A 144179-nucleotide genomic window follows, 5' to 3' on the forward strand; every position below is an offset into this window, starting at 1 on the left:
TAGCCTCAAGAGATCAAATTGCATATCAATCAGTCCCTTAGACAATTTCTCAGTTGGTTCAGACAAGAGTTGTAGTTTTTTCATCCTTCACAACGGCATGCCCTTCAGTTCAATGGAGAAGACAAGAAAGGACTGAGACCTGTGAGTTTCTTTGTATAATATTTAGACAAAACCTGTTAGATTTCATTAAGAATTTTTCTTTTCAGTCATTTGATCTTTCTTACAGAAGAGGAGTTAAGACTCATTCCATGTTACAAATGCTTTTTTTTTTGAGATCTTGAAGTGGTAGTGAGTAATGAACTTTGATGTTTTTGAGGGTTTATTCAATTTATTAAGGCATACTCTGTAAACCTAATGTATCAAGTACTGATTTTTGTGTGCATGCAATTTTTTTTTCATATCAATAAATCAGTGGTTTGCTCCAGGCATAAGAGATTTTACAGGAACTTTTGCCTTAAAGAAACTCAGGGGTGAACATTCTGTTTCTGATCATAATCTTTTTATTTTTGTAGTAGGACACCTGAATTTAAGCAAAGAGAGGTTCATAAAAGATACAAAGAGAGACTCAGAGTGTGTTACATTTCTTGTACAAGGTTATATCAGAAGTAAAAGCTGGAAATGATACCATCGGTTGAGCTAGACTGACGCTACTTTTGTACATTTCCCTAGAATATGTACTAGAAATGCAGCAGAAATGTAGCTTTTTTTCAAGACTTCACAGCCGCAATTAGACCACAATTGAATAGCTACTGTCACGGGAAACCTAAATTCAGATCACATTTTGAGCTGAATGGAACACACCTGTAATTTGCGATTATTACTTATTTCAGGTTTATGTTTGTAAGGAGTTTATGTTTTTCCCTTCTAATATTGAAATCTTATGTTTATTTGCAATCATCATCAATTTATCCTAAGAAGCAGCAAGTATCATGAAAATTGTCTAACCACTGCAATTCTTCTATACTTACATGTAATAGTAGTTGAAATTACTGTTCGAAAGGTCAGTAAGATAAGTGCAACTGCCTTAACTGAGCATTCCTAGTTAGTCTTGGGTCCTTCTGGCCATATAGTTTTTTTATAATTTTAAATACAGAAAAGAATAAGGGAAGCCCTATCTGTGATTTTTCAACAACCACCTCTTATAATTAGATCGAAAGAGCTGATTTTTTTGAGAATGCTGAGGTTAATTTCTGGGTTTTTTTTTTTGCTTGGAAAGGAGTGATGATCACATGTTTTCTTTTCCTGTGCTTGCTTTTCAAATTGGTTTTATTATTGAGAGAATTGCTGTTTTCAAAAACAGTTTTGGGACCACACAGCTTTTTCCTATAATCCCATTGTTCTTTTTGATAGTATATGAGATTTAGATATTCTGAATAAGAGTGGTAGCTCCAGGCAAGAAACAATGATATGAAAGAAGTGTGTACCCATTTTCTGAAAAGTAAATGGTGATTGTAGTTTCTAACCTGCGGGATCTACTGACACTCTCCAAGTCAATCTGAGCCTATTTCTCTCACTTGGAGAAATTCATAGAAGGGGAAAGGCAACATGTTTTTTTTTTTAAAAAAAACCTGTTTAATTCAATGCTTGTATGTAATTTGTTTTGCTTTTCGGGCTTTATTTCCATATTAAGTTTTTTTTTGAAATCTACCTTTGTGTTCCATGACTTCTAATCATACAATGAAGACCAACTAAGGTCAATCATGATGTTTGTATATCTGGCATTTTTTTTCACTTTAATCAAGGGCACATCATAATTCTTAAATTTGTATCACTTTCTTTTCAGTTTAAAATTTAAATCTTAAAGAAATTTTTGACTGTGCATTAATGAGTTATAATTCCCAACTAAATAATTCTGTGATTCTGTGAGACATTATTCAGATACTCATCCCTAGATTATAATGCTAAATTAGTGTCATGACCCACAGTACAGGGCATCATGTTTGTTGCAAGTTCTCTTCAGGCTGAACAAAGACACCGGACCATGTGTCAGGGAACTCTTCTGCTTTATTGTACAGTTTTGTTCTTGACTGTGGCAACCAGTTAAAGGAAAGGGGAAGAATGAGAGGAGAAAGTGAGAGGGGTGCAGTCTGTATGCCTCTAATGTAAATTAGGCTTTTTGCATGTTTTTTCACCCCTGCACAGCCAGCTCTTCCCAAGGAACTGAGTTGGGGTGAAGAGGACTGAGTACAAGTCCTAAGGCAGAGCATGGAGTTGGTTCAGGACAGCACTGCCCCACCCCTCCTCTGGTCACCTTTCCTGTAGCAATGCTTATAATGTTTGAGATAAAACATGCTTAGATCGGGTCCTCTACAGTTAGGATTATTAGAAGTCTAAATTTTGGGGGTTTTACTTTGTTTTGAGGGTGTTTTTTGTGTTTGTGTGCATTTTTAAGAATCATTTAATAATAATTATCTTATTTGAGTTGGAAAAATGCTTACAAAAATACAACAAAATAAATATACGTGCTATAGGAAAAATAATTTTTTTTAAAACTTAGCTGCATGTTAATTTGAAGCCAGACATCACTGTAGTTACACTTCTGAGAGTCAAAAATATCTTATGATTGGCCAGTTTTTGTAAATAAACTTCCTACCAATTTTTTAAGTAATGCAGTCTAGAAGGTGGACATTATTTAATGATTGGTGTTCTTCTGTGTTGTTCGCTATTATTTTGTCTGATATTTCTGAATGACTTTATGTAGGATAAGGAAGAATGAAGCTTAGCTCATTTCAGAGTATCAAGAAAGTTCTAGAAGCCCAGAAAAAAATCTCTAAAGAAGTTATAACTGTTTTGTCTTGTTCGTTTAATTTGAAAGGTAGTAGATAAACCCACTATGCATTTACTGATATTTGGAAAAACTGCTCTTTTGTTATTGAATGAACATTTAAAGACAGTGACTATTTAGAGGGGGTAGTGCTGATTATGAGGTAGAGGTGTATTTAAACCTGCTTTGGGAAGAGCTTTTACAAAAGACAACGGTGTGATTAGTTTTCTGCAAATATTTCAAATTATATGGACATATTGCTAAAAATTAATACTGTAGGCATGTTCAAAAATTTCTATGCCTTGGATAGTTCTTATTTATAGTATCATATAACAACATTACTTTATTATAGAGATTTCTATATGTTACAATATGATAATATTCTAATTGCTTTTGTTTAAAAACAATCAACCAAACACACACATAGCGACATAAGACAAAGCAACAAAGAAAACCCAAAAGCAAGCCATACATATCCACTTAATAACTTTCAAAATTACTTATTTCAAGGGGACAAAGGGAATGGAAATAAAAAAACCAGTTCATGCTCTTGGTAAATGAAATATTTTATGAATTTCCATATTCTTGAAAATACATTAAATACTTGGCAAAATGTTAGTATGAGGAGAATCTGAAATTTTATGGATTACATCAATTGTCAATTTTTTTTTTCTACTGACTAGCTGGTTGCTCTTAAATTTCAGCTAATCAAGTTCACTGTATGCTTTCAGAATGTCTGTCTAATGAAAGGGATGTGAGTCTTTAACCCTTACTCTCTATTGAGGTCAGACCTGTGTGCATGCCCAAAAACCCCCTTGGGAACATGAGCAGAAGGGAGGGCCAGAGAATAAAAGTGGTCAGTGACTGTAAGCTGAAGTGTACTGTTCTACACTAGTTGTATTAGATAAAGCCTGGGAAACCCGAGGATATCTGCAGAGTCTTCAGTTTCCTGTATTGATATAACTTATACTTCTGCTTAGTTTCTTGTAACTGGTCATGATCCGAACAAGAGGCTCGTAAAAAACTTGAAGTCACTTTAGTTTTCTATTCTTCACTGGAGCAAAAATGACTTCTAGACCATGTCTTCTATTTCCCTAGCAGCTACAGAATAAGTGTAGAGCTACTGACAATCTTCTCAGGTTGAAAAAGTGGTAACTGCAGTTCCTGGAAACCATCAGTTTAGCCCTGAAGGCTTGATTCATAGACTATTTAAGCATCTCTAAGAGTGTCTCGGGGCACAGATTTATAAACAAGAACAAGTGTTATTTCCTGACACACATCCATGTTAACTTCAATCTGCATTTTCTTCAAAGGCCATAACTGTCTCATTAGCCTCAAATTACGTTCCTCTGCCAATAACAAAATCATTGTATGTGATCGTATCTGATTTCAGATCTTCCTTGACTTCTCTGTGTGGTGAGCTGCCAGAAGTTGTCATTTGGATCTGAATATTCTGACTTGGATTGATTATTTTCGATTGTTTGAGTGAGTGATACTTCCAACTAAGAATCTTTTGCAAGCAGTTTGTATGCATTTTTCTAACATTTGAAGCAGTAAAAAAAATATGGAAAAAGTACAACACTATTAGTGATAATAAATAAAGGCATGACAAGTATGTCTTCCTGTAGACTCAGTATGTAAAGGCATATTAAATAGCTGACTGTATACATTTAATTGAACATCAAACTAGTTCTAGAATGTTTACAGTTTTCTATTTAAGATCAATCCCTAATTGAAATCTGTGACTCTCTATTTACATATTCCAACATTTTCAATTATGTATCTAGCATCAAATCATAGTTGTCACAGTTCACAAATTAATAGGCAGCATGCCTTCTTCCTTACCTCTCAATATTATTACTGAAAATAATTTTCTGTGTCTTTGTGTATGAGTGTGCATACATTTCACATGTGAAACTAACCTTAGGAAAATGATCATTCCTCTAGTAATGTCAATGAACTGAAGTGTGTGATATTTTCTGCCTAATTTTCTTGCCTTAACAAGATATTTTTGCTTTTCTTGCCTCAGTCTGGGTTCTTTGCCTCAGTATAATAGCAAAACCAGTTCTCCTCAGGATGCACAGCTCCCAGAGCTGGAAGCTGGGGAACTATGGAGAGCTGGGTGAAGCCCCCTTAATCCAGGAGGAAATGGTTAGTGACCTGCCACTTATAGCAAATTAGACACACACAGCTCTATGGGCTCAGATGGGATACACGTGAGGAAGCTGGTGAAAGAGCTTATCAAACCACTTTAAACCACTTACCGGCAGTCCTGCTTTACTGGAGAAGGTCAGGTTGATGGGAAATTAGCAAATGTAATGCCCATCCACAAGAAGGATGACCCAGGGAAATACAGGCCTGTCAGCCTGTCCTTGATACTGGGGAAGGCCATGGAACAGATCATCCTGAGGGCCATCACATGCTGTGTGCAGGACAGCCAGAGAATCAGATGCAGATGATACTCACAAATGGGTTTATGAAAGGCAGATTCTGTTTGACTAACTTGATCTCTTTCTGTCATAAAGTAACTTGGCTGGTGGATAAGGGAAAAGCTGTGGATTTTGTTTATCCAGACTTCAGTAAAGCACTGGATACTGCCTCCCACAGCATTCTCCTGGGGAAACTGGCTTGAATGGGTGCAGTCTTCACTGGGTGAAAAACTGGCAGGGTAGTCTGGCCCAGAGAGTGGTGCTGAATGGAGTTAAATCCAGTCGGCAGCTGGTCAGGAGTGGTGTTCCCTAGGGCTCAGTATTAGGGCCAGTTTAATGTCTCTATTGATGATTTGGATGAGGGGATTGCAGGCATCCTCAGGAAGTTCACAGATGATACTAAATTGGATGGGAGTATTGATCTGCTGGAGTGTAGGAAGGCTCTGCAAAAGGAACCTGACAGGCTTGATTGACTGAGGCCAGTTCTCTGAGGATCGATAAGGCCAAGGGTCAGGTCCTGCCGTTGGGTTGCAAAAACCCTATGCAATGCTTCAGGCTTGGGGAACAGTGTCTTGAGAGCTGCTCAGCTGAAGGGGACTTGGGAGTGCTGTTTGAAAGCTGGCTGGATATGAGCCAGCATGTATCCAGGTGGCCATGAAAGCCACACTATTTAGTACGTCACATTTTTTACAATTACATATTCTCTCTGCTGTATCAGCTTAGTATTTCCTTCTTGCTGTCATTTTTGGTTCTCTTCCTGCTGGTAATGTGTTCACTCTTGTTTATTTGTCATTCCCATTTTCTTTTCTTGTTTTGTTTCCTCTTTTTTTGCTTGCTGTTTGCCCAGAAAATTTTTTTTCTCTATCCATCTTTCATCATCTGGATCACTATGTTTCCTTCCACCTTGTCAATTTTCTTAGTGCTGCATTCCACATTTCTTAGAATGTCATTACAAACTTCTGCAGTGTGGGTGTCAAGGGAATAAGATCTGTTGCTCCTCCCTAAGCACAGATTAAATCCTCAGTTGGATATAACTGGAAAATCTGATTTGTGCTGCATGATCAGTAAAGTGTGCCAAAGTCAGGATGGGACAGAGCAAGAGGAATGCTACTCAAAATCAACCACTGGCTGCTGATCTCCGTTGTTAAAGATGGTAGCAAAAATCAGAAGGGAAAGTGACACTTGAGGAGGAATTTTGAAAGACCCATTGCTGGCTGATCACTCTGAGTGCCAGGGAGCAGCTGAAGGGGGGCTGTCCATGGAAGAGGATGGCCCAGGAGCTGTGGGCACTGCACAGCTGGCAGGGCAAGACTGAAATTCTAAGGCCCCCCACTGAGGGTGGGCTGAGAACAGGGGCAAGAAGACTCTGCCACCACCTAATAATTGTAAGGCCAGGCGAGGTAAGCAGTCAGGTCCAAGGTCTACCTGGGGACCCAGTGAGGCCAAGATCCAGACTGTGAGTGGGGTTGGGCATAGGGCTTCCTGCAGCATAACTCAGGGACTGATGACCCTGGTGGGACATGAAAATTAGAGCTGTTAATGATTTGTCCTTCAGAAATAGTGCTCAAATTGCAAGTCCTAGATGTCAGTAGAAATTTTGGTCCATCATATGTAATACGTATCTGGTATTTTTCTGGCCTCTGGTGTTCTGGTGTTTCAACAGTTTCATGGTAAGAGTGCTAAAATGAAATAATTGAAGAATTCCGGGAGTTTTGAGAGAATAAAATGTCATTCAAATTTCTTTTCATGTCTGAGTCCTGACTCAAAACTGGACCTGCTTGTCCACTTTAGATATAATTTTGATATATGCATGTGAGTTCATCCTACCAAATATAAGGTATCAGTGTCAGTTTCCTATAACAAGGAATTTTTTACTTGTGGAATTTACTTGTGGAATTTTACTTATGGAATTGTTGTCTGTGCTTCTGAGTTGAGTAATGGGTAAAAAAGAAGTCCTTAATTTCTTTGGGCAGATAGAATGTTGATGTGTGTTTATTTGTACACTTGTAATGGTTAGCATATACATGCAGGTGACTTGTATTTCATTAAAAAATTTCAGAATTATTGTAAGAATTGCTTTCTATTGAAAAATAGAAGTAAGAGAATGCAAGCAGGTAATGTTACGTAATTGTAACACTATGTAGGCCAAAAGCTGACTTCAGAGATTGTAGCATGCTTTTTTATTCTTTTAGCTTTCCATTGTTCTGTCAGACATAGAAAAAATATGAAAATCAATAATTTTGTATCTCATTTTGACTGTTCTCACACTTGATTTGAACTAATTATTTATTGCATTCATTGGAATTTCTGAATTAGATGAAGGTAAATTAGGTTGTCATACAGCAAAGAAGCCATGTCTGTGAAATATATTCAGTAGTTGTCAAGTCATAGCAAAAAGAGATTATCCAATACAGGAAACAAAAGTAATGAATGGTTCCTGTGGGAGTGCAAATAGGTTTAAAAAGAAGATTCTGTTTATTGCGGGCAGAGAATATCCTCAAGCTAGCACTTGAATTTGATACTCTTCCTGAAATCAGAAGTTTTTGGGCTGTGGTTTGGTTTGGAAGCAAATAGAGAAGCAGAAATGTTTGTTTTGTGGAATAATCTTATGGCTTCAAGTTTAGCTCTCTTAACTTACACATCTTTGAAAATGTGTATCTAACCATCATGTCTAAAGTTCATAAAAGAGTTGTGGTCCTTGGCATGTTAGTAGTGTGTGAATATAATTTTTGGCTTTTTTATTTTTTTTTTTTTAAATTCTGTTTAGGTTTATACCAACATAAATTTGTCTGTTTATTTGAATTGTTTGTTTTCTCTTGGCCGCAGGCTGACTGAGTGGGCTGGACTTCACTGAAAGGAGCCATTTCACTGGGGCAGTGGAATAACTGCGGATCTCTCGCCACTCTACTTGTCGGGAAGTGCTCTGCATTGCCAGGATTAATTCAACACTGAAGTCTGGGATGGGCCTTAGGGGCAAACACTCCCTTGTTTCTTCTGACATTGGGATTTGTCTACAGCCAGTCAGCTGAGGCACTTACCACACATCAGCTTTTGTTTTTTTGCTGCCTGAACAAAGATAAATTTTCCCTCACTTCATCTACTTTTGACTATTTTTTTATTAGTTTTCATTTTCCTTGACTGAATAATTTCTCCTGGCTGTGGAAAAAAGAGCCCTGCTGATGTTGATTTAAATAATGTCGAAACCAATGGGACTCCTATGGCTGCCTTTGATCTTCACACCAGTGTGTGTCATGTTGAATTCTAACTTCCTCCTGTGGATAACTGCACTGGCTATAAGATTTACTCTCATTGATGGCCAAGCACAATACCCAGTTGTTACTACAAATTATGGCAAAATACGTGGTTTAAGAACACCTTTGCCTAATGAGATCCTTGGTCCAGTGGAGCAGTACCTGGGTGTTCCTTATGCTTCCCCTCCGACTGGAGAAAGGCGATTTCAGCCCCCGGAGCCACCATCGTCTTGGACGGGTGTCCGCAACGCCACGCAGTTCGCCGCTGTCTGCCCGCAGTACCTGGATGAGAGGTCACTGCTCAACGATATGCTGCCAGTCTGGTTTACAGCCAATCTGGATACTGTGGTGACATATGTTCAAGATCAAAATGAAGACTGTCTGTATTTGAATATCTATGTACCCACAGAGGATGGTAAGTACCCTGACACCCACACTGAAGTATGCTCACCGGTTCGACATATGAGGAGTGTCCAGGTCTTCAAAGCATCTTACTGAGTTTCATCCATGTTTTATCTGTGGAAATGGATAATGCCTCTGAATATGCATTATTAGTAATACTTTGTAGATTGAATATGCTTGCATAGATTCTCTCTTACTTTTCAGTGCAACACCAACCTGCAGTTTGATTGCGAGTAGTGGATGGGGTATGCCAGGCAGCCTTAAACTTACATCTAAAAGACAGCAGAGAATCATTCACAAGAGAGTAAAGGGGAAATAAACATTAACCTGAAGTAATATAGTAATTTTTCCATGCATGAATGGTACAAATATACTGTCACATGCTAATTTTTAAAAGAGAATTTACCTATTTTTTTTTCTTTATTTTTTTACAAAATTTCTAGCCCTACTGTTAATTCTGCTTGATTTTAATAGATAATAGAAAATTGTTACAGTGATTCCATCAATAGGACGTTTTTAAGGATTTTTGTCTGTGAGACTTTTCAGTCCAGCTTATTTTTCTTCATTCACTAAACTTAAAATTAAGTCAAGGTGATATATTATGCAGCTTTGAAGAGGTGGCTTTAAAATTTCATCTGTTTTGTGCAATGCTTTCTCAAGAGAGCTACTTTAAGCCACTTTCTATAGACAGAAAGGATGAACACAATTGGTTTTACAGAACTCTTTGAACAGTTATATTGTCTCAATCTTAAAAATTGAAGCTGTATGGCATCATGAATGTATCTTTGGTCGTTTTGAATAGCATTGCTTCCTACAGGCAAGAAAACCTGTTTTCATCAGGCCCCAAACAAGCTAAGTCTATTATTTCACAAGGAAATAAAAATAGTACTAGCACTTATATTTAATATTTCACTAAAAGCTAGAGCTTTCTGCTAATTAGAACGCAGTTATGGATGTATAACATGACAGATTTCTCCCAGATATGCAAATCCCTTCACTTTTGCTGAGGGTTTGATTTACAGAACCAAAGCATTGTTATTTCTCAGTAACCATACTCTAAATATGCAAATTTTCTACTTTGATTGTTATAATCCTTCTTCCTTGATTGGCTTCTTTACTCAGAATTTCCAAGCTGTCTGCCAGCAATAAACATGCCACCTTCTTTTCTTGTTCTCATCAGCTGAAGCAAAAACTTGAAAAAATAAAGGGGTAAGGTTTGGGAATACTGGGAGTCTTGCAAATGTAAATACTACCAAGGTGCTTAAAGGAAAAGTGCTGTTAAAGGAAAGCCACGTTTATGGGGCTCTGTGTGCATGAGTGTGTGTGCATGTGTGTGTCTGTGTGTGCCCCTGTGTGTAGGCAAAGGAGCAGGTCTTTACAACTCAGTTCTTTCCCTCTTCCAGTCTCATTGGACTCCTTCTTACTCCTTGAATAATGAAATAGATAATTTTTTCCCAAATTTGTTTATGTTCTGGATTTTAGCCTTCATCTTTTAATTAGTCACTGGGGTAAGCTTGCCCTGAGAAAGCATTCTGGGTTAAGATTTTATTTGTTCTCACTGAAGGAACATCAGTTCTGCTAACTCAGTCTTATTTTAGAATCCAGTTTTAATAAATAATACATTCATCCAATCTAATAATAGGAAGTTTCATTTATTAATTAGGGGATACAGGAAATTAGACATGGGAAAACATATGTGAACATCTAGGAAAAGAATATTTATTATCAAATGAAAAATAGTAAAATATTGTGAGCTGAAAGACTAGCAAACTGTAACACTCATCTTGCTATAATAGCTAATGACATTTGCTGTTGGATTTAAAGTAGAAAGGACTGAAAAAACTTAATATCACATTTTGTAGACCTTTTTTGTCCACTTACTTTTGCAAAAAGCATGGTTTGCTCCTCCTGGTTTTAGATTTTCTTTAAATAGCATGTAAATGGTATCAAGTTGCTTTTATATCTCCTGTTGAAAATACAAACACATGCATAAAAATAGGTAGCTGAATAATGAGATTACAAGGTTTGTATTAGTAATGAGCTGAAGGTAAGGCTGGTCCTCTATAATATGAAAAGCATTTTTAAAAGATTCCATTGGCAAACAAGAAGTTTAAAAAATAATAAATTAAGTACACAATGTTTTAATTGTACGCTGTATATCTCATCACTAATTAATAAATCTCAGAAGCTTTTTTGGTGAGGAATATATGTGACCTTCTGATCATAAAGATTCTTAATGGGAACTGACCTACAAATCACATGCTCTAAGTTAGTGTGTCTCCAAATCACTCTAAACAATCTTAGATAGTAGTGCACACAATCTGATTAAAGATGTTATGCTTCATTATATGAGTACTAGTTGGCAAAAATAACCCACGTTGTTATGGAAACAGACCATGAAATTAGTTTTTGAAGCAAGATTTCAAAGTGGGTGACTTTCTTCAGTATAGATGGATTTAAAAAAGCTTTAAAACTATTTCTAGAAGAAAAGGTGGCTGGAATCATCCAAACCTAATAAATGCTCTGATTATAAAACTTACTCTGAATCATTTTTTTCTCTTATTTTTTTTTTTTAACTTTGGAGGAAAGAATAGAGCAACAGCTAATGAAATAACTGCAATCATTTGCAGGGCTTACTTCAAAGCAATTCTAGTGAATAACTAATCAAAATGAAGCTCAGGTTTGGGGATTTTTTTCATTGTTTTGTTGCAGTTCTTTTTTAGTATATAGCATTGCCTGTTTCTTATTATTTTTGTGGTTTGGTGAAAGAGAACCAAATTTTGACCATGTATGTTCAATAAAGGGTTGACTAATAAATGCACATATCCCTCCATTTGATTTCAGAATTGCTTCACTGGAATCCTTCCCTGATAAAGTAATGGGAATAAGAGTAGAATATAGTCACTTTAACTAGATAGGTAAGTTTAGTTGGGTATAAGAAAAGAGTTTGAAATGTTACTGCTTTTGTCTGAAGAAATACCAGGAAATTAATTAACATATAAATCTATAGTTTCTTAAAATAGTTTGAGCTTCTAGGTTAAGAAATTAAAATAATGTATTACATAGTCTGTGTCTGTATAAATCCTAGCTTTTCTTTAGACTCAGAAGATCCTGGATTTCAGATGTCAGATAGCAGGAGAATCCCATCAGAATTTCCTATGTTAACATGTCCTTACAAAGCAAAAACTCTCTTCCATTTTATGAGCTGTCTTTTTTCATTTTAGGTGAAAATATTATTTATCATAGAAGTCAATATACATACTTAGAAGAATAATACTGCAATTCTGTCTTGTAGATTTTATTCTTTTGCTGTTTTTCATTAGACAAGTGTTTTTTTGTGTCCCTTTCCTTACAGTAATACTTCTATTTCAGAATATCTAAGGTAGTTGGAGATTTTCACTGTTGGTTTTCTTTTGCCTTTGGAAGGGAAAAAAATTGCAACCACTGTGATCCATTGAGATTTTTTATTTTTTGGTCATAAGTATAAATTCTGTTGCAGTTATTTTTAAGATACACAATACAAGCAGTAAAAATAAAATCTAAGAAGATTATTTTATTTTATATGTCAAACCTTTAGTAATAATAAATTATTCAGAACTGAAATAAATTAAATATTTATACTGAAAGTATCATTTTATCCAGTTGCTTTCTAAACATTTGGCTTGATCTGCAGTATTATTTTTGTGGGTGTATATTGTCTAGGCTGCCTTTTCAGTTACCATGATCTGTAATTTTCCACAAGAATACTTGAATGTCAGTTTTGAGGAGGTCATCTAGGGAGATGATATTGAGGACAGTGTGTTTATTATAACTTCAGTCTGAATATGGGTTTATCTACAGTGGAAATGCTAGATTGAAGAGGACACAGACTGTTAATCGGCTGTGCTTAATCCCTGCCCTTTATCATTTGAATCTGTGGATTCTGAAGGAGGTTGCTAACTCCTATCATAACCAGGGGGAAAAAAGTATAACAAGAAGAAAAAAAAAACAGAAAATACTCTTAATTTGTATTTCTTTCATGGTAAACTTCAAAATTTTATTAATAGGAAAGCAAAATTAAAAAAAAATGAATACAGCAAAACAAAAAAGAGCAGAACAAATAATTTTATGTCTGTATAAAACCTGCTATGTTCAGATAAAAAGAGAAAATAGTAAAGACTTAATTTTGTTTTCTTTGCTTGATCAATAGTAAGCATATATACTTTTTACTTATTTTGGCATATGGATAGAGTGTACATTTTGCACAGGGGTGGAGCTCCTTATCCACTATATATCTGTTACAGATTAACTAATGAAGTATTTAGCACCTTCTTGTTTCTTGCTTGTGAGCTCTTGTTTCATTTACTTCAGAATAAATACAGCTGAAGTGACAACAAAAGCTGGGAGACCATGACACTTATTAAGGCTGAATGGGATAATTTTTCTTTAGATTATGGGAACTGAGGTTTGCCCAGGATTAGTGGCATATTTAACTGTGGCCTACCAGGAAGAAAAAAGTCCTGTGCAAAAGCAGAGATGAACTGTTTTCCTTCTCTGCGTAGTGATTGACTAAATACACATGCAGCTCTTGACTCTGTGTCCATTTGACTAAGAAATAACAAAATTAAAAGTTTGAGCAAAGCTGATTGAGAAGATGAGCCTCAGACTGTCCCTTTTGCATATTATGAAACGAATAATGGCTGCTTAATATATAATTGAGTGTTTACAGCTTTCTTCTTGCCATTGCAGTTGAGTGCAATGTCTTTAACTTGGAAAAAGTGTTTTTATCAAAATTATCTTAATAAAATGTAATGGAGAAAAATTGGGTTTTTTTTTTTCCTTTTTCTTTGAGGCAAAAAAAAAAGGCAGTGCTAAGATTAGTCTCTTCATTTTGATGGTGTAGAATAAAAAAGTAAGCTAATCTATGGCCTCTTTGTTACTATAAGAAATAAGGGGTCCTGCATAAAAATGGGATCATACATAAAAATAGTGTCTCAGTGAGCAAGATAGTTGCAATATGTAAAATATCATTTTTGCTGAATTATTAGAAGGTGATGCTAATAATAATAGTAACTTGTAATTTCCAAATAAACTCAATTTTCTATACAATATATTCTCCTGTATGTAGTTTTAGATTTCAGTGTATTTATATCAGACACTTTTCAGGTAATCCTAAAATTTTATTTATCCTATTATCTCTTCACAACTTTTGTAAATATAAGTAGCTACTTAAGAAATCAAAGCAAGGATTTATGTATATAGCTTTAAGGAATCAAGAATACAATATCTCTTGTATGTATGTTTACAGTTTATATTGTTTCTCAAAATCTTTACTACATATTTTTTAAAGTAAATTATAATTTCTGTAATTGGCATAGGAACACAGAGTTTTACTTATGTTTTCTGAAGTATTTTTAAAAGCAAATTAAATACATTTATTTAATTACTTCTAAAAATATTTTAAATCTGTTTAAATCATACTTTGGACTTCTACAGATAATAATGTTTAAACAGTTTCATATTGCAAATAATGTTCTTCTGAAAAAAAAACCCAGGACTATAACAAAACTTTGTTTTCAGTTTCAGTATTGTCATAGGTTTTGTCGATGACTTTTTATTTTTAACCTCCACCTATTCAGTCAATGTTTGTCCCCTCTGGAAAACTAAAAATTAACTATTAAAATTTTATTATGTACATGCATTCCAGTTTATAAAAACACATATAAAAATACACAAAATAAGACATGTCCTTTTGTAAAATGATTGTATTTCTTTCCAGGGTGAGAGAGATTGATAATAGATAATAATTGCAATACAAAATGACAATGTTGGAATCATTGCATATAGTACCAGTTGAACATAAACATATATTTTTTAGGATCAGAGAGAAAATTGCTCTCCATTGTGAAAGATAAACTCCCTGTTGTGTCAGACTGCCTCAAGCCAATTCTTTCACTGTTAGGGTCCAATCCCCTCCTCCTAATCCAGAAATATTGTGGCATCTGTGAGAAAGGAGGAGGCATATGCCTGGCTGTTCTCTGCCTACCAGGATAAAGCTGTGGGTAATCCAGGCCCTCATTTTACATTCTTGCTTTTAACAGTCGCAAATACCTTCTGACACCAAAGAACAGGACTCTAATCTAGATGAAATAAAGTTCTTAAATCCTTAGAGATAAATTCAGATTTAGTTGCTAATTTCAAAATGCTGTCCTTTCCCCCAGGAGCTGCCCATTCCACAGGCACTTTACAGGATTGCACCCAAATGGCCTTCTCAGGATGTGATATGCAGTGAAGCCTAGCAAGAAGACTCAGCATTCAATATGACTTTAGTTAATCCCAACAGGATTTTTGGCACCGTTTCCTAGAGTCTCCTCATTACCTCATATTGAAAAACCTGCTAGAATGGGGGGGAATGTTCTTTAAAATACAATGAATCAACTTTTCTTGTGCAAAGGCAAATTCATGTTATCCTTTTAGTTAAAGAACAGTGCCTTTGGAATCGTAGAGGCTGTGCCATTTGGCTCAGTGACACAGAAGAAAAGGTCTGTAGTCATGTGAGTCATGAGACAGATCAGAATTTACTTCATTTTGGCCACTGACTCCCACTAGTCTATTGGGGTGCTTTTTGTTTTGGTTTGGGTTTTTTTTCCTGTGTGTTTGCTTGGGGTTTCTTTTCTGTTTTGTTTGGGGGTTTTGTTACTTTGCTTTGTTTTTAAATGCAGCTTTCCTCTTCACTCCTGAAGAACGTGTCTTTGTAAGTTGCTGCTGTTCTCTGTGTGTCTCCTTGCTTGCCGTCAAAACACAAATCAATGTGATACCTGCTAACACTGAGGCAGTGCCTCTGTCCTAGAGCAGTGCAGTGGGCCCTTGGCAGGCTTCTGGGTGGTGAACAGTGCAGAATATGTGCAGTCATATCTGATCACTGTCTTGGCCACATCATTTTTATTAGCTTTGATTTCCTGCTACGGCTTTGTGGCCTCATCGGTCTTCCTTCAGGTATTTTTTGCATTGATCTGAAAGATTTGAAAGCTATTTGTATCTTTTAATTTAAATTTGGTTCAGTTTCCTTTAATTTGCACATTAATTTCAGGTTCAAACAAAACTGACACATGCTGAATAGCTCAGCTAAATCACAGGGCTCATAAATCAGTCACATCTGTGAAAATATTTCAAGGAATTGTACCCACATCAATGTGATAGTCATAGGTAGTTTGTCAACTGGGAAAATGTACAATTTGCTTCTGCAAATATTTGGGTATCTGCAAAATAAATTAACACAAGTTTGAAATAAAGCAAATGCTCATTATTTCCTCCTCAGGATTCCTGAAAAAATTTTGGATAAATGAAACAGAGACAAAAATTTCTCCTGAACATGACAGCTTTATGCACAGTACTTAGGTTTGCCATCATTTTTAGAGGGAAAGAATATTTCTGGCCTTTATTCAATGCTTTTTGCTTAAAATTCCAGATAAAATTCTTAGAATGGCATATAATCAATTATGTGTGCTTACATTTTAGGATAATATTAGTTGAATGTATTTAGTTGTAATCCGAATAGAACAAAGGAAAAAAAAAAGAAAGTTAATGATAGCGAATTTCATTTGTGTTTGTGATATTATCATCTGAAGGAATATGGATGAATTTATGTTCTTGGGGTTTAAGGCTTTTTTTAGTCTGGACCTTGCTCTTGGCACCCAAAGAGACAAACAATAAGAAATAATTATTATGAAACCATGAAAATGAGCTAATGCTTATAGCTATCTGGTACTGATGTGTTAAAAATCCATTACAATGGAAGGGATTTTTTTCTTTTACAGTTCTTGCTGTAGGCAAACTTTTAGTGAAGAATAAATTTAGTCGTGATGCTAAGCCAAATTCCTACACATATAGGGAATTTTAATTACAAATAGATTTCTGGTGCCTCATTCCAAAATGCTTATAATTGCTGGGTTGATGTTAAATAGATTTTTCATTGACAGGGTGTGACATGCTTAATCTAATGGAGGGAAATTGCTTTGTGCAGATTCAAGTGACTATTCAATTAGTCACTGGTAATGTTTACAAGCCATCATAGCTGGAAATCATGGATACATTGTCTGTTTTATTAAATATGCAGTAGGGCAAATGAAAACCCAATCCAAATATATACACTTCATCTTCTTTCAAATAAATTTGTATCCAATTATTTTTATGTAGTATTTTTAGGGTCGCCAGGAAATTAAAAAAAATAATTTGTAATACTGCCCCCATGGTAGTGCTTTTGCTGGCTTTTCATGCTTCATTCAGACACCAGAGGGAGCACAAGTTTCCAGCAAACTCATTTTTTTCTGTCCCTGGGAATCACTGAGACACAAATCATGCTGGTGAATGCAGTAGTAAAACATGCAAACAGGTGCTAGTTTTTACTCTTTAAACAGATAGGAAAGGGATCTGATTCCCCCTTTCCCAAGATGAAAGTTAATAAAGTTGACAGTGTTGATTCTGGTGTTGTGGACTGATGAATTTATACAAGGGATAGGACTATTCCAAGCAAAACATGCACTCACACTGGCAAATTTACACAAAACTATTTTTTTTAAATTGTAAAATAATTAATGTTTGGGTAATAAGCATACTGGAAATGCACCAGTTTTTTAATTGAATAATACTTGCAAGGCATTCAATGGCAGGGCAGATTGCAAAGTAGAGAATTTGATCTGTTTGGTTGTGATGAGTTAGTACAAACATTCCTGCTTAAAAAAGCATTGATTTAATCCTTCCATTTCAAAACCAAAATATAAAGAAAAAAGATTTTTTTTAAACGAATGCCATTTTCCTCCCATCTTCGGTTTTATAGTTATACAGCTCAATCATGTAAAGTGCCAAATGTGTTTTGCCTCCTTCTCTTTCACTGACACAAAAATCTTAAGCATGTTGAAGTTTCATTCTAACTTGAAGCATCTTTCAAGTTTTTGCTATCTCTTTGTTGAAATTAACAATATAAGCTGTATTATGACATACAAGGCGCCAAATTACACAAATGCTGGAGGGCTTCCCCTCCATAATACCTTGTTTTCAGATTCATAATGCATCTGATTCAAACAGGCTGTTGTTTTTATGGTGTTAAGGATTTTAGGTGCTTTTTTCATCTACCTAAACCATAGACCTTGCTCTGCCTTCAGGGATTAGATGCAATAGGCTGAGTTGCAATTGATGTCTAGGGTGGGTCTTTGGGAGTTGGATCAAATCAGATTTTTACTGTGATGATGCATAAAACCATCCCTATGGATTAAGTGCTATGCCTTGTCACTAACAATTGGCTGAAAGTATAGCTAAGTCAAAGAAAGTGACGCAGACATTGCACAAATGGAGCAGCTCTGTATGATAATCTCTCAGCGGGAATATTTCAGTGAAAACAAAATGAAGAAATAACTGAATACAAATAAATGCACTAATGTGAACTTAAAGAGTGGGATAAGTTTCTAAAAGTTATATTGTACAGTATATTCTTATTTTCATTTTCTGAGGGTTATCCATAATGTCTTCAATGCTATTCCCAGAAGTATACTGTGGTAGATGGATTAAATAGGTAATGTTTTCTTCTTAACTGTGTCCATCTTCACAATAAACTGCTGAGAGGTGTTCAAGCTTTATTTCTTCTCTATCCAATTTCACTATTCCTTCTAACCACTTCTTACCTGCTTTGGCCACTATCATTTTATAAATGAAACCCTTTGCTCACTGTACAAAGTAATACTATGAAGTAACTGTAAACTCTGTTTCAATTTCCATAAACAGTGTTATTTGGATATTCTTTCTTACCTATTTTTAAATCAAAGTCACACACAAGAAGCAGAAGTAGGTGAAAAAACAGCAGCTGTGATTCTTAAATAATTTTAGGAAGGGTGGCTATGTATATATTAGATATCCATCAGATGTAAAAGGATCAGGCAAAGAGAGAAAACCTGATTCTCTTTCATGTGTTAGTTCTTCTGTACCTGACTCCTTCAGTGGGCTGCTCAGCCATGCTTGCCAAGCTGCATTTGGCCTGTAGGATAGTACGTGGGGATCCTAATGCACCCTGCTGTAGTCAGTTGGGGTTTGCTTTAATTTACTTGTTGTTGTTTGCTGTTGTTTTCATTTTTCATTTTTAGCTAAGCATTTCTGCTTTGAATTTTAGTCATCATCATGAAGTGTTCACCCCACATCCCATGTATAAATATGCCCAGAAAATGTTTTGGATATTGCAAGAATCAAGGGGAAGGATGATGTTCAGATGCTGACTTTTGAGGGTTTTTCAAGTGTCTATTCTTTAAGTGCAATGTACAGTTTTGTATAACAGTGCCTGAGCATCTAGGAAGGCTGTGAAGATTTCCATCATGTAACACTTATCCTGCTTTAGTTCAAGCAGTAATTTTCAGTTTTTAGCACCTTTGAAAGTGTGGCCTGTAATGATTAAGTTAATTTTCTATTTTTCTTCAATAAATGAAGAATTTATAACTAATTTACAAGTAATTATAAGTTTAGAAAGTATCTGCATGTATCACATTTTTAAAAATATTATGAAATTAATAGCTTATTCCATTTTTGAGTGCTCCTTCTGGATTTGTTGCTTCATAATACTGTATCAAACTTCTAAATGAGGGCACTTTACCATGCTTGTTTTGCATATTTAATACAGCAAATCAAAATGGTTTAGTATTGGGATAATTAACTTGATTCTTTAAAATTCTAATATATAGCTTTTGGATTTGATTGTCTATACTAATGGTTTTTTTCTTCTTGTGGTCTTTTTTCCTATTTTGTCTCAACATGAATGTTAAGATAGACACCATTAGTTCCTAAAACCAGTTATAAAACAGTTATTTCTGCATTATAAGTGGACCTTGTTTAGGCATTTTTTTCCTTCATGGTATACTAAGGAAAAATGTTACTTGAGCGCAAGTAACTTAATTTTTTTTTGGTGACTTTTCTGTTTTGTGTTTCATTTGTAAGCCTATAAAACTCCTACTACTTTACCTACAATCTCTCCACTTCTTGTACAGATTTATTTTAAGGCTTTTGTTTAATACAGAAGAGATGTGAAGTAAAATTGCCTTTTTAATTTTTTTAAAATAAATTACCAAAATCACTGTATTGCTTTGATACATGGGCACTGTGGCATTCTGAGGTCTAATGGAGAGAGACATGAGATTGATCATCTCTTGCTTTTGTGCCTTGGTATTCCATTTAGAAAATGAGTATCACAGGTTTTTTTCTCTAATTAGGATTAGAAGCAACTACAAGAAAGAAATTCCTCTGGTGACAAAAGGCTCAAGTTACTTCCCATATACTTATAACCTAAAAGACTGTATTTCTTTTTCTGTGTGTGCATAGCTTTTTTTACAATCTGTCTTACTCCTCTTGGTGATCCATTTACTGACAGAACTTTGCTTGTCATTGCATTGTATTGCAACCTCCAAGCAAAACTCTGAAAGGTCTAAAGGGCAATAGATTTGGGAGCCATTGTACCACAATGAATTTAAGTAATTGGGTGAAGAGATTTCAAACTAAGGCATCTAGAAATTTATGTGGGTCATGTACTGATAGAAGATTGAAGCCTTGTTATCAAAGTTTGCATTTAATTCTTTATTCTCAATATTCACAGAGTAGTCAGAAATCAGACAGCAGATAGAATTTTTCCAAGAGTTAAAAGGAAAGGGAAGTAAGGAAATAAGGAAATGAGACTTATGCCAGAAGAAGATCCCAAAGCACTGAAATACTGAAAGGTAGGGAAAACTTTATGGCTGGGTAAGGCAAATAAGCTCCCAGTGTAATCTGTTTAAACTTAGAGGAGACCAGCTAAATTTCTGAGGAATGAAAAAAGGTTGTTACTAATACATGATGCAGAGTTTATAGGTTTCTCATAAAGTTTACTGAAAGCAAGAAGTCAGAAGTGGATTTTGGAAGAAAGTATGCTCTTTGCAGATGCAAAAAAATGGCTTGGAATGTTTCTCTGAGTCCTTTAATTTTCTTCATTATCTCTCAATTAATAGAGAAATTACTCTTGAGTACAATATTAAGTGTTTGCTCTAACAAATCTGCCAGATGGCTATGATCTAGCTGGCATAACCCTTATAGACCATTCTGAAATGAAAATGTTGCATGACCTATAAGCCCCCTGCTGAGAAGAGACCTAATGGGATATGTACTTTTACACTGGGTCCAGAACACTGAGAGCACCAGATGCATTCTTTATGCACAGAACTTGTTTGGTGCCATTTTCAATCATCTAAGACCCTAACCCATACTGATTTTTTTTTTTTACTTTCTTGTGGCTGCTAAAACATCCTTGAAGGAGCAACCAACTACCTTTGTTTTCAGAGTTTAATTCTTCAAAGATGTCTTTTGTATGCAGCACATTTACTTTGTGGTGAGCTAGAATACTTTGGGTTTGTACATAACCCAGGAGGTGTTTATTAAAAATACCCCACATTTCTCCAATTCCCATTACCTTAGTAATGCATTTGGTTGCATATTCCCTAGCTTTATTCCTCTGATCAGTTAGCTGTAACCTTAGCTGTAACCTTGACATGATTCCACAGTTTAAATGGTTCTATGGAGTATATGTCCCCTTGCTGCTGGCAAGTGCATTTCTGCATCTTCCAACATAGAAGGACTGAAAAAATTTCAAATAGAATTAAAGTATTGCAGTATAAGAGATAGCTCCATGAATTGACTATGCACTTTCATAGTCTATTATAAATGTCCTGGCTTTTAACCTAGGTGTGAAAAAACATTAATGGAGGATGCTTAAGCTAATGGATTTTATCCAAGTTAGTAGTGAATCTAAGGCACACACACTATGAACAGCCAGTTTATCTAATGTGTTGGAATGGTAATGATTCACACCCTGAGAATTTAAGCATGTATCAGCTTTAGTAATCAAGATGACATATGGATATGTAATTGGTAATTTAATGTTAGCCATATCCATAGACAATGTGAACTATGGGTGAAACAGAATAAAACAGTGGGGGCAAGTACCCCTGTATGTTCATGACCATAAAACAACATATCGGTCATGTTGAGCACCATCCCCATGTGACATATTGATAGGAAAATGAAAAAAATTTCTGGGATTATTTTTAATTAATAATATTATTCTAGTAATTGGAAATTACTATCAATTTACCAAATCACTAATAGGTGATTTGCTATGTTCGTGGAAATTTTCAAGCAGGATTTATTAACACTTCTTTTTTAGCAGCACTAAGCATGACATACTCCTGCAGGCTTAATGCCGCTCAAATATAGCCTTTGATAATTCCTGAAGTTTATGAACAGATAGCTTTAAAAGCCTTACATATTGTTTTCCAAAAATATGTTGGCTTGCCTGTAGCCCAGAAATTATATACACCCTTGGGAATTTTTCATGAACAGTTTAAATGCACTAACCTCTCTACTTGATAATTGCTTTGAAAATTACATTCATATTTGATTGACATGTCCTACAAAATTGCCTGTATACACTGATAATTTGCATTACACTTCAGTACTCCCTACTGCACAATAGGGTGGCATAGATAAGCTCTCAGGTAAGAGAGATAACGACAAACTCTGCATTTTTGATGAACAGTTACATTTCTTAGGTAAAGTCACTGACTGAAAAAAATTAGAAGAGAAAAATAAAATGCTCCTTTATTCTCTTACAAGGGCTGTCAGTGCTTCACCTTGGAGGAAAGTATTTTAAGGAAGCTGGTAGACTTCACAAGTCTCCACCTAGAGGAAAGCTTTTGTTGAGCACAGCAGCCCTCATGGGAGGAGTCGAAAGCTCTGTTAGATATATTAACACTGTATTTGTTTTCTCAAGGCCAGCAGACAGTAAGTGGAGTCTTGTGCAGTCTGCTGTCAGAACATCCAATAAAGGAATATCTGATGGCAGCCAAGTCACGCAGTGTGCCCAATACTCAGGCTTAATGATGGAGAAAGCTGCTTTGGGGAGCAATCCAAAGCTCTAGCAATGTGGGGAAATGCTAACAGTTAGTAAATGGTCACGACAATACATTTCTCTAGTTTGGACCTCACTGAGCAGGACTGATTTGCTAGACAAGGTTGCTGAAGGAGGAAGCAGCAGTGACAGCAAAAAAAGCAATTTTCACCATCACAGGGAAGCCTGGCCTGAATTCCTACCAGAACAAAGAGTACAGAGAGAGCATCATTAATCCTCTCTGGTGAGACTGTACCGTGGCAAAGTAGATCTAAGCTGCTAAAGAAAGCCTACATTTTTCCAGAAATAACAGTACAGATACTACAGGACAAGTGGATAAAAACAGTTGTGATAGGATACAGACATTTCATTATGACCTTTCCCACTTTTTTTTTCCCTAAGTAGCACAGCATCTTCACTATTTCTTAGCTATGCTCCCTTTACTATATCTATCTACTTTTTTTCTCTGCAAATAAGGTTATTTTCTGAATCAATCCTCAGCTTTTTATTTTCCCCTTTTTAGACTTACATTCACGGGTCTGAGTAGGCAAATTTGGTAGTTTTTATTTCATCTTTTAGTGTAGGCCAAAAGAAGTCCATTGTTCAGTCGTAAGTATATTCATTTTATCAAGAAAAGTCATAATCTATGCTATGATGAGATTGAGATATTTTCTTAGGGTTTTATGTGCACAGTAGTTAGTTTTGAATCAAGCTGTATGAGAAGACAACATTGCCATGTAAAGAATTTTGTCATACTTAGAAGGTCTAAATAGACTGCAATCAGTAAAAATATGTTTTTGTCTTAGGTCAAATTTATTTGTTTCATGAACAGTTGAAATGGGCTTTTGCATAAGAAAACACTCAATATCTACTATATCCTGAGTGTATAAACACACTCACATGCTTACACACACACATGCTTGCACACATTATATATATGCATACACACACACATATATACAAGCAAATAAATAATACCTCTTTGTCAAATTTCTTCTTCTCTAGTGCATTCCTTAGTTATCTGATATTAAAATTTTTAAAGGGAAGTTGCAATCTGATCCATTATTAGAGCAGAAATTCCATCTGAGAGAAGATGATAATGCCTTTGATTCATAAAATCAAAGTAGTTCACAGAATCAGAGAATGTTTGAGATTGGAAAGGAGAAAATCTTCCAGTCTAATGCTGCTGCTAAAGGAGGCTCACCTAGAGGAGGTTGCACAGGACTGTGTCCAAGTGGGGTTTCAGTATCTCCAGAGAAGGAGACACCACAGTCTCAGGGAGTCCCATTCCAGTGCTCTGTCACCCTCACAGTAACAAATAGATTCAAGGGCGTCTATTTCCATTTGCATTCAAGTGTATGAATTTTGCAGTTATTAATGCCCATTTATTGCCAAGGTAGTTAGAAACTTCTCGTGTTCTGCAGTTTTAAGCATCTTGCATATTCTCTCATCAATTTTTAATTCTCATTCCTTTCCTGTTGTGGTATTATGCAGGATATACCACAGTAGTTTGGCTTAATTGAAATCTCATATGAATTTTATTATAGAAACATTAGTAGCTCCTGGAGTTTTGAGAAGCTTTGTCTTACATATTTGCTATTGGACATTATTTTCCTCAATTAATTGGTTTCTTTTTCAGAATTTTTGATTGAACCATTTGAATATAAAACTACTGGATTTTCTTGAACACAGTGGCTACTTGTGTATCTGTTGCACATCAGTAGCCACCTATTCATCCTTTTCTTTACTAAAAATCCAGAATGAATGTTTGTGTTTGAAAAAAAAAAGACTTATTGAGGTTTTTCATTGAGGCTTTTCATTATCCCTTTTGATTGCCTACTTATCCGTTGAACAATTACAGCGCTGCATTTACTGGATGTTTCAGTATCAGCCTGTGCCCTTGAGATTCCACTGGACTGCTAAAGAACACATGCATTTGTAAAACAGGTATCTTAGTTAACATTAACTTAGCAATTATTTGTTTATTTCTTTATTTTACCTCCATTTCTTCAAACACAGGCATGTTAGTAACTGGAAATAACTACTGAGAAATAAGCTGAAAGTATGTTTTCACTGCTGCGAATTTCTTCGCTATAAGAAACTCCACTCCTTGATCTGACTTAGAAAACTCAAACTTATGTTCTTTTTCTGTACATAAATACCTATCCTGTAGATAAATAGAATATTTCTGTTTTTAGAGTTTTCAGCTCAGTATATTAATGAACAATAAATAGGTTTAAACCTTTTAAATTAGCAGACTAACATACTCAAAGCCTGCAGCTCAGCATTTAAGTTGGATGACAGTTTTAGCCATTTTTTATGAAGGCCTTTCCATAAGTCTATTTTATTCTTGTCTTTTTTTAAAAAACTTTTATATATATATATATACTCCCCCGAATTATTTTCTGTTTAAACTACACAGCATATAATGTTGGTAATGTTCTTTTTTGTTGACAACAGTATGTCTAAATTTAACTTCAGAATTAGCAGGATAAACTTCAGTAGAAAGTCCTTGTATAAAGAATGTACTTTGCCAATAATTAGTGTACTGCAATAATTAGTATATTAGTAGCCATGTGACTTGGCAGATTTATGTTCCAGTTTTATATACTTGGAATCTATCGCATTTTTAAGCATTTTTTTCTTTTTCTATTGAACAAGAGCGGTGCATCCAAAAAAGAGGAAGTCAGGTTGTGTGGACAGTATAATTTCTTTACTGCCAACACCTGTTATGTGGACCACCAAGACTAAATTCTGTGAGCAAAACACTATTGCCATTGTGTATAAAAAGAAAAATATAGAAGAAAATAATGAAAAGATTTCCATAATACAAGTTAGAATTCACTTTTAACTTAGTTCTTTGGAATCACCATATCGTAATTTGTATATATTAACAGATGAAAACTAATGAGAACAGATGAATGTGTCTTCTCTGTGCACCTGCTCTGGCCCTCTCAGATATTTAATACTATGAGAGCTCTTGCATAAATAATACTCATTTGAGTACCAAAAAAACCAAAACACCTTGGTTCTTAGATGTTTATATACTTGGTCTCCTACTTAATCTCTCTGACTCCGCACCTTTCACAATGTTTCCACATCTTTCCATGTCCTGCATGGCAATTCAAGCAGTAGGAGATGGTTTAATTTTGGGTAGTCCTGACTTAAGCACGAGCTGGGCTAGACTGGTTTATATGGTCAGGCTGGTAGGGCTGCCAATTGTTGTAGTGGAGAATGTAGGGCTCCTTAGTCAATACTTGCTTTCCTCAGAGGAAACATTAGTTGCTTGATGAAAGAGGTGTTATTTGTAAAGAATAACATATGTAATCTAGTATAAAAGAGCACCAGGAAATTGTCAGTTATGCATGTAACACAAGATAGTATTGATTACCACTAATAACTGAGAGCAGCAGAACTCTCATGGACTAAATTTACTCTGTGTTTTAAGAACAAAACAATCACATGAATAACAACATTAGATACAGAATAAAGCTGAAAGGACTTTTATTTTCTCATTTATGACTTTAATTAAACTGCAAAGTAAATGCTTTTTCACAGAAAAGAATTTTAGTGATGAAATTAGAGTAAGAAAATACTTCTTGACTTCCTGTATGAAACATTTACTGTGATCTAAGGATAAATTCTTGTTAAACATTTAACTTTGCTTACTATTGCCGGTTTTGATAAAAGATATGGTACGACCAGTGTTTTATCACTATGTTGGTTTTGACCAAACTGAACACAACAGTAATTCCAATGATGCAATTATCAGTCAGGATTTTTTTTTTGCAAAGAGAGTTTTTTTTTTGGGAGTATCCAGTATGAAAACAAACTAGAAAACAAACAAACAAACCATTGTAGGGCTACCTGCTTCCTTCAAGACTTCGTATGCTAACTTTGTATAAATATTCGACTCTCGTGTTGCAGGTATTTCCACAGAATTGAATGCTAGTCAAAGCTGGATGAAGCAGGATACTGTGGATTTATAAGAGCCTATATTGAATGTGCATCCTTCATGCGTGTGTGGCCTCCCTGCTGTTTAATTGTACCTAACTGTGGATATTCTCAGTTCAGTCAAAGAAATAGCAGAGACAATTTCTCCCAGGCTGAGCCTGAGAATCTTAGATGAAAGAATTCAAGCAAGTATTGTCTCTCTTTCTGTAACCATTGTTTATAGATATGGTTCTCCAGGGTGTGCTATCTATAGTCACCAATAATGTGAGATGTTTCTACTTTGAGACCAATCAAGTATCACCTTAATGAGTCACATTATAAAAGGACCCGCTACTTTCATAAAACACTTTTGCCTTCCACCTGAAGACTGGAGTCTTCCTTTCCATCCCTGACTCAACAGCGTCATCTAACCAGCTGTACAAATTGGCTTTTTTGTTGTTACCCAAGAATATATATCTGGAAGTCTCAACATTAGAAATGACAGCCCACACGAAGCCGGCACATGACATCTATCCTAGATACAGAGCTGGCAGTGGTGGAAAGCCTCAGGGCTGCAGAGGTGGGTGTTGCTCAGAGCAGGAGCCAGGGATGTGTACCCCCCCTATGAGACTTTCCCCACAGAGCTCCCTGCAGGAACATTGCCCAGGAACTGCTCTGAACCAGTGGTGTGAGAGGGTGCAATTACAGCAAGAGATTGTGAGGCCACTGTGGCTGTCACTGAGGAATAGCAAAAGAGCATGGCATTTGGGACTTTACTGATCTGAACCTCTCTGAAAGTACTACAGACAGATAAATAGCAAATAATGCAGATAGATAAACAATGAGTATATAAGAATGAAACAGAGCAATGAGTGGAACAGTACAGATGAGAAGGATTCAAGTAGTGTGGCTCATACTTTGATGGCGCATTTTCAGTGATTTTCATCTACTTTACTGATTTTTCTAAAACAAACTATTTAGGCATATTTTTGTGTGTATTTTACATTTTTGCATATATTTAATATTCCATATATATTTGTGTATGTATATATATACCTATCCTTGAAGAGATTTCAAGTAAGAGGCTAGCTAAAACAATTTATCAATTTTTATCTGGAATTCTAAGTTATAGTGCCAGTTTAGGCTTATGAATTACACTTCCGTAGGAATCAATTTTTGTGACAATGCAGCTGCTTTTACAAGCCAAAGAGAACTATAATCTTCTTTAACTTTTTTCTTGTCCATAATGATTAGAAAAAAATAATAATAAAATAATATTTAATTCAATAATGAAATCAGTCAAATAATAGCTTAATTTTTTGGACATAAAAATAACTAACCATGTTGGAGATTCATTAGAAACAGATCATTTGGTGTACAAATATCCATTTAAACTAATGCCACCTTTAACCTCCGTTGTACCTGACAAAGAAAGCATGCATTGACTCATTAAATGTGAAAAAAATTATTAAATTTCTAATAAAAATGCAATAATAATAATAATAATAATAATAATAATAATAATAATAATAATAATAATAATAATGTAATACTACAACTATTTCTACTACTAATTAAATAATAGTAAAAAGAATTTTTCTGCTCCAGGGATTTTTTTTACCCTGAGTAACCTATTTGACAATACCAAATTACTAGTAAATCCTCAAAACAGACACCATTAAAACAAAAAGGATCTGTTTGTTAAATAGAGAATTTAACTTCCTTCATTTTTTTTAAAGAGGCTCCATCTAGACTACATGTTGTCGTCACTTATCAGGCCTAATTAGATTAAGAAGGAAGAATGTGATAGAATTTTTCTGCTTCTTGTCATCAAAAAGATTTTTTAGTCCTAGCCTAAGGATATCTGTATGCTGCTCCTTCACACATGGCAGACAACCTCTAAGGGTCTCATGGAAGCTGTTTCTTTTTTCCCCATATCTGAAACTTCTGTGTTCTTCTGAAAGCTAATTTGCATTTTAGTATTATGTTTGGTTTTTTTTCCATTTTCTGTCTAGCCATTGCTTTACCACTTGTTAATGTAATCTATAAGGTTGGTTGTTTTTCTTTTAAGCAATGAACTGGACAGCAGAAACAGCAGAAACTCTGCTTACAAGGGAGTTTCAGATACACATATTAGAACTAAACTAACTAAACTACTTAGTGAGGGCTCCTAAGTCCTTCCTGGCACTTATGTACTTATGGCATAAATTACTTCATGAGAGGGGCTTCTTCTCTCTAGTGCCCATTCAGTCTTTTTTTTTTTTTTTTTAAGGTTTAGAAAGTAAGGATTTTTATGTATATTACTCAGGCTAAGTTCTCAGCTCCCTAATTGTCTATTTCTAGCACTGCACAATAAATTTTTACATTTGTAAATAATCGCATTAATCCCAGGTAATTCCTAGTAATTTAATATGTAGTATATGGGAAAACAGCAGAAATCTCACTTTGAGTTCAATAAGGGTTTAAACAATCTTCACAAACAATGAGACATTGATGTGTACAAAGAAACCCTATGAAATGCTTAAGGATTGTGAAACCTGATTCCTGGAGTTGGAGCTACCTCTAGTAGTCACTTTTCATAAAATAATTTTTTACACATTTCTAGTTCATTTGAATGCACTCATGCATGGTTTTATGCACTCATGCATGGTTTTCTGACTTCTGTTGTTCTTCTGACTCTTCCTGATGCTTTTGAACATAGGAACATGAACATTCCATATAAACTGTGGAAATATTCCACTATGACCACTTATTTGAAACTTGCTCAAATGATTACCTTTCTTTTTCCTCTAGTGTTTCCATGTTATTGGTTTCCTGTCCAATTCCTGCCCTCCAGGCAGTACAACTACTTTATATGATATCAGATGTAGCCAGGTTATTCACTCATGTATGCTATGTATAGAATTTGATTAAGTTTCCCAGGATTTTCAAAAGCAAACTTGGCAGCAACTTTTGGTTCCATAGCCATTACACACTTTCCAGAATGAATTCCCAAGGGTACAGGATAGAAACTCAGGAATTTTAGTGGGGTCCAAGGCAACTAGGGAAAAAAGGGACATAGTAAAAAAGAACATGCATCTTCTTCTTTGTACATCCCTAATAACTCTAGGTCTTACTGGAGGTTTCACGGAAACATTGCTGCCTTTTTTTTTTTTTTTTTAATTTCCTCAACTGTAATTTAGGCTCCTCTTAATCTAACATGCTGTCTGCTTTCTGCATATTCTCTCCCAGTGGTGAGAGAGTGGTGACTTTGGAAACGGATTTTAATGCTGGAACTTTTAAAGACTTATTACTATTTAATTTTTCTTATTTATTTAAAGTCTTGTCATTGATTTTTGAACCAAGTTTTGCTGTTAAAGAAGCTTCTCCAGAATTCAGTGCCTAGCATATAACTCCTGTATATTTATAGGTATCCCACTTATTTGAATGGACTAGCAGAAGCAAGTTAGTTTCTTCACATAAAATTCAATGTTTTTCTTTCAAATTGCAGGCGGACTTGAGATAATAGTTCTCCATTAAACTCATACTTTCCTTCATATCATTTCCAGGTTTACATTTGCAGCATGTGTATAAGCAATGGAACAAGCAGAACCTGTATATGTGCTTATGGTCTGTCATTCTAGCAACATTTTTAGAATACATATGACAGCTACCCTAAAAGATCTTACAGCAAAGCTCACATTATATTTCTTTGTACGGAGTGTAAAGCAAGGATTAAAGAACCTCTTTCCCTCTCTGCTACCTTTTGGCCCTTTTAGGATGCACAAGCACACATTTATGTGCACATAAAATTGAATCCATTTCAGAAAAGAGCAGATACTATATATATTGAGGGTTGAGAAGGCAAGTTGCTAATGTGCTAATTTTTTCCTTTTCTGGTTCATTTTTCCTAAGCTGCCAGAGGCCTACATTTTCCCCATAACTGCCTTGTTTCTGCAAATGGATCAACAAAATAATCATCATCTCACTCCATCCATGCAAAATAATAATGGTGTTTTGTGTGGAAACAAGACATATTGTTTCATAAGGCTATTGAATGTAATCTCTATCTATGTTAAAGTCAGTGGCTTCTTTTTCTGCTTATATGAAGATGCATTTCTGCAAGTGCAATAAACAGTAAGATTGTCATGTTTTAAAAAGGGGTTATGAATTCAGTATAACAGCAGTGAAAATAATGACAATGTAATGATTTAAGATAAATCATGGTGAAAAGTGTATATCTATAGCATTCAAGACAGTAAATCATGTTACACAAAAAATATGTAGTGGGTTCAAAACTACATGAGACTGGAACTTTTAACGGCATGATTAGACCCCACATGGACCTGCACAGCGATTTAGGTACATTAGTTTCAATTAAATTTGTCTATGAGGTTAGTTTGAAAATACATGAATGTGACTATAAACAAATATCTATGAAACTGTGTATCAGTAAAAAAAAACCAAAAAACAAAACATACTTATCTATTGCAAATTATCTTTTTAAGCCAGGGTGCATCATTTTGCCACAGACTTCTCTTGCGTGTGACAAAACTGCTGAAGTTTTCATTCTGCTGAAACACTCCACTTATTCCTTAATACTAGAAGCCTGATTATTTTAGCTTGTCATCTTGTGAATCCTTGCTCCTTGGGTGCAGGAAGAACATAGTGCTTGTCACTAAGGTGGTAGAAAATTACAGAATAAATTGTCTTACTGATTATAAGAAAATGTAGTTGGCTTATTTAGAGTAAGAGCCTTAGAGCAAGTTCATCCATAAACCTAAACTTTTCCCTTAAAGGCTTTACATAATCTGCAAAGGAAGCTGTTTCAGTTTACTTAATGTTTATGGGATTCTGACCTGATTCAGAGTTGCTTAGGAACATTCTTGCTTTAGGAAAAATGAGCCTTTGCTGGATTCAATGATATGAATATTTATTTATAGCTAGATTTTGCCTTAGGCAAAACCTGGAGTGAAAGCTGATTCATAATTAGCATTGTCCCAGAAGGAGCCCTGGAAGTTATAGTGCCTTAGGAACAACCTTCAAGCTCAGTCGCCTTTTTCTTCACTTCCTGCTTCAGGAATTCAGCTATTTTAACACAGCAGCATTAAAAATTGAATGCTGCTCAAACACAGCATCTAAAGATTATATTCTCCATGTAAACCTACCTGTATTAATACAATCACTCTGCCTACACCACTGTATTGGTTTTGTTTTTGTTTTCCTTTAGAATGGGTCATTTAAGATTGTAGTGCTTTACTCTTATTCCACTTGCAGTAAAACTGGCTCTAAATTGACCTGATTTCAGAGAGGCCATATGTCTGATGCATGTATAGACTTTTCTGAAGTATTGGGATCAAGATTCCATTCCAGAAATGTCTTTCTCTTTATTCTGTCAGTTGCAGTTAATCACTTTGACTGTGTTGTGATCTGATTCCGAGCTTAATTAGTATTATTTTACTGTAGGGCAATTTGATTTTTCTTGTCATTAAAGGTGAAAGACTAGGTAGAATATGAAAATAAGTGAGATTAAATGCTTCTTATGCAATTTTGAGTCACATATTTTTTGAGAAACAGTTGTATTGAGTGCCTTCATTGGCATCTGTTGCTTTATCAATTGCGGTTCCTGCTTCCTGATGGCATAATAGCACTCTACTTTCTAACTTCAGTCTTAGGGATTGAATTAGTGTTTATCTCTCTCCAGTAAATTCTTAATCCGTCCTTCTCTGCCACTCACTTCTCACCTGCTTAAGTATTTCAGAGGAGCGGATGAATCCTCTTCATGCTACAGCTGTGCCAGCAAAGAAAGTCACTGCTTGCCACCCTCCAGTACAGCAATTTCTGCCTCTGCTTGTGAATCTAGTCAAATGATTGTCTCCTAACCTACTTCAGTCAGAAGGTTTTAGCTTTATCAGTTTAAAGAGCCGTTCTTTGTTAACTTGACACATTTTTGTCAGAGATGAGCTCTGAAGAAATCACATGTGTAGTTGAATTAGCTTCGAGCAAGAAGACAGTTATAAGGAGATGACAGAAAGGGTGGGGTTTAGTCAAGAAATGGTAAATGCTTTCATGACTATAGCTGCCAATGGAAGAGAACGCATCTTCACATCTAAATTGAAGACCAACCTTAAAAAATTGTTCCATTTACATTCAGTCTTTTGACAGAAATTATTATTATCTGGTTTTGTGTACATGTGTGTTTGAGCAAGTTGTGTGTGCAAGATGGAGAGCAGAGTGGAAAATCACCAAGACTCTGCATCCTCTGTATATCCCTATTGCAAAGATAGACAGAATGGAAGAAAGGTTAATTGAATATAAAAGCAACAGTGAAAATACAGTTTCCAGTGGACATAATTTGACATAATTTATGCTCAAATCTTACAGGAGAAAAAGCAACAGTGTAGCATATGATATCATACTCCCCTTGCCACTTGTTTTCCATTCTATGCTCATGGCTATTTCTCCATCTAAACAAAAATATTAAGTAGTATAGGATTAATTTAAAAACCAGTGGTTTTCTGAGTATGTTGTAAGTATGTATAAGCATTTAGAAAAAAAGAGTGCTTTTCATGAGATAGTGTAAAAAAGCAAGTAGGAAATAACAAACTTACTGTGACGTATGGCAAGGAAAATCTTCAACTGATGCTTCTGCTCAAGCTTCAGGGTCTCGCATTAAGGCTAGACTAAGAAAAGAAAGGAAGGAATAAGGTGAGACAAAGATTAGACTTGTTTGACAAGTGGGCAAATGATTACAGTTGGTATGCAATATTTGGCTGTAATCACAGTTGCTTCTGCTGTTCCAGCTATTTGAATACTCTGCTGGGCATCAGCTCACCATCAACCACAGTTTAACTGCTGCATGTGCATTGGAGTCACAGGCAATGACACAGTTCTGATACCTTCAGCAGCCTGGTTCTGCATAGAACTTGTTGCTAAAACCTGAGCTGAAGCCTGGTTTGGGGGAGCACAAGAGCACAGTATTCATACAATGTAGGAAAAGCTTACCCTTAAGTCCTGCCTGAAAGTTCTACTTACCACATTCCATTAAAAAAAAGGCAAAAAAAGGCACCCTTTCCCCTCCACAAAAGCACAAACCCCTAACTGAACACATTTTATATTTTAAGAGGAAATATGCTTATAGTGAGAGTGATCCATCTGGTATTTCTTCCCTGATTTACTTGCTCCTAAGTTTACTATATAATATATTCATGTGGGTGGCTTTTCACATCATCATCCGACCAAGCCTTCCTGCATGTTTTACACATTTGTCTTTCTTGTATTTAGGATGCTTTTTAGCTCTGTTTTCCTTCCTGCATTTTCTTAAGCCGAGAACATTTCTATTCATGACCAACCACAAACACCACAGAAATACAATAATTTTGATTAACTCAAGCAAACTTCTCTTGGCCACGGTGATCATGTGGACAGGCTGAAAATGTGCTGACTGAATGCGATGTGTGCATTGCATTGCGACGGGTTACATCACTAGTCCTAACATGATGTAACCCCACGCAGCATGATGTAAGCGTCGTGATACATTGGAGATTTAAAGAAACATCAGCATTCTCTTCTCTCCCTCTGCTCATTTCCAGGAATGTACTGTCATTCGTGGTCTAGTAGTCAATAACCAATCCCTCTTGTGAGTCTGAATCCTCATGTCTTATTCTTTCTTATTCTTATTCTTATTCTTATTCTTATTCTTATTCTTATTCTTATTCTTATTCTTTTTCTTTTTCTTTTTCTTATTCTTCTAATTCTGAATCTTATCCTTAGTTATAATAATATTTTCCCTTCTAATTATGGGCAATGCAGCCTCAATCCTTAAAAGAGATGTTATTTTAATTCTATGTACATATATAGGTACAGTTGCTCTCTGTCAGTTATCATAGATTTCTGATGAAAATTTAAAAGAAAAGTAGTCAAGCTGCGTTTAAAAATGTTTCGCAGGTCTGAAGGGTAAAAATTACTTATTTATTCTAATTTTTAAATTCTGTAGCCAAACCATAGGTTGAAACATCTTTGATTTATAATGCCAGTTGCATGTGGGAAGCTGCGCCAGGCTCATGCCATTTAAAAAAGAAAATTTTATTAAACTTCGTGCATTTTTGCAGCATCACTGCAGCTCTGAATCAGTTCAGCCTGTCTTCTGTGTGGATGTTAGGGCGATTTGTCTTGTGTCAATGGCTTCTGATTGCCATTGCTGCTTTCAGGACAGACTTTTGTATGTTCCTTTTATTAGTGTCCATTCTGAAACTAAGTTAGCAGGCACATATACTGCAAATTTTAATTAACCTTAGAAACTGAAATGCAATTCCTTTATGTATTTGTGTACAAGTAATTGTGTGATTGGCTTTGATGCTTTAAGAAAGTCTATTTTAAGAAAAGTATGAAGCACGTGTAATTTTTCAAGGGTGAAGAGAGGCCCACATTTTATCCCCTAATAAAATTATATTCCTTTTATGATCATAAAGATGAAACGGAGTATGATCAAATAATATAGCAAACTTTAAAGGTTGAATAAAATCAACAAGAACAAAACCAACCCTTTTGGAAACTTAATTCTAGGATTTTCTGACCCCTTTGTAAGAACTAGGAACAGTAACTAGTCCTTCTTTGATCAATATCAATTCAGCATTTCACTGCTATCACATCTTAAATAATTATGTTTTTATAAAAGTCAGTTTTCTCCACAACACCATTATAAACTGAGGTTGAAAGTGTTTTAGGACCACACAAACTATTTTTATTGTGTTCCTTTCTTTCAAGCTGTCAGTCCTCTCATGCATCAGAGTAAGGAATCCTGATGGTGCAAGGGACTTCTGTGTGACCTGAACTTTACTGTGATTGCTTGCCAGAGAGTGTGGTGATTGACATATGCCATAAACACACAATTCACCATCTCTGACCCATAACTTTTATTGTGAACACAAATCAGTCCCACTTACCTCAGTTAAATTGCACATAACTGTGTGTTTTGCCTTTTTTTGAGTTGTTGGTGCCAGTTCTATGGTGTAACATACTTAAATGCTAATAATAGTACCAAATGCTAATAAAGATTTGGTATTTTATTGCATTATGTCTTTGTCACTTTTTTAAAGTATTTATTGGTTTTGAGTTGTTAAAGATTAATAGTTTGTAAATATATTCAATTATTTAAAGGAATTCAACTATGTGTTTTCACAGAAAATTTGGTTTACTTCATACATGAGCTCTGTAAAGGAGCAATTCAGCAATCTCATAATTCTTGTTATTTTTTATGATCTCTGGATGTAATTGAGGGTCCCAACTGAATATCTTTACATACAAAATAATTTTTGTCTTCCAGAAATGTAGAGTATTGATGGAAGACTTTCTGCTAGATGCTGTGTTAAAAAGAATCTGGATGTAAATGTATCATTCCTGATAAAACCTGCTATGCCTGGTTATTATATGTTGATGGACAATATTTCTGTATTTTCAGAGTAATTTCATGCTGTGCTTTGATATTCTGGGTGTTGCATTCAGCAATTTTTTTTTTTTACTGCTCTCATGGCTATGAGTTATGCCCAAGCTTTTTTTCTCTGGAAGTTATGGATAATTTGGAACCAAACAATCACATATCTGGCTCCAGTTATTGCTTCCACTGTAAATGGCTATTAGTTGTTAAACATACTACTTAAGAAGTATGTCCAGCTCTGTTGTTTACATTTTATTCAGAAAAAAAAAAGAGAAATAAGTACACCTTGTTTGAAATTGTCTCAAACTGGGGCAAGCATTCCTTATCTCCACAGACTGCAGAGTAAATAGCTCATATTTCACAGGCATGTAGATGTTTGTGCAACTTAAATTAAAAAATATAGCTCCTTAAGTTTAAAAAACATAGCTCCCTCATTTCCCTAGATTTATAAATTGTCTTTGAAGGCATTAATATTCTTTCTAGCCTTGGCTTGTGTAGTTTCTGTGCCTGGCAAATTGTAGAATATCATAATTCATCCTCTTTTCCAGATCATTAACAGAATCTTAAACAACCTCAGATTAATATATAGAATATTTCATTAGACCATTAATCTTTTGCTAGTTTGAAAATTGACCTCTGGTTACAATATAAGATACGCTGTGTATCTTGTTTTTAATCCATTACATTACCTCTTTCTCTGTAAATAATTATGTTCTCAATATCTCATGGAAAAAGTTTTATGTAAGGTCTTTTTTGAAAACCCAAATAAATTTTATCAACTTTTTTAAATCAAGATTTCTAGCAGATAAAAGAGTGATGCTTGTTCTTTAAAGAGAGTTACGGATTATTTTCTGTGTATGTATATAAATGCTCTATGATGCTTCGAATAACTGTTTTCCTTAGGCTAAAGTAACTTTTTTCCTTGATTTTATTATGTATATTATATATTCTTGCTAATCTCTTATAGTAATTTATTTTAATTAGATACTGAAGCATTTCACTGGCAAATCAATAATTTTATTATCAACCCCTTTTTGGGAATAACATACTGGTTTATAATTAATGTATCTAGGGATATAGGTGGTTTTAATTATTCTTCTGACAGTTCAGTTTATCAAAATATGGCTTAACTCTTTTTTAGATATCTTTAATTCCTGACTGAGAGAAATGCATATTGTCTTTATTGCGTCTTGTAAAACTAGACACCTAGAGAAAAATACAGAACAGGACAAGGTGATATTAACAAGAAGTCAGAAAAACTGCAGTAGCATTCAATTATTACTGAATGCTGAAAGATGGAGAATAACTGAAGAGGGTGTGAGATTGAATTAATTTTGATATTCTCAGGTGTTGTCATGATAACCCCAGCCAGCTCACTCACATGCTCTCTCATTCCTCCTGCAGTGGGATGAAGGATTGTATCAAAAGAGTAGAAGTGAGAAAATTCATGGGTTGAGATAAAGAGTTTAATAGATAAAGCAAAAGCTGTGAACACAGGCAAAGCAAAACAAGGGATTCATTCACTGCTTCTCACGTGCAGGCAGTTGTTCAGCCATCCCTTGGAAAGCCAGGATCTATCATGTGTTACAGTGACTTTGGAAGACAAAGGTCACCACTGAACATCCCCCTGCCTTCCTCCTTCATGCCCTGCTTTATATGCTGAGCATGAAGCCACATGGGGGAGGATATCCCTTGGCTCAGTTGGGGTCTTCTGTCCCTTGCTGTGTCCTCTCCCAGCTCCTTGTGCATCCCCGGCCCTCATGCTGTTGGAGTAGGGTGGGACAAGAGGCAGAAAGGATCTTGACCGTGCAAGCTCTGCTCAGCAATGGCTCAAACACACCTGTGTTACCGGCACTGTTTCCAGCACAAATCCAAAACATAACCCATGCAAGCCACTGGAAAGAAAATTATCTCTACCCCAACCAAAACAAGCAGAGGTAGTAAAGTACATATTGTAATACTTAAGCAGTATCCTAGGGTCAAGTTAATGAACAAATTAAAACACAATCACAAAAAAAAAATTAGGGAGAAGAAGAATCAAAGTTGTGTAAGGAAAAGATAAGAACATCACTTTAGAAGGCTTAACCACTGTTAGGAAAAAGAATGGTGTCAGAGGAAGCAAAAACATGCAAAGGAAAGAAGGAGTTGGAAGAAAATAACTTGTCAGAGGATGTCGGTTTCTTGGTGTGAAAATCTGAGAGCTACTCTTGAGAGAGGGAACATTATCAGTTACTTTAATGATCTTGTTTGTACCCTACTGCTGATATTAATGAATTTGAAATCTATTTTCAAAGGCAAGAGTCTGAATCACAAATTAAGGGTTGTTACTGGAATTGCTGCTTTTTACAAAAATCTATAATAAGTTTCCAAGGGAAATTTATGTAGAGACCTGTGAAATGAGATACTAAAATGAAATGTGGTTAAGTCAATATGGGACAGAGAAGGGCAGTGCACTTTGATCATGAGGAAAATTATATCAACAGAGTTAAAATATGGATGACAGCAGGGGTTTATTTTGAAATGCTAAAATATAGAACATTGTTTGCACAGAACTCTATATGCAATTTTTCAGAATGCCCCATATTTGATTTGTTGCAAGAATTATTAAACTTGTTCCAAACCCAATGTGTCATAGATTTTAGAAAACATGCAAAATAAAACCACAGCCCTCAGTAATAGTGAACTTGCTTGGAAGCAGCCAGGATTTGGATTGGCTTTCTGGGCTGCAAGCCCGCACTGACATCTCATGTCCAATTTCTTTCCCCCCCAGTATTCCAAAATCTTTCTCTGCAGGCGGCTTCTCAATCCATTCTTCTCCAGTCTCTACTGATGCTGGAATGTCCAGACCCAAGTGCAGGACCTTTTACTTGGCCTTGTTGAATTTCATGAGGATCACACTGGCTGACTGTTCAAGCCTGCCCAAGTCCTTTTCTGACTGTCAGCCCTTCTCTTCCATGTGTCAACTGTGCCACACAGCTTGGTGCTGTCCGCAAACTTGTTGATGGTGCACTCCTACTGTGTCATTGACAGATGTATTCCATACTATTGGTACTAATACAGACCCTTGAGGGACACCACTGGTTACTGGTTTCCACTTGGACTATTAGCTCTTGACTATTTTTTTAGCAGCCATGGAGTCAATTCCTAATCCATCTCAATAGCCCTTCCATCAAATGTTTATCTCCCCGATTTATCAGCAAGATTGTTTTAGGGAATCATACAAAAGAGCTTTCAGAAGCAGAGTTAGATGACATCCATAGATTTTCCCTTATCCCATAATAATCATGGAAAGACACTGGATTAGTCAGGCATAATATACTGATGATTTTGTTTTCCTTTCTCCACTTTCTATGGCCAATTTTATCAGGGTTACTGGTAACAATTAGGAGATTACCCACAATGGTGCCTGAAAAGCAAAACAGAGTGCAAAGGACATTCTCAGATTTTTCCTCTGTTGCTAAAGGATCCAGGTATGAAAGTCTAAAAAGAGTTTGAGAACTTGGCAAATGTCACACAGACGCACACATACAACCACATGCACATACAGTAGAACTAATGGAATATGCCTTTTGGCAGCTGTCCAGCTGAGGAACAGCTACTACAAAAATCACCTTTCACCTGGTGTTTTTGTTCTTTTCAAATTATGCCTCAGGAGAAAAACAGTTGGCAGAGACTGAGTGTTCTTTAGAGGGGAGGGGAGAGTTTAAATACACAAGTTCATCTGCTACACCACGTGGTGTTTGTCAGGAGGCTTTGACCTTGGACAGGACGTTTGGTTGGTGCCAGGAGGAAACCCTGACAGATTTGATCACAGCAATCTGTTTTTGCTGTGTTTTTACATCTGATACCTTCTTCTTATTGCCGTAAGTGGTAGGAAAGTTGGCTGTGGTGCCAGTTTGGGTTTGTTCGTGTAAGTGTATTTCAGTCCTAGTATGACTGACAGACTAACAGCATACAGGCAGGTATAATTTGGACTGATGTTGTGCCAATTTTACTTTCAGAAAACCTCGCTAAATCCCTTTGTCAGTGACCTTCAACAGACTCAAGCTCTGTGGCTTATTTTCCTGAGCAAAACTGCCAATTATAGTTAATTTCCTCAAAGAGATGGTAGGTGTTTTAAATTGTAAATTACACTGATTGAGAAAAGGAAACATTCAGCTCTCTTCTACAGCTGAATGCAAATACATAACTTTTTTTTTTTTTGGTAGGACTTGAAGGTGCATATGACAACAAATAAAATCAGCATACCTACAATAATATTGCCAAAATAAATCAAAAGAAGAAAAACTTGACCTGTTCCTTTTCACAAGGACCACTTATATTTAGTCAAAGATGACTGGAATGCAATTTCTCAGAAGTAGCTGCATACATAAGCTGTATTATTTCATATCTAACTCCATGTAGTCCATATATAATTCTCATAAAATGCAAAATTTAACTTGCCTTTCTTCAGATGGAATATTAAATCATATTATACAATATTGATATTATATCATTCCATTATATTGTATTGTATCAAATGGCACATGCCATATAGTATTTGCATCAAAAAGGGTTTTTTATTACTTGCTTCTAATTTCCTACATCTGTCAGATAATTATAATTGACAAGCCACTGTTACTCCTTTCTAAATTTTGAATAAAGCATGAGCCCCTACACTGAAAGTACGAAATGTGAATTACGCCTGGAACATTGTAAAATGGAAAGCCAAAATGAGATACTGGAGTTCTCATCCAGTTTGTTCAATAGACAAAAGATTTTTCCACCAGCACAGATATATAATCCACAAATTATTCAAAACCAACTGATATTTTCAAAGAATGGATTTTAGATAGATCAGATACTAGTGAGCTCAGGGCTGTGTGTCTGAATTTTGAGTTTAAATTATGATTCTGACCACCAGTTTCAAAGTTAGCTTAATATAATTAATAATTATATAGCATACATGAATCAAAATGGCATGTGTTCTTCTTTAATATTATAGATAAAATATCACACCTTCATAATATACCCAAAACTAATGCTTGAAAACTAGTGCTTGACAGCAGTTAAACTGTAAATAATACAGAATGCTGCAGGTTTTGTCTGTGCTTTCCCCTTCCTGATCCCTCTTCCCTAAAATCTTTCTGTGAAAACAAAAAAATCTTACCAAGTTGATGGCAAAAAAGTATTTTTAGTTCTTTGGGATAATGAAACTAATTTCTGTTTTGAAAAGTCATATACATTTTCAGTACTGAGTACTAATGAATAAAATATGCATATGAACTTAATATTCAAGGTTCTATCTTTTTTTTCACATCTGTTATTCAATTCCAGGGAAAATCTTTTATGTGCCCATAGTATTTTGGGAGGTATTAGATTAATTAAATATTCATATTTCACATTGTAAAGCTTTTAATCATATACAACTTAGATGTGATTTTCCCAGAAATGGCTATAGTATATTTTATTCCATCTTTTAAAATTACACTCTTTTTGTTAGCCACTTAATTATTTGGTAGCCTAATTGTTTAGTTGATTTGGTATTATTAATTCCAATAAGATTTAATGCATTGTTGTGTGTAGATGAAGATGTCATTAAAAAGTAGTAGAGAAAAAAACCTGAAAACATGGCTATATGCTAAAACAAACCAAACCAAACCAACCCAACCAACCAAAAAACTCTCAAAAAGCCAAAATATCTTTAATCTCCATTGGATGTCTCAAATGGACCTACTATTTACCTGTAACTAACACTCCCAAGATTTCCAAATAAAAACTAAGGGGTCAAAGATCCAGTAAACATCAAAATATGGTGCCAAACTATTATCTATCACAACGGAATAAAATTAGTTTCACAGGATCCACTGGCATAACAAACACAATTACTCTCTGAATTCTCCAAAGGCAACCACAAATTGAACTAGTCTTCAAAATGAAGAATTAAATAGCTGCATCAAATAATTAGATGTTTTCTTAAGAGTTGATTATTCAGTTCACAGCTTCCAGTGGTGCCTACAAATGCCCAAAGGGAGAATTTGCACAAACAACTTCACCAAATAGAGCGTGTGCTTGTGGTGTTCAGTTGTCTGCAGAGAGGGCACATTCACAGTCATTGTAAATGGCACCTAGGTACTTCCTTCTCTTAAGCTTATTTGAAAGCAATCACCCATTAGTTATAGGCAGTATTAAGTCAACATCAGTGAATTCTTTCTGCAAATTCTACTTGTCTACATTAAGTAGAATGCAGTTGCATCTAGGCTTGGGAATTTTGACTAATAATAAATGCTGAATTGTCTTCTAATTTAGAAGTTGTATATATTACCGGCAACTTTATTGTAGTGTACTCATCATTCCAACAAACTTTTTCTACTCTGCAGCTAATTGCACTCAGCTCTTGTCTTACTCTAACTGACTTGACAGTGCAGGATTAAGATACTCTGAACAAACTTTGCAGTGGGATTTACAGATCCTACCAGTATGTGGCCATGCTCCTCTGTCTTCTTGTGCACCAGCAGAGCACGGGAAACTGAGCAGTCCTTAACTTAAGCCAAACATTACTCAGTAACAACTAAAACATCAGTGTGTTATCAACATAATTCTCATACTAAACTCAAAATACCACACTGTACAAGTTACTATGAAGAAAATTAATTCTATCCCAGCTGAATCTAGGACACAGCTTTACTACATTCACACTTTCACAAGTGCATCACTTCAGCAGAGAAATGTCAGCTATTTGAGGTCACTGCAATGCCTTCATACTGACAGTGTTTCAGTTGATGCTTGCACAGAAAAATATGTGCTTCTTTTGGAATTAATTTAACTACATGATAGTTTTATGGTTTTAATGAGTCTTTCATTATTGAATCAGTAAGCATTGCAGGCTTAGTCTAGTTTTTCGTCAAATAAAGCAGGTTCAGTTACACTGAAAGTGCAAGAAACACTCCTCTTCTCTGTTGGAGGTCACTGAAAGGATAGGCTTCACAATGCCCTCTTTCTTTTGAGCCATTATGGATTGCTTTGTCAAAGCAATGTAGTATATTTAGAAGATGGTAAGTTCTAGTTATGGTGTAACTTGCATGACAAAAACCCTTATAAAAACTATTAGTGAATTGATCTGGCTACCTCATTTCTATTTTAGTTATGAATTCTCTAAAATAATAAGAATTTTACTAATACTAATATGAATTAAAACAATATATTAAATGTTAATTCAATAGCTTTAAAAAATATTATTCTTGGTAATTTTTATTCAGAAAAATTTTAGGAGGTTTGAAATGTGCCAAAATGATTCAACAGGGGTTAAAATATAAAATTTAGTCTTTTAATAAATTCTTTTCCAGAAAGAGTAAATACAATCTAAGTAAATGTAAATATTTTTGGAAAAAGAAATAACATTTAGCTGTGTTTCTTGCAGGAACTATACCATGCATACACTATAAGTTTCAGTGTTTATCTTTGTCATAGAACTATTTTTAACAATCTTCTTAAAATATATAGCTCACTTTCCAAAAACGAATTATATAGGAAAACTTTGAAGTATAATGAAAAAAACCTTTTTATGTGACTGAAACCTATAGGCAACATAGAGTATAGAATTGAGGTAACATAACAATCCCATATTTTTTATGCAACCTCTTTTTCAACCTCAGGATTTTTCTTTTTCAACAGATTTTTTTTTATCGGTCCTCTGAAAATATTTGAAAAAGCTTGTGAAACAGCATTTTCTTTTTGATTTAATCCTCCCTAATGCATGGAACACAAAACTGCAGAGATTTCAGCTGATCTTCCTTACAGTCCATCCAATTATGGATATCAAACAAAATTGTCCTTTAATTCCCTTTTCTTGAAAAGAAACACTTCCCGGATATACAACAACATCTATGTGTTTTCTCTGTAATCCTAATAAATTTTTTGTCTGTTGCAGCTGTAGTGACTAAGAGCAAGAATTCAATTATATGGCAGGTTCCTTAGTTAAATGTTGCTGTTTACAGAGCTAGCCCTTGCAACCCAAATAGTTTTGTTTTGTTATTATTAATGGCATTAGAATAATGGCGACTTTAATTGTGTGACTTCTGCTATTCAGTGATAATATAGGAATTAAAACAAAACTAAACACATTTCATTCAGGCAAATTTAAGCAAATTTGTGAGCTTTTATTGAATTTCACATTGAAAACTATGTAGAACAGTAGGTCTAAGTCTTCATATTATTAAGGAAAGAGATGGCATCTAATTCATGGCTAAGGACTGCACTGAAATCATCAAATATGGGTGTTTGCTGGAGTTATGCACATTGTTTATGTATTATAGCTTCATTTAAACATGATTATGGGAAGGGAGTGCCAGAAGATAAAAGCAGTTTCTTTCTGGAAGCTGATTAGCTGTATAGAGATTTTTCATGTGCGTTTATGTGTACACCCACACACAGTTACACACACACGTTGCAGTTATTCAGTAAAGAGTTCAGAATAATAGTTATTTAAATCTAGGCAATATGAATATGTTTTTCTTTTTTTGATTAAATGAACAGACTTCCAAACAATAGGTATATAGATATATTGCCTGCCTTTATGGCCTTTCCAAATATAGGGTATCCACAGTCATTTCTATGTCACTTCAACAAGCTGAAATTCTAGAAAATCATTTTCCTCCACGCTGTTTGAAGTGTCAAATGCCTCATTTGAGCTTTCTTCAGCTGCCAAATTAGAACTTTTTGTTACAGCTATAAAGGCAGCTGGAGAGCCTTGGCCATGAGGATGAGCCAGGTGCAATGTTATGGCAGCCAAACTGCACCAGTGATGGAACCCTTTTTTTGGACATGAAATGACTCAAGTCTCACACACTGGGTGGGACTCAAGGCAAAGTTTTCCAACCAGTCTTAGGAGAAATGCTGAAAGGAAATTTGCTTTACTAATGCTCTCTTGAGACTGTAATGAACTGTTTACTTGACCTGATTGTAAAATTATTATAGTTTTCATGGGAGAGGAAAAAAAGAGCTTTAAAGTTCTATTAAAATGGCTGCATAAATAAGACATATCACTGAGATAATGTCTATTAAATCCTGTATTAATCTGGTTTGAGCTGGAAATTTCCAGAAGGTTAAGCATGTGCTATGTGAAACTGAAAGGTCAAACAACTGATAATGTGCTCTGTGAATTCTGAAAACTGAGCCCTTTTCCAAATTTAAATGGGGTCAAAAGGTATGTGACAGATGGAGCAATTGCAAATAAAATGCAAAGAAATGGTGTCAGCTTAAGCAGTTGTGGATGATTTTTTGCTGCCATTAGAGGCTTCAGAGTGAATACCTAATATGCAAGTGTGGTAAACTGCATGTATGGGACCTGCTTATATTACATATATGTGATTCATATTATCTGAATGGAGGAAGATGCAGCATAAATTGTCAGTACAACTGGGACAACTTACAAAACCAGAAAATTTGCTACTGAATGAGATTTTTGTTTATTATGCAAAGGAAATGTGAGCCAGAGGACATGCTTACAGCAGGGTGACTTCTTCATTTGTGATAGATTTGTGCATGGCATTGAGAACAAATCTGGGAATATAAGGTGACTGTACATCCATAGATAAATGAAATCAACTACTTTTTAATAGTTTATTAACACATTGATCATCAGCATCTCAAAATAAAAACCTTTAAGAGATGTTTGCTGATTTAATGTTTACAACTGCATTGCTTGCAGTGCCTCTTACAGGGGAAAAAAGTAGCTCCCATGAAATCCTTCTTTGTTATGACCATATCAGCTGGACCTGTTTTCAAAGCAGCTTATATATATATGAAAAAGAAGCAGTTTCTGGCAGACAGAAATCCTTTACAAAAGAGGTTTGACAAAGTTCAGTAATACATTGCACCATGCTCTTTTCAATCAGCAGTGAATGGAACTGTAGGACAAATAAAAAGAGGTCACCTGGCCTTTAAATTATGCATTACAAAGTTGCATATTTTTCTAGTAATTGTTATTAACAATAAAATATTTTTGTAAAATACAATGAACCTTTGTACAAATGTATTCTTCAGTAGAGCTGTGCTATCTACAGCATATTCAACATATGTAATTTTTTCCCAATGGCCTTGACCATTTGGGAAAAAAATTCCCGTCCTATTTATATTTAGAAATATTTTTTTGTTAATTTTCAGTATCATGAAAAGTGAAACACAAATTTACAAACCAGGAACTCTGATCAAACACCAGATTAGTCAATGGAGGTACTCAGGGAATTAAATCTTTAATTAATCATTACTACTACTTCTGGATCCTGGGTTGCTGTTGAAATTTACTATCTGTCTTTCATGTGGGATGAATGAGTAAACAGTTCTTAGACTGCAAAAGGGCCAAATCCTATAACACAGTGATTATTTTTACTTGGTATACTGGAACTGAAGGTTAAAATTGCTGCTCCTGTGATTTGGGATAAGGAGAGTATGAGATATGGGGAAAAAATTGGCCCAACCCTTAACACTTTCAAAAGAAGCCCCAAAGCAGAGGGAGTGTTGATCTGTGGAACAATCAGCTGTTACAGGCAAATTTTTCTGAGCAATGGGAGTTTCTGAGTTATGATTCCATTCAGTCTCCCAGATTAATGCAATCTTAAACTCACCTTAGAGTGACTTTTTTATCTTATGACAGGGATTGCAATCTTTTTTTAGAAGTTTAAGCACAAATGAATTGACATTTTTAATAAAAAAACCACAACATGGTTGGAAAATTCAAATTTTTGCTCTCTGTGTGAGACTGTCTGAGGAGAACAGATGTCATTGTTGGAATTATTTCAGTGGCTCCAAAACCACCTGAAGTTCTTAGAATCATTGCTAAGAAAAATTACATGAATCTTTCAAAAGTATAAGCTTCCACAAACATACTATTTCATGCTAACAGCATCACTCACATAGCTTGGATCATAAATATTGTGGCTAGCAGGACCAGAGCAGTGATGGTCCCCCTGTACTCGGCACTGGTGAGGCTGCACCTCAAATCCTGCGCTCATTTCTGGGTCCCTCACTGCAAGGAGAACATTGAAGGACTGGAGTGCTCTGTTATTGGAGGACAGCAGGGGTGGTGAAGCATCTGGGCACAAGTCTGAGGAGCAACTGAGGCAGCTGGAGTTGTTTAATTTGAAGAATAAGAAGCTCAGGGGATATTTTATCACTCTCTACAACTACCTGAAAGGAGTTTACAGCCAGCTGGGGGTTAGTCTCTTTTTCCAAGTAACAAGGCATAGAGTGAGAGGAAATGGACTCAAGTTTCACCAGCGGGGGTTTAAATTGGATATTGGGAAAAACTTCCTCATGGAAAAGATGGTCAGGCATTAGAACAATCTGTCCAGGGAAGTTGTTGAGTCACCATCCCTGGAGGTATTTTAAAGATGGAGATATGCTACTTAGGGCCACAGCTGGACTTGATCTTTTTCAGCCTTAACGATTACATAACAATTTTATGGCTGGCATGCATAGCATGAAAAAAGTCCAATGTGATAGGAGCACAGAAACCTGGTTTGAGAACTGATTGTTGTAATCCATCTTACCAGATCTCAAAATGAATACAAAATCCTCTCAAACCCAAGAACTTAGTTACAAAAGTGTATTCCAGTTGCCAATAGGAAAATGATTCTTTAACAACATGTAGGGAAACAACATTCCCACTCCCATTGTAAATAAATACATACTAAGTTATAGTGATTTCTTCTGGAAATAGAGTGCAACATGATATTTTACATCTTTGAAGAATATAAAATGGAATAAGGAGTGTTTCAAATATTACAGATAACCTTATGTCACATACCTTGTTAGGTGATACATCTAATAGCATGATGTGAGCACATTTTCCAAATTCTTGTTACAATTGTGTTGTTTTTTTCAGAAGTACTGAGTCAGTGTCACACTGGGAAGCACATTAAAGAGAAAATCCTTGCAATATGTTATTGATATGTGTATTGAAGATTTTAGGGTGAGATAGTACCCAACTAAAATGTTCTGGGACACAACTACTTCTTTCACTCAAAAATACTTTAAGAGGGATTAAAGTCCTAATAACTGTACACACAGTTTTTGATTACAGGTACTGCATATATGAGGCCAAACTGATTTTGATATCTTTTACTTCATAGGAATAAAAAAAATGTGGTAGTTGATTTTATATTTGAAATATGATGATCATATTTTTTATCTAAAAATTAAAAGACTACCTCCCTGGGGAAACTAGTATTTAAATTTTTTATGTACATTCAAACTTGTGTCTATATGTATTCATTCCTATAAATAACTATTTCTCATATATATTTTACATGAATCAAAAATAGTTTAAAGTCAAGGTTGAGTACTTAGTTTATTTAAATACAAAATTAACCTGAGAAGGTGTTGCATCTTCATTGTGCAAACAAACAAACATTGGGCTATAAGTAATTTGGAAGAATATTGAATAAAAGGACAAAACGTGGATGGTGGCTGAGATTATGAGCCTGTATTTATTACTTGTGAAAGAAAACAGGGATTGGCAAATATCTATATTTCGTTGACAGAGATATTTTACCTAGTTAATTATTTACTGGATATATATAATGAGTCCACTGGTGTACTGCATAAACAATATCTTTTGTGCAACAGCATTGAAGATGGAGGCTTTGTGAGGAGAGAGAGTATCAGTCACTGCTTTTCACATTTTTGCTCACTAATCTTCATCACTGCATACATAGTGGCAGTGCTTCCAGAAAATGCCTGTATAAAATGTGTATCTGGAAGACAAATAAACTAGTCTTGACAAATAAACTAGTTTTTGATCCCAAAACTGTATCTATTAAAAAATCTTAAATACTTTAGTAATAATAAAAACATTCTGTCTTACAATCATGGACTAAGATTTAATTGAAGCCTTGGATTTTGAGGCATATAAATATAATTAACAGTAGAATTTAAATAGGAAAATAAAAGGAGTAAATATTATTTATTTAAATATGATGTATCTGTTACAAATTTAGACTTCATATATAAACAAGTTAAAGTATACTGTTCTTTTTCAGCATGTATTGTAAAGACACTTAAAAATAAAGAAAATTCAAGAAAATAACGATTAGCATGCTTAGACCATTTTATTTCTTTAGCAGCTATGGTAATTTCTAAGCTAAATTATAAACTGAGTTTCTTATTCGTGTTTCCCTCCTTATTAAGTAGCTTTACATTACAGAGGGCTATTTGCTATGGGAGTAAGCACAGTATAATGGAATGCTGGGTGCAAGGATAGCTTGGTGTATTTTTATTTTTTTAGTTAGAAAACAGAAGTATTGCTCAAGGATGAGGATTTTGAAAACTATGTTTATTTCCTCTTACTCTCATAAGCACAGGCTGTGACACGTATGAACATAAATGTTTATCTGTGTGTGTGTGCCTGTGTGTGTGTGCATGTGTACACCTCAAAAGTATTTTAAGAAAGCATATTGAATACAAATTAAAACACATTCTTCACTAAATCTTCTAATAAAAAAATGCAAGTTGTTGATCATGGTAAGTAAATGTTTTCAATCAATTTCTAGGTTTTTCTAAAGAGCATGAGATGAGGTATATTGTCAACCAAGCCTGATTTTGCACCAATTTCATGAATAGAGATTGACTCAACTCTGTTTCACTTTTGTTTACAGTCTTGTTTTAAATAATAAATTTTAATCTTCTTTTTGCTCATATGGGAAACAAGATTAAATTCTAAGGAGTTCTTTATGGTTTGTCTTGGTCAAATCAAGTTGTGTAAAACTCAAATAATCATTTTATTTGCATTATTAACGTCCAAAATTCAGGTTGTGGCTGTTTCTTAATAAATTTTAATGAGGATGAATAAAATGTAAAGTTGAAGAAAGTAACTCAAGGCATTATTTCCTCAAGGTTACAGAACAGAATAAAAAAATGCATTTCTTATGTAAAAACATAATTTTGTAATTTTTAACATACTTTTTTGGTTTATATTATTCTTTTTTAATAGCACATTAATTTGTTTTCTTTTTTTGAAGAAATCACTTTTAACTAAAGTACTGCATTGTCACAGAATATGATACATTTTTTCAAATATTTTCAATTTGTTCTTCTTGACATTTTATGTTTATGTGCAGTTTGCATCTTTTTTGTTTTTCAATTTCAAATGTAACAGATTTTGACATTTTTGTTACATTTTTTGTACTAGTGGTTTTTTTATTTTTGAGAACCTGCTGGTTTTGAATTCTCTTTTTTCCCTTTATTCTCCTCCTCAATATGAACCCAGGAGCCAACACAAAGAAAAGCGCAGATGATATAACCAGTAATGATCGTGGTGAAGATGAAGGTATTTTTTGTTTTTTCAAAGCCTGACCCTGATGCATGAACATAAACTTTTCAATTTTTGTTATAATAAGAATGATTATTGTTATTATTATTGCTGTTATTTCAACATGATTTTTAGTCCCTTATTTGCAGAAGCTCACATCAGTGTGCTTCTTTATTTTCTTCTTTAGAATTTGCTTTGTTTTTCTTTTTAAAATCTAAATTAGCATATAGATGACTGCAGTTCCTCAGTGACATAGGTGTAAAATTTATTCCTAAATATGTGTGAAGTGAGTAACATAAATGTTATTTGAAACCACATATTTTTCCCCTCTATTCTTTCTTAGGTTGAGAAAATGGAATTTAAAAACATGCATGTGCTCTTTCCCCTCCTACACATTTTGTATATTCACTTGTTTGAAATTCATGAAAAATCTCACATATATCCTTCCTTTCACTTCCACTATTTCCCCAGTGCACATGCTGTACATTGATACAGTTGAATTGTGCTTTGTCTTTGCTATTTTTTATTTACTTATTTATATTTTTTTCTCACAGGATGTGGTTTATTTCAGGACACAAAAATAAAGGAAGCTGTTGATGTTGCTTTATTGTGTTTTTCCTGTAATCAGCTAGCCTCTGAGACGCATTCATTCGGACTCTGACCACATTCCCACTGAAATCAGTAACAATCATTTTCATTGACTTCTTTCAAAGTTGGACTGGGTTTCCTGAAAGGAAATGCTAAAAGTTCACAGTGAAGTACCCCAAAAAAGTTTTAGAAGGAAACAATTTTTTTTCTTGCCTTGATGCAACAAATCTATTTAGGATGCACCAAAATAGAAAGAAGTCACGAAATCTTCCTCTATTCTCACCCTTCCTCTTTATTAAAGTTACATCGCCCGTTTACATGTATTTACCAAATTAAGAAAAAAACATTTTCTTATTAAATGAGAAGATAAAAATCCTGGATAGTTTATTGGTCTGGCTTCAAAGCAACATCTTTATTAATCCTCTCAGGCTTGGCCAATTCAAAGTGTTATTCCATGTCTTTTTTCCTGTTTTTTTCCCATCTGACAAAATTTCAAATTACTTTGAAACATATGTCTTCTCTGTTTCCCTTAGAATCTTACACACTGCAGTGAGGATACTATCACCTCTTTTCCTGGGAGTTCAGGTCTATTGTAGCTACTCTGTCAATATATAAAATACCATAATAAAATCCTCAGGTCTTTGATTCACACTGATTGCCCTCTACTCCAGCACCTTCATTGCTGAATTACACTTTTTCTTATAAATACTGTGCAGCGTACTCTAAAATTACTCTGTTGCTTTCTGATTATCAACCTCCTATTTCTGTGCAACATAGGCTTTTTTTCAAACTAAGGCATTATCATCTCTATACCAAATTCTTAAGTCGATTTTAAAGTAAAGGACAAATAACAAGCAAAACCAAAGTTGCTTTAAAAATAAAGATAAATACTAGATTATGAACACATTATTATTCCACCTTTTTAAAAATTTATAAAATGTTGGATTGCATGATTAACAAAGATATCCACTTTAGATCTAAGCATATAAAGCATCGAGCTAATTTCCTTTATGTTGAAAATAGTAATGTAGCTATTGAAGAGGAAGGGGAAACCTTCTATTGACTTCATCAGTGAAAGATTCAACCCTGAGGTAGAATAAGGTAATAAGAAAAGATTAAATGCAAACAAATTGCGCCATGAGATTTTGGGGAGAGAAGGAAAAGATTGTTCAGCAACACAAATAATGATGTTAAATAATTGCTGCTTTCAGGTTCTTTGAGATCTTAGCTGTGCCTTCAGAGAAGAAGCACTTTTATATACTTTGCTGAAAACGCTGACAATAAAAAAAAAAAAATAGATCGACTAGAGTGCACCTCACTGCTTTAAATGATCTGTTTAATTGCTGTACTACTCTTATAGTCACAACCATTAAAAAGATCTTATCACAGAAACTTTTATTCTGCTGATCAAGTACAACATTTAAAATACAACATGTTAGGATATATCTTTTCGTGGAAAGGAGGCAGAATCAATGACAAGCCTTAAACTTTGACAAATAGACAGGTGCACATTGCAGCCTGGACATTCCTGAACTCAGCTGGAAATTTGTGATATTTAAGGTACACACAGGAGTAAAGCAAAAGTGGGACACAGGAATATGACAGTCAAAATTTACATTTAAATATGGTCTAATTAGTTCCACATATATAACACACTGACTATCTGGTACCTCATTGGTGATCACATTTTTTACCTCAGTATTTCCTAATCAGCCTGAGGGGAAGGAGGATGTTTGGAAGCTTTTCAAATGTAGATCCCTCACCTGTAGGTATTTAGCTCAGCTTTTTCTTTGTCTACCTCCCTTCTGCACTCCTCAATATATGCCTATCCAAAAGATTTTTTTCAAAACCTGGTTGAATAATCAGAGGCTCTGCTTTTCCTTGTATGTTGTGCTATATACTTGAAAGGAGTGCTCTGATTCCATGCAGATAGACTGAATTATTTATAGAAGATTTGAATATCTAATGGTAGCTTGCTGAATTACCTTCTACTTTATAAAGGAGCTTACCCTCTCTTCACATTGTTTTAGTAGAGAACATAAATTCCAGATTTAGGTATTCTTAATCATCACTGGCATCGAGAGCCGAACTTTTTAGTTAACCTTCTCCCAAATATACCCCAGTCACTGATTAGCCCATCTTTATAACTCACTATTACATATATAATATCAATTTCATTTAACTTTCTTTTAGAATTTTAAAATTTTGTCAATCTCATTGAACTTTCTTTTAAGGACCCAGCTGTTTACTTTTTTTTTAAAGTAGCCAGGAATTTTCTACCTATACAAAAGATCAGCAATACCATAAACTCAAGGTTGATCTTTGAGGCTTAGCTGCTACTAGACCAGGAAAAGTGCAACACAAAAGACATAATTTGATTTAAATACAAAAAAATGTGGGCAATAAATTCACATAAATCATCTCTGTTAACTCTTAGGCTGTTTAAATGAAAGAACAGTCTACTGCGTTTTCTTCTACCAGAACAGTTAGAGTTTTTGCTATTATCTCTTACTGAACTATTGGGAATATAATTTCAATAATTATGTCCAACAAGAAATGGGAAAGTATGGATCATTTCTATAGTTTTATTATTAGATGCACAGATATTTCTAAATTGGTATATATTTAAAGCCGAGTATTCTAAAGAAACCAAGATTCTTTCATAATTTGGTTTTTTAGGCTTTAAGACATTTCTATTAAAATTAAATTTCCTGTAATACTGAATGCATTTGAAGTGAGACCATTTTAGAGGAAATAGTATTTGAAATTTTAAATTATAAATATTAGGCTTGTAGAATGGTCCTGAACTGCGTAAGCTACTGGGTATAGGGATGGTGAAATTGAAAACATAGGAAGTAATTAAAACTATTGTAAGCACTATTAAAAATTGCTAATGCCATTTTCCTTATGTTTTTATTGCTTTATTGTGTTTTCCTTACTTGAATTTTTTCAGACATTCATGATCAGAACAGCAAGAAACCCGTTATGGTCTACATCCATGGTGGATCTTACATGGAGGGTACTGGAAATATGATTGATGGCAGCATTCTCGCAAGCTATGGAAATGTCATTGTTGTCACTATCAATTACAGGCTGGGGGTTTTAGGTAAGTGACTCTTTTCTTCATAGAAATATTTGCACAGAAATATTTGATTGCTGAATTTTTCCACTGATCAATCGTAGATATTTGGCTCAGTTTTGATTTTAAAACAGAACAATCTCAATGATGGATTTTGAATTCTGTCCTTTTTGTAATGCAAACTGGGCTAAATGACACTATTTTTGACAACTGCCTTCACCTTAAAAAGAAATGGACTGGAAATGTATAATGTTTTGTTGACTGGTATCTCTTTCTTAAATAATTTCTATTCCATGTTTAAAAACCAAAACAGAAGAAGAAAGTCAATCAAGAATGAGTCCTCACAGTTTTAAAACAGCTAGCAAGAAGAAGGGAAGTGTTACTATTTATCTGTATTTACTAATTTTGTGCGCAAATTGGTTTTTAGATATACATACAAAAAATAAAGCCCATATACACTGATGGAAGTTGTGTTGAGGGTAATAGGCAAACAAGGGGTTTTAAGGAGTACAGTGACATTATCTTCAAAAAGATAAGAACCTCCATAATCATGGTGCATAGACTGCACCAAACTTTTGTTCAAAATAAGGTTTATTTATTTTTTGACATTCTACTTTTCCATAAAAGAATAAAATCTAAAAATGGCAGAAAACAGCAGATATTAGAAGTATTTGTTATCTTAGTGAAAAAGTTTATAGTTTGTATAAATAGAATACAAAATGCTCAAATGCTCATATTTCTGGCATTTTAGATACACAGGCTAAGGTACAGTAATTTTTTTTGTATGTCTTTTTACAAGGACTTTTGATCTTGTTTTTCCTAATAGCAAAGCTGATCTATTTTCATGGTAGGTACTGTTTAGGAATACAGAAGTCTTCTGTTGCTGAGTTATCTGTTCATGCTGTTCATGCTTTTCAACAACTTAATAGCTCATCAGAGTCCTGAGAATTTTTTTCTTGTCCCTGATTTTGACTATTCATTAAATACAAAAGAGTATTTTTTTCTATGATGGAAAGAGATTTAAATTTAAAGCCACAAGTATAAAAAGGTATCTTGGTATATTTATGCATGCAGCCTTGATACTCAGAAACACCCAAACAAACAAATAAAAAAACCTGAAAAAACAAACCAAAGCAACCAACCAACCAAACAAAACCCCCCACAAAACAACCACAAAAACAAACAAAAAACCAACCAAATAAACAAAAGGACAAAAAAGGAAGAACTGAAGACACAAGAAAACAAATTGCTGTTTTGGTTGTTGTCAAACAAAATGTATACACGGAATCTTGGTAGTTATTTATCTGTAAAAAAGATTATTTAATGCATCTCTTTAAAAAGTTTTCTCTTGGTTTCTTAAACATTTCTTAACATTGTTGAAGGATACAGATGAGCATAAACCACTGTAAGTCATTTAAAATGTTTAATTGCCCATCTGTATTTTATAAATCTAAAGGGAAAAGTGCAATATTTCCATTGGTGAACTCCTATTTTATGTATTTATATTGAAAACAAATAAATAAAAGAAAGCTGTTTTTGATGCAGCCCAGGATGTGGTTAGTTTTCTGGACTGCAAGTGCATATTGCTGTCTCTTGTCCAGTATTTTCATCCACCATTATCCCCAAACCATCTTACTCCTTCTTAGTCTGTAAAATACAGGATCTTGCACTTGGCTTCGTTGATCTTCTTGAGGTTCCCACTGGTCCACTTTTCAAGCCTTTCAAAGTCATTCTGCATGGCATCCCTTTCCTCTAGTACATCAAGTACTCATCTTTGTGATGTCCACGCACTTCCTGATGGGGCACTTAATCCTGCTGTGTCCTTAGTGAAGGTATTAATAGTATTGGTCCCAGTATGGACCTTTAAGGGACACCACTAGTTATTGATTTGCACTTGCATATTTAGCTGTTGACTGCAACTTTTGAGTACGTGGCCCTTCAGCCAGTTCGTTATCCATCTAACGGTCCATCCATAAAATTTATATTTCTTCAATTTATTGTCAAGAATGTTATAGGGGATCATATCAAGTTTCTCTAAAATGTCCAGGGAGATAACATCCCGTCAATAACATCAATTGCTCTCTGCTTGCTGCCAATGGAGTTGCATTATTGTATATGGTCTCCTATTATTGTAGCTAAGCCAGACATGATTTGTCCTTGGTGAAGCCATGATGCTGTGTCTAGTCACATTTCTGTCTTGCATATGCTTCAGTATAACTTCCATAAGGATCTGTTCTGTGATCTTACTGGGCATGGAAGAGAAGCTGACTGGTCAGTACTTCCCAGAATCCTCCTAAGTATCCTTCTTAAAACAGATGTGATATCCCCTCAGTCACTGGGGTCTTTCTCTTATTCCCTGTTTTTTCAAACATGGCAGAAATTGGCTTAGTGTCTGCATCTATTATTTCCCTCAAGACTTTTTATTGGGTCCCATGGACTTCTCTATGCTCAGGTTCCTCAGGTGATCCAAAAACTGATCTACTACAATAGTGGAGACTTTATTCTGCCAGTCTCTGCCTGAAAATTTGGGGATTTGACAGATGTAGGAGAAGAGATTACCAGTGAAAACTGAGGAGCAGAAGAAATGTTTTAGTACCTCAAACTTCTCCAAGGAATTTTTTAGTAGTTCTCTTGTCTTACTTATTGAGGGAAGTGCGTCTTCCTTTTCTGAGCAGCATATTTCTAAAAGTTCTTCTAGCCAGTCTTCATTTTCCTTGCCAAATTCAGCTCCAGCTGAGCCTTAGCTTTTCTAATCCCATCTCTGCATCTGGACAACAACTTTTACCTTCTTCCAAGGATATATGTCCCTGGTCCCCCTTCCCCAAAGTATGGCTACAACCAGAAATTAAAAATTGTGGTCTAAAGTAAATGAAAAGACAGATGTCTGAGTCAGAAAATACTCTTTTTTTAATGTAGTTGTAACATCATGATGTTCAGAGTTATAAAACGTTTTAACTGAATCATAGAGACAAATATTTTCATGTCTATCTGTTCTCCTTGCATATGGGTAAAATAGAAGTCTTTAGAGTATGCACTGAACAATATCTGTAACTCTAAAAATACCCCTGTCTTAGAGCACTAACGAGATGGTCTGGGAATAACTAGCACCATGATAAAATAGCACACAGATGGGCCCAAGACTTTCCAACTTAATATCTCTCTTTTCTTTGAGTTCTAGAATTTTCTCTAATTTCTAGATCCCCAAGAATGCATGCATCAATAATATGAATTGTTGTTATTTAGAAGGCCGTATTTTCCTTATAAGTATAAATATGCATTTATCAAAATGCATTCCATGGATAGGATACTTTTGCAACTATAAAATAAAAATATTTACATTTTCTTTCTACTTGTTGTAGTGGACACTGTTTAATTACTTGTGTACTTCAAGGCTTGTGAGGATGCTGCCTCTGCCCAGCTAGGCAGTTTCTGTTTTTAGTCATACTTTGCCACAGTGATGACTGAAGATGCTTCTGGAGCTCAGGGAAGCTGCTAAGTTCTCCCAGTGTGAGTCAGTGCTCGTGTGTACTGAAAAATTCAATACTGTAAAACACAGAAGTACTAAATCCCATGGTGTTCCCCAACTTTCACTACACGCTTTGAGCATTGTGTAACTTTTTATTATACATATAAGTTTTTCAAAGACTGAGTTGAATTTTCAAAATTCCAAAGCTATTTAGAGAGTTATCTAACAAAAATAATAGAAATTTATGAGGGTGGGAGGGAAAATAGATATCCTAATTAAAAATATGTTAGTGTTGCAAAAAATGGAATGGTTTGAATGACCTGGCTCACTCAATCTAGATACTGGTCACTTCCTCTTTATTATCTACATTCTTAGACTTTGTGGATATGCTTTTAGAAGTAGCAACATCTTTCCAACACAGCTATAAGCACTTTTTTAGTGCCTTTTTCAGGATTATGTTGGCAGGAAAAATACAAAAGAGGGATTTATGTTTAGTGTTGTTTTACAGAGACATGACCTGAATCATCTCTCTTATGGTGAGATTTCAATCTGTGGAATCTCTGTTTAGGTTGTATAACAGCAGAAAGTAAACCTGTCAACTCACCCTCCCCCCCAAAAAAAAAACAACCAAAAAAAAACAAAAACAAAAACAAAAAACCCCAAAAAACCCGCCAAAACCTCAAAGCAATAAAATCAAAGTCCTATAGTATTTCTTTATGCAGTAAAATTCAGTCACAGTGTTACACATTTTCAAGAAAAAAACCTTAAGCAATTGTCTAAAAAGTTGCCATATTCAAAGAGGAATGTTCTTGTGTGACAAAACCAGAGATGATTTCTAGAAATATGAGTCAGGCATTTGGAAGCCAGAATCTTACTACAGAAAAACAAGAAATGCAAAAGCTGAGATAATTCTAGAAACATGAATGAGATATTTTGTAAGGCAGAGCTAACGGAAACATCTACTGCAGTAAAATGAGACACTCACTAAGAGTTCAGAACTGTAAAATTCAATTAGCATTTCCAAGACCCCTTGCAATTTTCTTCCTCTTAGAATTCTAAATCATGAAGATAAGAATAGACTATCTCTCATCTATCTGCCTTTTTGACAATAAGCATCCATTTTCAATACTCTGTCTGAAAAGCCTGGATTTCCTTTTAGCTGAAATTATAGCCACATGCAATTATAATCTCTATAAGTAATCATATTAGACAGTGAAATATAAATCAAGTTTGCAAGAAAGCTGCATACATCTTCAAGTTAGTAAGAACTTTTGCTTGCTCTGGTTCACTGGGTACCTGTTGTGTAAGTTACAGCACTGACAAAGTGTATGTTGTAAATGAACTTAGGATTTGACTGACTGTTACAGGTGCATTCCAGCTGAGCTGCATTGTGTTATGTTCTATTCTATTCTATTCTATTCTATTCTATTCTATTCTATTCTATTCTATTCTATTCTATCCTATTCTATTCTATTCTATTCTATTCTATTCTATTCTATTCTATTCCAAATCCTGTTCAGCAGTAATCAAATAAAGCAAACAGTATGTGACCCCATGGGCCAGATTCTTGCGTGCACTACTCTACAAGACGTTGAACTTTATCTTCATTAGTGTAATTGCTGCACAGAATAACTCTGTGTTTTAAATTTTGTTACACAGATATCTGTTCTCTTTGTGCCTCTGGAGAGCCCTTCTCTACCTTCAGAGTGTGTGGTTCCACTAGTACAGGAAACTTAAGGTGTTCTCCTGGTAGAAAAAGCCAGAGGTAATAAAACATGGGAATGACCCAGGAGCTGGAGTGTGCTAAGTAAAGTGATTTCATGCTTACACAGAAAGGAGGTTTATTTAGACTTATTAAGGTTACTGTGACTGTTTCTATTGTTGAAGCCAATACAAACTTCTCTACATTGCCTCACTCTCTTCTCTAAGTTTCATGCAGATTTCCTGGCCAGTTTGGTCTCTCATGTTTCTTCCCAGTTGGGTAACAATTTGTTAGTTAATGTCAGTTTTCGTAACTGATTTTTTAGTTCAGTGTAATTCCTAAATTCCCAGAATAACATCTATTAATCCCACTGCTATTGACATATTTTTGTAAGCATTGCTAATATGATCTTTAATTCTTTTATTTTTGCTTTTGGTAAAGCTTACATTTTTCTTATATTTCAATTTTATTATTACAATCACAGAAATTGTGTTTGTGCAAATGGTATATGGATAGAGCTCATAAGCTCTATCCATATACCATTTGATTTAGACTCTTCCATTTCAAATATCAGAAGCCACAAATGCTTAAGTAACAGTTTTATGAGAAGCTATATGTAGACTCACAGATATTCTAAAACTAGGTATATTGTTTGTTGAAATGCAATTGTGAAAAATGAAATTTAGCAAGAAACTTTTGATGGAGAGTTCCTTTTACCTAAATGTAACAAAATCCAGTTTCTCCAGGCTTGATGGATTGATTTAATTGACTATGACAGTAGAGCATGGTCTTATAAAATAATTTTTATCATAGCCTATATAGTAAAACAGATAAAAAAGCTACAAGACAGTGTGAAAGGAGCCCTTGGGCCTGATCTGTGATCCAGTTACTAACCCAAAGCATGATGTGTTTACCCAGCAGTGTGCTGGACATGTTACATGTTATCCAGAAAGGTACTGTGAGAGACATGTGTTTAATACTATTATGAAGATTCTGGCTGACTAAAAGAAAAACATGGTAAATCTATAATTTTGTAGGAGACAATATTTTATACAGAAATTAGAAGGAAAAAAAAAGGAGAAAAAAAGTAATTGAATCTAGCCACCCCTTGAAAATGAGCTTGTTAACATAATCAGAATGGCAATTGTGTGTGGGTGAGGTAAATGTCATTACATTGTTCACAGGGAGACAGGGGAGCATCTTGCAGTGGTTAAAAGAGTTAAAAGATGCACGATTTCACCAGCTGTTGGAAGGATAGTACAAAAAAATGCATTTTTTCCTGAATTATTTTATACCTTCCACATAATTCCTTGCAATTAGAGCCTGGCAGTCACTGAAAGATCAAAATACCTTTACTGCTTTACAAACCTATTTACACAGTGTATGAGTATACAGTATAGAGAGCTAAAAAGATGCTTCAAGTGTGGTTTTGGAGTTTCCATTTTAGAACGGATAGATTTATTTTTTTTTGCTTTAATATCTTCAAAGGCCACTATAAAATACCTGAAAATACTGAATGAATAAAGCTTTCTGGTGATTGATGTTAAGTGCATTCTTCAATAGATATCTGTAAGTAAAGGTTAGCAGCTGAGAAAGGCTGTCCATTTTCATCTTTTCACTTCTACTTTCTAATTAAAAATTATGGTTTCCATTTAGGAAATCAAAATAATGTGTCCTTTTGGCTTTCATTGGTGTCAAGTCTCCTGTGATAGCACTTGTTCATTTAAAGTTCACATTGATTAGGAGAAAGCATAACAGTACTGGATGCAATAAAATTACTGTTTAAAGAGTGAGAAGGACAAAATGATTTAAGAATTTTCCAATTTTCTTCTCCCCATTTTCACACAATCTGTGGATTGTATTATGTATGTTTCCTAAAACTAAGTACCCCCAACTTTGAAATCTGGGAAAAGATAAAATAAATAAATACTTTCACTTCAGAAGAATTTTAGAGACAAGAATAAAACTAGAAGGTACCTAAGTTTCATCACTTACACAATCATAATTTGCATAAAGACAGATCTTAGCCATGTAAAGAAACAAAACCAATTTCTGTAAATATAATGAATAAGTTTGAGCTTTCATTTCTGCTAGAAATGTTGAATCAATGTTTAACATTTACTCAGGTGTGTGACTCCATTTGAAACAATTTAAGTATGATTTTTCACATTTCACCTTTGTTCCATGTAAAACAAGTTGTCTGATATTAAATATTTCTGCTCCTTGAACATATTTCCACATTTTGTTAGCAAGTAGGTACCTAAGTGCATTATGTCTGTTTTATAATCTCATCTATAAAGACTAATTGTGTTTCTATCAGAAGGTATTTTGGTAAAATAAGAAGGTAACAAATAATACATTGATTTACAGAGATTGTCTAGCCCACGACCAAGTATCACATTGAGACTAATTATTCATGAGAAAAACTTCATGCCTTTATACTTTCAGTGAGATTGCATTAGTCCCCAGCAGACATAATCAAAAGAAATGTTCTTCTGTTGAGAATCTTTCAGGGAGAAATACTGCCATTAAAACTTTATGTTTTTGATACAGATGACTTAGCTACTGTAAACTTCTAAGAGATTTGACTGTAAAGCTCCTTAACTTCTGTCTAGTTTTCCTTTTACCAGAAAATATTGAGAGAATTCCTGTTTCTTGGACAGAGGGGAAACAAAGCAAACCAGCAACCAAAAAAATCCTACACTTTCTGTGTGTTATTTTTAAGTTACTGTGGGAAGTAGAAGGAATCAAACACACATTCTGCCCTAGATTGTTAATTGTTTTAAATCAAGGACTTGGATTAGTCCTTGATAAAAATACAAGGAATTCAATTCTGAATAAAGGGTAGCTTACAGATGTTGTACTCCCAAAATAGAAGAGAGAAAAAGCTATGACTCATAAGGTCCTAATTTCATCTTTACTTTTCCCTTGCTCTCGGGAGAAATTACATTACTTCAATTGATGACTTCTCAAAGAAGCAAAAGATTTTTCTTTTCTGCTAATGTGCATCACTGAGTGATAAAAAAAAAGAAAAAAAATCTGTTTTTTCATAGCAATAGAGTGACAGGAGAATAATTGCTTTTTTCTATACAACCACAACCAGGAGCTCATGGCACTTTGTATCTGCTTATATATATGCACATGGTCTCTACAATGCTAGACTCAAGATTGTTTCTTTCTGAAATGGTCTTATCTACATTTTCAAATGCAGTAAATTAAATGCTGTAAATGTTTTTAAAGAAAGAATATCTCAATCACTTATCTTGGCATATGGAAGTTTCTGCTGTTTTTCAGAATGTCAGAATTTAAATTATTTGGTTATTTTGTGGGGAAAGAAAAAGGAGGCCTTGGTGAAAAACCTTTTCTCTTATGGATTTGAGCCCTAACCCCAGCTTTGGTGCCATCCTCTGGATGGATTCAAGGATTTTCACATTATTTTTAAATCGCAGGGCCCAGAACTGTACTCAAGGTGAGGCTGAATGAGGGGGGATAAGTGTTTGGGCAGCTGGTGATGCCCTCCAGGATGGGGTTGGTCCTCTTGGCTGCCCGGGCACCCTGCAGACTCCTGCTTAGCCTGCTGCTGACCAGCATCCCCAGATCCCTTTCTGCAGGACCGCTCTCCAGCTGCTCTTCTCCCAGTATATACATGTGGTTTTTTCCTATTATTTTAGTCAAGGCTCAATTGAAATGCAAGTTAATTTTACTGAGACCTTCAGCTGCCTGCTGAAGCCAGCTAGTCATGCCTGTGGCTGATAAGAGAGTAAAACTTCTGCTTTTCAATAGGCATCAGTAAGTTTTCAGTAACTTTTATCTCTTAGGCACTTGAAAAATAATAAAATTATTTAATAGTTTATCTTCATAAGCAATGATTTTTAATAAAAATACTTTGTTCCCTTTATGACCTTCATAGCATATATGTACATGGACAACACTTAGAAGAAAATATTCCAGAGATTTACTTCAAATATAAAAAGTCTTCAAATATAATAAGTCAAATATAAGTCTTCTGAAAGAGAAGCTTTATGGGGAAGATAAAAATCCATTGTGCATACCTGCTAAAATAACACAGACTTTGAACTACTATTTCTTCTTCATAAGTGCATGCAATATATTCAATAACCTGTGGGACAAATTTTTCTGACATTCATGATTAAAATCCTCCTGCTGTTTAAATCAGTAGGACTTTTGTCTTTCAATTTAGGGTATCCAGTTTTCACCTTCTGATTGTCTTCTTTAAAATGCAATATCTTCTCTTATTACAGAGAAGGTATTCCTTTCATTTTAATAGCTTGAATCTGAAATAATTTGAAAAGATCATAAGAGGAAGCAAATCACTCCAACAAAGAAGTATCTCAGTCTGGTAATCAGTTAGCTATATAGCTGAATCATCGAGGACAAATTGCTTGCATCTTGGTATCTGCCAAAAGATGGTACCTAAAAGAAGACTGTATTAAAATTCTCCTATCTGGAAACACTTTCTATGTCATCTCAATGAAGAGAAACTTCATTTAAAAACATAAAAAGACCGATCACCACAGACATTTTACCCCTTCCACATTTTAATTTTTTCTCCAAAGGCAGTACTCAGAATGCATGACTTTGATATACCCTGCCTAAGAGAAATGAAACTGATGTCTTAGAGAAATAATATGTAGAGAGTTACTACTTTAGAAATTCTAATGAATCACCTATGCATTTTTCTATTTATAAAAAGAAGTAAATAGAAGACAAGGTCAGAAAAATCCTGTAATAGATTCATACAATGGCCTGGGTTGTAAGGCGCCTTAAAGGTCATTTAATTCAACCCCCATGCCCCAGGCAGAGATACTTTCCACTAGACCAGGTTCCTCAGAACCAGATCCAACCTGGCCTTGAGCACTGCCAGGGAAGGGGCATTCATGGCTTCTCCAGGCAACATGTTCCAGTCCCTCACCACCCCCAGTAAATAATTTTTTCTAATATCTAATCTAAACGTACTCTCAGTTTAAAACTATTCCTACCTGTCTTGTCACTTCATGCTCCTGTAGCAGTCCCTCTATGTCTTTCTTGTGGGATGCAATTAGGTCACTCCAAAGCCTTGCTTCCCAGGATGAATAATCTCAATTCTCCTGATAGGAGAGGTGCTCCATACCTCTAATCAACTTAGCAGCCCTCCTCTGGATTCACTGCATAAGGTCAATGTCCTCCCTCTGCTGGGGATTCCAGGGCAGTCTCACCAGAGACTCAGGTATAGGAACAAAACCACCTCCCTCAGCTTGCTGGTCATGCTGCTTTTGATGATCCCAGGATATTATTGGCTCTCTGAAAGGCAAGCACACATTTTAGGGTCATGTCCAGTCTCTCACCCACCAGCACCCCCAAGTCTTCTTGGCGGGGCTGAGAAAATAAGAGCTAGTGATGTTGTCAAATATAGTTTGACATATTTACAATTTAATATATTTTACTTAGGAAAGAATTGAGCATCTTCCCTTTTCTGATAAAATGAAACATGCTTACTGTTGCTTATAGGAAAAGCAAAACTGCATAAAAAAAGTCTGAGCAAGGACTTTGGTTAGTCTCACTGATCACTAACACACAGCATTGCTTAAAGTGTACTGAAGACTACAATAACAAAAGAGTCAGCATGTGTCTGAGAAAATTGTGATTTTCTGATTTTCCTTGTTTTTAATTTGTAAGGATACCTGCAGAATGATCTTGAACTGTACCAGTATTCAAAAAATCTACATCCAATTCAGTGTGCTGGAAATTTATATTCTAAATAATTGTTTTCCATTTTTCCTGGTGTATTTTTCTTGATACTTCCCTGAAATTGAATAATCAATCAAAAACAATCAAAATCACTTATGGCATCCTATATGTGGCAAGTGTGACTGGCAGATTTAAAACAAATTTGGTTACTTTGCCTGTAAACTGCCTGTACTGTAGCAAATGAGACATTATACAGAATATACAAAACATTCGAAAACATTTGTTTAAGGACCATAGGCAGTTTATCCAGCCTGAATCCTGAATAGCTAGACTCTGTGAAAGTGTGGGAAGTTGCACATTTCTCTCATGCCTAGGCATGCAAGACAATAGTTGAATATTTATTAAATATATGGGAGATGTACTGGAAGTGCTGTCAGAGCTTCAGTTTTGAAAAAAACATCAAGGAAGCAATGCTTATAGATAAAAATACTTTTTTAGTCTTCTTGAATACATTGTGAACTGCAGTTTAGGGGGAAACACAGAGTTTTGAACATTAGATACCCCAAAAGTTATCACATATTTGCATCTATTATTTTATAGTGGTTGTGAGATGGAATATTAATAAATGTCTTTAAGTAGAATATACTCTACAAGACAAAAAAGTGTTTAAAGAGGTTTATTTAAGCAGAACTGTGAACTTTGTCTATCACTCGGGATTAGGAATCAGACTACATCATCTTAGATAAAGCTGTTCATTTACTGAACTTCCTCACAGAGAAATGTGTATACTCATGTTGAAAAGTAGCAAGAGGTGGTAACTTCATAGACATTCAGAATATCAGTGGTGAATTCAAGAATGCAAGTGTCATTCTGTAATAAGTAATGACTCTTTGAAAACAGCTTTTGCAGAAACCTTTTACATGAGCAACACAAGCGCTATGGACAGAGTCAATTCCCTTTAAAAAAAAAGAATTTCAGTATGTTGTCATGGTTTCATCAAGCCCCACTCCACCACTCACTCACTTCTGTACCTGTAAGATCAGGGAGAAAACAGGAAGAATAAAAGCTGGAAAACTCATGGGTTGAGATGAAGACATTTTATTAGTAGTAAAAGCAAAAACCACAGACACAAACAAAGCAAAACAAAGAATTAATTTGGTGTTTCCTATGGGCAGGCAGATGTTCAGCCATCTCCAGGAGAGCAGGGAGCCAATCACACGTTACAGTTATTTGGGAAGGCAAACACCATCATTCCAAATGTCTTCTCTTTCCTCCTTCTTCCATCCACTTCTTGTGCTGAGCATGATGTCATAAGGTCTAGACTATTCCTTTGTTCAGCTGGGGTCATCTGACCTGTCTGTGTCTCCTCCCAGTCTCCCTTGCACCCCCAGCTTTCTCCCAAGGGTGGCAGTAGAAAAAGCAGGAAAGGCCTTGGCTCTCTATAAATATCACTCAGCAATAACAAAAACATCTCTATTAACCTTTGTTCAGCACAAATCCAAAAAGCAGCCCTATACCAGCCATTTTGAAGAAATTTAACGCTATCCCAGTGAAAATGGGCACATAATTTATTTCTAATTAAAGTATCCATAGGTGACCTTTTGCACCATATGGGATTATTTAATTCAACAGGAAGTTAGTTTAAGAAGTTATCAATTTTGGCCAAGTGAAGAAAACATACTCTTAATACAAATGGAAATACTTTATTCTTTCTCTAACTTTCTCCCATCTTGTTCAGTCACTAAATAGAAAACTATGTATTTGCTTGAACTTACACAGTATATTTTTTAAATTTTAATGTATAAAATGGGTGCTTATCTGAAACTGAAATTTGTTTTTACGGAACTAGTAAGAAATAGATAAATGTTGCCCCTTTTAAATAATAAGCCTTTATTACTTTAAGCCATCATTCATTTTTTAAATTAGGAAAATGCAAGTTTTGGAGATATTGCAGGTGTGAGTTATGCCACTTCTCAGTTAACATCCTCTGATATATATAAAAAGCAAATCACTTTAAGAAAATATGGACGAGTTGAAAAAACTAGCCCAACTTTTTATATCTCTTGTGATCCTAAATTGTAACATCTTTTAAACTTTTATCTTTCAGAATAAGATGAAGTTGCTAAGCAGAATGTACGGTTTGTAGATACAGTGATTATTAAAATACTGGCCTTTAAAATAATGTGATCCTAATAGCCAAGATAACAGAGAAGAAGGGAAGAACTGTTGAGTAGAATGTTAATTTCTTCCTATGCTGCTTTTACACTTTTTTTTTTTTATATTTTACACAGTTCCCTAATTTTTTCTACAGTGGAAATAAGGTCAAACATTTCTAAGAGCAGCTGTTACAAGAAATTTCTTCTTGCATGGACGTTTCCCTTGGGCAGTGACTCTTTTCTGCCCTGTAAAATAGGAGATTTCCTCATTAAAGTAGCACTTAAAATATTGAAGCCTCTAAGACTAGTGCAACGATAACAATTTTTTATCCTGTAAGACCAAGAAATTACTGAATTCCGGCAAGTATTCCTTATTTGGAATCATCCAAACTTATGAGTACTTAAGGAACATATTTAACACTGTTCACTGTTTAGCTCAGGGGAAAAAAAAACCACAGTATGGTTGCTCCATCCTGAAGTGGAAGAGCGAGGTCTTATGTAAAGCCATAACTCTTGATTCTCAATTTTGCCAAGAACAATTTCAAATAGTAATTGCTCTGGTTTTCCATATTCTTTTCTGTTGTTATAGTCCAGCTCGGTTGTGACTATATGTGGAAATTTCCGATCATATGAAGCGTTTACAGACTTTGAAACCCCTACAAAATCTTTGACCCCTGAATTTTTTCTTCTCCCATTTCCCTTTTATTGATAGATTAGGGTACAGGATAGGGAACTGGGATAACTTGCCTTGAACTCTGCAATCAGAATGAATCAGAGGTAAAGTTAGTTCTTTTAACCCATTCTAGCAAACATGCAACTCTGGACTGAGAAAAAGCATTTCACATATCTGACTGAAAGCAGTTTCTGCAGATCATAGTTGTAGACTCCAGCAAGCTCATCCATTTGACCCATGGCTGCATTAGAACTGGCATATGCAAGAGAACAGGAATGGTGTTTTGCAGCCTGAAGTTTAGAAATAACATGAAAGGAATAGATCAGAGTCCCATTCTTGGATGCTTCCAATATAATAGATATAAATTTCTAAAAATAAACATGATAGCATCAGAAACTGCGCGAGCCATGTTCTGTGGTCATCAGATTCTTTGATCATCTGCTTCTCATATCACTTTTTCTGAAAGATACTGTTGTAACTGTCATATTTCTCATGATGTTTTCTTGTGGTGCCAGGTAGGTTGTGCATATCCCTGAAAAAATGCTTAGTCAAATGCAATCAAAATGATCATGAATGTAAAGCCTGTAAAAAATGAAAATACGTCCTTAAAACAGTTTGATTTTTTTTTTCCTGTGGACCTATGCCTTAATTTATTTCACTGCATATATTTATTCAGTGTAGTATTTTCAAAGTAATATTCAGACCATGTTAAATAGTGGATATGCCCGTTGCAGTGCAAAACAGAAAAGAAAATTTTAAAAGTCCAATGTTTTCGTCCATGAGCTTGTCTTAGTCTATTCTATCTCCTGTGCCACATAAAGCAGTAATCTTTGACCCATTGATGCAGGGACATGAAATGTCATATTTCCTGAAGTTGATTGCTTTCATGTATCTCTCCTATTTATACCATGTATCTTTGTTCTTGCTGGTAACCCAGGAATCACATTCAAATCCTCTTAGTCAGAGGTGACTGTTTGGTATGTATGAGCATCAGACGTGGCTCGCATACTGCCGAGGGATGAAAGGGCTGAAGGTTACCTTTGACACGGCTTCAAGGTCTGATTGCACATTGTGTCATAATCATTTTCTGAAGCTCGCTGTGTATTCTGCACATGGACTGGCTGGACAGTTATGTTCAAAGGGATGATTGGCTTCTAAAAATAGGAGAATTACAAATAAAATAGGAAAGAGCAAAATTGAATGCCAGGAGCAGATAAAATGCTCAGACGCCAGGCACAGAAAAGGCAGACACAACCAAGTTTGAACTAGATAATCACCATGTGGAATTGAGGCAGAATTAGGTGATAAGGGTTAAGATAAAAGGACCTCCAATTGTTAGAGTATTTACTAAGTGTTTATTATGTTTAAGTTATTTTTTTATATCGTGCCCTTTAAGTTACCATGCAAATTGCCTCCTATTGTTGTGGGTTTTTTTTTGGTTTTTTTTTTAAATTGATTAATTATGTAAAGCTTCAGTGCTTTCATATGACAGAGGCTGAGCAAAAAGAATATCTGAATGAAAGCTGTAAGTGTACACTGAAGGGAAGGCTTGCATACTGTGACAGAGGTATTGTGCATGTGGCCATCACTAAGGAGACATCAACTTGCCCAGTAAAAGTGTTTCATGTGTTTAGAAAATAGTCTGATCTGGAAAACATGGTCGGTGCCATGAACAAGGAACCCATTAAAAAATAATTGGTATTTACTTTCAAAACAGCTTTCTTAAAGGAAAGAATAAATAAATAACAACACATTAAGTATGCATACATTTTCTTCTTTATTAACTTATCTAAAATCATGCTTGTATTAGTGGTTAGTTATGTTTGAGAGATTTTCTTATTTTTCATAGTCAAATCACATTGTTAGGAATGGTACTTATCTTTTTCTTTAAATCATCTCTTTTGAAATCCCCTGAACAGTTTTCAGATAAGAATATTCAAACTTAATTCATGATAATGTAAATCTAGGTTGTGTGTACAAAACAAGTTTTTCTGTACAAAGCAGGTTCTAAACTTTGCATGAATATGGAAAGTGGAAATTTTATGTATACTTCTCAGCAGTAATATTTTTCTTCAGTGATTTTAATCCTTATCTACCAAATTTTTTGGGCTCAAATTTTACATCTTTATTTCTTGGCCTACCTTCTGTACACAGATAGGTATGTAAATTTTAACAAATACCATGATCATTATTATGAAATAGACTGAAATAACATACATTTATTTCCTCATAGAAAAGAAAATCTTGGCAAAGACCTCGAAAAACAATTGAAGAAAAACAGTTGCATGTTTCTAAATAGCAGTGTCTGGTGCAGGGAGAATCACTACCTTCCTCACTGGTAATAAGAGTAGACTTATTGATGAAAACCAGTTCTGTATGCTGCATGGTGTATAAAAGATCAGTATATTAACATATTTTAATAATTTTAAAATGCATTTTAAGCACATTCTGAATAATTCTGCAATTTTTTGCCATAAACTACCTTTTCTTCTGAATTTTTTGGTGTTTTCTGGTTTTTTTCCCATGTAAATGTTAACACAAAGTTGAAGGGTCAAACTCTGCACATTAAGTTTTTGATGAAGAAGTAGGGATTTCAGTGGTTCCTGTAGAAGACAGAAACTTTTTTATAGTCATGGAACAGACAAACAAAAACTATCGCAGCTGTGTTTATACCAAGCCCTGACTATTCAAAGTAGTGGTTTGTTAAACTTGAATAAGAACTTGATACATGCTTGTTTGTTCATTAATGTCTTTGTGATCAAATTGAAGAGAATTGCATTTAAATACATTGAAGAAATGGCCTTTTCAAAATCTATATATATTTTATTTACGTGTTGAATCGATACATTAGATGGCTGTCTAATGTTTATTGATCCTTATTTACTGAGTGCAGGTTATATCCTAAAATCTAATCTGAGCCTTCAAACATAACAGAAAAAACTACACTAAATAGTTACCAGTGAGAACACTGCTATATAAACAAAAGACAAAAGTTGGTTATTTGAGTCTTCTTCAGTGTTGTGAATACTGACTGTGTTTGTTAGAATATTATAACTTAAAGAAGTAATGTGACATGTTTCTTATAATTTTCCTTCATGTAGAAGAAAATACAGTGTATCCCTTTTCCTTGCCCTGAAGAATGTAGCCTGTTGTGTATCCAAGATGCTTTATTCACATGGGTAACCCCATGAGCTCATGTCCATGCTAGCTAGCCAAGATGAGTGAAGGATTGGACATAACCCACTGAGTGGAACTAACTGCAGAAGTGTAATCTAACAGAATTCAAGGAGAAGTGCGTGTTAAAGATACTTAATGGCACCTTGTTCTTTAAAATAAAGGGGACAGTGCATGGGAATTAACTGTGGCTGAGGTCTTGGGTCTCCCAGTTGAAATTAGGAACAAGACTACGTGGAAGACGTTGCTAACAGGACAGGGAACGTGTGAGTTATAGAGGGTCCCTGTGCCCTTAAATGGCTGCTGATTAAATAGAAAAACACTGAAACACATTTTAAAATTTTTTTATTTTCACTTTCTCTGTGGATATATCTAAGGTTCCACTGGAAAGTCTTTCTATTGTTTATGTCTCCCAAAGGGATGAAATATGAACAATAATAGTCCCATAAAATTAGAGCAGTTGGTCTTTCCATGAACACCAGTCATTATTCATTTTGAAATCCCCTTTATGGCTTTCAGCAACTTTGTAGCCAGGGGCTACAAGAAAACAGGAAGGGTGGGAAGTAAGCAAAAACCTTTTCTCAGCAGGCTCTCTAAGCAGCAAGCATTTAGCAAGGAAAAGAGACTCCTTCAGGGAGTACTCCACAGCAGGAGCCTAGTTCAGGTGAAGTTCCCTCTAGGAAAGCCTTCAAATCCCACTGACTGTACTAGGAAAACAGGAAAAGCTATGTTCCTTACAGAAATACTTAAATTGAGTTAATTCACTTAAAAAGAAATTGAGCACCTTTCTTTAAAAAAAAAAATCTCTAAAAGAAAACTTAATATCTTATTTCTTTGGGGCTCTTTTGGTTCTTTTGATTGGGTTGTTTAGTGGGTTTGTTTTGTTTTGTTTTGTTTTTATTTGTTTGTTTGATTTTTTGGTAAAACTTAAGAATTGTTAAAGTGAGGGAGAAGGATTATAGGATATAAAACTGCAGTAAAATAAAATGAAAACATTTATATAGGCTTGTATATTTCTCTTGCAGCTATGCTGGGCACAAACCACAAAATAATGGAGACAAAAGAGAATATAGTGAAATAATTGCAGAAAAATATTTAAAATTAGTAACTGGAAGCAAAAGTCCTGTCCAAACAATAACGACTTGGTCTAAAGTATACTGAACTTCGAGATGGTATTATTTTTTATTTCTTTTAAATAATAAAAATGTCAACATCTCTATAATAAGTTAAAAGGAAAAGAACAGTGCAACACAGAAGTTGGAACTGATTGTTGGGCTTGTTGAGGCCCAAGAAATGTTTGGTATTGTAGACAGAAAAATATACATGAGGAAAGTTGTTCCCTTTTTCTCTCCAAGGGTGTTTCCAAGTCAGCTGTGTCAGAGAAAGTGACTAGATAATCTACATATAAAGATATAAACTTTTTTTTTTTCAAAATGATTGGCTCAATAACCAAAGAAATTAATTTGACACTTGATTCAGTAAGGTGCTGAGCAGTTGGCTCTGACTCAGCAAAGTGTCTCCTGTCTGCTTCAGTCTCATTAAGACTTTTGTCCATTAAAAATATGCTGGGAATTCATTGTTAGAAAAAAAAGGGAAAAAAACCCCCAAACCTAAAAAACCTCTAAACCCACAGATGCAATTATAGAATATTAATTTATCCAGAGAACCATTTTAGTGTTTTGTAAAAATTTACTTTTTAACCTGGAAGGGGTTGCTACAAATTTTAATACACTTTTTTTTTTTTTAATGTAGGTAGGAAGATAGTTTTTGTCCTTGCAGACTCCCTTTTTTTTAGCTGTTATCAGAAAGGGGTCTGTTCTTACCTATTATTTTTGAAAGATCACTCTATTAAAAAGTTATACAGCACCTATGTATTATCATTGTTTTATTGAAACTTGTAAACATGAAATGCCAAAACTTTAATGATGTATTCTTTGATTCTCTGATTTAGAATATTTGTCTGGTTCAAGTCTATTTAGACTCATGATAGGAAAGGGTCAAAAAGGAAGAGCTAAGTCTCAGAAGGTCAAGTAACACTAAATAAAATAATATTTTTATGTTTTCAGTGCTTGGGAGATGAGAGATTATAGGAAAAACAGAAGCTGGAAAATATACTGAGCAAGCAAAACACTGAATAATAGCTAACCACCTCCAGCCTGAGCAAGCTTAAACTCACAGCAGGTGCTTTTCTTACTGCAAACAAGACAGGTTGTGAGAAAGAACAAAAGGAAAGAATCACCACAAAACCCAAGACTAATTGGAGGTTGAGGGGATGGGTGGAATGTCACCTCCTCACCTACCTGCTACACTGAGATACGATACAGGCAGGTTTTGGATAAAGATCTGAGAACCTAAATCTCTTGGGAGACCTCAGAAGCCAGACAATGTCAGACCTATAACTAGCTTCTTTTGACCTGGTCCTTGTGGTGGATAATAGTGTGATGGTTACAGTACTTACTACAGAAGAGTGAAACTGGGGTCATCGCCTGTGCTGAACATTGTGGAAAAGGTAACCAGCAATTCTCTGCTGAGGTGTGCTTCTTATCTTTTCTATCCTAAATTTCAGCCAGCCCTTCCTTTTCTCATATGCTCAGCCACATGTTTTCTCAGCTTGATGAAATGAAACAGTGGAGAGTCCTGTGCAAGAGTTTATTGTATCTTGGTGAATAGGACACTTCTGGAAACATGGTGTCACCTTTGCATTGTCTAGAACCACAGCTTTTTAAACGTTATTTACTTCTACCCTGGACTGAAGTAAATAACATTCCTTGGTATTTCCTATACTTGCTGGTTAAGGCTTGTGTCTGACATGGGTACACTGGATCACCTTTCAGAATCTAGGAAAATGGCCTAAGAAATTAAAGAAAGAAGATTACACTTCCAGTCCTTAGAAGTAATTTTCAACTAGAATGAATATAAATTGGTTGTTAAATAATATTTAAAATACTTGTTAAATAATGGAGGTAACATACTGCCTGCCCAAAATTTAAATAAGAAAGCATGAAAACAAAATGGAAAATAAATTCTCAGAGTCTTTTAATTCTGACATCTGGTAATTTATACTGCATGTGATTCTCAAAGTGACTAATTTTCAAACCTTTTTTTAAATGTTCCTCTTTAAAAATATTTTTACTCAAATATATAATGATGCTAATTGAATCTACAAGCTTGAATTGTTGACACTGGAATACTTCCTACATGAGTCAAACATATCACCTCTAGAGGACTTGGGAGGTGAAGTCAGGTTGGGAGCTCATCTCATTAAGTAGATTGGGAACTGACACAACTTGGATATCTAGCTATATATGGTGTATCCTCTCCTCATAGCAGAGGTGGGTAAAATTAATCTTATTAATTTTAATCAATGAATTAAGAAGTGGGCAAAGTCTTAGAGCTGCCTTCTTCTCTGAGCTTACTGCAAATAAAGTCTTTGCATCTCAGAGGGAGATAGATACCTGGGGAGAGCAGTAGATGTCATCTACCTTGACTTCTGAAGGGCTTTTGGCACTCCTAGGTAAGGTCAAGAAGTGTGAGTTAGATGAGTGGACAGTGAGGAGTGGACAGTGAGGTGGATTGAGGACAGCTTCAACAAAGGGGTTTGGCCTTGATGATCTCCAGAGATACCTTCGTATCTGCACCATTCTCTGATTCTGTGATGTAATAGATATGTTTTTGGCAAACCCTCCCTTGGATTCACAAATAATATTCCACCTGAATATTGAGGCATTCTTTAAAACCACATTATTTCTTTACTGTTTTTGCCATGAAAAATGATTTGAAGTTATTGTAGTATCATGGAAATTCAAGTTCACAAAGCGTTCTCCTGAGTCTAATCTAGTGTCTCTTTACAACATTTGTGGTATTTTGGAGTTACTTTCAGGGATTTTTGTGCATGCTTTTTAATAATTGAAACTTTAGTAGTAATAGTGTTCTACAAGTTCGTTTATTCTTTTTCAGTCCTGTCATTTCAATGTGAATTAATGTTAGCAATGTAATTATTTTGTTTAGTACAGTCAAATACACTCTATAAAACTGTTTGTTGTTTCATTTTTGTTTTTATTTTGATGTGACTTTAAAGAATATATGAAATCAGCAGTAGAAGGTGAGATATGCATAGCATTATTAAATTTCTGGTGAACTATATATATATAATTACTGTCAATTGTGAAAAGATATTTAACACATTTAAGAACCAATGACTTTTCTAAAGCAATGTATTCTATACTTCTGCCACTAGTACAAATGTCTTTTTAGCATAACTCTACCATCTTCAGGAAGCAAGAGGAAAAACAAAGGAAAAAATAAGCAAACAAAAACCACAAAACTAGTCTTCAAAGCTTCTAGGAGCTGGTGATCTAAAAAGTGATCTTTCACAGTCATGTAATAGCTTAAGAAAAACATGTTTGAAGCCTGTCTGTCATGAATTCAAAACATGACCTCAGTTCTAGTGAATTTTTGTTTCCTGAAGGGTTTTAAAAAATTAAGAAAGTGAAAATAGTAGCACTTTAAAAATTAATTAAAATTAATTAAAAAGCATACCCTGACCTTTTTAATTAGAAGGAATTGAAAACGGTTTAAATTATATCAACTGACTTTTTAGAATTCTTACAGAAACTTTTAAGAAATTCATAATGATGGCAGATAAAACTGATCATATTAAAACAGCAATCAGAATGTTTATTAAAAAAGAGTATTTTTATCATGCTAAATGGAATTAAAAGCGAGCTTGTTAAAAGCTGTTGCAAAAAGAGTAAAAAATTCCCTTTTTCTAGCACTGTGACTTTCAAGTAATGGCATCCAACAATTTGACTCAACATTCAAGTAATGGTAGAACTCTTTGAACTAGGAAAACCTTACTCCAGACAACTCCAAAAGACCTGAAATGTTTAGGGTATTTCAATTTGTGCGTACTGGAATTCAAAGCACATTCTTGTCCCTGGACATGACAGCTCTTTTCAGCTTCTTTGTAGTGTAATGGCCAACACAAGAGTAAGTCAGGATTGCAGATGACTCAGGTGAGTTTCTTGGCATACAGGAATGAGCTATTACTTGCTTCTGTTAAAATAGTATTTCAGACTGGTTGTCTCTTATTTTGGGAGTTTAGACTTTTTTTTTTTTGTTGTTCTGGTATTTTTTTTCACCCTGTAACAATCATGGATTGTTTTGATGGATTATCAAATAGGAAAACTTGGAGAAAATGTTTACTGTGCTTCATGGAGTATCTGTGATGTGAACTGAGCCATGTCACTACTTGGCACTGTAGTATAGATACAGATGCAATTTTTATTTATTTTTTTTCTTATGAGTTGATCTTGTAACTCAGATAACACCTTTTGCATTCTTTATACTCTGTGTTTATTTTCAAAGTTAAACTGTTGAACTGCTTGAATAAAAATAAGCTAGAAATACAGACTTTCTTACGTTTGGATCTGTGTAAAGAAGGATATGTGTTGACAAATGTAGTATCAAAACACATTTACTTCTGATGTAGTCACTGGAATTAGTTGGGTTTTTTTATCAGAGTAAGTGGTTTCTTCTTCTGGGAAATAATTTATCATTTTCAGACAGAAAACAAACCAAATGAGCAAAATATGTAAACATATTAAAAAAAAACAACTTTGTAAGTTATATTTAAGTTGTCCTTTAATACTTGCTAATCCTGTAAGCACTAGTTAAATGGGGTTCCCAAGAACATGAAATCTTGTTTTACAAGTCATCCAATATGCTTAATGGGCCTGTTCAACTTTGTCAACTTCCCTGACTTAATTCAATGAATAGTTTTAACAAGAAGTTTAGATATATTGGGCATAAAAATGACATTACCTGATGAAACACCAAATAGAAGTGTCATAGAGACACACACTCAGTGATGTCACTTACAGTGCAAGACATGCTGAATAAAAGGAATCACAATTCCCACAGGGGGCAATGTACACAATATTTAATGGGAACACTGCACACCAATTCTGAAACATGGAGAAGACCTGACAGCACTAACAGCTTTGACAGCAGAAGATGAGGCTCCTGTGCATGACATCTGACCTTAAAAAAAAAAAAAAAAAGTCTATCTCCCTAGTTATTAAATGCAAAGAATAAAAAGGACTTGTCAGAATGGGGTGACTGAGTTACTGTTTCCTTCAGCATGACCAAATCTGGGGCAGAATATGACACAAATATGTATATATACTAGGGTTTAATATTTTTGTCCTTCCAAAGGTGGCAATTTATATTATTACAATTACGTGTCAAATAAACATTATATCAGAGAAACAGTATATTAAAAAGTATGATAAAAATTTCACATACTTTGAAAACAAAAAATTAAAATGAGATTGTTTTTTGCATGATCACACTAGCAGCTATGTTTTATTCACCTAATGGTCTTGTAGGAAGCTGGATTTATGGCAATAAAACCAAGAAACAAGAGAACTCTTTGTATAGCAGGGTATCTTCATTGTCACTGAAAGTTCCTGAAAAGATATTTAAAGGCAATAAGACAAAATAATAAATTTATGTATCTAAGACATCATTTTCCTATTTTGTCATGAGTATGAAGCAATTTGCATTTTGTCGTTGAGATGTTATTTGCATGACTTATAGATTACATTAGGTATTTTAGTGTAAGTCACCTAAAAATACTTTTGTGTAAAAAGTAGTTTAATTATTACATTCAATTGATGCATAAGGCATTGGAGTAGCTCATCAGAAGAGAAGGGAAGGAAGAATCCAAATGAAAAATGAAAAGTGGACTAAAGAAGGGTTGAGAACATATTTCTTTACCTTGTGACTAGATTATCAACTTGAATTCTATATAGAGTAGGTTGTACTTGTTTTTCATTCCTACAATAAATATCTTCCCTAGACAAACAAAATCTTTTATCTTGTCACTTACTTTGTAAATTAGTTTTACCCCCTAAGTCCAGTTTTTACTGGACCTCACTTGCATCCTTTTTTTCACATCAAAAACCAGCAGGACATCATACTGTCCTTCGTGAAGGCTGGGGATGAAGAGAACTGAATTTAGAATTTTTTATATGAAATAAATAAAGTGCATGTAGATATGCTGTGATATTACTAGAGTGAACAAATTCATGTGGTTATTTTCAATATACAGGGATAGAATACAAATGATTCCTAAGATAATATCAACTTAAAAAAAACAAATTGAGTAAAATAAAAGGAAATATGATCAGTTTGTTGTAAAGAAATTCAGTTCTAAGCCTTTTTCTTATTTCTGGCTAAATAATCATTTTCCCACAAAAATACAAAGATGCAATTTAGACAGCAAAAGTATTCATATATATTAAAGATTCAGATTCTAATTAATATTTGATTTCAAAATTGTATTGTAATAAATTTCAAAAGTTCTAATAATTGTCCTCCACTGATAGTATTTGGGGTGATGGTTTTGTTTTCTTTTTGATCTTACATAGGATTATTTTTAAGGAGTAATTTTGAGACTTGAGTTGATTAGCCTACTTAGCCTTCCAATTTTATTTATGGGAGAATGCATCGGCTACATTGATGTGCACAAATCTGTCTGTTTCACAGCTAAAAATGTGCATCAGTGGATTTTAAGTACTTTAATTCCTAGATAGAAATACAATTCAATGGATTAGACATCTGAGCTGTTTAGAACATTTTCTGTTTATTCCATTCTCTTGCTCTGGTGAGTCTCCTTTATTGCTCCCTGATTCTATAAGAAGGATTTTTCCTAAAATGCTCTTTGGCCTAATGTTTGGGACACTCTTCAGTAGTGTAGGAAATGGCATTTCAGTTCCTGTGTGGTTGAGCAGAATGGAGAATCAGAGAAAGAGGGTTTATCTTTTATTTTCTGACACCCATCTCAGCTTCCATTGATGACTACAGAAGTTCATAAAATGGATAACAGACCATGGAAATAGAAGGATAGAATTCAGTCTATTCAGCAGAGGTACTGGGTCCATTATGTATTTCATGGCTTGACCCAGAAAGACAATTTAAGGAGATGGCTGGCATTTTATAGGAAATATCAGGAAAATGCAGAAAAATGATATTTATAATACATTCAATTAATATGCTAGAGATGTCCCTCTCTATCTGCCTGGGTTTTGTTTGGTGGTTTGTGGGTTTTTTTGTAAGATTATTTTGAACTCTACTTTATGTGAATATAGAGGTCTCATTATGTTGTTTCACAATCCACATATTATTTATGTTGCTTTGAAAAGAGCCCTGACTCAACTATTTCCACCAGCTCTACCCCAGCTGACCCCTTTTTTTTTGCATTAGTACTCCATTACTTTGGCAGTTGTATACTGGACTTGTCTTTGGATTTTGCCTTATGATGTTGCAAAAGGAACATTCTCTGCCAAAGTAAAATAAACCAGCTAGGATTATGTAGGTGAAATACTGCCTATTTGGACAAATTTTCAGCCATATATGTTACAAACTTTATTAAGGAATGCAAGGTTATTGACTCCCTCACTTTATCAGATGATGAACTAAAGCCCCAGTAGAGTTAGTAATTATAATAGCCACTAATTTACCCACACAGGGTGCTGGTGTGAGGCTTTGAATCCATGAAGAATACCTGCTGGCAATGTTCAGCAAAGTGGTGCTTCCTAGTAGAGGAATTTCCCACCAGAGCAGTTTGTCAGTGCAGCTGTTCATCATTATGTACAGTCAGCGACTCTGCAGCCTCCATCTTTTACATAAAATGAAATGTTGCATGATTCTCCCCCTCAGAAACATTGCTAAACATCCACAAGTCTTTGTGCCATGAATATGTGAACATGAATCATGAGGAATTTATGTTTTATTTTTAAAAATCATGGAACTTTTCTATACAAAATCAAATTAAATATACCCATTTAAATAAGTCAGCATTTAAACTTTAAATTGCCCTTAAGCTTAAAGGAAAATGTGTATTCATTTCTAAAAAAATGTTGTTTCTTCTTCATTAAAATAAAATATTAAGCACTATGAAGAAGAAATTTTCAGTTTACACATTCATTTTCACTCCTATTTTCCATTTTTATTGCACAGAACTGCTGAAGTTTTAAGTGTGGCTTTCAAATATGACTTATGAGTATTTATTATTCATCTCAACTTTTGGACAATATGCCTGCTCAAAACAGTGTTGAGTGATTTACTGTTGTGATAATTGAGAAAAAAAATGACACAATGTAGTAAAATGATCAAATAAACTACTTGGAAACTGAAGATGGTTCTTTGGGCTGTGACATGAAAAAAATTGCAGGATTAGAGTAACACCTAAAATGGATATATAGATATTACTTCCCCCCTCCAGAATATTTCACATAAAAAGATCTTCCACTAAGTGTACTAATACATAAACTGCCTACATAACCATATCAAAATATCCCAAGTGTCTAAGTCAAATAAATTGCATGATGTTGTATAAACATCGTGGGTAAAATCCTGACCTGACAGAAAACAGCAGCAAAATGTTTCTGTGTACTAAATAAAACCTACTTAAAATCTACTGAATTTAGATTTACTTTGTATCTACTGAAAAAGTGCAATTGCTACTTTTGCTAAAGGTATTATAGTATTATTTAAACTATAGTATTTTGGTGCTAGATACACAGGTTTCAGTTATCGCAGAATATTGACTTTGTTGTCTTAAAGATGCAAGATTCACGCACAACACATTCTAGCTATTGGCAGGAAAACATGTTGGTATTTCTCACAAACAGTAAGCTTCATTAAATTCTACTGATCTTCAGAGATGTAAGTGCTGTAAATGCTACTACTTTTATATTTTTGTGAGATTTGAAAATGCAAATATTTTTTTGTGTATAAAGTTTGCTATATGAGTTCCTCTAAGAATTCAGTCAGAGGTTCATCTTTTAGATTATCTATTTTACAAGGCCAAAATTCTAATTTCTTTTTGTGCTTTGTATCCTCCTACATAAGACTTTTACTCACAATATGCTTGGGAAGACAGACAATGTCATTTTTCATAGTCACTACAGAACTGATTGAGAATCTTTTGAAAAAGTGGAGGGACTTTTCTTCCTTCATTTCTCTATGCAGGATTTTTTATTTTTTGTTGGTTTTGGCTTTGGTTTTGAAGGGTTGGTATGTTTCTTTGTGGGGTTTTTGTTGTTTGTGTTTCAGGTTTTAATTTTTTTTGTCTGCTTTGGTTAGTTTGGTTTTTTTCTGGGTTTTGTGCGTACGTTTTTTTTTCCTTTGGAATTTGGGTGGGGATTTTGGGGGCAGGGGGTGGTGTTATTATTTTTTTTTTCTGTAATCCTAGTATGTAGACTGAATATATACTAAGCAATGTGGCTAGCCTTTGGTGGTGTCAGATATATGTGGTCCCTTTAGGTAGCACTTGCCTTTAGGATTAATAACTTTTTATTCCTGTGGGACTTACAGAAATGATGCCTGACCCTGTTAGAAAATGCACAGCCACACAGCGTTAGGCTTTCTGTCTCCTAAAATCTTATTTTAGACAGGCAGTCACAGGCTAATGAAAGGAGCATAGCAGAGGCACATGGTGAAAAGAGCAATGGATGATAATTTATTTGAAGAGAAGTCATTCTTAGGAGGGTATTCTGGTGGAAAGAAGAAATAGACAAAGGATGACAGCTGAAGGAAATGTGCTAAAGAAAGGACAGGCAAGAAAAATGAAAATGGGGCAGAAAATTTACAAAAATACAGACAAATCTCATTGAAAAACTGCTTATAATTTACATCCCCAAATTTGGTTTCTACATACCTGCTTCTACTAGTCAGACTATTATCTTTGCTCTCCTGAAACAAGCATAGGACCAAGGACAAAGTCTTTCAATGTCTTTACATCTGGGGAGAGCTTTAGTGGCTTGCCACAAGAGAATGTCAATGGGAGGAGGGTGTCTGGGCAGTGCAGCCTTTGCTTTGGTTGCTTGTGCTCTGACCAGTTTTAGTTAGTCCTTATCTTCAGTCATTTCTCTGTGTGCAGTGTCTTCTTTGTAGGCCTACCAATCATTATCATGCCTAAATAGTATGGGAATGTAATGGAATAACATGGAGAGGTGAGCTAGCTACTGTGTGTTGCCAAACCAAACAAAAAACCAAAGTATATTTCTGTTTTGATACAAACGGCTTATCAATTTTTTTCAGTGTTATAGTAAATCTTTGCTCTTTAGAAGTTTCTAAAACATGGCTTCCACTAAAACTCAGTGCTGCTTGCATATAGCAATACTTGACAAAGGAAGAAAGAACAAGATACTATTTTGTAAACACATTACAAAAAAACAATAGGTGGAGAAAGATAAATCACAGAGAATTGCACAGAATTTGCTGAGTTGGAAGGGACCCACAAGGATCATGGAGTTCAACTCCTGGCCCTGCATAGGGCCACCCTAAAAATCAGACCATGTGCCCAAGAGTGTCTCCAAATGCCTCTTGAACTCTCTGGCTGTGACCACTTCCCTGAGCAGCCTGTTCCAATGCCCAACCACCCTCTGGGTGAAGACCTCCCTTGGGTCTTGTCACTGATCCCCACAGAGAAGAGATCAGTATTTGCCTCTCTGCTAGCCCTCACAAGGAAGCTGTAACTGCAATGAGGTCTCCCCTCAGTCTCCTCTTTTCCAGGCTGAAGTGACCTCAGTTTCTCATGATATGCCTTCCTTTCAAGGCTTTTCACCATCCTTGTTGCCCTCCTTTGGACACTCTCTTAACAGTTTCATGTCTTCCTTTTATTGCAGCACTGAAAACTGCCCCCAGCACTCGAGGTGAGGCTGCCCCAGCTCAGAGCAGAGCAGGACAATGCCCTCCCTTGCCCCTCCCAGCTGGCCGTGCTGTGCCTGATGCCTCCCTGGACAGGGTTGGCCCCGCTGGCTGCCAGGACACTGCTAATTCATATTTACCTCTCTGTTCATCAGGACCCCCAGGCCCCTTTCTGCAGCACTGCTCTCTAGCATCTCTTTTCCCAGTCTGTACATCCAGGGTTGCCCCATCCCAAGTGCCCAGTCTGGCATTTCCCTTGAAGTTGAACTTTTTATGGTTGGTGATTGCCCAGCTCTCCAATTTGTTAAGGACTCTCTTCAGGGCCTCCCTCCCTGCCTTTGAGGGAGTCAGCACCTCCTCCCATTATTGTACTGCCTGTGAACTTAGTATCCCTTCAAGTCTGGCATCCAAGTCATGAAGATGAAGAAGGGCAGAGGGCTGAGGATGAAGCCCTGTGGAACTCCACTAGTGACAGGTGACCAGTCTGTCACCCCATTCACTTTAACACTTTGTACCTGACCTGTGGCCAGTTGCTCATCCATCTCATGATGTGTTTATTGAGAAAGGGAAAGATACAAGTTCTTTGTTCTTATAACAGTAAGACACGTACTTTTTTTCACTTATGAATGATTCATTAAATTTAAATCTTTCTCATGTAATTTTTCTTCTCTGTTTAAAAGAGAAGCGTTCCTCTAAGAGTCACAAGTAATTAATTTTCATAAGATATCAAGTACGCAGTTAAAGAAGCTGAAAGACTTTGCTATTTCTCTTAATTGCATACATTTATTCAGAAAAATATATAGTAATTAATAATTTATAGGAGGCTTCTAAGAGTCTCCTGTGGAAAAACAGTTTTAGAAATGTAATGTGAGAATGCAACAGTATCTCTCTCACCATAAGTTTTTTAAAACTCCTGCCAATGTTACATTCATTTAATCTTTGGTATAATATAGGTTTGTGTAACAATTTCACTCTGAGAGCACAATACTACAGTGAATCAGAAGGCACTGTTAATGCTTTGTTTTCTGTGGAAGTCGGTTAAATATAGAAATAATCTGACCATGTGTATTTGTGAGGGATTAGGTAGCAAATAAAGTGGGAATTGAAATAAGCATTTTTACCAGAGAAAATAAGTAAAGCAAGAACAAAATTACTTTTAAGCTTAAAGGCCTCTAATAGTGGATATGGAATAGACATCCAAATGTCCTTAAGTGTGCTGTGTGTATATTACTATTCTCTAGTTATATACTATATACTCTATACTGTTGTTAAGTGTGTATATTACTATTCTCTAGTGTCCGTTAAGACACTAGAACGAGAAATGTTGCTGATAATGACCTGGGTACCCATTATAAATCATTTTCTAGCATTGAGCACAGCAGATTTACCAACAATCTCAGAACATCATCTATTTCTCCCAGTAAAATTTATTTCCCAGTCAGAAATACATGAACGAATTGTTTGGGCAAATTTGTATTCCCATCTTCAAGTGCGAGACAACTTGTGTCGATATGAGAGTAAATCTAAAGTGAAGGTGAAAAACCCAACAACTGTAAAGGAATAGCCCCACTCCCATTTCAGCTTTTCATCTTTATAAATAAGTATATATATATATATATATATATAGAGAGAGAGAGAGAGAGAGAGATATAGATATATAGATATATATAAACATGGATATATGTTTTTTAATTTTAGTTTTAATTTTAACATATATATATATACATATATATATATATATGTTAAAATTTTCAATCCTTCTCTTATATTGTCCAGTACAGGAGTTTGTGAGAGCTCTGAAGGTCCTGTATAAAACTCATTGTATAAGCTCTATGTTTATAACTGCAGATGCTCATATACCACTCATGTATTTTCACTCTACCAAGCAGCTTCCTGACTTTTAACAATCTAGTAGCAATCCCTTGCTGTTAAATGCAGCACAGAACTAAAACAAAGGCTAATAACTCTTATCACATCTAAAAAAAATGGGCAGAGCTGTCATTAGGCAGTCTCCATTGACTGGCTACAAGAAAAAGCTAGATGATAAGATTCAGCAAGGTTCTTAACCTCAGTAAAGTTAGATGAAGAGGAATCCTATTCTTAAAATCTTCCCTGAAGTTTCTAAGTTTGGTTAAGCTTTTATAATACCTTAATACCTTTGAGCTTAGGTAGACACATCATTTTCATCACTGAGCATTTTGAGGCCCACTGTAGAGAAGAGAATTCAGCTCTGTGTCCTCATTGCTTGCTGCTCTGCGTGTGTTCAGGCTGTATGCATAAGAAAAGTCATAAGCAGAAGAGGATGGTAGAAATCTGAAAAAAAGGACAATTGAAGACATAATGCTTCCAATTTGTTTGTCACTTTCTATGTTAAAAATGCTGGAAATAAACCAAAAATTACTTCCCAAAAGGACTGGGAACACATTAAGACTATATTCGAAGTTTTAACTGACTCACATTTTTCAATATTCAGGGCAAGAAATTATTTTTCCATTTTATGGGGCTTTGAAGTTACATTGACATTTTGATGCATGATGTTTAGCTTTTTTGACTCCTGTGTCTTCTTTTGAGAGCTGAAGAGACATTTGAAATATTTGGTGCTCTACATAATGCCATAGAACTATCTGTTAAAGGTCTAATTTCATCTTTTAATGGGATACTCCTGTGCTAATAATATGATAATTCTTTATTGATAGATAATTCTGTGTATTCCCCATGCATAGTTCATATTACCAATACTTACGGTCCTTAGTTTTTTTTTTTTTTATTCACAGTTTTAAATGAAACTCTCATTTGTTTTAAGGAAGTTTATCCTGAATGAAAACTACTGCATCTGTTATTTTGTTTATTTTATTCAAGTCTTCTTGAGTCAATGGGCATCTTTGTAGGGACTTGCATGGATGTGGGATTTATGCCATTGAAGAGCACACTTTCAGTGAAGCTTGAGAGAATGGGGCTCACTTCCAAAGGTTTGCAGACTTAGGCTTGATCTCGGATTTATTCACAAAAGGATAAAAGGATCCAAAGTTCAGTTTTGTCATGTTGTGCAGTTATGTCTCATTGCTTTTCTGTAATAGAGGGATGATTACAGTTTCTCTCACAAATTGCTCAACTTATCTGTCTGAAGTCTAGGGACAAAATTTAAAGTAGGTAAGTATTTATATTAATGGCTAACTGCTATTTTTGAAATCCCTATTCAGGTACAGCCTAATCCTTTAAGAAGCAAGATCTTTTTCAGTTCTCAATATAAAGCTACTCTCAGAGAGGGTTTCCTGGACCATTTTAGTAATACTCAGAAACTAGCCTTCATGGGAATAACTAGGAGGGAGAGAGAGGGAGACAGATGTGGAAAAAATACATGAAAGGCCTCTGAAAGCTGTCCAATGACAGTGCCTATTGCCTCAAAGTCCAGTTTATAGTATCCCATCTGTTCTTGAATTCTGCAACCTTTTGACAGCAAAAGAAAATGAAAGTATGATGGTTAAAATTATACATTCTGTAATTTAAGTGATGTTTTAATACTGCTGTGGATAAGAGGAAATTCTTCCATGTTCTCCCCTTTGCCCATAACTCAGATCTGGAATATAAATAATTTATTGTCATTTACCACTCATGAGGAGTAGTTTTGCAAGAATTTTTCCCTAGAATTTTGAGGGATATAGTCCTCATCTATAATGGGATCTGTACAAAACCCTCATTGTGTTGTTAATGACACTTTTGTTTGATGTATTAATACTTATTTCTCTTGTCAGAGTTTGCCTCCGAATTGTTGATTTTATACTGAACTTCCCATTGACTCCCCTCTGTTTAGGGCTGATCATGGCAACTTAGTAATATCACAAATGTCTTTATGTCAAATATAAAATGCATCTTATGTAAGAGATAATACATATATATATATATATAAAACATATATTACTGTATACTGCATTGATACATAATGATTGCAGTATTTCTTTGGAATTTTTATTTAATACTAACATTACTTTTTATACACTTTCAAGTTTGGGTCATTTCCTCAGGAATAATTTTTATTCTTTAATTCCTATGATCTCATTTACCTACTTGTGCAAATTTTTAGACTAGCAAAGTGTACTCTGAAAAGAATGCTGTGCTGTGGTGCTTCTCCTGAGGTCTGATAGATTTTGGTTACTGCCAGACACCGATTTGGTTACTGCAGACACTGAAAATGCTGGTTAAAAAATAATTATTTTTCCTCTTTTCTTTATTCCATAATATGTCTCTACATCCCTTGAAAGAGTTCTTTGAAAGAGTTGAAATCTAGTTTAACATACAGATTTGAACCATATTATTATTTCAGTGATTTACATTTGTGGTCTGTCTGTCTTCATAATTGTGCCTTGTTTAAATTAAATTGTTATTTTTATGTTATAAGTTCTTTTTCTCAAAAAATTTACTAGCAAAGGGTAAATTTCTGTGTGAAATATTCTTGCTTGCCTCAGTGGCAGGAGGAACTTATAAATATGAACAAGCATAGCATATCAATAATATATTTATTAATTCTGGTATATTCATGGCTCAGTAGCAACATAGAATGTGTTACAGTGTTTTTATTAATAAAAATTGCTGATGTGAAAGGAATATGGACTTCTATTCCCCTCCTCCAATCACCCTGAAATGCGTTAAAAACCTAGTCTATTATTTTTTCTCTTTTTTTCTCAGAATATGATTAATGTTTTATAAAAATTGAGTCACCATTAGAAGAAAGTAATCCTCATCTACACTTGTGGTAACCCAGCATCCCTGTAGAGGACACCAGGAATACTGGGTTAGCTGTAGTATGCATTCAGAGGAAATCATAGGCAAAGCTAATATCATAGGCAGAGCTTTGTTACAAAACCTAAAATTTCCTTCTAGGTGGAATTACTGGGGGTTTTTTTGTTGCTAAAATTAAAAGGCAAGATCTTTCAGAGATTTTGAGAGAAGCGCAACTTATGGAACTGTTGATTTAATGGCCTAAGGTAAGGCAGCTCAACTGCCATCCTAAACAAGGACAAGATGAATGAATAAACTATTATGCTTTGTTGTATAGGTGACTAGAAGTTGCCATCTGAAAATCACTATTTTATTATAGACCAACAGCAGTACCCATTCACAACATTGTGATCATCTGCCTCTGTTTCTGGAAGTGAAACTGAATACATTCCAGTGGCTGGCCTCTGGTATAATCAATAGTAGGATGGAAGGGAAGGGAAATTTGGTCAGGAAAAATAAAGCTTAAAAATGAAATAGTTGCATGTAATAGAAAAATGGAAAGAAAAGAAGAATTATTTCTTGTAAGAAAAGAAGCTTTCATCTATGTACGAAATTGAAACGTTAAATGAAGTTGTCAAATCTGATGAGGGATTTCCTATGCTATAACTTTGCTTAGTGCTGCCAGTCCAATTCTCACTCTAAGGATATTCCCCAGTAACTGATGCTGGTGAGTTCTTAGTTACCCAAACCATTCAGGGGTTGTACTTTTTAATGGGTCTGCAGTAATTTAATGATCTCTTGGTCCCAGACTAGAATATAAACTTCCCTTCTTTATTGGTGGATTGAAAGATAATCTGTGTGTGTTGAAAATGTGATAGTATAGTCATAACATCATCTAAGTTGCCTTTCAGTAGGCAATGGTGTTTTTTTAAGAAATAATTCCTCACATAGATTTTGTGCTACTAGATCTGTTCTTAGAAGGATTCTATCAACATCATGTGTTCACCCTTATATTAAAGTATCAACAGTAGTTGCTCTTTTGAAAAAACCTTCCATGTTTATATCTCACTTGAATTTGTCTCAGTTTAGCTTAGTGCCTTTCTGTTGTTGTTTTTGAGACTTTTCCTTGCCATATAAGTGAGTTTTTGTGATCATAAATGTATTTTTACATTGAAATTAAGTTCTGTCTCAATATTTTTGCAAAACCTCAACCTTTTGGATTCCAAAATCTAAAAAATGCAATTTCATTATATGTGTATGCCTTAAATGTAGTAGATACCTGTTACCCTCAAGATTAAAGAGACACCTAAAGATCTAACTCAGCTCTCTGCACTGACAATATTTGAAACTAAGAGACATAAATCCTATTTTTTTTCTATTCTCCTAAAATCCTGCCTTTTTGGCTCATTCTTCATCTACACTTTTGTTAATCTCAAAATAAAAACTTCAGATTGTATTAAACTGTTCCTCATAGGGATGAGTTATCTCTCTTTTCTTACGAACTGCTTCTTCCTTAAATGTCCAAAGATAGCAGTGGTTTATCACACTGGAATCATCTCTTCAGTTGCTCTAACAAAAAACCCAGCCCCTTGGGGCTTTTCTAGTCATTGGCTTGTAGGTTACTGCCCATTGCTCCTCTCACTTTCACATACTTTCCAAAGCTATGGCTTCCATTCCATGCTTCTGTGTAAATCTGTGCTTTGCTCTAGATAAAGAATTTTTTGTATGAAGGAAAAAGAGCAGAATACTAAGTGTATTTGTTGCTTGCTTCCTGGGTGTTTCATCCCCTTTAGATCAGTCATCTGTAAGATTTATCATCTGTGATTTTCTATTTACTTTCATTGATGAAAACATTTGCTTTGCAACATGCTGAATTAGAACTGGAAGCCATATTCTTGTTTATTCCATTATTAATTCTAAAAGTGGTTTTCTGTGTCTTGGGTTTTCAGTTTCTCTACTCAAGTTTCTTCATTTGCAAAATGAGGGTAATCGTATTTTCCTACTTTCAGAGGCAGGGCACCAATGAATTACCATGACATGAAGCAAAAACAAAAAGAAACAAAACCAAACAAATGACAAATAAACAAACAAAAACCCAAACAAAACCAAACAAAAATCCAAAACATTGGGAAGAGATAAGAGGTGAAGAGAAGGCAGGACAGAGTGAGATAAAAGTAACCCTATCACAGAAATTGCTCTGTAGACCTACAGTCAGCATAGGCTGGTTTGACTAGATTTATACACAGAGAGATTTATACACAGCTGTATGTCCCTGCCACACCTTTTTCATCAGTTCCTTTTCCAGAAGAGCAAAGCAGTAGGGATTCATGCTCTTGTACTTACTGCAAACTTAATTATCTGAGCAATAACAGAAGGAACACTGACATAGACTTCTGATAATTTAACACAAAATCCCTTGATGTTAATCTGTAAAAAAACCCCAAAACTGTCAGGGTTTTTTAACCCAATTTCACACAATCTATTTCACTTGATATGAAATTAGTTTTAGGTTATAAAATTTGGTGTAAACAGGGTATTTTTTTACATCCAAATTATGAAATTAGAAAGTTTTGAGCCTGGAAGTACAAGGCAACTTGACACTCAGATTTCTATCCCTCTGTGTAGCTCAAAAATTCTGTTAAATGGAATGGATATGTCCTAAAGTTTAAGACCCTAGAAGTAATAATAATGGTGTACTAACAAGGAAGTAAAATTTCTCAGATCATCCTTTGAAAATGAAGAGCCTTATATCCATCTATTTTCTCATTGTAATGAAGATTGTGTATTATGAGATAAAAGCCTTTTAGGGGGTATTTTGAATACGTGTGTGGGTTTGTGTGGTCATGAATCTGTATGTTAAATATTTCAGAACAAGAAAACATAAATAATATGCTGAACTTCTGTCCAGGAAGTTGTGTATTTTCCTGATTTCTAATCTTCATTCTCAGATGCTATGTTTGGTGTCAAACTAAACACAAAAATTATATCTGCAGTGATGTTATGTCCCTAAAGCTCTTTCTCAGGAGGATATTGACATGATTAAAAGTCTTGGATAGAAATAGAGGAAAAAAAATTAAAAACTGTGAATGGGCTGAATGACCCACTTAGAAAGATATTTGGTGACCTGCCATGAAATAGTTAGAGAATGAAAAAGGCACCGTAAAAAATTCTGCATCCTGTTGGGAGCCCTGATATCTTCAGTAGGAATATGGGTACAAAGACTTGTTGTCACAAACAGACAAATAGTGCTTGTGAGTCATTGCTTTCATTCCAAAGTAGCACGCAAGAAAAATTGTCTCTGTTCATAGTGACACAAATTCAGCAAATGGTAACAAACAACTCACCAGATTGCATAAAAGAACATGATGGCTAGGGTAAGTTAAAAGTTTCATTAATTGTTAGGTAAAATACTGATTGCCACTCCCTGTTTTACTTCTATTCATGCATTCTGTATGTATTTGCATTGCAAAAGCAAAGCCTTCTGTATATTACAAAGTGTGTGGATCTAAAATGAGCTTTCTAAAAATAATCTGAAAATAATTTTTAAAGAACATATTCTGTAGTAAGCAGTTCTAGAAATCCTTTCTGGAAGGTTTAATTTAGATGTTTATAGTGATGTTGGGATGTTTATTTGGTAGCACTGCCTTTTGGTTACTTGTGTTTGATTAGATATTGAACCCAAACACTATCTCTATGGTCCTTGTGGATGCCTGATTTCATATTTAGCATCTATTCTATAAAAATAGTGTTTATTAATAAGGCAGTCAGTGGAGAAAGACAGGCAGCTCTGGAGACCATAGGAAAGACTTACTTTTCCTTAGTCAAGTTTCTCCTAATTAAGACAAAGCAACCATCCTGTAGGAAGCAGACATTGCTGGGAGCCTTCCCCTTAGGAACTGGTAAGGCTTGCATTCAGGAGCAGGCAGTGTGAAAAACAGCTGTTTCTCATCTTACCTTGATATTATTCATACAAGATGTAGAAACCTATTTTATAAACTTACTCCTCCACAAAAGAGATATTCAAATTGAGGGTAGAATTTATCTTTCTGGTGAGCTGGGGTGACTTCAGACAGGCTAGAAAAATCATGGGGTCATAAGACAAAGAGGCAAAAGGAAGCTGTGTGCATGAATAATTGAAAACTTTTAGAGAAGGGAAAATAACTAAAACTGAGCAAATTTTTTTTAATTTATGTTTTATTTGCATTATTATTTAAATTCCCATGGGAAAAAAGACAACAAACCAAAACTGTGAGATAGCCCAGAAAATAGATTCTGCAACTTTCTCCCATTTAGCAATTTGTTTTTGTTACATTTCCTTTTCTAGCAACAAATATCACTTAGTGGGTTGAAATGTTTGAAAAAAGACAGATTTGTATTTTTCAGTTTGTACTTAATAAACACTAAATACACACACATACACACACACTTGTGTGTTCTTGTCTGCTTACATGTGTATAAAAATTCCACTGGAGACCAATATGTAGATAAATATAGGGCAAAAAAATACAGTTCAAATTAAAGATAAGAGAGGGAATTACAATTTCTGTGTAATACCCATAAGTTATGAAGTTCTGCAAACATATTTCAAATAATGTGTTAATCTATTAATTTTCACTTTATGATGGCCATTTTAAATAAGAACAGATTTGGATAAACAGTATTTCTTTAAAATTATAAATTTTAAATTGGAAAACACAACTTTAGATAATTGTGTGAGTTGCATGGATGCAAGATGCTTTGCATCATATTTATGTCCAAATAAAACCAGACCAGTAAGTAAAGCTAGGGATGTTGATTGCCATAATTCATTGTTGTCTTTGTACCAAAAGTCTAGTGAATGGACACAATAATCCATTTAAGAAAGAGCTGGTGAAATGCTTTGAATAGAAAACAGACCATAACATCCTGCTGGAGTTGTAGGTATTTTCAGTAAAATTGTTTTTATTGTCACAAGCAATGGTAACAAAAAAGAGCAAAGGTAAAGGAAAATACTAGAATAAAGAATTATTTTAATCTGTGATTGCTTTGTTTGTTCATGTGTAGTAGTTATATAAAGTAGCCTTCTGATCTGTATCTAGGCAACACAAAATTGCTCCATTTTAATACTAAGGTATGAACATAAATAATCATTATAATAGGCACATACTGCAGAAGAAATAAATTACTGGTTTATCCTTCTGTAAAAGGTAAAGAGAAGCAAAAATTGCATTTTTTGAATAAAGGGTCAACAATTACTAGATTTCCTAAAAACTTTCAACAAAGTACAAGCTTAAATATGAATAAGTGCTTTAATTTTGTCTCTAATGATGTAACTTGAAGAAACTTTTGTACACAGTCACCCTCACTTTTGATTTTCTACACTGGGAGAAATAATTTCATTCCTATCAATGCTTTACCTAGACAGATGAGAAACAGTGACTTCTGGGAATCCAAATATGGAAATGAATTCCCAGTGCTTTTCCCCCCTCCTCAGTTTATTTAACACTTCACAGCATTGTATTGTATTTCTTGTCTGTATTCTTTAGAAGCAGGATAGAATGAAATGGAACAAAAAATTTTGTGTCTGGTCATTCCTAAATACTCTTTTTTCTGCTGAACATTAATCTAGGGACAGACAACATGCAGCAGAAGTGGTTTTAATGTGCTTAATGGTTTTTTTCATTAACTCTCAGAGGACTGAGAGTCTTAATTTTAGGATTATGTTCTTGAATACATGATAACTGAGAGAAATGTGAAGCATGAAGATGTAGAAACCAGCCTAAAGAGCTTAGCCAAAACTGCAGAATGTGAATTCCTAGCCCTCAGAACTGTTTTCTAAAGAAGTGATTATTTTTATTACATTCACTTGTTGAAAATAATAAATGGAAAATTATTGGTTTTATAATACTATTTTGAAACATTCAAAACATGAATATTTAGCAGCGTCTAACTTTTTTTCTCCACAATAACATCTGTTTCATAATGAGAAGAATTCAGGAGGAAGACAACAAAGTCCATATACTCAGCATTTACATTTCATAAAATAAGATTCATGTGTGCAAATCCAGAAGCAATTTGGGCTTTTCTGTATATTTAATACATCTTTTAGAACTCTCTCTCTTAATTTTTTGCTATGTTAAACAATTTGAAAGCATCCTAATTGTTCTCGGAAATAAATATTTTTGGCTTTATAAACAAATTAAAGCTTTTCAGTTATCTCAGATACATCTGCTATGAAGAATTATTTCAGAAGATCTGTCTTTTTCTCACTAGAGTAACCAAAGTAAAGTCTGGATATAGTCATATTACCAGTTTGTAAAATTAATCCATATTTTCTTTTGCTCCACATTGATTTCTTTCTTCAACACTTATGCCTTCTACTGCTCGTTGGTAATTATCATCTTCTTACAACTACTTTGCTGGAATTTGTTTAGCAAAGTAAACAACTCTTAGCTTTGTTTGTTTCCTAGAGAATCTCAGTTGCCTTCAAACATATTGAGGATCATTCTGAGTAGAAATTACCTGAGTCTCAATTTTTAGTAGTGATATATTGAGTGCAGGTGAATCAAGAGTGTTTGCTGCTCTAATGCATGTCAGCCAATGCCAGGAGAGCTGGACTGATTCCACTGGAATCAGATTAATCTGGGAGATTTTGATAGCATGTTTCATTTTCTTGAAAGAAGGGGTAGTGCAAATTACTAAAGCATGGGAGCTGCTGTCACAGCCTCGCTCAGCCCTGACTGACAGCAGCAGTTTGTGCAGCCATCCCTCTGACCTGCACTGCTTCCCAGGTGGGTTCTCTGTAATTTCCATCTTTCTTGTACTTTCTTTAGAGTAGTAACTGATCACCTTCATCCCTGCTCTTTCAGCACCACCTTGCTGGATTGGAAGATGAGTTCTGTCTGACACCCTTCTGTAGGTGCCTCCCTTGCCCCCCTGGTGGCACATATCAGGAGGAGCTGAGGTCATGCTTGTCGTGCCCTTTAATTCCTGTTAAACTTTCCTTGTCTTGTGAAGAGTGATTGCTGATCAGAGCAAGACTGTGACTCTATGTTTTAATTTGGCTTCTAGAAAAGGTGGTGGTTTGTTTGTTTTCCTTTTTCTCCTGACACTATCTATAATAGAAGATTTTCTGGAGACTAATATTTACAAAAGTTCACCCCTGTGAGTAGGGTTGTTTTACAATTCATATCTCTGTCTGAGAGGCCAAATTATTGATAATGTGAATGCTTTATAGCAACTGATTAAGGACTGAATTACTTTGCTTTTAAAATGTGTTGTTTTGAATAGGGCGGCAGTGAGCACTGGGGAGACGATATGGACGATATCCCCAAAAATCATGTCCAACATTAGGGAATTGTCACTTCATCATTTCCAGTGGTCTCTCAGAAATCACCAAAACTTAATCCATCCTGGAGAAAAAATTAAGAGCTAGAGCAGAATTTGGAGATACTTAGAAATCCTAAAAGTTTTTCTAAAGACAAAGCTAGCTTAGTCTCTCTATTTAAGTATTCTTTATTCAAGTTTTCTCACATGGTCTGCAAATCAATGCATGCATATGTAAACAAAAATAGTGTAATAACTGAAACCATCACTATTAGCTGACCACAGTAAGTGCATCCTGAGGTTCATAAAAAAGCCCCAAATAAAAAGGATAATAGTAATTCCTTACTGTTAACCTTTATATTCATTTAGTGCTATAAAACATATATTATTAATCAGAGAAGCACAGAAGAAAGCACCAAAACCCAAACCCAAGAATAAATGTATTAGTGAGGAAAATCCCACATTAGCTGAAACATTAAATTAAACAAATCTAATCAACATTTCCTTTTCTAAATTATGAATGTAATAATTTAGAATCTAATTCCTCCCTAAGGGCCATAAGTAATTCTATTAGGAAGCTGTTATATACCACTTAAGGAAGTTTGTGTGATGCCTATGAAATGGTTGCTATAGTACCCCAAACTCAGCTATCAACAAGTGACTCATTAAAATGACCAAAATTTAAATGTTGGTTGTTTCACCTTATTTTAAAGAATAAATTTTAACTCCCTTGTTATTACAACTTTTAAAATCAAATTGCATCCCCAATGACATGAAAAATAACATACAAAGAGAAAAATACTGGCAGATAATAAAAAGGAAACAATGAGTGGAACAGTCTCCCATCAGGACCACATTTCATAAAAAAGTGGTCATTTCCATCTGCTAAATTATTTTAATGGTTATATTGTTATTTATATATTATATTTTTAGGTTTGCGATTTATGCATTTATATAGTATTATTGAGAATAAGCCTAACTGAATGCCTTGCAAAAATCTCCAACTGACTAAGAATTGCAAAGTCAAATCTTTTAAATCATCGGATTTTGGCCAAAACTGGTACAAAAAAAAGAAATAATATTTCACCTGTTATGGTAATGTGTTAGGACAAGACTAATCATGACCTTCCAAATTTATTCAGAGCTTTATAGAAAACATATGATATAATGTGCTAAAAACAATCAAGCAACTGCATGTTTTCATTGATTGGAGCATAACATATTATTGTCTTCAATATTTTTTTTCTCCAAGTTGAAGGAATGTCCCAGATTACAAAAAAATCTGTCTAATTTATGACTCTACTTCATCAAAGTCTTCTGGCAAACATCATAGTTATAGGCATTTTGCTTGGTGTTTGTCTAGAGTTGCTTTAACTTACAACAGTCGAAGCATACTTTAAAATATCCTGATCTCTGTTTAAATGATTGCATTACTGAGGCTATGAAAGCAATAAAAAGGGGGTTATACATATAACTGAGAAGAAGAAGCAACACAACCCAGTGAGGTAACTCATCATGTCTTGCAGCAGAAAGTGGTGCCTAAGAGGGGGAGGGTTGTCCAAGGAACAGAAGCAAGTGAGACCCCTGCTAATGATCACTTGTTTAGCACCACCCTTTTCCCTGTGGTCCATCCTTGTAGAGGTCTGCTATCTGAAATCACATTTCATTTTCTAACTGGTTGATGATGTCTGGCAGCCTAGTAGGCATGTAGTTTTTGCTAAATGCTGTATTTTTGCTATTTCCTAATTTTTTCACCCCATGTGGAATACTCTGCCTAGCTCTGGGGCTGGCAACGTCAGGAGAACATGGATCTGTCTGAAACGGTCCAGAGAAGGGCCATGAAGATGATTGGAGAGCTGGAGTACCTCTCCTATATAAAGACAGACTGGGAGAATTGAAGTTACTCAGCCTGGACAGGTGAAGACTCTGGAGCAGTCTTTCAGTATCTAAAGGGGCTGCAAGAAACCTGGATAGGAGCTTTCATGAGGTGTCATGATAGAGCAGGGGGTAATGGCTCTAAACTGGAAGAGGAGAAATCAGGAAGAAATTCCCTGCTGTGAGTGTGCTGAAGTACTGGAACAAAGTAAGCCCCGAGTTTGCCCAGGGAAGCTGTGGATGCCCCACCTCTGAAAGTGTTCAAGGTCACCTTGGATGTGGCCAGGTTGAGCAGCCTGGTCTAATGGGTGCTGGTGGTAGAGGGTTTGAAATTTTATTTCTCTTAAAAGTCACATTGTACAAAAGCAACAAAATATGTTGGGCAACTTCTCTTCTTAAATACAGAAGGAAAAAAAATACTTCATGGAGTTCTTAACATTAACATTGTGAACCCTTTCTTTCTCATTTCATTTTCACAGTGGCTTGTAAGTGCTTGGGTTTTGACACCGGTATTTTAATGCATTAATATTGTCAGCTTGGTAAATTGGTGTTTTTCATACAAAGAAAAAATTACACTTTATTTCCCATAGCCCTTTTATTTGAAAGATTCTAACCTTTTGAAGCTGGTAATTGAAGATAAAAATCCCCTTGCTGTTTTTAAAGCTGGTGCTTGCCATTTATGTCATGTGGGTTAACTTTCCTGTCATTTTTAGGGGTACACCTAGTGTTTCTTTATGTCTTTAAAATATGTAAAATGTCTGTGTCTTACTTCTTTTTTAGGGATATACAACTACAGATGTTGTCTCACCATCATAATATTGATTGTTTAATTGAAAAAGAATCAAAAGTATGTTAATTTAGTCTTAATTTCATCTAAGTTTAACCTATATTTTATAATTAAAATAATAAAATAATTTCTAGCTTTCATAGACATACAGCACACCTCTTCTGGATGAGACAGGCCCTTCTACAAAGTGACCAGATGCTTTTGTTGCCTTTTTCCCAACCTGGAAATGAAACTCGAGATAATTTTAGTAAGGAGGTAATACAAAAGGGGATCTTTATTTGAAGGTGTTCAGGAGCAGTTATGGAAACATGTCCATGAAAGCCCTACCCCTACAGGGATGAGTACACATGTATAGGTTTTGGGAAATCAGCATAATTGATAAAAAACACCAATTGGGAGGACAAGTGGTGATGCAATTCCCCCCCAGGCTGAGTTCTCTGGAGCCTCCCCTTCGGCACTGGCTGTGCTCTGTCCATGGGAATGTGTCTCAAAGAGTTGTTCTTGGCCTTGGCTCCCAGGTAGAGCCAAGAGAGCACTGGGACCTGGTACCTCCTGGGCATGGAGCTCTGGAATTTGCTTTGTCTTTCTGCTGAGGGAAAGGCCGTGGAAAAGTACTGGGAAAACTAGCTACTAATACAATAGGTGACAGAGTTACAAATATATGTGGAATAATACAAATAACATATAAAGGAAAAAAGGCAAAACCTGAATGGCATCACTTTAGAAGTGTAGAATACTGTACTGGGACAGGTGGGAATTAAGGTTCTTAAGGTGGGAATGGAGGACTGAAATAAGGTTCTTCAGAGCAGCCCATGAGATGCTGTGGTTTGTGTCTATAGCTAATATAGTGTTGATAACAAACTCAAATTGTGGTTGTTGCTGAACTGTACTTACACAGGTCCAAGGTTCTTTATTTTTCCCATGTTACCCAGAGACAGTAAGTTGGAGGTTGACAGGAGTTTGGGAGGGTGAGCAAGAAGCAGGACAGTGGACACACACGGACCTAGCAGATGTACCATACTGTATCATCATACAGAGGACACAATGCCAGAGGAAGAAGTGGGGTGGGTCTGATTTCCAAATAGCTGTTGTTCAGAGACTGGCAAGGCTTCACTCTGCTTTTGGGAGGTGTCAAATGTTGTCCTTTTCTTTAGTTACTTTTTTTTCTATTTATTTCACTTATTGTGCTTTGTCTCAATCTATATTTTTTTCTTGTGCTTGTTTTTTTGTACTTCCTCATCTGAGAAGAAAGAGTGTGTAACTGCATTAGTGCTTCATAGGTAGTCATGGCATATTTTTCTTGTAAAATGCCTTTGGATCTGACCGTCTAGATCAGTGATTATGAAATATTTTCAAATTATAGGTTGATCATACCAGATATTTATTAGTCTCTCCTGTAACACACACACACTTTTTTCCTGGCATTAACAGTCCCAGAGCAATTAATTGATTTTAGCTTGGTATAACTTGCTCTTAATCAAGCTGTTAACAATGTATTCAACAGTAATCTTTTCTACTGAACCTGCTGTTTTATTGATTGTATATTATGTAATGGCAGGTTTAACTTGTGAATATTTGGTTAAATGGTAGGTAAGAAGACAGTAGATCAGTGAATGTGTTCTGAAATGTTTGACGCTGTCATTGTTATTTACCATAGTTTAAAAATATCTACATTCTTAATGATTGGCAAAAGCTTCTTCAGTGACACTTCCTATAGAGTTATGTGCTGTTCATCATGAACGATAACAATAGAATTGAATGGTGTGAATATCTTAAATCTCTAATATTTTAAGAAACATTCATCGGCCTAACCTTACTGCACAATAGCTTCAGAGCATTTTGCCATAAACAAGGCAAATTTAAACTGCATAAGAGCAGTTTAAGTTTAATATGCTAACTTAAATTAGATCCATTAAAAACATTTCATTGTAGAATATCATAATGGCTTGACTGAAAGAAACTGTTGATCTCCCTGGTTCTGATAAATTTATGTTAAGAAGCTTTTCACTGTTTAGAAATATGCATAAAAGTAGGGTTTAAATCTTGTTAAAATGTATCCTGTTGTCTTTTGTCATTCTTTTGCTGCTAAGTGTTCTTATGCACATTTATTATCCAGAACATTTTCAAAAGACTTTTATATATTTTAGATTAGATGTTTCCCTGAATTGTAAAAAAATAGATCTTAGGTTTCAGTACTGAATCAATATAGAAACAAATAATAGTTTCACCTTACCATCTCTGACCTGTTCTTTTGTACTGCATGTAGTAATGAGATGATCTTTCTAAACAAACAGATTTATGTTTTACCTTCATAATAGAAGTGATTGAAAAGAATCCATCAAGGCAGAATCAGAAGAGACTGTTTTCTTAAGTCCAAGGTAGAAAATTGAATTAAAAGAACCAATGACCTTTATATTTTAACATAGTCTATACACTCATACAAAAACTGTAAGCTGAGTTATCTTCGCTGCTTGTTTCTCTTCACTTACCATAATCTGAGTTAAAATTTAAATGAGAGTTATTTGCAGCACGATATGGTAAATAGCCATAGCATGCAGAAATTCCCTTTTGTGACCACTGCTTCAGAATTACACACTATCCTAATTCTTAAGTTTATGAATATTAAAACATTCGTTTTGGCACAGCACCTGCAAATTTCAGACCTATTTGCAACTGGAGGAAAGGCATTGTTGTTTTGTTTTCAAGATGAAGAAGTCTCTGTGTAACATTATTTCTGCACAGACCCATGCAAAGCCAGTCGAGAGTCCTCTCATTTGGTTTAGTCTCTAGGTAGAAATTTCAGGTGCATCAATGATGCTTTCTCATCTTTGCATAGGCCAGTCATGCTGCAGGAGTTTGAGTTTTTTTCTGCTAAACCTGCGCCAAGGACACCATCACTTTATCTTGCATGCCTCCAGCTTTTCAGTAATGCTTACATCATACTGTTAATAGACATGGAGTAAAAAAACCCCAAAAATATATAGTTACATTGATTCCAACCAAGATATCAAGCCAAACATCCTGCCTCCTAATACTATTGGGGATGTTTGGGAATGGTTAGGGAAGGGCAAGCGTAGGACAAACTTATATGATAATTCCCTCTAATGCTTCTCTATTCTTCAACTTTTTATATTTCAGGGTCTTCCTGAACCAACTGTAGTCTCTGTGCTCTCAGTAATCCCCAGTGAATTTTACTTGGCATTTGAGCTGGTCCACTTTTACAGTAGTAAATGTGATAGGTACAGACAAAATCTATTAGAAAATATGAGGGCTCCGCTGTATGCTTGCCATTTGCTTTGAAAAGGCCCTACTCTGGTATTTCACAAATGTAAACAAAAAAGACATGACTGTACTCCGAAGCAGGGTCTCCAGTATCTTATTTATATTGCTTATGTCATAGTTCTGATCAGTTGCTGTACAAATCAATCTTTGTATGTCTCCTGACAAACAAACTGCAACAGGCTATTGGACAGCAGTCATGAAAAGGTGTAAATACAAAAGAAATGTGAACTCAGAAAATGCAGCAGAGGCTTAAAAAAGAGGACTTAAATAGATCAAAATGCACTAATATGTTGATTTTCTACATATTTGCTGGTGATTAATTTCTTGATGTGACATCTTGGCTGTTTAATGTTTCTTACTAAGTATGGCATTATTTTTTGTCTGAGGGCTGTGTCTCAGAAATTAAACATTTTGTTTTTAAGAAAACCTGCGCGGGGCAGAAATTGAAGCAAAAGTACTTCATTTACAAAGAAAAGTATATTTCATTTCAAGATATGCTTTTAGAATTCATTGTAGTACCTAGTAAAATTCATTATAAAATCAAGTTTAATTTTTCATTATTTATATTTTCCCTTCTTAAATAGAAAAAAAATACAATTGATTGAATTTCTGATTTTATTTAAATCTGAGAGTCAGTGCAGTTTACCAGTACCAAAATGTATTTGTAAGTTTTTATGCTATTTTGAGCCAGTAATATTGTACCAGCTTTCACCAAGGCAACCTCATCTTTTTCCACAGGGAAACAGTCCCCCAACTTGGGAGTTGGGAGGGAGGGAGAGAGCGGAGAAAAGGCGCAAACCAGCAGAGGAATATTCACAGTTGATATTTGGGCTTTCAGACAGCTATCAAATTGATTTGATATGTATTAGGCCCATGGGGCCAAAATAGGAAGATGAAGAATGGACTTTTCTTGCAGTGATGTAATATTGGGTATTACTATGTGCAAAGTGTCAAAGGGAAGTTGTGTAAATTACTTTTCTTTAATAATTTAAAAAGAATGAGAAAGTAGGTCGTATAAATTTAAAAATGAAAATTACTGCAAGATTGCAGTTATCTTGGTGATTTTATTTAATCTCTAAGGGTAAAATCATAGTTCTCAGATCATAATTTACGATCTTTAATATAATGGTGTTTAGGGGGTTTCCTGCATTGCCTTTATTTCTTCCTAAAGTTCTGTATGTTAAATTGAAGTCCTGTGGCTGGGAAGATATGGTTTTTATCCTGACCATTTTAATTCAGATCAAGAGTGTATTTCCACAGAAAACCTCAGTTCTGTCACCACTGCTTGCACATTGCTTCATGTTGCAGGGAGTTTTTTACAGTTTGGGCCCTTCCAGGTGAGCCTCAGCTGGAAGATGTCCTGCCCCTTATGCACTGTGTCCATGAGAAGTCATTCATTCAGCCCATGGACCAGGCAATAGCTTGGTGATGGTAAAATAAAGGACATGAAATGTGTTACAGGGGACAGGCATCCACCTGTTCTCTCTAGACTGACTCTTGAAGGTCTGCCAGCCATACTAGGGATGTGTAGGCATGGCCTCCAACCACTAGACAAGGCTGGAGCTGAACAAAATTGAACTCTTTGGGTGGACTTTATGGATATTTTTTTCTTCTACTTGTCCCAGTGGCTTTCTACATAACATTTTAGTAGTAATGGGGAAATATCACCACTACTATGTTGGGGCTTCGTATCTCAGTAAGATTTCTGTAGCATATAGGAAAACCAACCATAAAGATGGAGCTAGGAATTTCTTTTTGTCTAAGTGGGATATAAAGGAGCCTTGTGTGTAGCTTTGTGTATTGACTATGTTATCAAAACGGTGCAAGTGACAGCATGTAGCTGTTGAGTACATGCATTTTTAAAGGTTGTAGAAAAGGAAAATTCCCAGCAATTTCCATTTGCAATCTTTTTCTCCTTGATGATCTCTATCTAGTAGTTTAAAATGAAAGAATTTTTCTTGAATGCTTTCCTTCATAGAGTCAGAGAAAAATAACAGTTATTTCAGGAACTTCACTATAAAGAGGCATTTTTTTTCTCTTCACTGAAGTAACATAGAAAAAAGCCAAAAAACCCTTAGTGTTGTGTATATCTGGACAAATAGTTACTATTTGCCTGAATTTCTTCAAATAGCTTTAAAAAAATATTTTGATCTGGTACTCAGAGCATGAAAGAAAATATATCCTTGGCAAGAAAAGACAGATTTATGAATTCAATTTGTGTAATGTGGGGCTGACTCTTTGCCATGGTGATTAGTTTTTAAATTAAGAAAATTTGTTCTTGCGATTAATGAGAATCAGCAGACAACTGTAGAAACAACAATAAAAAATCTTCATCTTTTGAACATTAGATATTCATTGACTGCAGTTTTACCAAGTTCACCTTTTAGAACATTTGGTAAGAATTCAAAATTACGAAGTTCAAACAGCTTTAGTTTGATGCTGCAAGTAGAACTAAAACAGGTTTAGGCTCTGAATATTAATTACCATCCTGCTTTAAAGGTTACAACAGTCTCTTTATCCAATGGATGTCATAGTTCTGATTGAATAAAGCCTTAATTATAGAGTATTATAGAATATTGCAGTGAGCTACAGCAACAAAGCCAGCAAGTGGGTTATTCTTTCTTTGACAGGCTTATAAAGATAATAAAGGCATGTGAAAAAAGAGAAAAACACATTTGTTAAAAAAAAAAATTGAGACAATTATGGATTGAGTGTTTATTTTTTCTCCATTTGCATAGAAGAGAAAAAAAAGGTTACTGCCATTCTTATCTCTGTACTTTCCATTAGTAGAGACTTTTTAAATGAAAAAACTTTATCTTGTTATTTAGCAATATGGATATGATTTGTATTCTGCTTTCTCCATTATGTGAATACCTTCCTTCATGTGTATTTTCATTTTTCCCATAAACAAAAAAATCTTTACAGCCAGTGCAAAGAGATCTGTTCCGCTTTACCAAAGCCTGGGAAATGTACTGCAAAGTCTTTTTTCCCCTAGGGACCTAAGACCTTCCAGCCAGGAGCATGGAGGTCTTGTTAGAGCAGGCTCACATGGTGTATGATAACAGACTCTTTTATTTCCAACTGCACCAGACCATAGATCTTCTGTGGCCTGGGCCCCACTTCTAGCAAATATTTCTCAACTGATAATTAGCTGGAAAAAACCTGCCAAGCGATGTCCTTGTTTTATCTTTGACAGCTGTCACTGGTGCCTAAATCAGTAATGTTAATCTGAAAACTTCCATATGCTGTAAGGTATTTGTAATAGACTTCTGACTTTGCAGTTGTCTAACAGGAAAAGGTCTATGGGAGTTAAAGAGAGGACTGTGAGTACATGGCTCAGTGTGGTAATTTGGACATAGCACAAGGTCTTAAATGTGAATGATAGGCAGCAGAGATAACTACAATGTTTCACCTTAGCTGGTTTCAAAAAAACAAAATTAATCTCAGTCCTAATCTTATGGTCATTTTGTTCTCAATTGCAAGACAAGCAGCAAACATGCCATGCTTTTTTTCTAGAATCTGATAACCACAGTACAGGAACAAAAAACAGCAGCACAGGTTTTCCTGCAATTTCCAAAGAGAAAGGCAAGACCTGATTTGCTCAGATAAAATCTTCCCACCAAAGGCTATATTGCCATGGATTTACCTGCTATCTTCCTAATAAATATCCTATGTGAAACTGAAGTGTAATTTTTTTTTTCCCCTAGGCTTTTTCATGTTCTTTTTTCTATTTACTTCAGCTATCTTTTTTCTGTTTTGGAGTACATTTACCCATATCACAAGCACAGAAATTTAAAGAGCTATGTAATTCAGGGCAATTTTGGTAAGAAGTATTTAAATTAATGTGTTAGAGAGTGTTGTTCTCAGTCATAGACTAGCTATCTCACATCCTTGCCCAAAAATTATTTCCTAAGATTTTGTACCCGACTCACATCCAGTTATAAAATGTTTAAAATTGTCTTTCTGTATTGTTGCATTGTTACAGAAATATTTCAATAAGGAAATAGTGATTCTTCATAAATGGGATCTCTGAAGTAGGGAAAAACAAACTCAAGCAAAACAGCACACAAAATGAGTTTCTCTGCTTGCTCGGGAGACATTTAACTAGGACTGTGACCTTTAAAAAGAAGAAAAAAAAAGCACAGAAGACAAAAAGATGGGAAGATGTGTTGTGAATATGTAGATACCCTGTAGCTAACTCTATATCTGGTGAACTAAAATTATGGGGTTTTGCCTTATAGGTTTTTTAAGTACTGGGGACCAAGCTGCAAAAGGTAATTATGGATTGCTTGACCAAATCCAAGCTTTACGTTGGATTGAAGAAAATATTGGATCTTTTGGAGGAGACCCGAAGAGAGTTACTATTTTTGGATCTGGGGCAGGAGCTTCCTGTGTCAGTCTCCTGACACTCTCCCACTATTCAGAAGGTAACAATCCTCCAGGAAAAGTGCTCTTTAAATTTTTTCCTTTTTTTTTTTTTAATGTTAAAATGTAGTGAAAGTGCCAAATGAGGTAGGCTGAATTAGAATTACACAAGGTCTATAATTTTTGTAAAATACCTACTAGGTAGAATTCTGGATTTGTATTATCAACATAAATATGTTTATAAGGAAAACTAAATGCTATTACAGCATAAATCTCATGCAACAAATGCCATGGGCAATATACTTTTTCTAGCTTTAGCAACATATTCCACTGGCTTTTCTATCAAAGAATTTGCCCTAATTAAAATGGAAAAGAGCAATGACCTTTTTGATTTTTTGTACACTCTTGGCTGCACTTCAAACATATATGTAGATGTATTCCATACTTAGTAAAAACATAACTAAGCCTTATTAAAAACTGTGTTTAACTCCCCACAACTACTGTGTGATCCCACACAGTGTTCTTCAGATTTTGGCGAGCTGTGGGATTTCTACCCTCAGCACCTCACCCTCCAAATAAACTCAAACCCAAACTCCAAGAATGTACAGCACCAGTACTGGACTATAAATATTCCTGGTGATAAGATCAAATCTACAAAGACATAAAAGACAACACCAAAATATCCATTGTATTTATTAATCCATGCCATTTCTATCACAATAAAACAGACAGAAATTTGTAACAGATAAGCTGTAGCCAGAAATTGTAGCAGGGAGGCTGGAAAACACACCTAATTTTGAAATACATAGTTATGCTTGACAATTCAGTCTATTCATACAAATAAAATTTCAGTGAATAACTGTTGAGCAAGCCATGCCAAAATCAAGCAGATGGAACCATGAAAAACTTAACTGATTAAAGAATTGAAATTTTTTAGTGTGTGCATTTAGTCATAATCCTCAAAGGCATATAAACAAAAAACCCACGTGTTTTTCTAGCTTTTACTGTCTTTTGCATTTTGAGAACATGGTGGTAGAAACCATGTGCAGAAGACACCCAAGTATTTAAATATAAAATAGGCCATTTTAGTGATCTTACCAGAAAAAAAAAAAAAGAAACACAGATGGGGCAGATTCACCAGTAAGCTCCCCTTGCCTTTCTGTGCTTTAAGCAAAGAATCTCTTCAGATTGGGTTTTCTTTTTTTTTTTTTTTTTTTATATTAGTGTACATAAAACAACCAGAAAGAACCAGATTGAATATCATCTTACTCTCTTGCGAAACAATTTGAATGTATTTTAATTCAATATATAAGCAGGGTTACACACACAATTCAACATACAGGCAGTGCTAGCATATACACGGAATAACAATTTAAAAATTAAACGGTAAATAAAAAATATTAGAATAGAAGATTCAAACATATGAAATTGCTTTTAATACAGCAGATTTTTTCAAGTTAGTATGATGCATGGCTTTTGTGAAGGAAATGAGAACGTGTAATTTTCATTTGACCTTTAAACTACTGAAAGGCGTATTTATGAGTGTCATTTACATGGCAAAGAGCATATGATTGCCTTTAGCTGCCAGTCCTTCAAAGAAATTTTCACAGGACTGCCAATGTGGTAAAGCCAGAGGACTTCCATCAAAGACACAAGAAAACTGCAGTACAGGAATGAGCTTTGTTCTTGAAACAGTAACCTGAAACCTTCATGCTTTTTATGTGTGAGGATCAAGAACATGGCAGATTTTAATTAGTAGCCTATTCTACATAGCATAAAAAGGGAGCAGTGAATAGGGTCTATGGAAATTTATTCAAATTTTCATGGTATGCATCCTTTAGGGATTCTATAATCAAAGTTTTGTTTCCTTAGTAAGAAATACTTTTCATTTTTAAAATATGTATATATATGTATATTTAATATCTAATAGGATCTGTATTTAAACAATTTGCACCTGCAGGTTTGTTCCAAAAAGCTATCATACAGAGTGGAACAGCCCTGTCCAGCTGGGCAGTGAACTATCAGCCTGCCAAGTACACTCGGATATTGGCAGATAAAGTGGGCTGCGACATGCTGGATACCACTGATTTGGTTGAATGTCTGCGGAATAAGAATTACAAAGAACTCATTCAACAGACTATCACTCCAGCCACGTACCACATTGCCTTTGGGCCTGTGATAGATGGAGACGTGATTCCAGATGACCCTCAGATTCTAATGGAGCAAGGGGAATTCCTTAACTATGATATAATGCTGGGCGTGAATCAAGGGGAAGGCTTGAAATTTGTGGATGGCATTGTCGACAATGAAGACGGTGTTTCTCCCAATGATTTTGATTTTTCTGTCTCCAATTTTGTGGACAATCTCTATGGTTATCCAGAAGGGAAGGACACACTGCGAGAGACCATTAAATTCATGTACACTGACTGGGCAGACAAAGAAAATCCTGAAACAAGACGGAAGACCCTGGTTGCTCTTTTTACAGACCACCAATGGGTTGCTCCAGCTGTTGCCACAGCTGACCTGCACGCCCAGTATGGATCTCCAACATATTTCTATGCATTTTATCACCATTGCCAAAGTGAAATGAAACCCAGCTGGGCTGATTCAGCTCATGGTGATGAAGTCCCTTATGTGTTTGGGATTCCTATGATTGGTCCCACAGAACTGTTCAACTGCAACTTTTCCAAGAATGATGTCATGCTTAGTGCAGTGGTTATGACATACTGGACTAACTTTGCCAAAACCGGGTAAGTGTGACCCCTAGCATTCATTTTGTTGATAGCATACCTCTAAAATAGTCAGTATCCCATTCCAGTGGTCTCAAAATCTGATTTTGAAGTAGTAGTATAGAAATTTTTGTGTTAGATAGGAGGTAAATGAGGCTTATTCATATTTAATAGATTTTTAATTAGTGTGTTCCCTCAAACTATTTTCTTTCAGTAGCTCAATGAGAATAATAGCACGCTGTATTTTTGGTTCAAAAAATAGGACAGTTACTAAGACAAAAAGCATGTCTCAGAGAAAAGGTGGTTCACTAAGATACTGAAAAATCAGAGGTAACATGTCTGCTACTTGAAGAAGGAACTGTCAGGCAGATAGCACTTATCTGCTACAAAAGAAAGGAAGTTCTTGTTTTTCAGTGACCTTCACAGGGATGAGGACTCAGGGAGGAATTAGAACAGAAAGGCAGACACCAGAATTTTTTTTTCCCTCTGAGGGCTATAATGGTAATAATAAATACTTGACTGGAATGAAGAAGAGACTCGGATATAAATTTTGCTTTGAGAAAGTTAAAAAATTAAATTAATTCTGCTTACAAAACAAAATAAATACATCAATATTTTGATGAAATAGAGTTGTAAACACCAAGTAAATAACCCTCAAAGCAGCTTGATCTGTGAGCAATATTAATAAATTCTGTTCTCTTCCTATAACATTCCTTTTAACAGTATTGCAGTGTTTTACTTCAGCAGCAAGGGCTTTTTTTGTTAACCTTGAGTCTTCAGTACTGAATTAAAACAAAGATACTTGTGGCACAAAGGGGCTGTAATTCTTTCCACTGAATGTTTAATGGCAGGATTGAGCTCTGGAAACTGCAGCTTTACTGCACTGCAGTGAACAGTGTGGAGCTATATAAGAAAAACTCAGATGCCTACTGTGAAACACTCAGAGGCTTTAGCTGCCCTTGTAGCCTTCCATGAATCTAAATGGTAGTTGAGAGAGAGATTTTGCAGTCTTAACAAGAATCTCAAGCATAAATTGAGTAAAAACCAATCAAAAGCTTCAGGTCAATGCACAAGGAAAAAAAATTCTTTTGTTTTACTGCATATCAGACAAACAGGTACAAAAGCATGCAGAAACTCTGGAGTTCAGCAACAAAAATGAATGAACTGTGTAATATTTAGATGTATTTGGCAATAAGGAGTTATCAGTACTGGGATGGGCAAACTTTGTGGTGAAATCTTGGTTTATGGACAGACAGTGCTGCACGATGGCTGTACCACATGCTCAGAGATGATGATACCATCAGTTTGGCTTTATTTTGGTAGATGAAATGCTATGTATACATAGAGGACTTCAGATCCTTACAAATATACTCGTTTGAATTATTATGGAGATGAAAGATCTTCATGGTCTCACTATTGTTTAAAATTACTTTATTACTATTTCCTGTATATTAAGAAGTTGTATTTAAGCAGTTTTTGAGGCTGACAGGAGCTTCTCACAGTCCCAGCTGCCATTGTTACTCATAATTTAAAGCACTTTTCAGCTGTTGCTACTTGAAAACAAATTTCAGCAGGCTATACCCAGTTCTTTGGTTATAAAGCCATCGTCATAATATACCTAAAGGCAAAATCAGGTGCTTTGGGAGAGCTATTAGTAATTTCTGAAACATCCCCATTGCTGATTAGATAGGAATGGGGTATATATCCTATTACAGACTCACTCCCTGAAAGGCAGTCTGAAAGATGTATCATTAGAAATGGCCTCTAGCTGTAAAATTTCAGTTTTCAAAGGAAAAGAAAAGAGGAACACAATGCATATTACCTTGATGGGGTCTTTTCTTTGTTTGGGTGAACCGTGATTAAGTGTTCTGCATCATACATGAGAATACTTGGAGGCAAATATATTTTAAGATTACATTTGTTCTGCACCTTTGGCTCCTCAAACAGAAAGGCAAAGGTTGTAGCACCTCAAGCCTAGAGCAATGGGATCTCTGGGGTAACTGTTCTCCACTCTGCTCACTCACTTGCAATCTGGAATCTCTGTACCCACTCAGGTCCTTCAACTCTCAAGATCAAAACTGCATTGCTGGGGGCTCTGCTTTGGTTTTTTTCCCCATCCTATTTTTAATTGATAATTTCCCATCCTTATTATGAAAGTACTTGTCTTGCTTTGTGTTTGTACCCATGGCAACACATTAAAAAATCTTTAACGGAAAGATTTTATTATTTCGCATATACCTGTAGGTAAGCTTTGAACATTAGAACTGCAGATATATTTATTTATTTTTAATGTGTTTGAGACTTTTCCAATCTCTATGACTCTCCCACAGAGGCTGCATTCAGGTACTGATTGTAAAATTATGGCTCAGGTGGTGCATCATTCAGATGGACTTTGCTAGGCTTTTAATGATAGGCCATCTGTTGCTAAAAAGCACACACTGTTTAATGGGCCTGCTGCCAAGGCTGGGTTTGCAGGGCAGGTCAATCTTGTAAAATCAGTAGGTGAAAGACACAACACAGGGCACAGTGTTTTTATTGTGTTTAACTTGGAAGTTGGTTGCTGAAGCTAGCAAATAGGAGGTGACAATTAAAGTGTTTAATGGCAGATAGTTGGTGCTTAAAATGAATGCCCAGAAGCTGCATTTTGCTAATCCTCTACCTATGACTCTTTTTTTTTTTTAATGATGGTGATTATTATTATTATTAAGAGTTTTTCATTTGGCCTTTTCAAAACTGTGTTTCCAACATGCCTCAGAAATAGAAAAACAATTTATTACAGAGTAAGTTTGAGATACTACATTTGGGATACAAAAATGACATGAAAATACAGTTTTGAATTCCTCAATGCACAGAATTATACGTGAGAGCTTCTTTAAGAGGTGCACTTGGAGCTTCAGTCTGCTGCCAGTGGTGCCATCCTAACTGTAATGGTAATTTTATAGGCCAAGTTCTGTTTGTTAGGACCATGTTACTTCCTTTGCAGACACATCAGTGGGGAAGAGTGAACAGCATGAGGGGTTGTGTGCTAGTCCTTCATAGATACTCTGCCAGCTATGCTCTTGTGAAGGATTCGAAATTTCACACAGTAGATACAAAGCCATACTCTCATTAGAAACATCTATTAGGTTTCTAAAAATTGCCCTGGTTTTGAGGAATTACAGTACTCCACTTTTTCTCCCGTTCATCCAGCTCTACCTGTGTTGGTATTGGGAAAGAAAGGTCTAGAGGATGTATCCTTGTTTTCTTTGTATTTCAGGTAAATACTCCAGAATTATTTAGGTACCATTGATTCTGAAGCACAAATCTGAGTTATTAAGAATGTCTGTGTTTTGTATGCAGTTTGGTTCTCTAATAGAAGACCTGATTAAACTTGCAGTAATTAAAGTGTAGTTTCAAATCAATTCTCAGGCAACTCTTTTATGAGGCTGTTGCATTTCTTTTTGATGCTTTCATATGAAGGAATAACTGTCTCCAATGGCAAATCTGTGCTAGTCAAACAAAACAGTGTAGTTTTGCTTTGTGTTCCTTAGCTCTTATAAGGAGGCTTAAGAGTTAGCCCTTAGCTGACAGGGAGTATGGCAACAGTGGGACCTGGTGATAATTGAGGAGAGGATGTAAGGGAAAATATGCCTGTGTACCAGTCCTGTAATCAGGAACATCTGTGGCATCATTGGTATTGGGACAGCATGAAAAGGACAAGCAGAACAATGAAGAAAAGCCAGTTTTTCCTCTTTTCCTCTATCTTCCTTTTTTTTTTTATCATACAGAGAAAAGAGTACTACCGAAAGAAAATAAAGTATCTAGGGGCCTTTTAGAGTGTTGGAGACAAAGATTATGTAACTGTGAAAACATTTTGCTCTCCAGTGAAGACAGAGAAGAACACAAAATTTAAAACATTTCAAATTCATTAATGTAACAGTTCCTGAGTGATAGTCAATGCTGTGGCAGAAGTAGGTAGAGCACAAATGGTGTTTCCCCATCTTATAAGGAAATTGGGATATGAGAAAACTTCTTAATTCACTATTCTTCCCATGAAAATATTATCAGATATGAAATACCCAGTTCCTTCATTTACCCTCCGGGTCAGCTACTAATCTACCTTGTGAACAGGAGTGTGTGTTGCTCTTCAGACAACATCTATCACAGGCACATTTACATTATATCACCTGAGAAAAAAACTTTTGTCTTGATTTTACATCTCTAGCTCATGAGGTGTGAATTGAATAACAATATACAAAAGCATCTTAAGTTGTACAAAATTAGTGCAGACTGAAAGTGGGAGGGAGAAGGCAGCAGGTGAAATGGGATTATTCTGCACATTAACAAAAATATACCTTAGAGAAGATGTGGTCTTCTGTCATATGGAAAAAAAAAAATCAGGCATTTCATGATGGGGACATTTTTTGATGGATAAGGTGTTTGAATTCTAAAGGTGGTGAAAATAAGTAATGAGATAGCAAAATAAATGACAATAATCATCAATCTTGTCATAGTAGTCAGATGAAGAAAAGAAAAAGCCTCCCTACCAACTGACAAATGGGGAAACAAGAAATCTCCTCTCTATGAGAGCCAATACTGTAAGAAGTTCAGAACTGGAAATATATTGTTCAGATTATACTGTTATCATCATGATTGCAGGATTTTTAAAGGAAGGTTTCCTGCCAGTCTTTGTTATGAAATTACACACTTGAGCCTCAAGAACATCTAGAAACACAAAGGAATTGTGAGAGTCTGAAAAGGCAAGGGAAAATTTGAAATTAAAGTAACAGATCAAGAATTTTGTTGAACAGATGATTTGATAGGAGAAATGATTGTCTGTACATCTATGTTTTATGCCTACCAATAAAACAGGAGAATGGTTTATAGTAGGATAAGCTTCCCAACTGCCCTAGGAAAAAACAAGTTGTAAGTTGTAACTTCATGAATTTTCTGCAGTGTACATAGCACGATGGCAAAGGGAAGTAAAAAAGTTCTCTTTTTATATCTACTGAATATTTTTGGCAAATGATCATTAGTCTATAAAACCAAGATCCAAGGCCATTATTAAATCCTTTATTTAGGACTGGACTTAGTTATACCTGTTTCTTGTAAAAAAAACCCAAAATAATTTAGATATCTATCTTCCAAATTCAGAGAGACTATTCAAACCATTTTATTTCTTTTTTTAGTGATCAGCCCTAGAGTTGATGTCAATGGCAGAGCTCTGATATCCTCAGCAAAGAAATTACTTGTCTGTAGGGATAGTTGATTTTTTTCTGTTTCTTGTTTCAATGGACAACTTCATGCCCACACAGAGCCATGTAAACAAATATTCAAATACAAGCCCAGACTCATGTAATGTTATTTTCTCTTTTGTGTTTGGAGGAGGCGGCAGCATAATTGGCTGCTCCCAATAAATATAGTTAAAAATGACAGATGGAAGTAGAGGATGGCAAAGAGGAAAAAGGAGGCTGATATTTACTTGTTTTGCTGGTCTTTTGTAGGGAAAGGGAATAACAGGATACAAAATGGGTAAGGTTGGAAGGGACCATAGTGAGAATGCTAATTTTAAAAATGTTATTTACTAAAATAATCATCAGCTATAAGGATAATAATAATTTTTATAGGACCACTAAAAATTTTAAAAGTGCATGTCCAACTTGGCTGCTTTTTAAAGTGAGTTCTCAGCTTCTTAATCTGCTATACTGTGTATCAACTGCAACTTGTTTACAAGAGCTAATTTAAGGAATCAGTTCTCTCTAGGACCATTCCCAGAGTCTTTTGGGATATGCATCGGAACACCAAGGGGGATGACACAAGACTGTGTGCCAGAACTCTTGCAGTATTTTGAGTTTCTGAGAAGAAAAATGTTTTGCATTTAGATGACCTTGTTGATTTTTAATTTGCTTTAGAATTTATATTTTGAACCCCAAAGTTTTTTTCAAATTAGATATATTGAATTGGGCCAATATTTTTTGTGTTTAGATTTTCCAGATCTTTTATTCTGTTCTTTAATAACAAAAGAAATAACTTTATTTCCTTCTTCGGTGCATGTTAGAATTCCTCAAAGCAGCAGCATACATCTGTTTCTGTACTGCTTGGAAGGGAATATTACTTCTTTAGTTTGAACTGGGATGAACAATTACCAATAAATTATCTTTTTTTTCCTGAATTAACACAATTTGGCTAACTGTTGAAAGAGAGAAGCAGGGGGGAGGGAGAGAAAAGAGAGAAGGAAGGAAGGAAGGAAGGAAGGAAGGAAGGAAGGAAGGAAGGAAGGAAGGAAGGAAGGAAGGAAGGAAGGAAGGAAGGAAGGAAGGAAGGAAGGAAGGAAGGAAGGAAGGAAGGAAGGAAGGAAGGAAGGAAGGAAGGAAGGAAGGAAGGAAGGAAGGAAGGAAGGAAGGAAGGAAGGAAGGAAGGAAGGAAGGAAGGAAGGAAGGAAGGAAGGAAGGAAGGAAGGAAGGAAGGAAGGAAGGAAGGAAGGAAGGAAGGAAGGAAGGAAGGAAGGAAGGAAGGAAGGAAGGAAGGAAGGAAGGAAGGAAGGAAGGAAGGAAGGAAGGAAGGAAGGAAGGAAGGAAGGAAGGAAGGAAGGAAGGAAGGAAGGAAGGAAGGAAGGAAGGGTAACGTTTCAGAACCCCTAGTTTCTATTTTTTAAATATTATTGAAAGGGGAAAGATGAGATCTATTTAAATATGAAAAAAAACCAAAATCAGCACACTAAACCACCCCAAAAAACCCCAAACACTAAAACCACTAGCATAAGTAATCCAAAAAGTGAAAATTATATAGAAAAATAATTCTTCTTTTCTCTCAAAAAAGCAGTAAGATACCTTCTTCCAAGTAAAAAAAGAATGCAGGAATCATAAAATTATTAAAGTCAAATTACTTGTCTCATTTAAGAATTAAGAAATAGCTTTTTATGTACAGAAAAGGAATGCTAAAGTAGGCTATTAGATTCAGGGGTTTTGAAAATGGAAAAAGAAAGAAATGCTTTAAAATCTTGAAGGATATGGTTTGGTATTCCCAGAACTTACATAACTATATATTGGAAGAAAAGGAAAATATTAGAATTTTTTTCACAGGAAATAAGCCAGTGCATATAAATAAATAACAAGGAGAATGGAAAGTTCTGAGTAATGCACAGGAAATAAACAATGTCTTCTCAATATAATACATCACAAAGCCACAGAAAGCAATCATTGCTAGAAAAGATTATTCAAATTAATGTGCAACATACTATTAAATTTAGTATTGTAAAAGTAATAACCTCTGACTTGTGTACTACTCTTATCTTACTACTACTGAAGTACTTTAAAACTGGTTGATCTCAGCTAATATTTCTCACCTCAGTTAAGGCCCATTGTCCTTTGGCCACCAAACACAGTCCTTTGTAGCAATGATCAAATGGAACGTTCAAATAGTCATATGCTAGTGGAAATGATGGAAAGATTTGTGGCAAGGTGTTTTCAAAGGTGTTTTTCCCCCCAAGCAGATATTTAAATGCAGGAGGACTAATAGCTGAATAAAAGAAAACAAGCAGAAATGGTTCCCAGGTACATGTCCTCCTACTTCAGGTTTTGGAGAGGTTTTTCTCCCTTGTAACATATGCAGCGAGTATAATTCTGTGTGTTCAGAAGGGCTTCCACTATTGCCATGGGGCTTAGATGCCCATATTTACTACTTACAGCAGTGGAAGTAGTGGTACCTAAAATGAAAAAGTTAGTGTCAAACCTGGAGAAAGGTTGAACCTACTCATTTCCAATGGGAAGAGGTAGTTGGTACTTCTCTAAGGTGATATGTCTGTATATGACACACTCCTTGGAGAATGGTATTCAATCACAGAACTTCAGATGACCTTTTGTGACTGAAACACTATGATTTCTGCATTTTCACGTCAAAAAAATATTGTAGTATCTGAGATGCTCTGTACAGTAAGTAATTTTCTTTTGATTATTTATTAACAGCTGTTCTTCAGTTAGGGAAGGTTTTTATATTCTGCTTTTAGGTTACTGTCAATATTGGATAAACTATTAACTGTAAGATTGAGACGGTTTTGTGTTTGTTTGCTTTTGTTTTGTTGTAGGTAGGCTAATGACTGTAATATTGTCTGTTTTCATTTTTTTTAGAGACCCAAACCAGCCTGTTCCACAGGACACAAAGTTCATCCACACAAAACCCAACCGCTTTGAAGAAGTTGCCTGGTCCAAATACAATCCTAAGGACCAACTTTATTTACACATTGGCCTGAAACCCCGAGTTCGTGATCACTATCGAGCGACCAAAGTTGCTTTCTGGTTGGAGCTCGTACCACACCTTCACAACCTGAATGAAATATTTCAGTATGTTTCCACAACAACTAAAGTGCCCCCTCCCGACATGACCTCATTTCCCTATGTGACCCGGCGTTCTCCTGGGAAATTATGGCCAGCCACCAAACGCCCGGCAATGACGCCTGCCAACAATCCCAAACATTCGAAAGACACCCATAAAACAGCTCCAGAGGATACCACAGTTCTGATAGAAAACAAGAGGGATTACTCCACAGAGCTGAGCGTCACCATTGCTGTGGGGGCCTCCTTGCTGTTCCTCAATATTTTAGCTTTTGCTGCATTATATTACAAGAAGGACAAGCGGCGTCATGAGACTCACAGGCGCCCCAGCCCGCAGAGAAACACCACCAACGACATAGCACACATACAAAATGAGGAGATCATGTCCTTGCAGATGAAGCAGCTAGAACATGACCACGAGTGTGAATCGCTGCAGGCCCACGACACCCTGAGACTCACCTGTCCGCCTGACTACACACTCACTTTGAGAAGGTCCCCAGATGACATCCCGCTAATGACACCCAACACCATAACCATGATTCCAAATACATTAACAGGAATGCAGCCTTTGCATACTTTCAACACTTTCAGTGGAGGACAAAACAGTACAAATTTGCCCCATGGACATTCGACCACTAGGGTATAGCTCAGCCCTTCCCCATCTACCCTCACAAGCCACTTGGAAGAAAGAAAAAAGAAAAAAAAAAAGGAAAAAAAAGAAGAGGATAAAGTTATATACCATCCATTGAACACCTTGTCAAAATCTAAAGAAAAAATAAGTAAAAGAGAAGGACAGTCATTATTTTCTTACTGATCCTTCCCACAGAAACTCGCTGATGTTAAAGATCAACTACAAACCCTGTGAAATGTGAAAAGTGTACATTGCTGTTACAATACTGCTTTAAGATCTCAGCCACTTTGATTGAAAGTTGAGGCCAGAAGAAGTAATTTAAAATGGTGTTGTAAGTGTAACAAGCAAAGCAGAGTCTTCTGGAACGCAGAGCCAGTGACTGTACAGGTGTTTTGTTTTGGTTTTTTTTAAATAAATAAAATTATAAAAAAGATTCTTTATGTGCCATACCATGGCCGTTGATAAAACAAAGACATCACCATGGGCTTTTACCCAGCATATGAAGCTGTAATTCAGATGGGGAAAATAGAATTTTGTTATTAAAAACAAAAATGAAAAAAAAAAAAAAGAGGAGGACTGACTATGCAGTAAAATACGTATAGTTCTGTGCAAAGAGATGACTTGCCAGCCTGAACTATATTTAAAGAAACTTTGTAAAAATGTACATAGCTGTGAGTTTAAAAACAAACAAAAAAAAAAGAAGCAGCTTTTATTGATGTTTTCAGTTTGAAAAGAGCTTTTAGAAAGATTGTGCATTCGATTGTGACCTATGTGTATATACATTAGTCATATGACCTCTGTTTCCTCCAAGACCAAAGGAGGAATTTCTTCTTAATTACTAGTGGTTAACAAAAACCATGAGTTTTTTCTAACATGTTTCATTTATATGAGGCCATGGTGTCATGCAGAGGATACAGTTGTCTGTGTGACCTGCGCATTTTCTCTTACAGGTTACACTAGTGCATGTTAAAGTATTCATAGGAGATTGTTGTTCTTTTCTGAAACATTTTTTCTATAATTTAATTTTGTGTTAGCCTTTGTTAAATTCCAACACAGCAATGGATTGGAAAACAAAGAGAAAAAATACAAAAGAAAAGAATTACTATTTTAAGCTTGTTGAACTGAACCAAGAAACATCCAATAATATATATTTGGAGTCCAGTTTGTAGTTCTTGGTTATTGTGATACATTAGGAAGAGTTTTGTGCCCTGACAAAAGCAATGAAAGCCTGTGTTTTGGTCAGCCTTCTTCAAGGAAAACTAGCTCTATACTCACCAGCAGTTGCAGTAGAATCTCAGCTGAGAAAGCACCTCCTCAGCATTGCCAAACAAAATAAAACTACAATTTGAAAGTTGGGAAATGCAGAGTTGGTTGGCTGGCTGTTTTTCAGACTGTTCAGAGTAAGGAGTGTGTAAAGAACTTATCAGCCCAGTATCTTGTTTTGCGCTTGAGAGTGTACCTGTCAGAAAATTCTTATTTGCTGATTCATTGCACTCAGTCCCACAGTCAGTGAGCATTTGGAGAGAGAAGCAGAGAAATCCTCAGCTGTTCTGCATTTGAATAAAACTGAAAATCCCAGAGAGCATCACTCTCAGGAAAGACAAAATTATTATCTGGTTGTTCCCTTCTGCCTTTCCTTCACTAGAAAAAACAGGGGCCAAGCAGAGCAATCAAAGTAACTTAGCAGTTTGATTCAAACAACTGATTTGAATGTGAAAACCCAAAAAATAGTTTTTGCAGATGAAGATTGTTTTATATTTTGTCTTTGAAAGTTACTCCGTCATTGAGAGATAGGAACCAAAGATCTTTGAACAAATTGGTCTGCACTTGAACGTGACTATCCCAGATGTATTTTCTATTATTGATTCACAACTAAACTGCATCGATATCATATGTCCCATAATGATTAACACAAGATGCCTTGTACCTCTTCTTGTTTTCTACACTTTTTAGTTTTCTAATAAAATACTTTGAAATAGTCACCCCTACAGATAAAATCAAAGACAAGGTGATTCACTGAGGTCTATTCATCTGCACAACTCTTTGTTGTAGCAGGCAGTAAAGCAAATTCTGAAGGAAAGAAATAAAAAGTTAATGACATGAAAAAAATGCAACATGTGGCTGATATAAACCTTTATCTGCAGTAAATGTGCTATAAATCTGACCTGGGAGCTCAGGTTGGAATGTGATGAAGCAGCAACCCCAAAGTACAACTAGTAGGAAATGGAAAATTGTTTTGTTTTTTTCACTGATCCATCCCATAATATATTAATGCTGACTCTATATCAGGCCATTTCCACCAGCTATGTAATGCCTCAGCTGAGATGCAGCAGTTTATAACTCTTAAAAAAAGGTTTAAAAAAAAAAGTAAAAAAAAAAAAAAAAGTAAAAAAAAAAGGTAATGATGCTTGGCATCATAATCAGTTGGGTATGTTTGTAATGTGAATTACAGTATTTGTTTAGTACTTCCAATTGTCTTCTGCTAGCAATATGTACAGTACTGTGTCAGGCTTGTGACATTTGGGTAAAAAAAGTTCCTGTAAGTGAATGATTTTAGCTTTTAAAAGTAATTACAATCAAGTTGATTTAATAATTTGATACATCTGGACTGATGTATGATTTATAGAGGGAACAGATTTATAGGGTCTTCATAGAATTCTATAATAATGATATCAAAATATACTTTGAAACTGTAAAAGAAAAACAAAAGTACTTTCCCAGGCTTATATTCTTGTCCTTAAGAGGCACACAGGGTTCAATGGTTTCTTCTGTTATTGTTTTGCAATTTTTGGTTTTTTTTGCCTTAAGTAATGATAGAAGATATATATGGCTGGACACATATGTATAAACTTTTCAGCAGCATTTTTAATAATAAAATATCACGGTATTTTCTAATGCTTTGTGCAAATAACTACGTGTTCATCCTTTTGTGTAGAAAGTCTTTCAGAGGTGTGTTTTCTGCCCCATCTCCATTTCATTATCTACTGTAAACAATGCCTTGGTACTCAGTATAAAAAATATTAAAGTAACAGAGGTTGCACTTTTAAGTTAGCATTGAGTTTTCATGGCTTTTGTAGTTCTATAAGCCTGCCAGTAAAAGGAAAGCAACTCAGACAATGAAGATTTTTTAAAAATAAGCTCCATATATTTATTACCTGTATACACTGCAATTCCATTGAAGGAATGGTTTAATTGTTTTCTTAGTATTTTCTGAGGCACTGAAAAAAAAAGCTTGGGTAAGCAGTTTCCCATACTAGTGTATAGCTTAGCAGCTGAAAAATGCAAAAAATATCCTCCAAGTTAGGGATCAAAATAATGCAAATAGATTTAATATGTCAAGCTCTACAAGTCAATATACTTCATTTTTATAATTTAAATTTAGATACACAATGAGTTTTGCTAGAAAAAAATATGTAAAAGTAGCAAAATTCGTTACACATATGCATTTAAGGTATTTACATATATTGCAAGGATGTTAATATCATTCTTCCTTCAAAGGCTGAGAAAGTAAATAATTTGTTCTTTTATGATGTCAGATTCTGTTTATCAACCAGATTTCCTTTCACTGGAAAGGTATGTAAACACTTTAGTAATTTTAACTGGGTATTGTTTTCTTTCTGTAACTATTCTGCTGAATAGAGGTACTAACAATAATATTTGATGAATTTTGAGCATATAAGTGAAAAGTATTTGCAAAAATCAAAGTCTTAATTATTCATATCACAAATTTGATATGAAAAATCAAGCTTCTGAGATAGAAACATGCACCTATTGACCTAATCAAGCAGCTTGAATTTTGAATATTGAACTTGTATATAAGGCTTTTGCAAATAAACTGCAGATTTAGAGTTTTTCAGCAAATATGTTTAATTACAGGTACACTTCAAAATTCCACATCTTGCTCCGAGATAATTCATACACACAAAGAGGGATTACAATTGTGTCATTTCTGTGGATTGTTCCCCTTAAATTCATGGGTGAACTCAATAAATTTGCTTCTTTTCAGCTAATCAGTTTCACATTTTAAAAAGAGAACATCTTCAGAACTTTGTTCATGCTAACTTAATACGGTGTTATTTTATTCCTATATTGCCTGAAAAATAAATATGCAGATTAGTATGTTCCTATTTTGGCTTTGCTAAGAGTATTATAATTAATGGTATTTAATATCACATAAAAATCATATGAAATAATACCATGACAATTATGTTCTTGTCTCAGATTTGTGATTTTACATTTGTATTATTTAATTATTGTCAACTGTTTCTCATATTTTCATCTACAGTTGTTTGGAATCACAAACCTCATCAGCTTGAATGTCTCCAAAGGCCATTAGCAGCCAGTGAAAACTGGGATTTTTATCCCACTAGAAGTTATGATATTATAAATTTAATATCATAATATTTTAAAGCTTCTCAACCCATCAAATTAGCCTGAAAAGTAAGATATTAAATTAAATTAAATTAAAAATAAAGAAGGGATTTGGAAATGTCTAAGCATCTTTTTTGAGCTGTAGCATAATAAATATTTTACTTTTGGATGAAGATTTGATTCAAGCCATTTTGTTTGGTGTGCCACAGTGGGCACTAAGCTCCTCCCTTTATCTTCTAAAAGTTATATTTTAAGTAAATTATGCTTTCTTAGTCTTTTGTAGCCTACCCAGATATGTCACCTAATTTTTACTGATATAAAGAAATTCAGATCACTCAGGGATGATTTAGTCACAATCCAATCACAAAGTCCAAACCAGAGAAGGAGTTTTGTCATAAACCAAGTAAACTGCAGCTCCCCTAAGACACTCTAGTAATAAAAGACAATATGCAGTAATATCCCAACAATTCAAATGTAAAATAAACATCTAATAAATAAGGTACGTTCCATTGTTATCAGGGGAAAGTTTGCAATTTTTTTTGCAATATCTACATTTTCGTAACTTCATATTCCACCCCTTCTCTACCTAAAATTACAAAACCTTTTCAGACAGTACTGTCTGGAATATCCACATTCATAAATGAGGAATGAAATAGATGACCTCTTTGTTTTCTCTCCTACATGAAAATCCTCAAGTGCTGAAAGCATAAAATGTTCTTCTTCTAGTGCCTTTTATCAGGGCTTCTAGGTTATCTGGGTGATTCAAAGTGGTCCCATTTCAAGGGCTCCCAAGTTTAAATAAAAAGGAAAACCTAGACAAAGGACTGACATATATTGGCTTTGACTCAGACTACACAGCACAGTTGTATTTCTCTCCAAGAGCCAAGATGTGGCACAAAACCAGAAGAGAGCTTTATCTATGTTTTATTTTTAAAATACTGCATTTATAGAGACCACTTTTTTTTCAAGATTTTGGTGTCTGATATCTTGCTTTTTGCTGTACCTAACTCAAAGCCCTCCCTCATTTCATGTCCTCTCATATCTTTTATCTCTTTTTACATCAGATACTTTCCGAGAGATGCAGATATGTTTTCATGTGTGTTTTTTTCTGTCACAACATTTGTTTCCAGACTTGTTCCATTCTGTGCTGTGTGACTGTGAGAGACCATTTTCATCTGAGATTTTCCTTGCTGCTTTTAGTGTTTAAGAAGTTCTATTGAAGTGATATTTACATGACAGTATTCCCCATCCTTGAAATGCATCCATCTCTGTGACTGCATTTTGCACCAGCCTAACAGCTTTGCTTTGACACACTGTATGTCTTAGTGGGAAGTGCCAGCTTGCAGCCGCCTCTCCTGTTACCCTGCAGCTTTTATTATTGTTATTATTCACTGTTGGCATTTGTTTCCTTTCTACCTTGATCTTTAATCAAAGGTAAATTAAGTTAGTATGTCATTCTATTCCACAGCAAGATTTCTCAAACCCTACGTTGTTCATAATTCTTGTTTAGATACACATAATTACATTGTTCCACCAAAACATAAAAACCTTTCTAAGCTATTATGTTTCCTGATTATACCATCAGTGCAAACTAACAGGGGGCTGGCACAGTCAGCCTTGTATGACGAGAATTCATGATATACTGCCTTCCACTTGGTGGTGACTTGTTTCACATACAAAGGAAAATAAATACAATTAACATTTTCATGCATCAAAATTTCATTACACCCTGTCAAAGGTGAGCAAGACCCCAGGTATAATTCAGAGAAAATGCACTAGTATCCTTCACTGGTTGTTATTTTGCATAGGCAACAATTTGCAAGTTGAGCTGTATGAGTGCTTTGTACACTTCAGTCACTGGATATCTCACTTCAGAAACTGGACTGGAATTTGAAGATTTCAGGAAATGGAGATGATATTGCAACAGTATTTTTAATGGGTTTCTGCTTTCAAAATGCCTACCAGCCGCAGCAAAGAAACTGCAGGAAGAGTGTTTTGAAATAAATAAGAGTCGAATGCAAATTGTTTCTAAATGAATTTGACAGGAAGAAATATGATACTATATGATACGAAATGACCTTAAAGTAATGTGATGGATTTCTTCTGTGTGAAGGTACAACAGAAAAAAATGAAAATTATCTCAATGGATACATTTTTACAGGGACTAGTCAAATTAAATCATTGCAGAAAATTAGACTATAATGGAATTTTGAACAGAGATTTTATGTCATAGTGGAATACCATATGGATTTAGATATGCAGAACATAATCTACAGTGCTTATCTGGGTATTGAGAAATATAAAATTAGATCCCAAGATGCCCTACTTTAACCAGAAGAGAGTGCTTTCATTTTAGATAACACAGCAAAGTGAAATGTGCACATTTCTCAGGGAATGATGTCAGATAAAGTGCCCGACCCAAAAAACAGGGAAGAATGACAGTACAGGTGCAGGTCCTGACTGGATAACCACCCTGCATGTAGGCCCAACAGAGGGGTTATGTTTCAAATCTGCTTTTTTCTTCATTTTCCCAGGTGGGTGTCCATGGAGAAAATGTCCCTGGAATATACTCTTTTTGACTAACCACTGGCTCTTGAGCCCTCAAAAATCTCCAACAACTGATCTGTTAGAGGTCCCTCTAAGCTGGAACTGGGACCTAGAAAGAAGAAATATGAACTGTTTACATATTATTAGCCATTTTTTTTCTCTTCTTGGTAAAGGACTATCAGAAAGAATTAAGACATGAAGAGTGATGTGCAGCTAATTTACCCCAGTACTCAGGGAAGGGCCAGCCAAGCATCCTACTCAGTTTCCAGTTGACTGGGGAAAAAGTAATGGAGGTACTCAAGGAGCAGTGGTCTGTGAGGGAGTTGCTGGAGATGGGCAACAATCAGCTGCTGAGTTGATTCATGAGGCTTGAAAATCTTTTTCACCCATTATAATGGGTTCATTAAAAAATATCTATTCTGCACCTCAGACTGTGAATTTTGCACCATTAATATAGCAGAAAATCAGTGAGGATGTGATTAAAAATTAATCAAATAAAAATTTAATTATCAAAACTAAGGCTCAAGTATATGTGAGAGAAGTAATACCCAGCATTGTGTTAATCCTCTCGTCTGACTGCAGATGTTCCACGGTGCTTCCAAATCAGACACAACAGAGATTTCTGGTGGAGGCATGAGAATAAATCATCATATGTACATGCACAAAGGTAGAAAGTAGAATTCAATTTGCAAGAGCTCCATAAACTGCTGCTTCAATAAATAGTGAGTTTGAATTTACTTAGCTTTTGTTTCTGAGTTTTTAGAATGTGAGGTAAGGTATACCAAGGACACATGTAACAGCTGCTAGGAGCTCTCAGACCTGCAGCACACAGCAAAAGAAAAATGAAGACATAAGTTGTTGGAACTCTGGACAGCTGAGACCAGGTTTCTGTTAGGAACCTGGTCCTCCTCAGCTCCTGCTGCCTACCCTCCATCCAGATCTTTGTGTAATGAAGGGTTTTCTTGTGAATAACTGTTTCTTCTTCTAGGAGGCTGCTGAGGAACTGGGGACTAACATAGATTGAAAACAAATATTACCCCTCAAGTAGCATGTCAGTGACTGCACTGACCTCTGTAGAGCAGGTTTACAGATTTCCTTGGCACACAGCAGTTTATTAATAGGTGACCGGTCAGAAACAGAGAAGTCTATTCAATATGTACCATGTGAGAAATAATACCAACCACAAAACAGAAATGAAAATAATTCCTATTAGTAAGATCACTGTGAAATAGAAGCACTTCAGCAATTTCCAAAAGTTCTTGTGAATCTGGCATATAACAAATAATTTGGAGAGCACAGGTAATGTTGGAGGAATAGGTAAACACTTTTTACTGTTGAAAAGATATGTGCATTTGTACTAAACTGACTATAATTCTCCATTTTGAATTCAAGATCTGATCTCAGCTTTGTCACCTGGAATTATTTGGTTTTATGATTTTTTGGATAGTGATAGTTGTGGAGTTTATACTCTCTGAACTTGTAAAATCCTACTGTCATCTTGCTTTCCTCAAAAACAGAGAAATTTACGATGGGAAAATTAATACTTTTCAGTTATCTCAATGTTTGCCTGAAAGAAATTATGTGTTTCAGCATACAGCTTTTTACAATTGTCCAAATCTGCAATTCTGACTCTAAGTAATTAGAAATTTAGCAGTTGTTTTCAAAGCAGTTTCTGCATTACAAGCCTTGAAATCTTAAGAAAATATAACAGCAATATAATTTTGTAGGATACATAATTTGGGGAAAGGTTTTTGGTAGATATACCATCTCAGTTGTTTTAATAAGCAATATGATATTGATGTTAAAATATATAACCTTTATAGGAACTTCTGCTAACATTTGGGTCCAGAAATCTGCATATTTAGATATGTGGGATGTACTTCTACATCCATCTATATGTGAAGTATGTATATATATATGCTTATTATTATGCTTCCTGAATGCCAGTTTTCAGTGTCAGATTATAAAAGCTATTTGCAGTTATTTGCAATTCATAGAATACCAAAAAAAAAAAAAAGAAAAAATAATGTTTTACAAGTATTTTATATCTGGTCCTCTTAAAATCTTTTTTTTTTCCCATAGATTTACATAAGCTTTTGCATTGAAGATCTACACACAAATACAACTGAGGGATAGATGAGAAGATAACTTGCTCATTTAAACTCACTTGGTGAAAATAACTTCCCACCTGCAAAAATTCTGTTGCAAAATGTAGACCTCAGTTATTCCTCAGGAAAAAAAAAAATCCCATTCATCTGTAAAAAATGAGGTTATAGAAATGTGAGTGAAAGCAAGTTATGCAGAATGGACAAAGGTGAGTCAAGAGGATGGCAGGAGCTGCAGAGGAATTGTGGCTGTTAATCAAGGACACATGAGGAGGAGTCAGGAAATGGTTTGAGGCTGGATCAACTGAACATGGAAAAAAGTATAAATCAGAAACCAGGAAAATACCCAGAAAATCCATAATACTGAGAATAAAAGTTCAGAAAATAGTGCACATGACAAAGACACAACGCTAGACTGCCAAGCTGTGTTTACATTAGTATTTTTGTTTGATTCAGGAATTTGCTGTTAAAGGAAGAATGCCAATCCCCATTTATTAAAATTTCCTAGCAAACTGAACTTTGTTGTGCATTGCAAACAATCTTGGAGCAGGTGAGATGGATTCCTTTTGCAGGCACGTACTGAAAGATGTGATCTAGAAATGCAGCCGGTGCCTCCAAGCAAACCCCTGGCACTTGTGGATGCAAACCATTCTGCAACACTTCCCCCCAGCCCTGGCATCAGCCCTGGTCCCTGTCCTATTTAACAGACTAGCAATTTAGCAATATGGCCTCTGGCACACAAATGGCAGTCTTTTCCCACTGCAGCAAGGCTAATTGATCCTGTTGTTTAAGTTCAGTTTATAGTGCAATGCTTTTGATTTCAGTCCCAAAATGCATACTAAACTGCCAAGTTCTAAAACCATTTGCAAAACACTTGCTCATTTTTAAAATTCTGCTCACAACTGTGAAAAAGGGAAAGGGCAGGTCCCACTCTTGACTTTGTAGATTATATTGATGAAAGGATATTTCTTTTTAAAATAAAGTAAGCATGCACTTGACACTAAAAAAAAAATTCTGCTACTGGTGGTTTAAGCAATACAATGAAATTTAATTTTGTCCGCCTAAAAACCTGAAATAATTTCAAAAGTGTTTTGGTGGGAGAATATGTACCCCTGGTATTATGGCATATGTTCCTAACACTGACCTAAAATGCCAAACACCTGAAGATGTTGGGACTGAACATATCCAAAAATATTAAAAAACAAAGAACCCAAAACAAACAAAAGAACTTCACAATTTTAAATGGGTTTTATCCTTTGAATGCCCCATTTGATTTTAAACCTTTTGCACTGTAAAATGTAGGCACTGAATAACATAATTTATTTGGAAATGTTATTAGACTCACTTTGGCAATTAATTTCATTACAAAATATGGGGGAATGAATCAGGAATTTCAGTGTGATTTCATTGTCCTTCACTTCTTAAACCTTCTAAATAAATATTACAGCCATAGGCAGTAGATTTTTCAGGCCACTGTGCAAAAAAGACAGACAGGTATGTTTCTGATTTCTTTTTTGTACCAGACAAAGTAAGGATTAGGTGTCAAAGCTAGGCTTTTTATTATTTCATCTTGGCTATTACAGTTGAAAGATCCTGTGTTAACTAGGAAATGGACACAACATCCTTTTCATACTTCCATGATAGTTCTGTTGTCAAATCAATTGAGAGAACTCATATCTCCTCATGTACTGCAATGCCTAAATTTTTAAGTTTTCTCAATTTAAAGGCATGTAAGAACATATCTCTTTCATTCCACAAGTTAAATAGCAAAAGATTCTTTGAACAAAAAAACAAAAAAAATGAAAAACCCCAATCCAAAATGTTTACGCATTTATGGGGGACAAATCTATAGAAGGCACCCTAATCTCAGAGAAAATTAAATTTTCACCTAAAACTGAGTCTCGTCCACATTACATGCGGTAGCCAGCAGTATAAAGATAGGTTTTTTATGGACTTCAGGAGGACAAATTAACAGAATCATTTTTAAATTAGATTCTTCTTGCTGATCCAGATAAACATTAATATTGGTTAAAATAAAAGTTTGAATATGCTATTTTTAGGGTACTGAAAAATAATTTTTAAGATAATGAATAATCTACTGAATAATGAAACTTTTAAAGGATCTGAGAACTTCCTGTACTTCTGAAGCTTCAGAAGAAAACATTTCTAGAAAATCACTCATCAGTCTAAAGAATCAAACTAGAACTGGATACATATAGTTACCATGTCTTATATTCTTGGAAAAATTGCATTAATTAAAACCGAATTACACTGATACTTGGTTAAAAAAATAATGAACTGTAGTAATATAGCTGCATTGAGTTTTTAATTCAGTTGTGAATTAGGAAGGTGAAGCATCAAATTATCTTGATTAAGAGAAATGTCTTGTATTTCATTTTAGCAAATCTTTCTCTCCATGCAAGATTTTATGAATACAAGGGGTGGAAATGTGATTTACATAAAGTAAATTTAAATCAAGCAACAAAATTAAACAGGTGTACCCTACTAACACCAAGCATAAATTAAAGAGTAATGGGATAGAGAATGGAGAGTGTCAGGGCAGTTCTGCCCCTCTGTAGTTATTCAGCTGTTTAGCAGAAAAAGAAGAACAGAAAAGATGAAAGGATTGTAATTCTTAGGGAGAAGAGACACCTATGGAGGAGAGAGGAGCAAGAGGTATGGCACTGCGCTCAGAGAATGAGATCTAGAAAAGGTGAAGGACTGTGGTCTAAAGTTGGTAAATTCAGAGACAGACCTGATGTAGAAACTCAGAGGGCAAGATTGACTTGATGTTTAAGTAAAGGATAATTTTTCAGTAATGGAAATCAAGTGACTAATGAACATGTCCAATATCTTTTTTTTCAGATAACTGTAAACAATGGAAATTATGTACTTGCAGAAGGTGAAAAAAATCACATTCATAGCCAGCTCTGATAGGAACATAAAATTGAATCTTTAAAGGCTAGGGACTCTAAGATATATAAGTGCATGGAGAGTGGGACAAGAACTGCACTGTCTGGCTATTTTTAAGTAAATTTATATCCACAGTGGTTTTCCCTGGCACCAAGCAGAAAGTGTGATCAGTAATGCACAGACTTCATCTAGAAGACCACTCTGAGTGTGCATGGTCTTCAGCAGAACAAGGTGGGCCTGGAGCCTTTCTTGATAATTTGCATACTCAGTGATCCATTTTCTAGTGGTCCATTACACCAAGAGTAATTTAAATGGCTATGAGAATTTTTGGGAAAGAAATAGAAAATAGAAGATAAGGTCATGGACTGCCTCTATCAAGTATTTCAGAAGCAGCATTCTGTGAGTTCAGTATTTGTGCTGAGATTTCACAATGGAAAAAAAACTCTGGTTAGGACAGGGGGTACAGAGAGAAAAGAACTATGACATGAAATCTCAGAATAGGTGAAAGCAGGGTTTACATTTACAGGGGTACAATAATAGTCGTGCATCACAAAGCAGAATAATGAGATGGCATATGAGACATCATGATGGAGATAACTACTAGAAAATAGTAGATCCAAAAAGACAAGAAAACTAGAAATAAATAGAACAGCAGCAGATAAACCGTGGGGCTGAAAAAGAGTTCCTTCATTCTTTCTCTTACGTTTAGGTACAAATGTTGTACCAATGTTACATAGAGGTTTGTAACCTCTTTATAATAAAACTATATGAGATGTATGTAGTAACTGTAATATTAATGGTTAGCAGAGGCTGGTGAAGAGCAAATATTGTGAGAAGGTGCAAATGTAGTAATATTGTGCAAAATGTATGCACATACATGCTGTTTTGATTCTTTCTTCTTATTTCTTCTGGTAACACATGGGCTTTAGTGGAATATGGGTGAGGTTGGTGAGTCCACAAGTGCACAGTTTTCTACTGAAAAGGTGAGTGACTGTAGCCAGAAGATGCAAAAGAAAATTTTATTTTCTCTAGAAAATAAGGTACTGTGTTCTGCTCAGTTATTCTTCTAAACATACAGAATGTTTTAGAATATTAAAATGCCTTCTATATTAAGTGCTACTGAAAGCCAGCTATTCCAGAACACACTTTGTGAATAATAAAATCGGCATTTCTTTATTTTTTCTCACCCATTAAGCTATGCTTTGTATCTAGCATTGATTTGCTCTCCCTTTCTTCCTTTTCCTCTGTGCGTACACCTACAGGCATGCATTTTATTCTAGCCTTGGGTTAGCCAGAGTGAGCATGGATGTAAACCCAAGGACACATCCAGGGGCAGTTTGAACATAATACACATGGAGTGTCCTGGCTTGTTCATTTTCTTGCCACCACTACTGTAAGATGCCTATTAAATGGGTCCTAAGGTCCTCCTTGGCCCAGTGCCACATGTCACATGCCTTTGTTGGTCTGTCAAAGGTTGTCTTGGCCACAGTGTGTAGTTGAGAAAATTCATCCATTTGCCCTCTAAGAGGATAAAAGCCATAATTCTTAAAACTGAACTACTTTTAAGATACCTGACCTTTGTTACAACCCCCTTCTTTTTATATTACATTTAAATGTGTGCTTCATAATTAGATAAAATTTACTTGGAAATACTGCAAGAATTCACATCAAAATTAAGTCTTGAAGGAAATTAAGTCTTGTGTGAAGCATTTTCCTTTGTTTACTCAGTCACTACAACGTTCTCTCATATGAGCTCAAATGGCCTGGAAGACCTATGTTCTTATTTGTAACTTTGAAAAGAACATTGTGTTCTTCTGAAAAGCTCTAATTTCCCCAATTCTTTAATCACAAATGTGCATATTGGTGCAAGTTTTTTTCCTCTAAAACCAATAGCAATATTTCCACTAAATTCCACAAGGTGAATCAAAAACTATACTCATGCTTTATTAAAAAAAAAAGATAAATGGGTAGCAGTTGCTTTTTCATTTGTTAATGGAGGGGTTTTTTTTGGTGTTTTTTCTTCTCTGTTAGAAGCTAAAAATAAAATTGCTGGTGTTGTAATACATTTCAACTTTAGCTTACTCCTAGCAAGAAATTTACAGTTAAAAAGTCTTTATCATTAATTTGGAGAATTCAGTTGCATCCGTCTAAAACACACTTGTCAATCAAGTTTTTAATAAAACTAGTAAGAAAATTTGTTAAGAATAATAAGAATTCACTAGAAGTGGTACTTATATATGAAGTCTCTAAATTAAGTCATGTAATAGCTGGAGTCATAATTTGTCACTGAAAATTGGGAACAATGTTGATTATTACAAAATAACACCCACTTTGGAGAGCACTTTGCTGGATAAAGTTCTATGGAAATACCACATTGAGAAAAGGAAATCAAGCCTCAGGTTAAATCTTATTTTTCAAAGAGTTCTTTAGACTTTTTTAGGCTTCTTCTCTGACACAAAAGAATAATATATTCAAGTGTTAACAAAACTTCTGTTTGGGTTTTTTGTTTGATTTTTTTTTTTTATTTTGTAATTTGTCAAAGATTTCTTATTTCTGTAAGAAAGATTTCCTATTTTTACTAGAAATATCTTTGATGGGTACATTTTCTTAATGCTCACTTTTTCTAATTTGTAGCAAAATAGGGTGACTAAAATGCCAGGAAAGTTATAAAAGCACACGATAAGACAAAATGCAAATTGAATGCAACTTTAAATTTTAATATAAATCTGCTTCTGTCAGTGGGTATATTTTGCCATTTAGGTTCTTTTCACATATAAATAATATACAGTTGTTTGTAAGAATTTCCTGTGATGGAAGGGGGAATGATAAAATGACTGAACTTTCATTACACTAGAAATTTTCCATTGAATTGTGTTCATATGGAAATTTTCAGTATATTTTTTTCCAGAAATAAACCAATAAAACTTGGTTATCTTTGAAAGATATAACACCAGCGTGAACTTGATTTTTTATACTTTTTAAAATCAGAGCTCTATTTTTTTTAAACAACATGAGACAACATAAAGACATAATATAAAGAAGACCAAAATAAGTAAACAAGAAATTTGCTCAATTTACCCTGTGGATCATGCTCATTTGGCCCAAAGAATTAATCAACACTAATAAAACAGTAAAATTATGTACCAAGGGAACAGAATCACACTCATAACATGATATTAACAAACCCACATTATACCGTGACTTGTAGACAAGTGCATTCTTAATAGCTTCAATACAAGTCAAAAAAGAATAAAAAAAATACATAAAGTAGTTGGTGCATGTCATAATATTGTAGTTAAAAAAATCATTTATAAATGGACAAAAGAATAAAAAACACATATGATGTGGTATTAATCTGAGGATTAAATGCTTGTTGTCTTCAAAGTGAATAAGACAATTTTAAAAAAATTATTTAAAACTGCAATAAATCACAGTCAATGAAACAAGAACTTGTTTCCTACATACTAGTGACATATATAAAAAGAAATAGTTGCCTTCATTAACTAATTAATATTTTCATTTTTGCCTGTTACATGACAGAAGAGGTAGAAAGGTGGGTTTGATTTGATATGGACTTTTATACCACAATAGCAGTTCATACAGAAGTAGAAGAGAAGGAGCACCCAGTCTGTGCAAGGGCACTGAGACTTTTCTGGTTGTGATATTGAAAAAGAATAAATCACTCCACTGAATTAAGTGGAGCTTTGCCTATTTATGGCAGATGAAGAATTGTCACAGTGATTTTTCCTTTCATGTATTTAATATATATAATTTTTCTTTTTTTTTAGTCTACTTACTGTTAATGAAGAATGGAATTGCTTCTATTTTGTGCTTTGAAACAATAAAAGCAAATTATTGAAAATTCTCAACTTCCCATAGTACTGCAATTCTCAGAGCCATTTTTCCTTCTATTTCACCGGTGAGAGACAATTTTAGCAAGGAATGTGTAGCTCATTAATGTGTATTAGTCTATAAAACAGCATGAAGCTCAATTGACAACATGCATGGCTTTTAACAAGGAGCTTTTTTTTTCTACTACTTCTTTCATGGTACAAAGTCAGTCTAACCAGACATATGAGCACTTTGCCACGTATTACTTCTCTTCAATTATTAGCATTAGGTTTGGGGGATTTTTTCATTGTTACCTGCCTATTCTGGTATATTGTAACTGGCACCCTGCCTCATATTGTAATGGAAGCTTTTTATCTGGTAAGGTTATGTTTCTCGTTGCTTTTTGTTTTCTTTCTTAAGAGAGCTGTTTCACAAGTTGTTATTTTAGTGTTATTTCAGCAACTTTTCAGTGAATTTTCACTCTTTAGAATAATTTTGTTTCAGGAGTAAAGCACATCATCTCTTCTCCAGCCCTACAATTGCCTTGGTATTTGGCTTCAAATTAGGTTTCTAGCAAAATATAAAACCACAGCAGGAAACAAAAATGATCATGGCTTTTATCATATCAAATAATAGATATCTGCTAAATAACCATCCATTCTCCAAGCAACCTGCTTTCAGGGTAGAAGGAGATAAATATTTGTATCTGAATGGAAGTAATTGCTCTGTTTGCTCTCCAGTCATCTCCATCTAAGTCCCGCCTCAAAGCAGAGTCTTTCCTAACAAAATACTCATACTCTGTTTTTTAGGGACATAAATATTTAGGGACTCTTTGCTACAGACTGCTCCTGCAGATTTCACAGAATCACAGGGTCATAGGAAGGTTAAAGTTAATTTGGCTTGGTTAACCTGGCATATCTATTCTTTAAAGAAAAAACAAAGTTTCACATTAATATTTCCACTTTTCTATCCTACTGAGAAGCTTTTTCTTTGGAAACAAATCAGAATTAATTCCTGTTTGGGACCTACAAGATGTTTTGAAAATATCAGGTCTCCTGGATTTATTAAACTTTTGAAAGGAGAAAGAAAAAAGACTGCCTGGCTCGCTGTTAGGGTCATATGCTTGGTAGTAGAATACAGAGAAGCATAGGCATGCAAAGCAGGTAGAAAATTTTGTTTGTTTCTGTAGAAATCTCTTTCAGTTTTCTTCACACAGACTTTTACTTCATCTTCCCCAGAAGGAAGGATATCAAGCTACTTTACTTGAAGGTGCTAAATAATGGCATTTCCACGCTGTACTTTGAGACAGACACCACCTGATAGCTGAGTGAAGAAAAAAAAAAAGCCACCAAAAAAGTGATAGGAGTGAAAAAACCATGAATTTCAGCGCATTTCTCTTGATTTGTATCCATCATCTTTCTCGGTCGTGTACTACAGATATTTCAGTATTCACTCCATAACCTATAAAGGATCTCTCTCTTTTCTCTCCAAAGCTTGTTTTAGAGTCTCTGAAGGAAACAGATGACCATTATTCTCTCAAAGACTTTTTCAATTACCTGAAGAGATAAATTCTACACTATGTTACCCTGCTGCTATTTTTTACTAAGGCTAGGTTCATTGGCAGGTAGAATTTGGGAAAGCAGTGCTTTGACCTATAGTTCCCAAATTTTGTCCTGTGCTTTTTCCTTAAGAATTTACAGTTACTACTTTGGATGTTACTACTAGAGTCTCCTACAAGTCAGAGATCTATTAGCTGTAATTTCTAGCAAGGAATTGAGTTTTCTTGGACCATTAGAATTTGTATTTTAAGATACTGCAAATGAAGCAAAGCCATGCAATCAAACCTTGTTATTAAATTGTATCATTTTTTAATCCCCAAAGAGCCCACTGTCCTTATTAAAGGACGTAGATAAAGTTATGATAATTGTGAAAGAAACAAATAAAAGGATTTCTGTATCTACTGCATGCTATTCATTTTCTTCCCCTCAAGTAATTCAAATTAGCCATACCAACTACAAATTTCAGTCTCACATGCTGTGCTACGTTTTGAAATTTGCTAAATTGTTGCAATTCCCTGACAATAATAGCTGGGGCAGACCAGTTGTGATGGTAAAATTAGAACAGCAACAAGAGCTTCATTCTTTCAATTGATGAATGCTATTCATCCTGTGACCCATCATTCCCCTTATTTGAACAAGTCAAAAAAGTCTTCACAACCTAATGTCATCATTTACCCATGAGAAGCATGGTAATGGGATGAGAAGCAGTCATTTTAGATAACATAAAACTTGTTTTCTTTCTCATCTCCATGCCTCTCAACTCCTTAACTCCTTCTAAAGGCAATCTTAAACCACCCTTTTTATATCAGACTTACATATCTACCAGTGGTGTTGATTTACTTTGCTGAAAATAATGCCTGAGTAGTATGAAGCAGATCTCTAACCTTCAACTTGTCAGTGTTGCTCAAAACTTAAAATATGTAAAAAGCAAGTAGCACTTTTGAAGTATACAGATTTTACAGGTCTAGCACTGAAACATTTGATGAATTTTAGAAACAATATAGACTCATCTATGCATTTATCTCAGAAATCCTTTCTTTTCATGATGTTGTGGTTTGATATATTGTCCATACTTGTTAAAAGAAATAGACTCCATGATTTGAAAATGCAGTCTGTATCTTTGTTTTACAGAAATGCCAGACACTCCATACAATTGGAATTAAAGGTTTGACTGGACATGGACCTTGCTTCTGTGGAGCTATGAAGGAATAGCCCCAGAATTTGACTATGCATTCAGAGATTATCCTTCATCTATCCAGCCATACAAGATACTAATAAAAATCACGAATAAATTAAAAAATTAGAAGGGTTTTCATCTCTTGCTTTCTATTGTATTCTTCAAATCAAATGAAATGAAGAAAGGAATTGCAATGTTTCAGCTATTGAAGAAAGTAAAAATATTCTGGTTGTTTCTCCCTGGGTTTTTTATATTAAAAAATGTTGTTAGGCAAAGGAAACACAAAAATAAGGAACATTCTCAGTGATGCAGTCAAACTTGTAATTTCTGTTCCTCTCTTTTGCATGAGGAAAAAAAACTTTAGGAAGAAAGGAAACCTCAGAGATTGTAAGGAGAAAAGTAATATTTTTCTGCTAAACAAATAATTTATAATGACTGTTCCATTTCTGAAATATTGAAGTATAAAATCAAAAATAATCTTATTAAATCCCCTAGGGAATCCATCCTGCAGTATTTCTCATACTGTATTTACTAACGTATTGTCAAATTGAATATCATGTGGCTTGATCAATGAAACTTTTGTCTCATTCCCTTGGGAATTCAAAGATTAACAACAGATCCTATCAGTAGGATGTCTTGCTTTGTCATTTCCCTTGCACATAATTACATTTACCATTTTACTCGTCACTGCAGTTTCTCATAATTTGGTCTTACATGGTGATGAATACCTCTCTGGAGATGTCTGTGTTAAAATATTAATGTGCTCCTGCAAAAGCAATCCAGACTTGTGTTGGGTTTCTGCTGTGGAATTGTGCTAGTTTACATTGTGAGCTACTAACACCATGTAATATAAAATCCCCTACTGCTGCTCAGGGTAAAGGAAACAGTAAATAGGTCACTGAAACAAATATAGTGCCTTCTGCTAAATTAAGATACAAATCACTCAAATAATTACTTTCTATAAAAAAATATCTTTGAGTCTGCAAAAAATTAAAATTTTTAAAAGAGTTCTGAATTAAATGGATAAACACCTGAATCCTCATTGTATCCCTCATCTCCTTCCAGACTGAATGGTTTTTTACCAAGTGTTATGATTGAAAGATAAGAGGTTAAAAAAAATCAGTTTCAAAGTACAGGATTTTATAGGTTTTTTTTTTTTTTTTTTGGTTTGCTATTTTGGAATCAACATGCAGCAATTGTGAAAATAAAGTATTTCTGATTTTAAAAAATCTAATAAATATAAAAAATATGATATCTTGTAATTTACACTATTTCTACTCTAGAAAGAGCATTAAATAGGACTTTACTGCCATTTATGGGAATATAAAAGTTATTTTATATATTTTTTCAGCAGAAGAACTAAAAACCATTCAGCATTGTTTTAGTGATATGTAGCATACTTACAACACCACAATACTCTATGTTTTAGCTGTTTTTTTCCCCCGTTAAATATATATTTTCATAGTAAATTTCCTAACACAGCAGCTCGTTTTTGATTTAATAATAAACCATGTAATGAGTCATTCTTGTTTTTAATCTTTTTGTAAAAACATATTGCTGGGAAATAAGCAGTTGAAAACATGCAACTTTTTCTAATGTATTAATACTTTTAAATCTAATTAGCAGACATTAATTTTTCATAATGCCATTTATTTTTGGGATCAGTCTGTCATGTATCTCCAAAATATGTCCAAAATCAGGCTCACTTTGTCCTGATTCATACATGCACTTTTTTTTTTCACGATACTCAGGCATTTAATGAGCTTTTTATGGAAAGGACTGCCAATCTTTCCAACCTGTTTCCATTCCAGCAAGCCCTTCCCACTCCATTTGGCTATTCATACTTGCAGGAACATTGATTTCTGTGTAATATTGTTTATCCCCCAGCAGACAGGTGGTAGAATGAGTTCATCCTCTGAGAGTCAATGTTCCACGTTTTCAATAAAACTTCCAACCAACATGCATAGATGTGCTGTGCAGCTGAGATGAGCATTCAGATATACTGTAGGCAAGGATGATAACAAACTGTTTTAAAGTACTTATTTTTATAAATTTGGGGAATGGAGCCTTGGAGTGGAGGGAGCTGTGACTTTTTGAATGTATTTTTGCCAAAATGAAGCTATTTGAAAACATAATTTTCTGGCAAAACCTTTTTGTTCTTTTCTTACACTGATTTCTTCTCTTTCATGTCCCCATTTCCACAAATATGTTCCTCTTAATTTCTATTTTTTTCACGCCAGAAACCAGACTAAGCTTCTAGATTGCTTTGTGACTATTGTGGATCATAAACCTGTAGCTGTAATATGGACAAGATTAAAAAAAAAAAGCTTTATGAGGGAAGGAAAATGAATTTTGGAGGAGAAAATGGAAACAGCATCAGCTGGGCTGGTTAAACGTAACAGGAATGTCTTGAAGTCAAACATGGTGAAAATCATCACTAGAGCAGAATGTGCTTCCTCCATATCCCAATAAAGAGCCCTTGAAAGCTGAGTTATGTGCATCTCTGGAGCAGGCAAACAGCTGTACCTCCTTTTCACTTACTAAGAGAGATTTCAGGGAAAAGACAGTGTATTTTCCAACCACGTGGCATGTTCATTCTGGAAGTGAGAAGGTTTCCAATATATCTTGTTCTACATACTCCAGCCACCTGGGCACAGAGTTATATTAAGTATCAAGAAGCATTTAGCAGAAATATTCAGGAAATCGAGGAAATAGAAATTTCTACGATCTGCTATGCAAGGATCATTTTGACAGTGTTGTATGTTCTGCAAACATCCTCTGAGAACAAGTAACAAAAGTGGGGGAAATTCTCTTTGGGATTCAGAAATTTAAATGTGGATGTTTGTAATATCAGGCTCCACAATGCACTGTAGAATGCATGTCCTGAGCTATTGTCGAGGACGTAGTCAGCTGAATTTACAGAACCGGCATATCCATCCTAAATAAGCCCACTGGTCACCTGAGGGGCTTTCTAAGCCTTCACTGATAGTACTGCATATGCCTTTGAATATAACATTTACAGAGCCATTTTACTTGTAAATTTATGCTCCAAAAGCCTGGCTCTGGGTTTCATCCCTGATGTCTACAATGATATGGAGCCACCATATGAGAGCACCCCCAGTATTTCCAACCTCCTATTATAAATTGCAAGTCATAGTGCTATCTCAGCAACCTACCTTAAAATAGGTGAGATCTTATATTTTAAAGTAACTTGGGGCCAATAAATTTTTGTGTTGCTAGTTCATTGTTATTTGATTTCTTTTTTATTGTCTATTATTTTTTATTCCCAGCTGAAATATTTATTTATTCTTGTTTAATCTCTGTGTCCCATTGCTTCTCCTTTAATTCTGTTTCTTCACCTAATTAACATCTCACATTTATTAATTTCTTTCCTGGGCTTGAGCAATTTAATTTTATAAGCACTTCAAAAATCAGAGTAAGAACTTTGAGCAGATTGCCTAATTATGTGAGTAGGTAATTTGTCATTATGTAGAAATTCATACATAGTAAATGGTCTTTAACTTTTAAATATTTCAAATGTAGATTACAGTATGAAAGATTTTTTTTCTTTTTGGTAATTATTCTTACACTGTTCTGAAATTAATTATAAGAAGGAGTTAAATAATGTATTTTATGCTTGTTTTTATTAAAGATTTTCTAAAACCAGTAGTATGCCACAGGTCTCTTAACATTTTATCTCTTCATCTGATACACTCTGAAATCAGAGCTATTTATCAGTCCTAGCTTGAAGAGAGACAATCTCTATAAGGATGTTCCAAATCAGTTCATAAACTTGGCAGTATCTTTTTTATATCCCTTGGGAAAAGCCTTGTCAAATGTCTAACCTAAATCTGGATAACAAATGACAGACAGTCTTTTGTCTTCTTTTAGTTTTTACTTTGTAGTTGACTGATTTTAATTTTGCAGGGAGATTGTGGTAAGGTCCTAGGCATCCAGATACCCTCTGCTCTTATGTCTTTCAAAGGGGTAATATATGAGTGCAGCTACCAAGCAAAAAGTGGCAGAGGTGACTTTAAGTCATAAAAAGTCTCTGCTCCTGTAAATTAACCCATCCAGTCCAGTGAACAGTTACAAGCCCTGATGTTTTCCTAGACAAGAACAGAAGGAGTGAAAGAGTTCTAAGCTAGAAAAGAATACTTATTTCAACTAGAGTCCAATGTTAAAGGTATTTAAATTACAAAGCTATGCAGACTTCTGCGGTCTGAAGACCAGACTGTGGATGTCTGTAAGTACATCTCACTGTAATCCATGGGAATATTTAAATAAAAATCTTTGAACTGTCTGTTCAATGGCTCTGACTCACAAAAAATGTGCCATTGAAAATCCAGCTGGAATACAAGTCACTGTGCCTCCCCTTATCTATCCTCTCTTCTCCTGGGTTCTTCCACCTTGTTTGTTGCATCGACTGGACTGATCCATTATATCTGAAAAGACCCTGAATGAGCACAGTTAACAGCCTGAGGTTTTAGTTAAGAAAAAAGTCTATGCATGCTAAAAAAACATCTTTGGAAGTCAGTAGTGATAAGAATAGGAATCTCTAAGGGAAGAGACTACAGTGAAAGAAGGACAAACATTCACCTGAAATCAAGTTATCTCCACTAAGGAAACAAATCTGCATATCCCAATTTGATAATGTAATTTAGTATGAAGAGTTTATAATACAGTCTTCTGTAAACTATTTATTTAAAAATAAAAAATCTGGAGAGACTAAAACAATTCAACAACATATTCAGTAAAAAAAAATAATTGAGGGTTTCATGTTCACATGTTCAAAGTTAAATGTTTATCTTTTTTAACATATTTTTCTGCTTGAAACTTTTTAAATTACTAAAAAATAATGCTTTTCTTTCCCCTTATACAATGAGAGTTGTATTCAGGGAATATGCAATGCTCTGTTTAATCTTTGATATTTCTGTGAGAATTAGCACAGATATATTTCTGATTATCCCACTTTTTCCTCTTTTATTCCTAATTAAAAAATTCAGTGTCACAACCAAAGAATCAGTTTCTTGTACAGCCCTACTTAGGATTCTAAGTCCCATTGAGTTTCAATGGGTCTTTGTGTTTGATACTGTCCCACTGAAGTCAATGGGTGCAGGATGAATCCCTTTATCCCTCATACACTTTGCAAATGCATGAGTCACACTCCATGCAAGCCAGGGAAGTGAGGCCATCAGCCAGAATCCTCAGGACTGAAGCCAACACTGCTTTGTTGATCTGCTGGTAGGAAGAGCCATTGAAGAATGCAAATTAGTCCGTGCCCTTTGCCTAAGTGAAAAGCACTACTTAATATTTCTAGATGCCTCAATTCCAGACAAATCACCCAAAAATGCTGCTACATTCTAATTGCCCAGACTATGTTTTATAATAACTGCAAAATCACTTCAGTAAAAGTACTGCTTTGTCTTTGCTAGCATTTTTGTAAGCTAAAAAAAAAAAATCTAATGTTTTATATACGGCAGCTTTGATTTCTATGAATTTATATAAAACTTTCATTGGTTCCCCATTAGTTTAGACATCATATTTAATAATTATCGATAAATAAAACACATATACAAAAACAAAAAAGCAACCACCAAAACAAACAAACTAAAATAAAAGCAAAAAATCTATGAATGTACTAGGCTTAAAATTTATGATAGTACTTGAAAAAACCTAGTTATACTGACAGGTGTTATTACTGTGCTTATAAAAGTATCACTGAAAACAAGTGGAATCCTATTACTGCTCATCTCTTTCTTCCTTTCCACGTGCAGTCGAAATATGTAGAGGACATTTGAAAACCAAAAACCTGGCCTTTAAAAATTATATTGCTGCAGATAGGGCTACTATAGATGTATTTACATATAGATGTATAGATGTATTTACCAATTAAAAAACCCTAGCAGTAGAAATTATGAGATCAAATTTGTGTAATGGAAATTAATAATTAAAGAAGTACGTGGCCTTACTGTGCATGGTTTGATTCCCAACCAACAAGGCAGGAACATTTCCCCATAATGAGCATCTCCATTGCCATGGAGCGTTTTCCTTGACTCTGCTGGATCAAAAATGAGCCTTTTAGTTACAGAGGAGCATTTTATTCAGTGTTTAGAATTATTCCAGCTCTGAACTGGATTAACTGGTCCACAGATTCTTTGGGCAGACCACCGGAGTGCAGATGACAATGTGTATAAAGGAACTTTCTGAAATTATTTCCAGTCCAGATATATCCTCTTGTCCCTTCACACTTATGAACAACAAAAGGGAGGGCTTCAAGCCTGCTGGCAAGTAAGCAAGTTCCTTGCAATAGTCATGAGTGCCAAATAACCATGAGGTTACATTGACATCTTGCTCCTGCATTTAGAATTGCCTGCTCCTCAAAGCTAATTATTTATTTCTTCCAGCTTTATAAAGCTGCTGAATCACAAACTCCTGTAATCAAATACTTCATCTATCCCTTTAAGCCAATTAAAGAGATAAAATTAAATGACAAGAAAATAAAGAGATTGAGGATGTAATTTTTTTCCTAAATTTTCAATTCAATTTAATAATTTGTATAGCTACACATACTAGAAGATGTGCTCAGCATTTTACAGGAAGACAAGAGGCTGATGCCGTGAGGACTTTACCTTCTAAGTGCCAGTCTTCTGCTCTTTCTTCGTAGAAGAAGGAGAGTAGAATTCAATTAATTCTGACTTGCAAATTGGCAAAGACAGCCCTTCATTCTTTACCATATCTCATCTCTTAGACCACTGACTCCCCAGGGGATTGAGAGAAGGATCACCGTGCCTGACACTAGGGAGACAGCTAAAGACACTGCATGACAACCATCTCTTGTGGTAGGTACATTAATATTGTCAGTGCTTCTTTAAATTCATTTCCCCTTGTTATTAGAAAACTTCTTTTTTAATAAGAGACATGTAGAAAAACAGTTTTCAAGATGCTTTTGACAGCGTGGTTACCACCTGAGAGATTGTGAGTGAAACAAGCCATGTGCAGGCTCTGGAATAGTCAACCCCTTTCATCATGAATCCCTATGGCAGGGGGGGTGATTCTTTATGGTACGGGAATATTTTGACATGTGGAATTGCCAAAATTACTGATTCTGTATGTTAGTGCAACAGCCAGCTGGGAAAAATACAGAGCAACATTTATCATTAAATAAAAGACCACGTCAGTGTTAAATAGTAGTTTTTACATAGAGTTCTATCTTGCTAGTGATTTGGCTTCAGTGAAAGATAGGAATAAAGGAAAAATTTTCAATTTCTCTTATTCACCCTTTTAGGGTTCCTGCAAATGTGATTAAGATATTTAAAATAATGCATAAAGAAGGTTAGAAAATGAATCAACTGAGGAAGAGCAACATTTACTAAATTGTAACACAATTTCCTGGTTGGCAAATTGCTCTTGGAGAAGATTCTATTAAATCTAATAGAAGATGTCTGATAGAAAGAAGCAATAATGGAAAGCATCCCCAGCCAGTGCGATTTCTTTAGCCCTTCTTGGCACCATAGTAATAAATTACTTGGTTCAGATAGAGGGGAGTTCAGTACATTGTCTTGTCTGCACTACAAATTCCTAGGCAAAGATTTTTCTTCTACTGCTCCTTCATTAGGATTTCCTGACAACAGAGAAAAAAAAATCTTGGACCAGAAGCTGAGTTATGTCAACACTTAAATTGTTTGCTCGCCACAACATACATTGTAAAGTGTGCAGTATTTTTTCTAAACACTTAAATTCCTTGTCCACTTTAGTTCAGTGCAATTTTAGAACTGTAAGTAAAACCACATCAGTCAGGCTTATTCGGGCAGATATTAAACTGAACTCATCTGAGAAAAGAAACCCCAACAAAAAAAAAAAAAAAAAAAAAAAGAAAGGAACTGGAACTTAAATTATTTGCATTCATTTTTTGATTTCCAGCTGTATCAGAGACTGCAAAAAATGCACTATTAAATGCTGAACTCTGTGCCGGAAGTAAAATTATTTGTATAAAATATAAACATTAATTGATAGACCAATGCAGTAGAAAAGTATTTTCTAAATCTTCCATTGAAATGTGGATTTGGTGTTTTCTTGTTTGGGGATATTTTTGTTTTGCTTATTTGTTTGGTTTTATGACTTCTGTTTTATGTCCAGGAAACGAGTACAAACATACAATACGCTTATATAAAACATCAGATCTATCTGTCTTACTAATGAAATACCTATTTTAAAATTGAAATAAAGGTATTGTAACCCAACTACAGCTTATGAATAAAAAGTGGGCACACAGGAGGAAGGAGAACAAGCAGAGAATTCTAGTGCCTTCACTATGAAAATTCTAAGATAAAAGTTGAGCTTGCAAATTCCATATATGTCTAATCAGTAAATACCATGCATGAAGAAGTTTTTTCATAGTAACAACTTGATGAACCTTCCTTCTTTATAGAGATAGAGCAATGGAGGATGGTCTCAATTTTTTATAGTATGTATAAACGGATCTGATTTGAAAACATGTTGTGTTATGAGAGTCCTTGTTGCACTGATTCCCTAGATTGGGATCCTAGTTGTACCTTTGTAGTCTTCCTATCTGCATTACAGAGATTCCATGCAAACCCAGAAATCAGATAATAAAGCATACATAGAGACTAGGAGTCTGAAAGTGGTGGTGGAATTCACCTGGACTTACAGACCTTGTCCACAGTATTTCTGTAAAACTTTGAAAGAAACTCAACAACATTGTGTATCCCAAGTGGCCCTATTCAAAAGGGAAATACTGAAGACACTAGAAAGGAAAGAAAGGAAAGAAAAAAAAGAATAATAATTTAAAATAACACAAGAGGTTTTGAGAATTTTAATCAACCTTGACACATTTTAAAAATAAGTTTTTGAGAAAATTAGATTAACTTTAGGCTATTATACAACATATTTTGCAAGAACCATAAAAAAAAAAAAAGAGAAATATTAACCACTTAACAGGCTTGCAAAGTCTAGATATAAACATAAAAAATAGAAAAGAAAAAACAAAATAACAACAAAAAAT

The 144179-nt window shown here is 34.9% G+C and overlaps 1 protein-coding gene across 2 annotated transcripts; it reads left to right on the top strand.

The window, feature by feature from the left end:
- Positions 1–8387: 8387 nt before the first annotated feature.
- Positions 8388–116914, top strand: NLGN4X (neuroligin 4 X-linked; the record flags this gene model as incomplete). Of its 2 annotated transcripts, XM_084227215.1 has the most annotated exons (6): positions 8388–8859; positions 50367–50426; positions 53950–54102; positions 104859–105044; positions 106943–107732; positions 115817–116914. In XM_084227215.1, 6 exons carry the CDS (start codon positions 8388–8390, stop codon positions 116664–116666), a joined length of 2511 nt encoding a protein of 836 aa, XP_084083341.1. In that variant the 3' UTR covers positions 116667–116914. The 2 variants fall into 2 exon arrangements, with proteins under 2 accessions (XP_084083341.1, XP_084083342.1); XM_084227216.1 differs by lacking the exon at positions 50367–50426.
- Positions 116915–144179: the final 27265 nt, after the last annotated feature.

This window comes from Fringilla coelebs (assembly GCF_963513975.1).
Source record: "Fringilla coelebs genome assembly, chromosome: 2".
Taxonomy (NCBI): Eukaryota; Metazoa; Chordata; class Aves; order Passeriformes; family Fringillidae; genus Fringilla; species Fringilla coelebs.